The sequence below is a fragment of the Arvicanthis niloticus genome, chromosome 17, assembly GCF_011762505.2.
Source record: "Arvicanthis niloticus isolate mArvNil1 chromosome 17, mArvNil1.pat.X, whole genome shotgun sequence".
Classification (NCBI taxonomy): Eukaryota; Metazoa; Chordata; class Mammalia; order Rodentia; family Muridae; genus Arvicanthis; species Arvicanthis niloticus.
Window position 1 is genome coordinate 46391614 of NC_047674.1, and position 111270 is coordinate 46502883.

Below are 111270 nucleotides of genomic sequence, written 5' to 3' on the forward strand. Positions count from 1 at the left end.
GAAATCTGTTTTGAAAATGGCGAATCATTGCAGTCACAAACTAAAGTGTTTTAATAATTGACAATGAGAAACCAGGGACATAAGTCCCCAAATTTTTTACATAGATTTTTTTTTTAAAAAGGGGGCCCATTACTTAGATTTTTAAACACAGTTTTCCTATTCTTGTATGTTTAGGAGAGCATTTTTAAAAAACACCCCTAGATCTTTTGACTTTATGAGTCATTTTTCTCTACTGATGCAACTTTTAAAAAGTATCATTGGGGAACAACAACAAAACTATTCACCACAATGATTTCTGATATTTTGCTCACTTTGCCTAACACATTTGAAAACTTGAGTATCTTGTGGACCCTGCTATCTATATTGCTTGTTGCTTTAGGGATGGTTGTGTATTTTTAGTGGCTTCTTGGTGTCTTTCTGTTTGCCTGGAGTCTCCATTTTATTAAGTTTTTTTTTTTTTTTCTTTCCCTTCACACGTTGGAAACAAAAGCACACAATGTTAATTTTGAGACCTCTAACAGGGGTATAGAACATTTTGTATTTGGGTTTGTTGTCTGTAATTTGTGATTTTAATCTGGTAGATTTGACACATGGACATCTAAATCTTCAAGAAGGTTTTTAAGCTTTATACTGCTTAAGGAAACAGTATGAAAAGTACAAGAGTAAATCTTGTTTGGCCATTTTGCTTTAGAATAGATTTGCTTTAGAATATGTGATTTGTGAAGTTTAGTTTTTAAAAAATAATTTGCAAAAGCAAAAATAACAAGTACAAAGTTTAACCGTTAACCTAACCTAACCTGTAAGACACAGGATTTTTTTTTTTTTTTTTTTTTAATTTCATGAGGAATTTTATATTCACTATCTCCCTCTCCTCCTCATCTTCCCACCCTCTTTCTGGGTTCCGAAGGTTCCCTGGAGCCAGTTGGGAGGCACTGAAGAAGATCTTGGCCCCTGGGGCAGAAAATAAATGACAGGCGGGAATAAGGAGGGTTGGGGTAATTTGGGGTGGAAGTTATTAAACCTGATGAGGGTGAATCTGTAAAGGGCGATTGTCTTTAAACCCAGGACTCCTGTGCACTCTAGAGCTCCGCAGGGTCGGAGGCTCCGAGCAGGGAGGAGACTCCAAATAGACTAGGAAGACAGCGTTTCCTAAGAGCCAAGCTGAGGATTCCTACGTCGCACAATGAACAATCCTGTAGATCTATTATTGTTGTTATCATCATTATTAATTTACCGTAAGTCAAATGAAGGAAATGCAGGGTGCTTCCGTCAGAACTTGAGAAACACATCTTTCCCTCTATTCCCCGTTGTATTTCTTTCTCCTTTTTCCTTTCCTCATTTTTCCAACCCTTCCCTCCCTTCCCCCTCCCTCTCTTCTTTCTTTCCTTCTTTCTCTTTCGCTCTTCTCCTTCTAGTCTTTCCTTTCCTCCACTTCTCCTTTCCACCCCTTCTTCCCTCTATTAAAAAGAAAATAATCTTAAACCACACAGAACCAGGCTGGTCTTCCAGAGTCAGCAGATATGTCTCCTTTTCGCCAGCAGAGTTGGTTGGGAGACAGGAAATCGTTCTTAATGTGGATCCCACACTCTTTCACTAAGCCAGCCTCTGCTTGATAATTTAAAAGATAGGTATTATAGATTTGGAAATTAAAATTCTCCATACACAAACTTATCAACGAGATAGTTCTCATCCCTCTTTCTAATCTTTAACTGCTAGGTTTTAACTGTCTAAAGATAACCTTAACCCAAACCAAAATGCATTTGGAAAAAGCTTCCTTTTTTTTTCTCTAAATGCGTTTATTTATGTTTTAAATCACTTTTGGGCATGTCATTGATTAATCTGAGATAAACTCTAACGTTTAATAAGACCAAATCAAACTGAAGGTATAATTTTACATATAAAACTATTTAAATAGGTAATATGGTGTGCTAGCATGACTGTTTTGAAGCCTCATTTATGTAGAATTTCAAATTTTCACTTGTGTTTTCTGAAATCATAGTATTAGATATTTTAAACAGTAGGAACATACTTGGTATTAGTTAAAAAATATCTAACTACTTTACAAAACATTAAAAATAAGCCCTGCTTTATTAAGAACAAAACAAACCTAAAATATGTGCACACATACATACATGGATAACTATCTGAAGAAATGCATAGCAATAATAGAAATCCTTGTTAATTCTGCAATGTGGCATTTTGTGAAGAATTCCAGCTATTTCACCACAAATCTTTCCCAGGGACCCTTCCTTCCTTCATTGAACGGGCAACAGCGCCCTCTGTAGGAATTTTGGAGACTCAAACGAGGACTAGCCGCTCTATTTCTTCCTCTTTTTAAAGCATCCCTCCCTTTTCTTGGTTCTTGAAAACGTGTTCTGACTAAGAACATTTTGACCATCTAACTCTTACCACACCCATTAACTTTAGAAATACTCTAAAACGTTTTGGCACTTCAAAACTGTACAAATTAACCGAACCTCGGAAGATAAGGTTCCTAAATGGACAGATTTCTCTTGCCCACATTCTATTTAATTTAGCATTATCTCCTATTTATACCTCTCAAAAAATTCTCCCACAAATTCAGGCAAACACAAATGCGAAGGTGAGACAGGGTTGTGAATTTCTCAGGGAAACAGTGTAAAATGGGCACTCTCATCGATATATTTATTTTTCTGGGCACACAGGCTCAGGTGGGTAGGAGCGCTCTGGAGATAACCCGGACGGGCACACGCACGCGTTTCCCCTTATGCATCTTTACTGCAGTTTATTACTGCAAAGCGGTGAGTTATTAACCCCGCCCCCTTTCAACCAAATATAAAGGTAATGTTGTCCAATAAACGTTAAGAGCCGGAGCTGCAAAGCAAACTCACCTAGCTTGGAGACCTCTGCTGGCGATTTTTGGAATAGGTTTTTAAACCTACTTTTTAAAATGTCACTTAAATCCCTATGAACTTTTAGTCCTCTTGTTCCTTTCTTCCTTTTAAAAATCTAATCACTATTGTCTAACCTTTTTTACTACAACCATACTTCACACTAGCTCTCTTGTAGGGTGTCTCCTGGACCCTGTAATCACCTGTCCCCATTATATTATCTTATCCTTGGGTTTCTCCTTTTTTATCTTCTCTAAATACAAAAACAATAAAAGAAGAAAATATAACACGTTGAAACTAGTATAATTGTGCTAAGATTAATCCCTGATATCTCTCATTCCAGAATAAAACATGTTTAACATCCTGAAGTCCTATGTATTAAGCTATAACTTGGGATTTGTCGCAGTTCAATTAATGCTTATTGATGAACTATTTACCTGTAAACAACTTTGCATACGAATTAAATTTTTGTCACAGTCCCAAAATACTTATCTGAGTCTCAGGAAAACACTGGTTCCTGCCAGCTTGGTGAAGTGGACGTGGGTGTTTTAACGTTGGGTCTCAGGAAAGCACTGGTTCCCACCAGTTTGGTGCAGTGGATATCCGTGTTTTTAACTTTGGTTTTCCTAGCATGTACTCAATACACACGCCACAGTCTGGTGGTGCTTAATTCCTTTGGAAGTCAGAAAGAGAACAATTTTGAATTATTTAGGTTTTCCAGGATTACTTTTATCCTGAATTTAAAAATAGACAAAGGAGAAAAATAAAAAAAATATATATAAAAAATAAGAGAAGAAAGAAGGAAGAAAAAGAGGCAAGAAAAAAGGAAGAAAGAAAAAAGAAAAAAAAGAAGACAGGAAGAAAGCAAGCAAGAAAAAGAGAAAGAAGAAAGAAAGACAAACCAGGCATGGTGACAGACACCTTTAATCTCAGCACTCAGGAGATAGAGTCAGCAGACTTTATAAATTTGAGTCCAGTCTGGTCTACACAGTGAGTTGAAGGACAATTGGGGTGACAGAGAAAGAAAGACTCTCTCTTGGGGTGATGGAGAGAAACCCTATCTGGAGGAGAAAGAGAATCCTTTGCACGGGTCAACATTATCCAATCCCAATGGACCATATACCCATCTCAAGGATTGCTAGTGGAGCCCTAAATAAGACAGGATAACTTAACACCTTGTGCTGCTGTGACAGCATGACTCTTCACTGCTCTACCACAATTCCACCGTGAAATCTTTAATGATCATTTTTTGGACAATTTTTACTACATGCTTTAAAAATCAATTTTGAAAACTTACTTCTGAGTGAGAGAAAATCGTATCCAAGCCCTTGCTTCTCAGATTTACATTGCTTTGATATTACAGAAAGCAGATCACGTGTGCTTTCTGTGATTTGGGTATGAGGAAGCAAAATGGGAGGAAGGTATTTGTATGAGATTGTTTCCAAATACTAAATTTTATTCAAAATGAGATTCAGGCCAACCAGGGTTAAGTGATGAGACCCTTTCTCAGTGGAATAAGATATAAAATGAAAATCAGGTGGAGTTATCTCTAGATTAATATTTTATGGTTATAAGATAGAGGCAATATTATAAAGAACATATTTCTTACCTGATCCATAATACTTAGTCGATACTTCCTTTGTAAACTTTTTTTTTTAAAGAAATGTTCTAATTATATAGTCCATGCTTACTGAGAAGTTGAAATCCTACTACCTCAGCCAGGTGGTGGTGGCACATGCCTTTAATCCCAGTGCTTGGGAGGCAGAGGCAGGCTGATTTCTGAGTTCGAGGCCAGCCTGGTCTACAGAGTATGTTCCAGGACAGCCAGGACTACACAGAGAAACCCTGTCTTGAAAAACAGAAGAAGAAGAAGAAGAAGGAGGAGGAGGAGGAGGAGGAGGAGGAGGAGGAGGAGGAGGAGGAGGAGGAGGAGGAGAAGGAGAAGGAGAAGGAAAAGGAGAAAAGGAGAAGGAGAAGGAAGGAGAAGAAGAATCATACTACCTTGACTTTCTCAGATTCAGCAGACCTAGCAAATTTGTGAAATTTTAAATAAACATATTCTTATTAAAAACTCATTCACAACTTTAAAAATAAGTGTAACTAACTTTCTTTGGACCTCCGAGGAGCAATGGCAACTTTATTAAACATTTTAGATGTTTTGAAATCCTTAGAACTTTCTGGTTAACTGTGGCAGTTGCAAACTAGTCAATTGGATAGTTTTCAAGTATCTGCCTCTAGAGGTATAGAGCCTAAGAAATATCAATGGGAGGCTGGAAGAAGCCGTACAGACGGGCATCGAGCTGCAGTGCACAGTGACATTTCACGTGAAATGTGAGCTGGAGCCCCTCTGCCATCACTGATACACAGGGACAAGCACTTCCACCATTAAGGATAGTTCCCACATTATCACTTTAAAAAGGAAAGGTCTTGAAGGGTAAGGACACCAAACAATTCTGTTTCAAAATGCAGCCAATAGACCAATACATATCCATGGGGGGGAAAGCATTTGCAAATACAAACTAGGAGAGATGTAGAGCAGAATATAACCTTTAAAGCATGAATAAACACATACAGTGAATAGCATCAAGGCTGAAGTATCTCCTAAGTACCAGAGACATTTTGGAGAAATTAATGTCACATGGGAAGCATTTCTAAAATTCACATTTATGAATTTTGATGAAAACAGAGAAGGATCCTTATGTTGTGACTTTTTTTTTTTAATTGAAAATAGTTTTATACCATATATTTTGATCAAGGTCACCCTTCTCACCTTCACAACCTTCCAAACCTACACCTTCTTTCTCCCTTTTTAGAAAAGAGACAGGCAAGCAAGTGAACAAACAAACCAGAATAAAACAAGCAAGCAAGCAAGCAAACAAGCAAGCAAGCAAGCAAGCAAGCAAGCAAACAAAATCAAATACATGAAAAGACACACACAAGCAAAACCTATAAAAACATAACTATGACATAGATGCAAAAGACTATTAAGGGTTAAAAAAGCAGACAAAGCAATATGAGACAGAAAAAAACCTCCTTCAGCAATGTCTTTGAATTAATTTTGTCTTGGTCATCAACTGCTGAGCATGGGGTCATGAGCATGGAGTGTACAACTGGGGTTGTACACTCATTGAGACTACATTGAAGAAAACCAATTTTTCCTTTGCAGTTGTTAATTGGAGACAGGTTCTTGGTAAAAGTTTGGGGCTTGTGTTCATCCTCCATCTCAGCATTGGACCCCTAACTGGCTTGGATTGGTGCAGGGCCCATACCAGAGCCACAGCCTGTGTGAGTTTAGACTGTCTCAATCCTGTTGTGTTTGAACTCATTTTCCTTAGTGTCTTCCACCTCTCTGGGCCTTCCAGTCCTTCTGCCTCCTCTTCTGTACAGTGACCTGAACCCTACGTAAAGGGGTTTGATAGAGACATCTCATGGATCAAATCTGTGCCTGAAACTACTCTGCTGGTCAAGCATCTTAATCTAGACAGATCACGGACCTAGGAGAAAACCCAAATATTATCACTATTGTTTTGCTAAAGAAATGTAGCTATAAAACGTCTCCTAACAGCATTCTGTTATATCCATAGATCACTGTCTAGCTCAGCCATCATCAATGAAGTTTCCTCCTGGTGTAGATAGGAACGCATAAATACAGAGGCTCACAGCTAGACAATGTGCAGCGAGTGAGAGACTTTGGGACCCTCAGTCTTAAATGGGGTGAGATTTTAGCATCAGAAAAATTTTTTCTTCTTTTCTTCTGGCATCTTTATCGTTTTTGAGCTGTGTTCCCTTTGGCAAGTCCTTTGACCTTTCTGGGTATCAGTTTTCTTGTCTGTAAGATGAGGATTTACTGGGTAGTTTCCAAGCTTCTTCCTTAGAAAACAGACTTTAACGGTGTTTTGTAAACAACATTTAGGAAAGTTTTGAATAGTTATCAATAAAAAAAAAATTATAAATGTGTTTCTTTTTAGACCTATGGTGGTAAAAATCTCAGTTCTTCATTGAAACCCTGGCATGGAGGAGGAATTTAAAAGATCCAGCCCCAAGATCAGTTAAACAAGTGACAGCTTATGTTGGCTAAAATTTGGAGTAACTTAGCTGTCGCTCGTGGGAGAGCAACCTTGTATTGTCCCTGTGGAAATCAGTGGGACAATTTCTCACGAGGATGGGAATCAACCTGCATGAAGATTCAGCTATACCACTCTTATGTATACTCAAAAGGTGCTTAATCCTACCTCAGAGACACTTTGTCAAACATGTCCATCGAGTCTCTACTCATAATAATAGCCAGAAATTGAAAAAAAAAAAAAACCCTACATGTCACCCAATAGAAGAGTGAGTAATGCAGATATGGTTTACACAATGGAGTAGTACGCAATCATTAAAAAATGACGTCATAAAATTTGCAGATGAATGGATGGAACTAGAAAAATCATCCTCAGTGAAGTAACCCAGACTCAGAAAGACAAATAGGGTATGTATTCACTTATATGAGAATATTAGCTGTTAAGTCAATGATAATCAAGCTACAATCCATAGAACCACAGAGGTTAGGCATAGGGTCCAGGATTAGAGAGTCACTTAGATCTCCAGGTATGGGAAATAGGTAGTTATGGGAAGATAGTGGGTGGGGGTCCTGAAATGAGGGGACCAAGTGGGATGAGGAAGAGAATATGAAAGGAGATAAGCTAAATATGCTAAAATAAGGACCATTTGATGGATGTGGCTCGATGGTGCCATGTGGCCTGCTGGTGCTGGCAGTAGCGCGGGAACTGCCGATCGGTTTTTAATACTTCCAGCAACACTTATAGGGAGTAGCATGGGGAGGTTTTATTGGAGTAGGTGTGGCCTTGCTAGGGGAAATTTGTCCCTGGGTTAGGCTTTGAGGCTTCAGAATTTGAAACCGTAGTCTTGTGGTTCACACATACACTCTTTTGAATTTAGTTATTTTATATATGTGAGTACACTGTCGATGTCTTCAGACTCACCACAAGAGGGCATCAAATCCCATTACAGATGGTTGTGAGCCACGAAGTGGTTGCTGGGAATTGAACTCAGGTCCTCTGGAAGAGCAGTCAGTGCTGTTAAACATTAAGCTATCTCTCCAGTCCTTCTCACTGTCTTTCTGCTGCCTGCTGATTGGGATGTAGAACTCTGCTTTTCTCCAGCATGTCTGCCTTCACGCTGCCGTGTTTCATGCCATGTGGAAAACAGACTAAACCTCCGAACCTGTAACCCAGTCCTGATGGATTTTTTTTTTTAAGAGTTGGCATGGCCATAGTGTATCTTTACAGCAAAAGAAAGCTTAACTAAAATAGAATCCTTTCTGGGTGTTCTTTCACTGTAAAGGAAGATAGAGATTTCTTACACAGTTTGTTTTCAGTATTTATGAAATATTATGAATAATGTTACCTCTCTCCTGTGTTAAAACACTTTGTTAATCTTATCACCATGGCATAAACAAAAAAGTATGAGATACTGTAGGACCCAACCAAGAACAGATAGATAGCTTTCCATGTCCTCTCTGGCATTCTCGAGATCCTTTGAGCCTGTAAATGAAATATGAAGCTTTCAGAAGGTGAGCAGCTATCTGGGAGCCAAAGGATGAAATCACAGCGTGAGTTACTGGGAATTGAACTCAGGTCCTCTCTTTGAATAAGTTTTTCTCAAGTGCCTATTTTTCCTTTTCAATGAATGATCTATCATGTAAAAAGATAAATCAGAGAAACATTGCCCAAACTCTCCCCAAGTACAGCATTCATACATTCATATTCATGTTATTCATACCTGTGAGCTTATATTCTACTTTTCTACATACTCATTCTTGGCATAACTCCCAGGTGTGTGTGTGTGTGTGTGTTGGAGGTGTGAGTGTGCTAGTGCAGGAATGTGGTTGCCAGAAAAGGATGTTAGAGTCTTGTACTATCGCTCTCAGCCATGATGTTTCCTTGAGACTGGATCTCCCACTGAACCTGCTAGGCAGGTGCCTTGCAAGCCCCATTAGTCTTTCTGTAAGTGGCATGTACAGTGCTAAAGTTACAGATTCAAGCAGCCATTCCAACAGTTTATGTAGAAGCTGGCGATCTTAAGTCCGGTCCCCCTGCTTGCTCAGCAAACCCTATTACTTGGTAAGCCATCGCACCAATACTGGGACTCTCTTTCATTTGATTTTCTTCTTTTAGGATCTTTGTTTTTTTCCAATATAAACTTCAATCAAGGCACCTTGAGAGATTAAAAGAACTATTATGAGGGATAAATGTGAAGCATCACACAGTGAGAAGAGCACTTGCTTTAGGTGACATTGCGGTGTTTTTGGTAATGAGCCTAGCTTTTAAATCAAGAGCCTTCTCTCTAGCCCTTTGAGTGACATTCTGTGTGGGGCTTAGGTGTTCTAATTCTGAAAAAAAAAATGTTTTTCTCTTTGCTTATGAGTTGATGTCTTTTTAAAGAAAGATAAAAATCCACGTCACTAATTAGCAAGTTACTAATTTACTAGACATTTACGAACACAACACTGTTAGCTTATTATGTTATTGGTAAATGATCAAGAATTATGCGTTTGTCCATGCACTAGTTCATGTGTTCTAGGTTAAGTGTGGCAAATCCTGCATCTTTGCAAGGACTCGTATAACACTCTTATTCACACCTAACATCAAGCCTCAGCTTGTTTAAGTCTTAATTTATTCACATAGCACTCAAGGTTTGACTGTGTAATTCGAGTGTGGCACATGTACTTGAACACTTGGTCACCAGCTTGTGGCACTGATTTTGGAGGTTGGGGAACAATGTTTAGTCTAAAGGCCTTTGCTGGAGGAAGTGGGTTCCTGGGTGTTGACTAACAGCACAGCTCTATTTCTCAGCTTTTATTTCTGCTGCTTGACTTGCAGACACACCACGACCAGCCACCCCATTCTCCTGCCCCCATGCTCCTCTTATTACAAGGTGCTGAATCCCCTTGAACTATTGGTTTTAAAAAATCATTAAGTTGCTTCTTTCAAGGTTTTTGGCCATGGCTACAGTGAAGTAACTTAATGGATTGGTGCATGCACAGCTTCCAAACCACATCCCTTGTCACCTTCTTACCTTTTGGGTTTTGATCTAAAGAAAGCATGTGAGTTGAACTGGTAAGAGGGCTATGAATTGACTGGATTGAAATGTACTGGTTATTTTTCGCATTTTGGCTTTTGAATTCCAGGAGCCTGGAAGGCTGCTTCCTTCCTTCCTTCCTTCCTTCCTTCCTTCCTTCCTTCCTTCCTTCCTTCCATCCTTCCTTCCTTCTTTCCTTCTTCCTTCCTTCTTTCCTCCTTCCTTCCTTTCTCCTTTCTTCCTTCCTTTCTCCTTCCTTCCTTCTGTCCTTCCTTCTCTTCTTTCAATAATTCTTATGTTAACACACTCCAGTTTCACCAACTTACATTTGAGAATTCACACATTTGCTTACATGGGAAATGTTTATATTGTAGCATTTTAATTAAATCAGGAGTGTGTGAATTTAAATGGGCAGAACAATGTGAAGAAATTGTGACATTAGCTCTATATATTTTATTCAATATAAATGCTTTCTTTTAAAGAACATTGTATTATTGTTTATGAGAATTGCATACACTCTTCTATGTTTGCATCATACCCTCCTCCTCCCTCACCCCTGTAACACATCTCAACTCCCCAACTCGTCTCAACTTTACGACAGCTTTATTTTTCTCTCTCTCTCTCTCTCTCTCTCTCTCTCTCTCTCTCTCTCTCTCACACACACACACACACACACACACACACACACACACACACACAAAACAACCTGCTGAGTCCATTTTTCTGTTCATGGAATATACATGTTCATTGCTAACCACTTGGGAATGGTCAAGACATTTGTCCCTAAAGAAGACTGATTCACAGTCTCTTAGAAGCCATTAATTGCCTATACCTCTTCATGTAGGAGTGGGGCCTTGGGATATTTCTCCCATCCACATTAGCATGCTAATTGGTGTTGTCATATTTACTTCCTTGTGAAGAAATTAGATCACCTGCTTTATGTCTCTGAGAGTGACTTTGAACCTCAGGTTTGTCTATCTTCTCCTCAAGTGTGCTGGGATTCTAGTCAGGTTTCACCACTTCCAGTTCATGTGTTAGGGATCAACCCCAACCTAACTACATCCCTAGTTAGCCCACTTGTTTTAATAATGACCAATGACCATGCTTTCAAAGGAGGGCATTTACTTCTTTGTGACACAAAAGTCCATTGGTCAGCATTGCATGGAGGGGACACTGTTCCAGGAGGAGGTGTCAAGCTTTTGCCAGCTGGTCATTTCTCTGCTCCTAAATTGTCCAAGATTGAAGCCACATCTCCAGCCATCACAGCCACATCCAGGCAGCAAGAAGGGAAGGGTGGATGATGGAAGAGAGGCAATGCAATGTATGCCAGTTTGCTTTAAAGATTTTATTTTTTAAAATATTTAACGCTTCCTTTTTATTTTTTATGTGCATTGGTGTTTTGCTTCCATGCATGTCTGTGTGAGGGTGTGGGATCCCCTAAAAATGGAATTACAGAAAGTTGTGAGCTGCCATGAGAATGCTGGAAATTGAACACAGGTCCTTTGAAAGAACAGCCGGTGGTCTTAGCCTCTGAGCCATCTTCCCAGCCCCTTAAGGAATATTTCTCGAAGTCATGTAATAAACTCTTTTACTTTTAACTTCTCATGTGGAAAAACTTCACCACACACCGAAGACAACACAGTTTTCTACTTTCATCAATATTTTGGTTTTAAATATGGACTCAACTGTTCTTAAAGTCTCTTTACTGAAATTACAATACAGTGTCTTTATTTCTAGTAATTCAATAGTATCAACTAATTAATTACTTATTGATACTTCATCCTAGAAACAAAGTTAATGTTAAATATTTTAACTCATTTAATATCATCTTCAATAATTCTTTATGCATTTTGGTGTGTGTGTAATCAAACTTGATATGTGTTAAGTGTATAGTCTCTCAACAAGCTATATCTTACTTCTAATCTTAATAAATTCTTAGTGCCCCTCGCAAAACAAAAAACGAAGAAACAACATCCAAGTATAATTGCTTCAAATTTTCAGATCAGATGATGAAGTTTCAAATAAAATTAAACAACTTTTCCAAGTTTTCCTAGAACTTATAATGGCAGAAATGTGATTTCAGCCATTCTATGGCCATAGGCTCTATGTTAGTTTTTGTAATTTCCACAAGTGAGTGGCTTAGACACTGTCAACACTAATTGCCAATAGTAGAGATAGGAAGAAAAATTAGAAGAGTAAAAGAGAGAATAAAGGGAGCTCAAGAGATGGCTCAGTGGGTAAAAGTCCTGGCTGTTCTTCCAGAGGACCCATGTTCAATTCCCAGCACCTACACAACAGCTCACAACTGTCTGTAGTTCCAGTTCCAGAGGATCTGGCACCCTCACACATAAAACCACCAATGCACATAAAAAACAAATAAAAAGAATTTTTATTTATTTATTTATTTATTTATTTATTTATTTTTGGTTTTTCGAGACAGGGTTTCTCTGTGTAGCCCTGGTTGTCCTGGAACTCACTCTGTAGACCAGGCTGGCCTCAGAAATCCGCCTGCTTCTGCCTCCCAAGTGCTGGGATTAAAAGCATGCGCCACCACTGCCCGGCTAAAAAGAATTTTTAAAAAGAGGGAATAAAAACAGACAGAAGGAATGAAGACAGATGAATGAGAAGATGGTATATAAAGATAAAAAGATTATAGATGGAACATGTGGTAATCTGTTGACCTCAGTGGTCTCCAGTATGGGGGATCTTCAATCTGAGGGGGAAGTTGCTACGAAGTGTCTGAAGCACATGGCACTGGTAATCAAACATGGAACCCCGCGCATGCAAAGTGAGTATTAGCACAAACTGAACACCATCCCTAGCCCCTATTGAATGTGTTTTCAGCGATCACAATGAGTAAGAGTTTGTGGGGTACTGGCAAGTAGAAGCTTAGAGTGTTGATAAGTTTCAAGCAATTTATAAAATGGCCATTCACACCAAGACTCTTCAGTATGTGAACAGTGCTGAGTCTGGGAAACTCTTGTTCAGCCTTCCCTAGCCATGATCAATTACTAGGAGGAGGCATTCAGAGTAATTCCCTAATTATCTAAGACAGTCTTTCTCAACTTTCCTAATGCCGAAGTCCTTCAATACAGTTCCTCACACTGTGAAGACCTGCACTATAAAATTATTTTCATTGCTACTTCATAACTGTTATGAATGATAGCATGTTTTCCAATGTCTGTGTTTTCAATGGTCTTAAGTAAGTTCTGTGACAGGATTGTTCAACGCCCCTAAGGGGTCTTGACCTACAGGTGGAGAACCTCTGATAAAGGATCTTATTTAATTGTAACCCTCAAATCCCGAGTATACAAGACCAGGAGAGAAGGCTTAGTACTATTGATATCATTTTTTTTACTCTAATGTTCTATAATGCCTGAGAGAAGAATTGAAAAAAATAATGGTTATTGACTATATATTACAACTCAGGAAACTTCAGCCTATTCTTATGAAGCAGAACAGGGACAATAGGCATGTCTAAACTTTCTGTGTGGGGTTTCCAGAAACCTAGTACTAAAAGGCAGGTCTAGGGCTGGAGAGTTGGCTCAGTGGTTAAGAGTGCTGACTGTTCTTGAAGAAAACCTAGGTTCAATTTCCAGCACTCTCATGGTGGCTCACAGCTGTCTGTAACATCAGTCTGAAGTCCTCTTCTGATTTTTGAAGGCACCACATGTAGATTATGTACAGACATTTACACACACACACACACACACACACACACACGTGTGTATATATATATGTATATATATGTGTGTGTGTATGTATATATGTATATATAAATACATATATTAAAAATTAGTTGTGTATGTGTATATATAAGTACATATATTAAAATTAGTAAAATAAATAACTCTAAACACTGAAAGCATGTAAACAACATCATACCAGGACCATGGTTTTATAGTGATGGGAGTTAGGTCATGAAAACTTAATGGCTGGGATTGAACAAAAAAAAAAGCCATTCTTCAGTCTTCTCTTAGATTTGTCTCCATTAAATTTACTTCTGAAAATTTATATCAAATGTCACCATCAGGAAATATCAGTTGTGGCTGCCACATGGATGCTGCGGGTTGATTCCCAGTCTTCCAGAATAGCAGCCAGTGTTCTTCACCACTGAGCCATCTCTCCAACCCTAGTTTGTGAGTTTTTATAGAATCAATACTCTAAACTTTGTTTCCTTTCATTTAATACCTTTTCTAAATATAGCCAACTTTCTCATCAGTTTAACTAACAAATAATGGGAGCAAGATATCAGACATTAAAATCAAATACATGAATGAATAACATATCAACACATTTGTTAAATGTCTGGTATGTATATCAAGCATTGTGTGTCATGGCAGGGATAGCTGGCATTTATATCCTGTGCCAGGCAGTGGTTTTAAGTGTATGTGTTCCCTTAACTCACCCATTGCACTAGCCACACTGAGACCTGGAAATGAGAATAAGAAAAACATATTCCTTCATTGTTGGAAGTATTTATTCATTGGAGAAGATGAATACAGGAATGAAACCTAGTCACACATGGTAATACCAGATCGATGATCTAATCTTAAAGAGGAAAAGGGAAACTGTCAGTACTCAGTGTTCCAAGAATGGCTGTGTAACGAAGATGTCCCAATGTACACATGCAGTGCACCTGGACCTAGAGACGGAAAGCTGAGGTGGAAAGGTCCAAGCGCTCGGGGAAGAGTTAGATAGACTCATCCTCCAAATTCTTCAGCGTCCAGGCTTCTGGCTGTCCCCTTCAACAAAGCAGTAGGTAGCTGGAAGGCAGAGATCTCCAGAGCTCTCACAGCAGTCACAGAGTTGTCACAGAGTTCTTGGTCCTTTCACCTCTCTCTCTCTCTCTCTCTCTCTCTCTCTCTCTCTCTCTCTCTCTCTCTCTCCTCTCTCTTTCTCTCTCTCTGGCTCCCTGGTGGTGTCTGGGTTCTCTCTCTCTGTGATTCTGTGGGATTCCCTGGAGTACCTCTGAATACCAGCACCAGCTCCACTGGTGTTTCAGGTGACCTGCTTTGGGCTCCTAATTTAAGCGTACTCCTGCTCAGAGACAGCTGCATCCCTCTGTCTCAGCAACTGTTTTTAGAAGTATGTATGAGAGAAGAAAGTAGATTTGAAAATGAAAACAAAACAAAACAAACGAAACCAGAGAACACACAAGGAGAGGCAGAGGACGAAGTTGGGTGTTGGCTGCTGAGAATATTAAGAAACACTCTTGCAGCTGCAACAGAGAAATCTCTATTATTGTGATGCACGTTTGACTAAGGAATGCTTTTCTGTAGCTATATATAACTGCAAAGTCCTAAAAAAAACAGTTAAATGAGTCAAATGAAATGAATGTAACTTGACTGGCCTGAATACAGAACCTGAAGCCTTTGCATGTGAAGACTTTGTATCTCTGTGGATGTGGAAATAAATGTGAATTTTCCTCCCAAAGTAGCTCTAAGGAGTGAGCCTGTATCACTAATGCATAGCTAGCAGACGTTTTTTCTCTTCACCCACTAAGGATCTCATTCACTGTGAAGTTAAAACCTGAAAACAACAGCAAACAGCAGTAGTCTTTTTTCCCCTGTTGCTGCGACAAAGTATCAAACAAAAGAAACTTAAGAAAGGAAAAGTTTATTTTGGTTCCTTGAGTGTGAGGCAGTTGGCCTCTTCTCACAATAAGGAAGCAGAGGAGATGAAGGGTACTGGTAAGCTCACTTGTTTCTCTTAAGTCAGTCTTGGACTCCAGCCCACAGGATAAGTCTTGCCTCCTCAGTTCAACCTCTGGAGACAAAGACAAGCCCAGAATAATGTCTTCTCAGGGATTCTGAACCTAGTCACCTTGATCATGAAGAGCAACCAATACACAAATGATTGTTCTTATAGATGCATAGAAATATGTATAGGATAAAGGATTAATTTGCTTACTAACATAGTCAAATATTTTGGTACATATGTGTAACTCAAAAATTAAGCACAGAGGTGTTGAAAATTCAGCAATGGAATCACTTTAAATTTAACATTAATACTAACATGAAAATAGTATTTTAGAGGAATCAGCATCAAACTGTAATAATTGCTTTTAGGGTTATATACACATATACATACACATACATAACATATACATATACATCATATACATATACATCATATACACATACACATACATATACTTCATATATATATATATATATATATATATATATATATATATATGAATTAAAACATGAAATCCTATTCTTCCCATTCTTTCTGTGTGTGTATATATGTGTCTAGAGTTAGAAATTGATCTGGGGCATGATGTGCAATCTGCTTCAGTCCCCAGTTTAAAGTAGGTTCTTGCTATGTAGCTCAGTCTGGCCTTCAACTCATGAGCCTACTGCCTTTACTGGTACAGTGGTTGGAAGTACAGGCATTAGCCACTGTCACAGGCTTTTATCATTGTATTTATTTTGCATCATTATCATCCGCAGGTAGAGAAAAAGGAAGAGAGAAGTGACAAGAGACTATCTTAGGCCTGCAAAGTAAGGGAGGGACATTACCAGCTGGATCACCTGAGGGTAGCCTACTTGTTTGACCTACATGGTGAGAGTATGCATAAAAAGAAAGGAAAGAACTACACACAAGTCCTCATTCTTGTCTTTCCCAATTATAGATGGTCTCAGAGGTCTTTAACCAAGAACTATAGATTTGAAACTTCTGGAAGTATGTTCAACGGGAGTGTATTCAGCTGAATGCAGTTTAGCCAAAGGAGGCATGTCTTTTTCCTTACCCCCATTTCTGTTCTCTGTGTGGTATGTATCATGCATGTATCATCTTTGATTTTGTGCTAACCCTTAAATCCTGTATTAATCCTCAAATCTCTGAAGGTAAACTGAACGACAGTGTGATCCTACACCACTGATGACTGGTGTCATTATATCAACTCTGAAATATCCTTGGATTTCTCTTACACAATAGAAATATTTTTTTCTCATGTAAAACATTGATATTTTGAGTTTTCAGTTAAATCCCCCCCCTAAATGACTGACAATATTACCCGGAGAGCTGTAATAACATAGTTTTTCCAGAAAGTTACTATATTAATATGAACAGGCTTTCAACTTTGGCTCTCCTGATGCCAAAAATTACATAATAGACATAGGTTTCCTGAGGAAGGAAAGTTAAATTAAGGATGTTGCTTTCTTTGTGTGTTCTCCAAGACAGGAACCGACAGAAGGTCCAGAGGACTAATGGTGAGACATTTATTCAGGTAATAGGGATATGAGGAGTTCTCTTTCTTCGAAGACATAAGCAATTAAGTAGGCCTGGCAAGGGGAGGCTGCTAAGTTTTTCAATGGATGAACTATGACGACACATGTTCATTCTGGAAATATATAGAAAATTGGCATCCCATATCGGCTCAATTTTAACCCTGTCAGCAGCTTTGCTCCCAGCTGGAGACCTCTGCTGACAGCCATTACATCGAACCTGTCTGGAAGTCTGTTTTTCCATGTCTTTTACTTATCTGATTATTGTATCCATCCCTTATTAAATAGCTCTCACCACTGTAGCACAGCTGTTGAGTCCCATCTCTAGGATTTTCTTACTCTGTCATGATTTTTCTCTTGTAGTAATACAGATTAATCTGAAGACATTCCACAACTGAGCTACATTCCAACCTTATTTACTTACATATTCATTTAAATAGTTATTTCACATGTCTACATTCGTGCCTGGGTGTCAGTGGGTGCACCATGTGCATCAATACCGGTGGATGACAGAACAGGGTGTTGGCTCTGCTAGAAGTGGAATTGCAGGTAGTTGTGAGTCACCTGATGTAGGTGAGTGGAACCAAAGATCTTTTGCCAAAACAGTATATTCCTCACTATTAAGCTTCAGTGTCTGTCTGTCTGTCTGTCTTTCTGCCTATCTATCTATCTATCTATCTATCTATCTATCTATCTATCTATCATCTATCTATCATCATGAAGGTAGACCAGAAGGCCCCAATGCTTACTAGGCAAACAGATTTCCACCAAGCAGTATCCTTAACCCTTTTCACATTGTTTGTGAGACCAGGCTGTTTTTGTTCTCCTTCTGAAGTCCAAACAGGCCTTCACTTTGATGGCCTTGCCTCAGGAGGTGGGATTACAGGCCTGAGCTACCTCACCCGACTGCTCTCTCTAATCTTGACATTGCTTTACCTCTTTACTAATTGTCTCCTGGTTGGACAAGGCGCACTCATTGATTTCTCTGTCCATAGCTGGAGTAAACCACACTTGATTAGGAGCTGCATGCTTCACAGCACAGCATCTTCTGCATGACTAAATCATTCTCGAGGATTAGCCCTCAACATATACACAAACGGTGTGTTGATTTTGGGTACAACATTTTCTGTGTTCATGGTATTTTATTACATTTCAAAACCCTTGAAGTAGGAAGATAAAGGCACACAGAAATTGTAAAATGGGAAGCTGAGATAAGAAGTCGACACAAATGGAATAGGTAACAGAGAATAAGTTGGAAAGTGAGGACTAGAATCTCAGTCTTGTTTCCTCTATCTTCCTCCTGTTTGGTAGTACAGGTTACAATGGACAACTGGTGTGGATAGGGACATTCAAAGTATTAAATTATATATATATATATATATATATATATATATATATATATATAGAGAGAGAGAGAGAGAGAGAGAGAGAGAGACAGACAGACAGACAGACAGACAGACAGAGAGAGACAGAGAGAGAGACAGAGACAGAGAGACAGAGAGACAGAGAGACAGAGAGACACAGATGTCTATGTACCATGTGTATACTTTATTTTTGAAGAGGCCAGTAGAGGGCAGCAGAGTCCCTGGAAGAGGAGTCACTGATGGTTTTGAGCTGCCAAGTAGATGCTGGAAATTGAATCCAGATTTTCCGGAAGAGTAACCAGGTGCTCTTCACCACTAGACCATCAGCCAGCATCATTGAGTATGTTTTTTTTTTTTTTTTTTTTTAATTTGATTGCCAATATACATCACCAGAACCTGTAAAAGTACACGGGACTCAGTTGATTTTCCATTAATATTTGCTGAGTAAGTAAATGATAAATTTAGACAACTTTATAAGTTCTTGAACCAGACAAGTAACTTTCTGCTGATGATTAAAGACGATTCTATATATGAAATTTCCAATTTTCTCATATCTTCAACACTTCAGAAGGAATTTAAAAAGCTCCATTTTGTGATGGGAAGCATCCTGGAGAGATGACTCAGCAGTTAAGAGCACATGCCGCTCTTGCAGATGGTCAGATTTGGTCCTCCACACCCATGTCAGATAGCTCACACTCTAACTCTAGAGGAGCAGAAGCCCTCTTCCATGGGAATCTGCACTCACGGCACCTATCCATACATGTGTACATGTAGTTTAGAATAAAATCTCTAAAAGTATTTCTGCAACACAGAAACAAGTGTAAGTAGATATAAGCATCTGTTCATTTACAATGTATTTGTTCCATGGCCAGTGTACACCGTAAACAATAGCAGTTTTCGTTACGGCATATACACGCACACTCTGCTCTTGTTTTTCCTCCTCCTCCATATGCCTTTCTCACCTTCCTGACTGTCCCCTTTCTCTCTGCAGTAGCTCCTTCTACTTTCATGTCACATGTATTCCATAATTCTCTTTATTTTACCCTTCCGTCCCTCCTTCCTTAAGACCTCTTCCCCCTCCCACAGTTTCCTTTCTAGTTTTATGCCCTATACCCCCTCACACACACACACATACATATTTACATATAAAAACTGCATCCAGGTGGGAGCATGCCGTATCTGTCTTTGAGTTACCTTAATAAAATACTTTGCAGAGCCATTCAATTTCTTGCATATTTATGATTAAGATTTTGTTATTTCTATCTTTCTTTCTTTCTTTCTTTCTTTCTTTCTTTCTTTCTATCTCTTTCAAATATATATGAGATCTGTCTCTTCTATATACCTATCTATCTGTCTGTCTATCTATCTATCTGTCTATCTACCTATCTATCTTTCTATCTTCCTTTCTATCTCTCTCAAATATATAATGGGATCTCCTATCTATCTATCTATCTATCTATCTATCTATCTATCTAATTGTTTCTCTTTCTATTTTTCTTCCTTTCTACCTTTCTCAAATATATATGAGATCTCCTATCTATCTATCTATCTATCTATCTATCTATCTATCTATCTATCTATCCACATTTTCATTGCCCATTGATATGTTGATGGATAACTAGGTTCATTCCATTTCTTTGTTAATTTGAATACTGAAGTCAAAACTGTGGATATGCAGGCATCTCCATACTAGGATGCAGAGTTGTTTTTGGGGAATATGCCTAATAGTTGTGTAGCTGGGTCATATGTAGTTCAATTTTTGGTTTTCAAAAGAAACTTCTTTTCTGATTCTGACAGTGGTTATATCAGCTTAAAGTCCCACCATCAGCGAAAGGTCATCTTCTTTCCCAAGTCCTTACCAGCTTTGTGATCATTTGTTTTGGTGATAGTAGCCATTCTGAATGGATAATTTCTTCATGTCTTAGTTAGTAGACAGTGTGATCCTTCAAGAAACTAGTTAATAAAGTTGTTATTTTCTTTGTATAAAAGTATTTATTTTAATACAACAAAACACTTCATTTTAAAAAGGAAGATTAATTATTTTGAAAAATAATAAAAAGTTGTATAATGTAACTCTACTCTCACTTGAATTTGGACATGGCTGATTTAAAAAATTAACAGAGTTTGAGGTTCATATTCTTTGACCTTTGAACCTTCTGCAATCAATTTCCCCATATTAATAATTCACCATGATTGGCAAGTTTCGAAACTCCTATCTGGAGATATTTATAGGAATAAGAATTTAATGTTCTTATGAAACAAATTAAGATATCTGATGTAGGTTTATGAGTATCACGGGATCTGACCCAAACTGGTAATCCCCTCAAAGTTTCCGAGTTAGAGTCACAAAACCCTATTGCATCAGAGTTTACACATGAAGCATATAATTAGATGGCGAACACCTAATGTGCAGAAAGGACTATTTCCCATACACAGGGTATGTGTATTGGATGCAGGGAAAGCACTGGACTTACAAGAACTGGCTGGAGGCCAGCCTGACCTACAGAGAGAACTCAAGACAGCAGAGCTAATAGAGAAACCCTGCCATAAAATAAAATAAAATAAAATAAAGTAAATTGGAAGAGAAAAATAAAAGGAAGGAAGGAGGGAAGGAAGGAAGAGAAACTGGCCGGAGAATATCATGTGTTTCTTTGAAAGGGCTGTGTCAAGTGACTGAGATAGACAAGAGGTATAAAAGCTCTAAACAGGAGGGTGCGTTATGGACTGGCCAGTCTGATAGAGGCGGTTCCTTGATTCTTAACTGAAATTCCCTCTTTCCAGCAATGCTTACTGTGCCTATCTGACGAAAAGTACCCAGCACAGAGAAGGGTGAAGAAGGAGAGAGACAGACAGACAGAGAGGAAGAGGGGAGGAGAGAAGGGAAGAGACAGATGGAGAGACAGAGAGAGTAACAGAGAGAGAGAGAGAGAGAGAGAGAGAGAGAGAGAGAGAAAAGCAGAGAGAGAGAGAGATGCAGAGTGACAGACACACAGAGTGACACAGATAAATATAGATAGATAGATAGATAGATAGATAGATAGATAGATAGATAGATAGATAGATAGGTAGATAACTGGGTGAAGAGCACTAACAGAAAAGAGCAGTTAGAATAGACAACAAAATCAGGGAATCAACACAGACAAGTGCAGATCTGGGAACGCAGGCTCCCAAACGGGAAAATTCCTTGGTCGTGATTATGAGATTAGTACAAATTCTCGGCTTTACCTCCATAAATACTGATTCAGTTAATAAGGTAAATGGGGAATGGGGCAGGTGTTTTTCCATTCAACAAAGCTTTCAGCGAGAGCCCCGTGAAGCAGTTTAGTGCGCATGCCCGAACTTCTCTTGGCAGGAATGCGATCTTCCTGGGGGTTAGGGAGAGGGAAACACTATGTATTAGATAAAGAATGAGTATATACCCAGTGGAGTACTATTCAGCAGAAGGAAGGGTAGAATGCACCATTTCTGGGAAAATGGATGTTTAAATGGAGATGATTTTTGTAAAGTATAATAAGCCAACCCAGAAAGACAGATATCAGATTTTTCTCTCATATGTGGAATAGAGATTTCACAAAAGAGACACATTAAAGTCAAAGGGAGGCCAATGGGAGAGGGAGAAGAGAGACTAGGAGATGAATATGAGCCAAGCATTTTCTGTAAATATATAAAAATGTCACAACAAAATTCATTATTTTGTACACTTACTATGTGGTAATAAAAAGTTCAACAATAAAAGGCAACTTGGAATTTCTCACATTTTCAGGAGGCGATAATGGCCAAACAGCAAGCTGTGTCAATAGACAACACAGTGTGATGAAATGACAAGCATCTGATGATGGGTTCTGGAGTCTAGTCTTTATGAGTCTTGGGGCAATCCTCATGCTCTTTGGCACCACTAACCTTACCTTTAAAATAAAGGAAGAGGAGAGCAGAGAGATAGTCTTTTGTTTCTCTTCTGGAGAGAATTTAAGTTAGGATTTCTATTGCTGTGAAGAGACACAATGACCATGGCAGCTCTTACAAAGGAAAACAACTCACTGGGACTGGCTTTATAGATTCAGAGGTTTAGTCCATTATCGGGTAAGAAGCATGGCCGGAAGCAGGCAGACATGATGCAGGAGAGGTAGCTGAGAGTTCCGCATCTGGATCGGCAGGCAGCAGGCAGAGGGAGTGAAACTGGGCCTGCCTTGAGGTTCTGAAACCTCAAAGCCCATCCTCACCCCAGTGGCACACTTCTTCCAACGAGGGCACATCTACACTAACAAGACCATACTTCCTAACAGTGCTATGCCCTATGGGCCTATGGGTACTATTTTCATTGAAACCACCACAGGATCTATACAGGAAGATTGCCTGGTATCTATGGAGCCAGTTTTTGCTCCTAGAAGTTCAATAAATACAAAATGTCTACCAACACTAGTTGTTTAGTAACACAATAATAATACCAACAGTATTTTTTCAGCACCTGTCAGGTCTCATATTTATCTTCACATTCCTGACCCACCCAGACCCAGTCAGATGGGCTTCTTTAGTATCTCTTCACGATCAGCAAAATCAGATTTGGAGAAGACAGGTTTAGGGGAAGCGCTAAAGCTCATAGCTCTAGCCTTGAGTCATGACTCCGTGTTTATTTACAACCTATGAAGTGTGCCTTACTCTCTGTGTCTTAATTTCCTCCCTTCTGTGATGAGGTCCCCACAGTGCTTCTCTTGCATACCATGCACAGTGTGCAAGCATTTGCTCTAACAGCACAGTTCTTGTTAAAGCTGAGATACGGATAGGAAACTAATTAAAATATAAAATGCATTGTAATTTCTAGCCCAGTGTCCGAGAGGACAATGCTGGTCCGGAGTTAGAACACTCTCCTCCCCTCTCTCTTTCCCCACTTCCTTGCCTCAATTTCCCCATTCTTCTCCATTTTATTTATGATCTATTATACAGGGATCAAAAAGTATATTTGGAAGACTCAGAGATGGCTCACTGGTTAAGAGCACTTACTATTCTTGCAGGGGACCTAAGTTCAGTTCTCACTAGGTCAGATGGTTTATAATTGCCTGTAATATTTGTTTCAGGAGTTTTGGTTTCCCTGGACACGTACACACACACACACACACACACACACACACACGACTAACACAAACTCTCTCTCTCTCTCTCTTTATCTATGTGTCTATCTGTCTCTCTTTCTTACACACACACACACACACACACACACACACTAATTTAAAACTGTTTTAAGTATTTACTTTTCTCGTGGTATTGAGAACTGAACCTAGGTAAGTTTTCTACAGTTCATCTACATCCTGGGCCCTGTCTGTAGGTCTGTCTGCCACCCATCCTATTCCTCCACCTCATGATATCTTAGGTGATACATGGCTGGGGGTGGTAATTTCTAGCTGTTGAATTACAATAAGGAAGCACAGCCATTTCTGCAACTTTAGCAATCTGCGTGAAAAGCGAGCACTCACCTCGTCTTCCAGCAGAGGGCAGTATAATATGCTCTGTAACTTAAACAGAATTTGGGAACTGATAGAGCTGTTGAGAAGCAAATCGCTATTTCCATTTCTGTTTGAACACAGAGACTTGAGAGTTTCTTGTGGGGAAAAAAGTTTAAGCAAAAGGAGCAAGTTAAATTTATTGTTGTTATGAATCAAGACAGAAATTATTTTTTTCATATTTACTTTTTTTTTTTTTAATGTGCATTAGTGTTTTGCCTGCATGCATCTCTGTGTGAGGGTGTTGAATCCCCTGAAACAGGAGTTAGAGACAGCTGTGATCTGCCATGTGGGTGCTGTAAACTGAACCCAGTTCCTCTGGAAGAGCAGTCAGTGCATTAACTACTGAGCCATCTTTGCAGCTCAGAAATTATTTTTAATTATCACCTTGTTTCCTTTTACAAAACATTGGTACTTTGTGTGACATACCCTAGAACTTTTAATTACTTTCTTCATTTAAATACTACATGAGCTGCATACCTTTGCGGAATGTGTTTCAGGGAATATAAATATTCTTCTTAATTTGTAAGCTTATTTAGTAAAGTAAATTTACACTTTCTCATTACTGAAAACTGTAGTAGACTACCAAAATCTTCCTCTTACAGTTACTAGTTCATTTTATTTGGCATTGGGGTAGCATTTAAAATGAAAGTCCAAAGACTACCTCTATAGTTGGAATTCTTTCTCTAAAGTCTAATACTTGGATAATATTTTCTAAACTTGCTTGCTGCGCATGCAAATCTAAAAGCATACAAGACCTACAGAATTTTCTTTTAGCCACCCACCTTTGATCCTATCACCGGTTGGATCATAGTTCTCAGCCCATTTCACGTACACTTCTCTATCTATAAAGACTCCAGCTGATCCTGCTTCTCTTTACCAAGCTTGAACGAACTCCGAGAGAGTGCCAGCACTGAAGCTGGTTGATTATATCAAATTACTTGTGACTCAGTTCTGAAGCTGGAATAGGAGGAACCGGTGAACGGAAGAACAATGAGCCAGAGGAATTTAGGAAAGGTTTCCTGGGTAAATCGGGAAAAGAAGCCCTTTGGGTAGCTTTGCTGAGTGAGCCTCCAAGCCTACATCACTTCCACTACTTTTGTCTGACTAAGAGGCGATTTTGTGGTGCATCCTGGAGTTTCTGTAACCACACCTCTCAGAAGATCTGAGTTGCTTGAGTGTCTGACTGAGTAGCTCACAGTAACAAATGCCACAATATTTGGGCTGTTCCAAGAATTGTAAAACTGGAAAAGACATTTGCCTGTTCTCAGAACTTTTCATTTTTCTAGGACTCCAAAGTAATGAAGAAACATTATAAAGAATTACATTTCTCGGCATGGTGGCACACACCTTTGATCTCTGCACTCAGGACGTAGAGGCAAACACATCTCTGTGAGTTCAAGGCCAGCCTGGTATACATAGTAGTTCCAGGCCAGCCAAGGCTACATAGTGAGGCTCCATCTCAAAAAAAAAAATGCAGAAAAATTTATAATACAATGTTTATAATCCAACAACTTTATTATTTGGCCAATATTTATTAATATTCTAATCCATCTTCCACCATCACAGAAATAAAGAAACACTTAAATATAAAAAGCAATACTTTCAAAGAAAGGTTCAGGGAAAGTGGCTATTGCAAGAATGAAGAGCAACAGGAAAGATGTGCAAAGATGAGGAAGGACTAATAAGACCAAAGTGTATATGAAAATTCCATGATGAAACCCACTCCCTTGTACACTAACTTTAGAAAGATTTTAGAAAGAAAAGCAGACAATTTCGGGGAGTAAGTTTTGCTATGGAAGATGTCAACTGAGCAGCAGAATTTAGCAGTAGAAGACCATGTTCAGATTGAGGCCAATCTCGATTTAAGCTGTACTTGTGTTGTGATAGGAGTATCAAGGTACCCCTATTGAAGGAGACGAACGTAAACTGGGCTGAAGTATTTCAGTAATTTCTACTCTGTGTCATCCATGTGACAGTATTATGCTTTACTGAGCCCCATTTTCATAGCAAAAAAGCATCAGGGACATCTTCCATCTTCCTTACCTTGTGCCTGGACTGGAATGACTTGCACCAGAAACCAATACCCTTCCCAAGGCAACATGAACACCTTTCGTTCCCTAACTCCTGTTTCAGAAACGATTGCTAAACCGTTTCTACATACAGGCTACTCTGAATAAGAACTTCAGTTTGACCATATTTCTGCAGGGCCCTGGATGTGGAGCCCTTCTCACCTTGAGTCAAGAGCACTCCTCCCCCTTTGCAGAGGCCTCACTTCCCTTATGTCATTGTTATAGGTAAATTAATTCTCTCAACAACCCAACTCAGGTTTGTTTTTATTAACACATTTGATGCCTTATACCAACCATTCTCCTTTTTACCACTTTGAAGATATATTATGAGCCTCATATATATGGTAAATTTAACTGTTTAGATGTGCTCAGTACTCTTGACTTGTGTTTCTTTCAAATATAGCCAAAAGGCCACGTTTACTTCCTGAAGAATCTACAAAAGAAACACAAAAGAAGCAAATGCCTGCATATATGTTGGTCTTTTTTTTAATGGTCTTTCGGTGAATGTAGAATCCTTGGCTTTGTGGCTCTGTGCTGAAGTTTGCCTGTATATCTTTTCTGAGGCCACAGCAACCCTGCATTTTAAACATGGGATCATCTTACCCATGGTCCAGTGTCTAGGGTCAAGGTGAAGTCTGAAGAAGGAACGTTTTCACACTGTCTACTTAGTCTTTTCATAATAACATCTTTCTAATAACATCTTATGGTGTTTGTTTCCTAGCTCCCCGGATAACTCAATACTTTTCAAATATAAATGAGGTTAGGAGGAAAAAATGGCACAGTTGTTATAAAGTGCAAGTTATTAGAGTGTTAAGAGACTTCCAGGTACAGCAAACAAATTGGATTTTATCACTTTTGGATTCTAATGGCTTCCTGGGTCCCTTCTGTGGTTGTCAACACATACAGGATCCTCAGTTAAAGGACTTAGAGCTTTTGTCCCTTCTCCATCTCCATCCCCCCACTTCCATTCCCACTGACGTGTTCCTGGATCACTTGCCTATGAGAGGTCTATACACACAAAGCTCTTTCTAGCTTCTGTGCAGATCTCATGATGCTCCTCCAGTAGCAATGTTTTCTCACCCCCCGCCTCCGGGCTGCATGACCTCTACTCACCCTTCAGTTCTTCATTCGATCCATTAGAAAGGTTGGTGCTTCTCCTCAAACTTGGCATTCCTCGTGTTTCAGTGTTACCTCACGTTTGTTCTTACAAAATTGGGTCCTTTGTCACTAAAGGGCTCTGATGTGATGTCATTTGCTTCAGAGAGTGCCATATATATATATATATATATATATATATATATATATGTGTGTGTGTGTGTGTGTGTGTGTGTGTGTGTGTGTGTGTGTTTCCTGCATCTATATCTGTATACTGTATACTATGTTCAGTGCCTATTGAGGTGAGAAGAATCCACCTGATCCCCTGAAACTGGAGTTAAAAACTGTTGTGAGCTATTCAATGGATGTTGGATTTTGATCTGAGTTATCTAGGAAGAGAAGCGAGTATTCTTAACTGCAGAGACATCTCTCCAGTTCCAAGATGTAGAAGCTAGGTCTTTCTTCCTTCCAGCCCCATGTCCTCAGAAATAAGACTCAGGTTTAAAATATATTTATAAATACCCTGGCTGTATAGCTAAGCTCTTCTCTGATTAGATTATAATTTAAAATAACCCATTTATTTTAATCTACATTCTGCGACATGGCTACTTACCTGTGCTCAGGTACCATGTGTCTGTCTTGTCACATCTTATCAGGCAAATCTCATTCCCTCTGCCACCCCCTGCACTCTCCCAGAATCCTTTCTGCCTCCCAGATGTTCTACATCTTATTTCCTGCCTAAACCATAGGCTATCAGATTTATTATTGACAGGTGCCACATACATACAGACATAAGATATTCTCTCTACACCAAGAGACAGCCTCTTTGTTGATGTACTGCAAGGCTTAGAATTATAGTGACATAGATTGTTTCCCACTGGACAACTGGCAATTGAACACTCAATTGCCATAGTTGGAGGAGGGCTACAGTCATCTACTGTGAATAGAGGCTGAAGTATCCTTTGTACTACACAGCCCCATATAGCAGAATTATAATGTCAAGATGTCAGGGGCACTGTAGCTGAAAAATGTTAATCTAATGAAGTATGATTGGCTCAAGGACAAATGTGTCAAGAATAGCTGCGTTTTTTGAGCAAGTTTTTTTTGGGGGTTATTCTTAGATACAAACATAGCAAATCAAATAAATTTCCATGTTGCAATGTCTATTAGAAAGCACAGAGTCATATTTATAGCAGGGTCACCTATAGCAAATTACCCCTATCTTTTAAAAATTTCTTTATATATGGTTTCATTTTATAACTCACCATTAACTGGACTTCATTTTTTTTTTCAGCTATTTCTAGTTCATGATATTTTGTCCTTTTATACATTTCTGAAATTTTGCTGAAAATTTAAACATCTGAGTGTACAAATAAATAAGTAAATGCATAAAATAAAATAAAATATTTCTAACCTGTGAACGAGGACTTACTTAAAAATAAATACATAACGAAAATTGCTAGTTGAGTGTGGTGGTGCAAGTTGATAATCCCAACACTTGGAAGATGGGGTGGGAGGATTAAGAGTCCAAGGCCAAAAATTCCTAAGAGAGGAAAAGATGTATCAATAGCTAGGGAGCATGCACTCTTAGAAGATGAAACTAACTTGAGTTTCTTCAGTTTTCATTTTTTTTTTCTCTTGGACACTTCATTCCTAGAAAAAAGACAAATGAAACAAAGATTGAAAGATATTATGTTTGCTTACTAAACATATCCAGAGCGTTCTATTGTATATAGCAAACTGACCAGAATATACTGAGTTCTCTCAATAATCATTTGTCGATTAGATGAATCCATTTAATCTGTCTCTGTTTTGATAATGGCAAGAGTATTTTTTTCAAAGTTTCCAGATCTAATAATGTTATTATCGGTCTGGGAAGATGGCTTGGTGGATAAGAGCACTTAATGCTCATTGGACAGGTTCTGAGAAAGCAGTGATGGGCAAGATACATTAGATTTCCTCTTCAAAACCTAAATATATTTATACCTAAATATATTTATAGAGAGACTTTGTCTCAAAATCAAAACAAAGGAACAAAATCCCAAAAATTATCCTAAACAGAAAACTCTAAATATGTTCACTATTAACATTTCTAGTACTTTCTTTTTCCATTTTTTTATTGGTTATTTTATTTGTTTACATTTCAAATGTTATCCCCCTTCCCAGTTTCCCCCTACAAAGCCCCTATCATCTTCCCCCTGCCTCTGTGAGGGAGCTTCCTCAGCCACCTGCCCACTCCTGCCTCAGCACCCTAGCATTCCCCTACCCTGGATCATCAAGCCTCCACAGGACCAAGGGGCTTCCCTCCCAGTGATGCCCAATAAGGAAATTTTCTGCTACATATCCAGCTGGAGCCATATGTTCCCCCATGTGTATTCTTTGGGTGGTGGTTTAGTCCCTGGGAGCTTTGGGGAGTCTGGTTGGTTGATATTGTTGTTCTTCTTACTTTCAAACACATTAAGTTATGGCATCATCTGAGACCCTTACTATATATTAAATGCTACTTTTTAACCTTAGAATGTTTCATTTAATACCTATAACAACACACTGATATAAATATTATATTTTCACTTTGCCACTATGTAACTGAAAATCATATAAAAAGGAGAGCTAGCAAGCCTAGTGATGATAAAAATACATTTAAATGATATGACAGTGATTAAATGGTTGTGTGAGAGGATAAAGGAAAAACAGTCTGCTTATGGAGAGATGAAGATGTCTGTGGTAGGCAGAATTCTAAAGATTAATTGCCAAGATTTCCCATCCTGTTCCCTAGGGTTGAGACTGCAATATGATTTTACACTCGTCAGTATGTGACACTGCATAGTGAAAGAATTTTGCAGATGTAATTGGTGCTCCTTGTCGGTTGATTGAAAGGGAGATCATCAAGATAGGTACAACCTAATTTATTTATTTTATGTATATGAGTGTTCTATCTGCATGTACACCTGTTTGCCAGAAGAGGGCATGCATGAGACCCCATTATAGATAGTGGTGAGCCACCATGTGGTTGCTGGGAATTGAACTCAGGGCCTCTGGAAGAACTCTCCAGCCCTATGTGATCTTTTTAAAAGCAGAGATATGTCATGCACTGATTCTGAGTGTGAAGATAAAATTGTTCAAGTGAACCAAGACCAGAGTTAGAGTCTGGGAGCTTCTGTGATGCTTGTTAGCAACAGCAGCAAGAACACTGGCACCTTATTTTTATAGTCACAAGGATATACGTTTTGCCATGAATTGAAAGTACACTTTTCTGGAAGCCTTCAGAAAGCAGCAAGACTGCCTGATAATCATTAGCCTTAAAAACACATAAGCAGAAAGCAGAGAAGAGAACCCAGTCCATTTCATTCATTCATCTATTTATTTATTTATTTATTTATACATTGGGTCTCACCACCATGTATTTCTGGCTAACCAGAAACTTGCTTTGTAGACCAGGCTTGACTCAAAACCACAGAGCTCTGTCTGCTTATGCCTCCAGAGTACCAGGATTAAAAGTATGCATTACCATACCTGGCCCTCCAATCAATATTTGGCTGGACTTGTGACCTATACATATGTGTAATTCTAACTTGATACTTTTTTATTTTTACCAGCAACCTTGCAACACAACATGAAGCAATACAAGATTAAGGTGGGAAGGTAGCTGAACTAGGTTAATGATTTCCAACCTGAGAGTGAAGATGAGGCTAGAAGGTGTGGGGGGCACTATTTAGTACCTAGTATTCCAAGCCATAATAATTATATTGCAAAAATATTGGCATGGACAACTTTTAGAAAGTCAAGACGCCTCATATGGCTTGATTATGGAGTGTGTCTGTACAGTTGCATGTAGGGAGTGCATGACCTAGGAGAAGCAGGGATGTGAGAAAAATGTAGAAGAATTTGGAGGAAAGACTAAAGGCCAAGACTAAAGAACACTACAGATCATGTACAAGTGACAGACATTATTTGTAGTCATGAAGACTATGATAGAATGGGCAAATCAGATGTCCCTTTCAGAATGGTGTCCTCCAGTGTGCAGAACATTATAAAGAAGTGAAACAATTGGAGGAAGAACTCTGTTAGGAGGCTAATGCACTCACGAATTGCTGCTACCTTTGACTGAGGGATGACCTACCTCATACAGTGTATCAATAGTCCCTAAAAATTAATTTATCAGAGTATTAAGGTCCTAATTTTTCATCATGTAGTAATTAACTGTAGGATAAAGTAGTGAGAAACAGCTACTTAAGATGACTAGCTGGTTTCTACTTTGGGCAAGCATATGAAGGCAGAGTTAGCAGAGACAGAAGAAAAATCAAGAAGAACTGGTGGAGGGAGGAATGGGTCAGAATTCATATTCTAATGTATTCAGAGTTTGAGTTGCTACTTATAAAGACATAAATGCAAGTGGACTATGTGGATTTAGAATGTAGGATCTAAAATAATCTGAATTCATTGCCGTTGTGTTAAGCAAGGCTAAACTAAAGCAAAAAAATAAGAATATCTTGCTCTTTCCACTATAAACTTCAATGGTTTAACCTAATGAAACTTAATGCCATAGTAATATGTACTTTCCCTCCTTGTGGCTGTTCAGAGGACGAGTCTTTTGGGTTGTGTCTAAGCCATCTCTAAGATAGTAGGCTTTTTTTTTTTTTTTTTTTTTTTTTTTTTACCATGGAATGATTTTATAATGTTTAGACATAAATTTGTTTGCCACAGTTGGGATACATATTAATGGTATATATTGCACCGAAACCAAGAAGGCATGAACATACCCTACAGTTCAAAAGCAGCTTCAACAATAAAGAGTTACTAGACTCAAAATGTCAGCAGTGCCATGGTTGAGAATCCTGGCCTCTGCATTAGCACATTGGTCACTTCATGCTGAAGAGAACAGAATATGAAAAAAATGTATGATTTTTTTTTATTAGTAAAATCTACAAGCGGCAAATAAGATGTCTGTCATTCCATGTAGAGAGAATTTAATCACATTAGTATCAAGTTCTAGAAGTTTATTTAAAGTCAGGGGTTGTAAACTACAGCCTTCAGAAATGGTCCAGCCCACTACCTATGTTTGTAGGTGATAATTCCTTGGAACCTATCATGCTATTTCACCATAATTGAAACATTCTCTCGTGAGCCCAGCAGGGAGACTCACAAGGTGCAGGAAGCTGTTGTAACTGCCACAAGGCCTGTCCTCAAGATTATGGACAAGGCAGCAGTTGTTCAGGAGGGGTGAGTTTGTACTCAGCAAAGTTGCCTGCAAGTTTACTGGGACCTCGGGGATATATATTTCATCAGTTAATGGCTGTGCTAGGGGAATCTTTCCAAAAATGCAGCTACCTCTGAGTCATCTATGTTGTAGTAAGTCAACATTATAAACTCAATGGTTCACTAAGCTATACGCGGATGGCACCGTTCCTACATCCTGCAGTCTCGTGTAGGTGCCTTATGTAGGGTGAATGGACATTTGATCACGTCTTCCTAGGAATGTAGACAACAGAACCTACTTGTGGCTATATTTCCTACAACTCTCTTTTCATGAATTCCTTTCATGATGTATAATAGTAGGTGCAACATAATGACCTGTGACAGTTTCATGGAACCCTTTATAGAAAGAACTTGCAAGCTGGTATGGGGACATACCCAGTGCAAAGGCAAAAGAGATCACAGTCCTTAACATAAAAACAACATGACTGAATTACAGTAAGAGATAGTATCACTTAGGGAAAATACATATGTGGTGAGATGGAAAAGAATTGAGCATTTAGGCCTGTACCAGCTTACACTGACAGCAATAACATTGGGCTTGAAAGATTAAGCATATATTTACGTCTTACCTCAGTACTCTTTTTCAAATAGCTCTTAATAAGAGCTATGTGACTGGGGCTAGAGAGATGGTTCAGTGGTTAAGAGCACTGACTGTTCTTCTAAAAGTTCTGAATTCAATTCCCAGCTCACATGGTGGCTCACAACCATCTGTAACAGGATCTGATGCCCTCTTCTGGTGTGTCTGAAGACAGCAACAGTGTACTCATAAACAAACAAACAAACAGATAAATCTTAAGAAAAAGAAAGATGTGATTAAGGGTATGCTGCATTTAAATAGAAGTATATTTGAAAACTCAGAATCCAGCTGGCAATAACTCAGAAGTGCATATTTATTTTTAATTCTTTTCTGTCTTTTCTGTGAAGATATTGAGTTATTTCAAATTCCCTAAGGTGTATTAATATTTTTGAACTTGCTATTGTGCAAATGGATATAACTGAAATAGTAGGCATGGATATCTGTTTGTCAACTTGGAAACATAGAAATGTCAATTTATTTTCTATGATTTAATTTCTACTTTTTTCCTTTAAACCTGATTTATTTTGCCAGGTTTAGTGATACATGCCTTTAATTCTAGCACTTGGGAGGCCAGGAGGCAGATCTCTGAGGGTTCCAGGCCAAGTTCATTTACATAGTGAATTCCAGCACTATATAGTGAGACCCTGTCTTGAAAAAGAAAACCAAAAAAATCACCTAAACTAAAACCAAACCAGAATGAGAGAAAGAGAGAGACAGAGACAGAGAGACAGAGATAGAGAGAGACACAGAGAGAGAGAGACAGAGGAGAGATTTGTGTGTGTGCACTCATGTGCACTCTGACTTCTTGCACATTTATGAGCTCACATGTACAGGTTCCCAGGAAGAACAGAAGAGGGCATCAGATCCCCTGGAGCAGAGTTATAGTATTTGAGAACTGCCCAACCTGAATGCTGGGGACTGCACCCAGAAGACTGCAAGAGCAAGTCTTCTTAACCTCTGAGATATCTCTCCAGCCCTGACTTTTGTCTGTATTTTGATATGGTCAGAAATTTTATTATAGTCCACCCATGCTTCAGTACATGGTCTGACACCAATGCACATGCAGGCAGCATGAGATGAATACAATGCATATTCAAAACCAAACCAAACCACAACAGTGAAACAAAACAAAAACAAAACAAAACAAAAACCAAAAAAGGAAAAGAAAAAAAAAAAACCCAGCCAAACAACAACAAAACTTGAGAGCTTTTGGTGCTGCTTCTAGGAATTTGGCTTTTGTCACTGGTCTTGGACAGGGAAGTAGGCTCAGATAATAATATCAGAAACAGTGACCATGGGGCTTTGTTTACTGATTTACTTAATTATTACCTTATGTCATCTCTTTGCTTATTGCTTTACTTATTACCTTGTGTGATTCTTTTGCTTACTACTTTGCTTGTTTACTTTCTTGCATGATCTTATTTACTACTTCACCTGATTTCTTTGTCTTTGGTCTAAGAACTGACCATGTTTTTTGGATGTACCTAGAATGATATAAAAGCAGACTGGGAAAAATAAACCCGCTTCAGTCTCAGCAATGGCTGGAGTTATGTTATAATTTTGTTTAATTTTTTTTCTTTTTGATCCTCACTCCCTCCCTTGAGACCTGGTTGACTGAGCTGGCTTGATCAGGTTGTTTTCCAACATTGGAGCTCAAGTAACAGGGATACTGTGAAGGACACTGTGGGAAAAAGAACTCAGGAAAAAAAAAGGTAAAGAAAAAAAATAATTGGAGCAGCTGTGACTAAACCTTTTTAAATGGACAAGGTAATGGGAAAGTGAAATTTGTGTATGTTTTTAGAATTTTGATAGAATCTAGAGGAGCAAAGACAATTCTGATAGATGCTTTTAGTCTTTGGATCCTGATTAGAGATAGTTTACATAAGAGAGAGAATGGGTTTCAGAAAAGTAGTCCTCTTCTCTATCTGGGATGCTTTGGTGAAAGAGAAAAAACATAAACATAGGCTGTTCCAGAACTCTCTTAAGGAACAGAAGGAGGTTAGGAGATGGATGTCCTGCTTTCTTTCTGGCTCCTACTGGGGGAATGCTTAGTTCTGATTCTGGGTCCCCTAAGTTGGATATCTGGGTCCCTTTGGCACATCTAGTTCTCTTCCCTCTCTGTGTAGTGTCTGTCCTTGGTGCACAAGTCTGTCCATGTCTGTCAGTTTATGTCTGTGTTTTCATTTTTAACTCATTTTTTAAAAGGCAGTCTCAGTTGCCACAAGAAAAACTGATAAGTTGCCCTGCACCTATAGTTAGGAGTTTAGCACAGCTGGAGCAGCCCTGCCAGGAGCTGATTGCTTGTACATGCTGCTCTTAAAGGGGCCAGCAGCTTCTTGGTTTCTGTGGTAAGGAAGCTGGTGGTTGTTTCTCCTAGAAAATCTCTGTGACAGTGTTTATTGGGTTCAACAGGTGACAAGGTGCTCCTCCTTTGAAATTACAGCTAGGAAAAGTAAGAAAATTATGTGTGGTCACTTCATGTTTGTTTAAATGTATAAATATCTTCTGCATGTCTTATTTATAGATTATTGGCTTACAAATTATTGGGTATGATTAAAAATTTGTAACATTTCTAACAAAAAGTTGGCTTAAAACTAGTAACTCAGGGTTGGCATAATTCTAGACATGGTCTGAGCCAAGCCAGGGAAACAGCTCCTTCACGTTTGGGAGGAGGAGATTATTTGCTATGAAAAACTCCAGCAGAGAGCAGAGTTAAATGCTAGAGCCAATAATCTGGTTACTTATGAGATGTTAGCAGGAGAAGGTCGATATCAGTTACAATTTAATCAGGGTACTTATGCTCAAATTGGTACTGCTGCTCACAGGGCCTGAAATACTTTGCCTACTAATGGGGATTTGTCTCCAGATACCTCAAAAATAAGGCAGGGACCTGATGAGCCTTTTCAGGAGTTTGTCAATAGGCTGATGAAAACAGCAGGGAGAATGTTTGGAGATGCTAACGCTGGAATGCTTTTAGCAAAAACAGTTGGCTTATGACAATGCAAACACAGCCTGTCAGGCTGCCATAAGACCTTATAGAAAGACTGGAACTACTACAGACTATATTATATTATGTTCAGACATAGGTCCTTCTTATGTGCAGGGTGTGGCCATGGCTGCTGCACTACAGGAAAAAAACTGTACGACAAGTTTTGTTTCAACAGATGGGGAAAGGAAAGAGGAGGATTAATGGGCCTCCTGGAAGCTATTTTGGGTGTGGACAGATCACCTCATCAAGTGAGGAATTGTCCAAATAGAACTAAGAAAAATACTAATGAGAGAAAACCAGGACTTTGTCCTAGATGAAGGAGAGGGACACACTGGGCTAATGAATGCAGGTTTACGAGAGATGACTTAGAAAATCCTCTCCCACAGGGAAACGGGAGAGGGGGCCATCTCCAGGCCCCAAAACAATGTTACAGGGCAATGCAGTTCATTCCTCAGCAAAACAATCTGTTCAGGATCTTTTCTGAGCCACCCAGGCAGTGCAGAACTGGACCTCAGTCTCTCTGCTTACACAGTATTAACTCCTCTTCCTACTGAGGAATCTCAGTAGGCTGAGGCTCTTCCTACTGGAATATATGGTCCCCGTTATTGCCAGGAACTGTTGGGATCATTACTGGGAAGAAGCAGTGCCACTATGGCAGAATTGATGATTGCCCTAGGAGTTATAGATGCACATTATACCGGGAAATTAAAATTATGACTTCTTCACCTACCTGTATTTCTCTCTCATTCTACCTGGACAGAGAATTGCTCAATTACTCCTTATACCATGGGTTATGTCAAAAAATAAAGTTAAAACTAATGTTTGAGGAGCAAAAGGATTTGGTTCTTCTGATGCTTATTAGATACAAGCTGTAAAAACTGAAAAACCTGAGATTGCTTTCAGAATAAATGGAAACACATTTACAATGAGTTGTGTAGGTGTTTTCTTCAGCTCTGGGGACATGCTGTCAGTTCTTGGAGAACCAACTTATTGTCTTGGCAACAGCCATAGTTGTGTGGGGATTCCAAAGGGACCCCTTTGGCCAACAATTCAATTAGATATAACCCAATCCTGGTAATGGAAGCTTCATTTGGTGACAAGAGATGGCCATTTGGGACTCTGTTTCTCCTGTTATTTCATGATTACCTTTAGATTACCTTCATGTGTTTGTATATTTTAGGAAGTTTCTACTGTATTAGGTTTTCATGCTACCACTCAAATGGCTCTGAATTTTAGTTGACTTTCCCAACCATGGCCTTCTCTTCTGTCTCATTTCCCCTTGATCTTTGAATTCTATTCTGCCCCCCCAATACATCCATCCATATTAATTCTATTTTCCTTTGCTAGGGAGCTCTATCTGTACCACCTAGTCCCTCATTTTACACCTAACCTCTATGGTTCTATGGCTTGTAACTTGGTTATCATTGACTTAACAGATAATGTCCACACAAAAGTGAATACAGCTCATATTTGTCATTCTGGAGCTGTTACCTAACTCAGAATGACTTTTTTTTCTAGCTGCATTCATTTACATGTGAATTTCATGATTTTACTTTTTAGCAGCTGATTAAAAATCCATGTAAATGTACCACATTTTCTCATCTATTCATCTGTGGACAGACCCCTAGATTGTTTCTTATTTATGGTTATTATGAATTGAACAGTGTGATGGCTTGTATATGCTTGACCCAGGGAGTGGCACTATTTGAAGGTGTGGCCCTTGTTGGAGTAGGTGTGGCCCTGTTGGAGTAGTTGTGCCACTGTGGGTGTAGGCTTTAAGACACTCATCCTAGCTGCCTGGAAGCCAGTATTCTGCTAGCAGTGTTCAGATGAAGGTGTAGAACTCTCATCTCCCCCTACATCATGCTGGATGCTGCAATGTTCCTGCCTTGATGAAAATGGACTGAACCTCTGAACCTGTAAACCAGCCCCAATTAAATGTTGTCCTTTATAAGAGTTGCCTTGATCATGGTGTCAGCAGTTAAAATCTAAGTAAGACAGACTGGGTGCTGTGATAGGCCTGACCATATTTTTGTTTGGAAGAATTTTGTTTGGGGACTTTGGATTTGAAAAGCATTGGAATGCTTTAAGTGGGGCTTAATGGGCTATCTTAGAAGGAATATGGAAGACTTTATTTCTGTGAGTGATTTGAAATGGGCAGACCTGGCCCAAGAGGCTTCTGTGGAGAAGAATTTCAGGATATGGCCTAGAGACTGCTTTTTGTGGTATTTTGGTAAAGAATATGGCTGGTTTTTGCCCTTGTCAGAAGAGTCTGCCTGAGGCTAAGGTGAAGGGATTTAGATTAATTGCTTTCAAAAAGGAAGTCTCAAAACAGCCTGGTGTAAATTCTGTTGTGTGGTTACTAAAGTTCAATTTTATGTAGATCATTTTAATGAAAAGGAGCAAGCTGAAAAAGGGAAAATACAAAATATATGGTTTGAGTCTTAAAGGGGCACCAGGAAATGAAATGGAAGTGAATCCTGTGTTCAAAAAATATTAAATTGAATCAAGGGAATAGTGCCTTGGGGCAAGATACCACCCAGCTAAGTTTAGGTACACACATGGTAGTACAAGCCTTTAATCCCAGGAAGCAAAGACAAGCAGACCTCTGAGTTCAAGGCCAGCCTAGAACAGAGCAAGTTCTAGGTAAAGAAAAAACTTAAATCCATGCTTGGCGAACCATACCTTTAATTCTAGTGCTTAAATCCATGCTTTAATACCTTTAATTCTAGTACTTAGGAGACAGGCATGCAGATCTCTGAGTTCAAAGTCAGTCTATACTGCAAGTTCCAGGACAGCCAAGCTTAGGCAGTGAAGAAGTTGGAAAACAAAAAGCTGGTGATAATATAATAGAACAAGGGTTATGTTCCAGTCCCAGCAAGCAGAACTTGGTAGCTTTGGCCATATGGCTCTGGCTTTAGAGACCAGAATAGAAGGGATTACTGGGACGATTGATGCTAATTAGTTGGAGTTAAGAAATTAGCAGTTACTAAGAAGATACCAGCATTACTGAGACGAAATTTTCTGGAAAGTGTGTTCTAAGAGCATAATGAAGCTGTGTTTCAGAGATAGCCAAGGTTGTAACTCATGATACAGCTGTACTTGGTAATGTGTAAGAGTCACTCAGGTGGTACTGGTTTTGAAGGCATGGAGGGGTCATGGAGAGCAGCTGATGCTTGGTACTGTGAGGGGCCTTGGAAGGCCATTGGTGAAGGTGCAACCTAAGTTGCACTTGATGGCTCAAGACTGAAGGGATCATGCAAGGAGGATGAGGCTTGATACCATGAAGAGAGCCTATGAGAGGCTATTGGTGAATCCTAGTTGCAACAGAAGACCCCAGCATATTGGAGATGCAAGTACCATGAGATGATCACCAAGAACAGCAGCAGTAATGGAATGGATCAACATGAGCTTAGAATGTTACATTACATGAGCTACAGAAGGGAAAGCTGGAAAAGTGATTCCAGCCCTTTGGAGGAGCCCAGAAGATCATGTGTGGATCCCAGCCAATGAGACAAGAAACTGTAACATTGAAGTTGCCTTGGAGATCCAAAGATGTTCAAGATACCAGAGCTGTGGGCTATCTGCTGAGGAAAGCTGCTATCAGGGAGTGGAACCAGCCCAGGAGAAAGAAGTTTGTTGCAGTCAACAAAGATAAAAAAAAGGAGTTGGAGATGTGAAAACCCACTTGATGTAAAACATGGAGACGCAGAATTTGGAGTTTGCCCAGCTGGTTTCCTGTCTTGCGTTGGGGATTACAGTTAAGTGTTTGGATAAATCTCAGAAGAGACTTTAAACTTTGGACTTTTAACATTGTTGAGACTGCTATAGACTATGGGGAATTTTGAAGTTGGACTAAATATATTTTTGCATTATGCTATGTTTAGGTATGGCCTTTATAGAATCATATATTTGAACAAGCCTATAGGAGCCAGGTAATGGAGTGTGATGGTTTGTATATGCTCAGACCAGGGAGTGGTACTATTAGAAGATGTGTCCCTGTTGGAGTAGTATGACCTTGTTGGAGTAGGTGTGTCACTGTGGGTGTGGGTTTGAAGACACTTATCTTAGCTGCCTGGAAGCCAGTATTCTGCTAGCAGCGTTCAGATGACGATGTAGAACTCTCAGCTCCTCCTGTACCATGCCTGTCTGGATGCTGCCATGTTCCTGCCTTGATGATAATGAACTGAACCTCTGAACCTGTAAACCAGCCCCAGTTAAATGTTGTTCTTTATAAGAGTTGCCTTGGTCATGGTGTCTGTTCACAGCAGTAAAACCCTAACTAAGACCAACATCAATGAACATGATTAAACATGCGTCTCTGTGGTAGGATAAAACATCCTTTGGGTATATGCCCAAGAGTGGTATAGCTGGATATTGAGGTAGATTGATTCTCATGTTCCTGAGGTATGACCACATTGATTTCCACAGTGACTGTCCAAGTTTGAACTCCAACAATAGATGACTGTTTCACTTACTGCACAGTCTTGCCAGCATGAGCCATCACTTGCTTTATTGAATTTAACCATTCTGATGGGGGTAAGATAATCTCAAGGGAGTTTTGGTTCTCATTCCCCTGATGACTAAGGATTTTGAACATTCCTTTAAATGTTTCTCAGCCATTTGAGTTTCCTCTTTTGAGAATTACCTGTTTAGGTCTGTATTTTGTTTTGTAAAACTGGTTTATTTGTTTTCTTGATTTCTAGTTTTTTAATTCTTCACATATTTTGAATATTAAGTCTCTATTGGCTGTGTAATTCGTAAAAATATCTTTCCTTTCTGTAGGCTGCCACTTTGTTTGAATGACAATGTTCTTTGATGTGCAGAAGCTTTTCAGTTTCATGAGGTTCCATTTGTTAATTGTTGATCTTAGTGCTTGTACTAAAGGTGTTGTATTCAGAAAGTCTCTTTCTTTGCCAATGAGTTCAAGGCTATTTTCTTCTTTCTCTTCTATCAAGATTCAGTGTATATGGTTTTATGTTGAGGTCTTTGATCCATTTGAAGTTGAGTTTTGTGCAAGATGGTAAGGATGGATCTATTTGAATTTTTCTACCTGCATCCATGCAGTTTGACCAGCACCATTTGTTAAAGATACTATCTATGATCCAGTGTGTTTTTGCGGCTTCTTTCTAAAAAAAAAAAAAAAAAAGTGTTCATAGTTATGTGGCTTTATGTATGTCTTCACCTTGATTCAATTCATGACTATGTCTGTTTTTGTCACTATAGCTCTGTAGTACAATTTGAGGTTGGATCTGGTGATACTGCCATCCTTTCTTTTATTATTCAAGGTTGTTTTAGCTCTACTGGACTTTTTCATGTTTCCATATGAAACTAAAATTGTTCTTTCAATAACTCAGTGAGATTCTGATTAGCTCTGCCTATGGGAAACATTAGTTAAAGTCTGGAAGAAAGAAAAAGAGAATATATAACAGGTCACCAATTCCAGCCAGCACCCATCCAGCTGAAAAGGTAACTTAAGGCTTGAGGCTCCAGATGTTTTTACATGTCTAACAGCAGGTTACTATACTTCTTCAGAAATACCTTCTTCATAAATCTTGGGGGGCTTTTCAGAGGTTCATGCAAAGACCACAGGTAAGGGATCTTTTCTTGAAGTTCCCAGATTCTGCTAACTTTACTTACACTCTCCTATTCTCATATCTTGGGAGTCACTGATAAATACTTGCTAATGTTTTTTTTTTTTTTTTTTTTTTTTTTTTGCTAATGTCAATTGACTTGCTAATGTCAATTTTTTTCTTTTCAACTTTATTACATCCATTTGTCCCCTTTTCCTTATTTATGCCCTCTCCCTTTGAAATCCTAGAAAGGTTTCTAAATTTCCATCAAGTATTGGACATATGCCTATACATTCTCATGTCCAGTCTGTGAGGACTTTGCATTCTCCCCAGTTGTCTGGGTTGTTTCCTGCTGAGTTTGACATGGCAGATGCAGCTTCTCTGCTACTTTTTGCAACCACTAGCATTAATTCTGTCTGTAGCATGTTGAAAGTATTTGGAGAAATCTCTGAGGCTCTCTTCATCTAGAATAACACCACAAAGGCTATTCTTTTTTTACTTTGCTTAATGCAGGTCTATTATTTTTGCTCTGTGCACCCTGACCTTTCCTTTAGTGGTAAGGAACCCCCCCCCCTGCCTCCCAAGGTCCAAAATCTAAACTCACCTCTAGTTTGTAGCACCATGTCAGAAATGCAATGATATCTAAGCTGGTTAAATTTCTCCCTTCCTGTATTCCTATCTCTTTTGGGGCCCTTAATCTTTCCTCCTATTCTTCCATGAGTCCCCAAGCTCCATCCACTGTTTGCCTGTGGGTGTCTGTACCTGTCTGTGTCAGTTGCTGGGTGGAGCCTGTCGGAGGACAACATGTTCCTGTCTGCAAGCATACTGGAGTATCATTAATAGTTTTAGGGATTGGTGTTTGCCCATGGGATGGGTCTCAAGTTGGGTCTGTTATTGGTAGGCCATTCCCTCAGTCTCTGTTCCCTCCCTTGTACCTGCATTACTTGTAGACAGAATAAATTTTGGGTTGAAAGTTTTGTGGTGTGTTGATTTCTCTATTACTCCAATGGAGTTCTGGCCTGACTACAGGAGGTGGCCTCTTCTAGACACTTGGGGCTCTAAGAGTCTGAGCCACCAACCAAAGAACATACACTGGCTGGACTTAGGTCTCCCTGCTCATCTGTAGCAGATGTGCAGTGTTGGGAGCTGACTTTTAGCAGAAAGCGGCTAGATTATCTTTGCAGCCATCTGGAACCATATACCCTGATAAGAGATTTGGTTTTCAATAGCCTACAACAGCTGAAGCACACTCTGATATCCCACACATTTTGTGTTGCTGTTTCCTGCCCCCAGCTGCAAGGCGTGGTAGCCACGCCTGCAAGGCATGCAGTTCAAGTGCTGTCCACGTGCTATCCAGGCCATACATGCCTGTAAGGCGCACGTGGTATCCAAGCCTGCAAGGTGCACAGTGCACGTGCTATCCACGCTATAGACGCTTGTAAGGCTTACATCATATCAACACCTGCAAGGCACGTGGTATACATGCGCCTACAAGGCACGTGGCAAAAGCGTATAAATACCTCAGAATTCCCTTCAATAAAAGAGACTTGGTAAGAGACTTGAGACTTGAGACCTGATCACACCCTGTCTTGTCTCCATTCTTCGTGTCAACTGCCCCAAGAGCCCCACTCTCTCTCTTGACCAGAGCACTTAGCCCCAAAGCGTTGAGGCAGAGAGAAAAGGTCGCAACAGTGCAGCTTGACCTTCATGTGGGTTTCAAACAACTGCAACAGGGCTATGCCAAAAGCTGTTGCCTGTAGGTGGGATATGTTCTCCTAGCTGGGCTACTTTGTCTAGCCTCAGTGGGAGAGGAAGTGCCTAGCTTTGCAGAGACTTGAAGTGCCAGAGTGGAGGAGGGATTCCCATAGGGGCCCCTACCTGCTCAGAGGAGAAGGGGAGGGGTATGGGGAAAGGATTGTGGGAAGGAATGACTGGGAAGGGGGCAGTGAGCAGGATGTAAACTGCATAAATAAAAATAAATAAATTATATTAAATAGAAAAAATTCTCCTTTCCCTCTTTTCAAATCACAAAGCTATTCTCTCTCTCTCTCTCTCTCTCTCTCTCTCTCTCTCTCTCTCTCTCTCTCTCTCTCTTTCTCTTTCTCTCTCTGCGTGTGTGTGTCCCCACTTGTGCACAGTATGACTAAGTGTCCTTACTGATGAACGTTTAAACTGTAAATCCCTGAGAGCCTAAGATTTTATTGTTGTTTGAGGGGTTCCAGAGTTTTAACTCAGTGCTTCTGAGATGGGTTGCCAAGTGCTCTAATGCTGAACCGTTTCTCTGCTCTTTGTGGTAGGGAGGTGCTTCAGTTTTGAAACTGAAATCCTATATAGAAATTTATGTCTTGTTGCCTGAGTCCTTTGTGTTTGGGTCACACTTCCTCTCTGAGATAATGTGATCAAAATCTTTATCACTGGCAAATAGAGGAAGCGATAGCCAGAAATAGAAAGAGGATCTGCTGATATTAGCATAGCACCTTTCCTCTATGTTTTATGCTCTGCCACAGTGAACATTTCTCTTTTGTCTTGATTTTCACTTTCCTCCATCACCACTTACAAACTTTCTTCTTTGATTTTGCTCCCTGGCCCCAGCTCCTATTTTTTAGATGCTAGTTAGGTTTGTATTGCAGGATTCTGTATTTGATTGTGCCATGGTATTTCCCACATACCAAAGACTGGTATCAGTTATATGAACTGGGATAAAGTTCTATTTCCCTCTGTGTGTCTATATTTAATTTGGAAATAATTTGCTGCTTCTCATATACTGCCTTTGGTAAGAAGAAAACACGCTCATTGTTCTAGTTTACAAAACTTCAGTCATCTAACAACATGCTTACAGAAAAGCAGAAAAGGAAGCAAATAGAAAATGGGTTCTATTTTTTCATTCATTATTAGTAAGGATAATTTATTGACATATTTCTCTTCAGAGAACCAGGTGGCAAAGGGTCAAATTGTTACCACTGTCACCTTTGGGTTAGGATGCTTACAGCTCCTCCTAGCTAAGCTCAGCCTTACTTGGCTATGTACCCCTCAATTAAGGATAAGCAGAGATCCTTCAAGTCTAAGGAGGGCTTATTCCTCATGATAAGGAAATCTATGTAGGAGACACAGGGGAGAAAGATCAGTGCTGTTCCACAGCCTAACCTTTTCAGAGAAGAGAATAATTCAGAGTTTTTGTTTATCTTTCTAGAGCCACTAAACATAAGTTCAATTGTAAATGTAATGAAAGCTATGATTATTGCATCTAAACAGCTGTAAAGCAAGCATGTCTTCGCATAGAAACTTAACTTCACCAAGTTTAAATGTTCTTATTTGCATTAGTAATGTATTATGCTTGTACAATTGTTTTTGTCTGAGTAACAGGTAATCTGAACAGGCTCATATATGACTTGTAACATGGAAAACCACATTCTTGTTAACTGCCTTTCTTCATTATAAACTATGATAATACTCTAACTTTATTTTTATTAAAATTTTGATAGCTAAGTAGATTTCCATATAGTTCCATATTAAACATATTTATATGCAACTAATGTGCTATGAAGAAAATTTTTCCTTATCCAAATAAAATTTAACCACAAATTACCATGGAGGGAAAGAAGCAAGCTCAATTGAAGCACTGAGCATAGAAGGAAAACATAAAATATTAAAAGGTCCTTTGGCCCACTTTGGACAAAGAACAAACACACATTCATTTATTCATTTATTTAAAAAGTGTTGAGTACCTATTATATACAAGGCAAAAGCTGGTATTAACAATGTATATTAGGATATGATAATAAATGATGATTTTTTAACAGGACCAGTCCATCAACGTGATTATGTTCTAATGGCTGGTAGAGTGAAATGCTGGGTGCTGTCCATTAAGGCTCTTAAAACACCCACAATCCTGGTAAATAATATGCACTGTAGTTATAGTTACATTTTGTTTCAAGGCTAATAAGTAATAACACCCACACTGAGGTGCTTAGAATCCAAACCAGTTACAACTAAGAGTGAAGAAGTCAACTTGCAACATACGCCAGATCTTGTGTTTCCATCTGAATATTTGTGAACATTTGATGTGGTTATAACATCGAGTACCTAGCAGTATGCATCTTAATATGCCATATTAGATACAAATGCATTGTTAATAATAAATGGAATAAAGAACAATTAATGTGGAAATTTCATTGAGGATTAGTAGTCCACATTATCTAGATGTAACTTTCCTACCACTTACTAAACTCATATCATTTTTGTTTTGTGTGCATATTTTACAATATGGGAGACTTGTAACATGGTATCACTCATTTTTCTGATGAAATTTGGAACTGTGGAAGAATGTTGGCTCTGTTTTATTTTGTTTAAGAAATTAAAGCCATCAATAATGATAAAATTGAAAAATGGAACTAAACACATAAAATCATAATTTCTTTTATTTTTTATTTCAAGCTCTTCTACTGTGTTACTATAATATCCTATTGTTATGGAAGTCTTCAAACATGTCTCCTGTTGGATAAATTTAATCTAGAAACCTTAGGTTTTCAGTGGGTATGGTTCATTTCTGTACAAGACTCAAGATAATGGTTTTAAGAATTATTGTCAGGTTAAAAATAGCTTCTTTGATTCATACATGAAAATTCCAGGTACTTCCTCTCATTAGCTATAATGCTAATATTCTCGATAAAGTTATAATATGGCAGAGATCTTTAAAATAATTGAAATATGTTAATGAGAGGGCAATATTTCCATGCTAAACTAATCGTTGAATATCCACACATGAAAATAATTCCTTTATTACATAGTGATCTATGTTTTTATTTGCCTATATAGAAGTTTAATTGTTAACAGTAGAAAAGCTAGAACAATGTACTGGCAACCAACTTTCTTGACATATACAGGCTTATGTGGACCAAACATTCTTTCAGTTATCCCTGGCTTTTGCAGCCAGGAACTTCTTGTTTGTAGTGTCTTAAATGAAAGTTAAGGAAGCTATAAGAACAAGCTATGGAAAAAAAAGAAAACATCTGAAAAGCAAAGGTCTTCTCTAATTATTCTGTTTGCTTTCTTTATTGAACATAGCCTGGGTGCTTTTGTGCCTCTAACAGTTTAGAACATATGGAACAGGTAGAAACAGCACAAAAGCGCAAAAACATGGCTCTCACTTCAACCTCACAACCACTGCCACCAGCACTTTGAAGGGGCCCCGTGTCTTACAGGCAGGACTGCTCAGAAATAATACTGCTCCTATTCTCTTGATTTTCAGGCAAAATAATGTCATTGTGATTGACAAAGAGCCTAATAATGACACGCTCCCCATCTTCTGCATATACCCCATCAACTAAACTCTGTTTCTTTGAACTGTGAAGTTGGCATGGGAGAGTTCATCTCTTACTCCTACAATGTTGTATAAGTCTTTTGAATATCTTCTTAGAAATGGGGAAGGGGACCTAAGAGGAAAGGAATGGTAGATAGAAGGGAGACAGTTTCTGGAATTCTTAAACACCACCAAGGCACGGATAATTCAGTAATCTGGGGTGACCAAATATTTAGAACTGCTGTCACCTCAAAAAGTTTGTGACTGTCCTTGTCAGTTCCCCAAACATGTACTAGTGGATAATTTCAGATTGGCCTATTTAATGGAAAGAGGCACTCTTCAGTGACAGGGAGTTGAGTCGGGGTGACTGGAGCAGCAGCCGTTGGTGGCAGACTCCAGTTTGGTCATGCTCTCTGACTGACCCCTAACTATATAGCTGGATAAGAAAGTGCATCAGTTATATGTGAAAAAGCATGTGCTGCCTCTCCAAAGTCAAGAAGTGCTTGAAAACTGTGGTGTATATAATTCAGAACAATCAACTACGTGCACAGAAGGAGTTTTATCATAACAAACAAATAAATAAATAAAAAGTGGCAATTTCATCACACAGTTACACTGCTGTTTTCTTTTTTCTCATTTTTTTGGATCTGTCAATTTTTTTTTGTTTCCTTTTTTTTCTTTTTCATTTCCACTTTTGATTTTATTTTATGGAGGGCTCCGGGAGGGTAAAGATTTGGTCCGCTGAAGATTAGTCACCCTCAATGATATATATATTAGAAAAAAATATGAGCAGCAAGACTCTCTGGAAATAGATTCTGTTTGATGTAGCTAGTCTGTCTTTTCTGTTTTGCCCTCTTTCACAGCAGCCTCTGAAGCTTTCCGCAGCGGGGCTTTCTCCGAGTTGGCATGTCCTTGGCCAGAGTCTGCTGCACCACCGTTTTTGTGAGTAGTGTGTTTTTCCAAGTAGTTGAGCATCTCACTGAGGACTGTTTGGAAAGTGCTTAGAGCTGCACATATTGCTGGTGTCCCAAAGCCATGAGTGATCAAACTGGAAATGAGAAGAAGTTGGAAAAATAGGTGAATACTTAGGAACAGAAACGTCCCTTTATTTAATCTAAAACATTCCATCAAACACTTACTGTGCTTGCTGACATTTCTGTTTATTATGGAAAACAAAACAATTCAATTCTTCCCCTTGGCCATAAGAAGTTTAGGATCTATTGAGACAAAGGGTCATTGCTGACACACTGTATGTGTACAGATTATTAGCAAATCTGAGTAACACATGGTTTTACATCTTATTAGGAAGTAGAGAGAAAATGCATCTCTCCTGAAGCAGGATCATCTTGCGTCTCAGAGAATGTGATGTAGGTATGTGTAGGTGTAAATCACACTTGATGAAGTCACTCTTGGAGACAAGCAAGAGGACTGACAGACAGTCATGTCCAAGGATTGTACATGATTAGCATATGTCATATGTATCTATGATATCGTTACAATAAACTATATGCCCATTTTGTATAACTAAAATGACTCATAAGAGAATCAACATTGGCTGATAGCTGGTTCCTCTGACTTCTTAATTCCTTCTTTCCTTCCTTAATTCGTTCCTTCCTCCCTCCTTCCTTCCCTCCTTCCTTCCCTCCTTCCTTCCCTCCTTTCTTTCTTTCTTTCTTTCTTTCTTTCTTTCTTTCTTTCTTTCTTTCTTTCTTTCTTTCTTTCTCTGATAGCAATAGCATTTTCTAGGCATAAAACCATCTACCTGTGGATTGCATTGCTAGCTTCTTTTTCTCTTCTGTTTTCGATAGGAGACTAACCTGTCAATAGTAGAATAAAAACTAGATATAGATAATTCTAATTGCTTAATATAGAAAATGGTTGTCCTCTATCTCCTCTCCAAAGATCTATCCATCACACAAATGAAGAGACTACCTTAATGACTGAGACAAGTGGAGGTGAAAAGAATCTAGACTCCTAGCTATTGAGAAATAAAATTTTATTGTATGTAAGTTGCTCTCTCTGTCTTGGAAGATAACTAGTATAAACTAATATGTGTATGTGGAAAATGTTTCAAACTCAGCATCAGTAGGAATTCCAATTATAAGAGACATTTCTCATTGAACAAAACATATAACTGTAGAGTAACCTCTTGTGACTAACAACCTACACTGTTCTTTTTTTGTCAAATTGTCTTGAAGTGATAGTTTTCATTACAAAGCTTGTATCTTATAATAAAGAAGGCATATGTGACAATGTTATGCATATGTTATGACATAGAATACAACATTCTGTGTATATATATTCTATATCCAATAAGTAAAGCTACTAACTGTGCAAATAAGGCTTGTTAAAGTTACAATGAAAATAGTAGTTTTACTTTAGCTGCTATTATCTTAGTATGTTACCTGATGCCTGATACCACTCTTAAGATATGTAATCTTCATTATCAAAAATAGTGTGATTTTAAAACGATGCAAACAAGAAATACAAGTTAACCTACTGACACACCTTAGTGAAAGTCCAATAGGATTAGCCTATTGGATTTTGATAACATCAGTACATGAAAAGGGTAAAAGTGATATTTTAGCTATAATGCCCTGTCAATTATAGATGTTGACCGTTATGATATATTCATTGACAAGAGTAAATTTTTTTGCATGTCCTTCATTTTGTTCTAGACATTTCCAGCATCGTTGGGATAACTGGCAAAGCTTACCTTATCCCTACCCTGACATTAATGTAGGTTTAAAAAAAGAGCAATGCTTCGGTCACTGATAATCTAGTAAATGAGAATAGTCAAGACTTCAAGATATTGTTTGCTAAAAAAGTAACAGTATAACACACAACCACAGTTCAATCACATGCATATGTTTTTGATGTTCTTTTATGTTGGAAACCAGGAGGGTTTATGTAATTCCATTTCTATAATGAGATAACTGCTGGGAGTCACGTGATGTAAGATATAACAGGTGTTAGGTAATGTACGATATATGGAGTTGTTGTATGGCATTGTAGAAGAGTTTATTTGGAGGCATTAACAAAAGAGATTGTCTTGGGCTAGGTATTTAGCATTGAGACTAAGATTTAAGCACGTTTGTTTGTTTATTTGTTTGTTTGTTTCCGAGTATACTGTAACTGTCTTTGGACACACCAAAATAGGGCATCAGATCCCATTACAGATGGTTGTGAGCCATCATGCACCATGTGGTTGCTAACAATTGAACTCAGGAAATTTAGAAGAGCGGTCAGTGCTTTTAACTGCTGAGGCATCTCTCCTGCTCCACATTTCATTTACAATAGCTGAGGTTATAGTGTTTAGTTTTACTGTGGGTAGATGGTAAGCTCAACAGCTCCTATTTGAATTGCAAACGTGCTACTGGCCATATCCTCAGTTCTCTGTGTCACCTCACTTACCTGTATCATCAGGGGGTAGATACAACTATTTCCATTTTACATGTGAATCAAGTCTTAGAAGATGTAACTAAATGATATTTCCCCAAGAAATTGGGTATTCTGCATTTTGTTTTTAGCCTGAAGGTATATTTTACTTTTCTTCTTTGAGAAATTGATTTGCCATGTTTTTATGTTAATTGGCTGCACATATCTGTTCACCATATGTATGCAGTGCCCACAGAGTCTGGGAGAAGGCATTGGATCCATTGGAACTGGAGTTCCAGATAGTTCCCAGTAGCCAAGTGAGTCCTGAAAACTGAACCCAGGTCCCCCAAACAAGCAGTAACTGTGCCTCTATGACATCTCTCCAGCTCCCAAAACCATTTTCTAATAGAAACTGTAGCTCAGTTTTTTTTTTTTCTGAAATAATTTTTCTCTGTATGTTATATTATTTGGCCTGGAAAATAAATTCTTTCTAGTATTCTGTCTAAGAACAGGGTGTAAGTAGATGGGGCTGGGCTTAAGAATATCAAGTAGATGGGGCTGGAGAGATGGTTCAGTGGTTAAAGAACACTGAATGCTCTTCCAGAGGACTCAGGTTCAATTCCCAGCATCCACATGTGAGCTCACTACTGTCTATAATTCTTAGACATCCTTACCCAGACATACATGCAACCAAAACACCAATGCACATTAAAAATAAAGAGTATTACATAGAGCTAGGAGTGATAGCATTTTCTTGTAATCCAAATACTTGAAAGACTGAAGCAGGAGAATTAAATGAACAAAATAATTGTCTCCCACAGATACAAATCAAATACAAATTGGGTAGATATAAATGAATACTACAATGATCCATCGTCTAGAAAGACTTGTCCTGAGATCTCTTAGCCTAGGAGGATTTATCATGGAACCAAGTTTCTTCTCTTCAGAACATTCATCTGACCTTAGGTATTTGTGATGTCATCATTGCCCTCAATGGAGAATTGCATTTTCAAAATCTTCACATCAATTCTAGTCTTAGACTCTTGGCAACTTGAAAAAATTATTTGAACTTACAAGAGAATAATGGTCTGATTAGAACTCATATGTTCCCCCAACTCTTAGCTTCACATTAAGAGCATTCATAGTAGGAGGGGGAGTTCTTTACAAAATCAAAACCTCAAAGAACTTCATGCAAGCCGAAAGACTAATTAGTTTTATGAAAAGGTCCACGGGCAACTAACTGCCCAATATTCAACATAAGTGTTTTACTTTAAAAGTCACATTTCAACATGGAAATCAATGTGTAAATGTTATTGTTATTTTAATTTAACATTATCTGTGCATAAAAATGCATGCATTGTATGAGATAGTATCAGCTGTAAGGTACAGGTGCTTTTCTAGCAGTTTTCAATGATATTTATGTATCCAGATAATTAAAGTATGATACAAGTTCAGTTTGAAAGCACTCATGAAACTCCATATCATTAGAGAATGATGGAAAGGGATACTGATACCATCCTGTTATTCTGTTGATCCTACTCATTCCAGATTCGTTCAATGAGTCTAATCTCCTCCACAGTGACACACAGTGTAAACTATACAGAAAAAGTAAAGGGATTTCAGTTCTAGATAGACTAAGATTGTATAACAAGATTTGAATATGGCATCAGAAACACAGATCAATTCAAGCAGAAGTAAGCAAGTGGAACTGCAGCAAAGGTTATCTTCCTTCTTCTCTCTCTGTCCCCTTGCCCAAGGAAACAGCAAAATGTAAATGTAGCCCATGTCACAGTAAAAACTATCATCAAATCATGAATGCAATGCAGCCTTAATATCCCAAACATGTAAGAAATTCATATACCTCGGTCAAGATATCCAAGAAATCTCATTATGATAGGAAAGGTATCTAAACAGACACTTCTGAGAAGATGAAAGGACAGTGGACAATAGGTTGGTGAAAAGACTCCATTAGAGGATCTGAGAGTGGATCCTAGCATCCACACTGAGCAGTGTACAACTTCCAGTGACATCAGCCCTAGGGGTTCCAATGTTTCTGGCTTCTTTGGGTACCTGCACACATGTACACATACATACATACATACATACTTTCATACATACATACATACATACATACATACATGTTGTTGTAGGAGATTAATGCTCCTCAAGATTGCCCTGGTGATGGCAGAGCGAGTTCCTCACTACCCACCCCAATGTTCTGGATTCCTGAATGAAAGACACACACATGTAGCCTTCTATTTTAATACATCTTTAACAGCTCAATGGTTGGGCCACTCCCAAACTTCGACTTTGATAACACCTCCCCTCCTACACTCCAGAGTTATTACTTACTAAAGTCTATATTCCATTTTTGTTACCCTAGACCCAGTTGGGGCGGGGGGCAGGGGCTGCTCTTCCCCTGCTCTTACATGATTGGTACTCTGTCTTCTGTAGCTCCCAAGCCTGCATCTTATTCCTTTCCCAACATGGTTATCTTCCTTCTTCTCTCTCCGTCCCTTTGCCCACAAATTCTAGTCCCAACTCTGTCTCCTTGCCCAACCATTAGCTACTGGAAACTTTATTTACCAATCAAAACCAACCAACTTGGGGCAGGGACCCTCAACATCTTACATTAGGATACTTGTGCAATTTGGGGAACCAATTAATATTATACAAACGTTAAATCAAATCCACAAAACACACACACACACACACACACACACAGAGAGAGAGAGAGAGAGAGAGAGAGAGAGAGAGAGAGAGAGAGAGAGAGATACATACACACACAAATAAAAGTTAAAACAAACCTTCAAGAACTGTAATTAATCTGTAGCTTGCAGAAGCCAGAGGTGTTGGATCCTCCCTGGACCTGGGGTTATAAGACATTGTAAGCAACCCAACAAAGGTATGGGTGCTGGAAACTGAACTCCAGTCTTCTACAGAAGCATTGTGAGCTCTGAACTGCCGAGTCGACTATCCAGCCCTTAGGTATGGATACATTAATTGACAGAAGGTTAAATGCTTCTTGGTTTCATTTGGAACGCTCTGGTCTCTAGAGTAATCAGAGTCTGTTTAAAGCTACATTCTGAGAACAAGGAATGAGAAACAACACAGAAGTAGATCCGGCGCTGGAGGCAGGTAATGCAAGCAGATGACGGATTAAATAGTAATTAATGCACTTTGCTTTTTTTTCCCAAAGAGCTTAATTGTTAAAAATGTCAACAGCATAATTAATGGGGCTGAAGCTGTGTTAGAGTAGGGATAGTTACAGGTAGGCGAGTATAGTAGCACACGCCTTTAATCCTGACACTTGGGAGGCAGAAGCAGGTGGATCTCTGAATCTGGGGCCAACCAGCTCTACATAGAAAGCTTCAGGCTAGGGAGCGACAAAAAGTGAGACTCTGTTTCAAAAACCCAAACCAACAAAAATTAATATTATATAGGAAGTTATTAGAGAACTTTCTCCATGTGATTTAAAATCCATATTTTCTGTTCTTACTGCTAAATCATGAATATATATTAAGGCAGGGAGACAGGGTTTCTCTGTTTAACAACCCTGGCTGTCCTAGAACTCACATTGTAGACCAGGTTGGCCTTGAATTCACAGAGATCCACCTGTGTCTGCCTACCAACTGCTTGGGTTAAAGGCAGGCACCACCATGCCCAGTTTCTCTTTTCTATCTTCATAATTTCTCAAAGTTCTCCTAGCTACTTCCTTTTCTTCATAACAAGTGTCTGCATTTTTCTCTCTCCCCCAGTCCCTTCCTCCCTCTCTCATGTCCTTCCTTCCTCGCTGTCTTTCTGCCTGCTGTCTTTCTGCCATTCTTTCTTGTTTTTTGTTTTTTGTTTTTGAGATGAGGTTTCTATGTGTAGCCCTGGCTGTCCTCGAAGTGTCTGTAGACCAGGCTAGCCTTGATCTCACAGAGATTTGCCTGCTTAGTGTTACATACTTAGCATGCTCAGCAGAAATCCCTACAATGCTATATTAATAAGTTTTAATTTTATTTTACGTGTGTCAGTGTTTACCTACATGTGAGACTGGGCACTACTTCTGTGCCTGGTGCTCCCAGAGGCCAGAATAGAGTGCCAGGTCCCCTGGAGCTGGACTTACAGATGCTGTAAACTGCCATGTGGGAATCTAATGCAAATCTTCTGGAAGAACAGCCAGAACTCTTAACTGCTAAGCCACCCTCACTGGCCCCGTTATTACAATAATGATTTCTTTAAGTAGAGGAACTTATCTAGTCAGATTTTATATAAAGTAGTTCTTGCTTTTTTGTAGTTGGGTATATTTTGACAAACACTTGTGGAAGCACTCCCATCATTCACAAAATTTTCTCATACCTATTTTTTCAACCCCAACTATCCACTCCTGGAAAACTGATGCTCCAATTCCTGTAGCTACAGATTTTGTTTTTCCTCTGAATGACATGTAAACTGAATCATTTCATCCATGGATCCTTGAGGCTGGCCTGCATTCACCCAGCCTAATCTCCCTGAGACTTGTTGATGTTGTTAGATTTCCCAGTAGACTATTTTGTATGATTGAAAAATATCCCATTGAGTGGGCTTGACACATTTTCTACTGCATTCTACTCAGCTTACTTTTTCATAGTCATTTTATCTTAAAAAACACATAAAAATTACACAAAACTCAACATATGAGAGATCCAGTTTCTTACCAGCATTGCCTGAAACATGAATAGTTACAATGCAGACATGGCAGCTGAAGTGAGTCTTGGTTTCCTTGGGGGAGGGGGAGCATTGCAGTGTAACTGTATTTCCTTTCAAAACTGTAAGATGAGCAGTGTTGATGTAATTTACTGTGTGATTTTTGAAACACATGACAAAATGCCACAAGTTGGACCCAAAAGTAATCACAGTGACAGCAAGATGGCGTACACTTACAGTTAATTGGACAGTGGCATCCAAGGTATGGATTTGAGTGTAGTTTCCAAACTGCACTAAGCCCTGTTGAAGGACTTCAAGGCTCTCTCATTAACCCCCCTCTGCTCAACTTATTAATTAGTTATGAGACTGAAAGCATTTTGGAGTGTTTACTTGGCAGTTGGTTATTAAAATAGAGAAATGAGTTCATGTACAGAATAATAAAATTAAAGTTCTGAAATGTCTTAATATGGTAGAAAGCCTAACTGGTGGGCAAAATTCGATTCTGTGAAATTTAGGAGTGTGATTGTTTGTATATGCTCTGACCAGGGAGTGGCACTATTAGAAGGTGGCCTTGTTGGAGTAGGTGTGTCACTGTGGGTGTGGGCTTTAATACCCTCATCCTAGCTACCTGGCAGTCAGTGGTCTCATAGCAGTCTTCAAATGAAAATGTAGAACTCTCAGCTCCTCCTGCACCACGCCTGCCTGGATACTGCCATGCTCCCATCTTCATGATAATTGACTCAGCCTCTGAACCTGTAAGCCAGTCCCCAGCTAAATGTTTTCTAAGAGTTTCCTTGGTCATAGTTTCTGTTCACAGCAGTAAAACCCTAACTAAGATGAAAGATTAACATGTCTACTTAAGTCACAAAGAGAGTTAGTGGTGTAGGTTACCAAGAGAAAGAGCTGACTCCAGAGCAAGTCATACAAGGAAAGGATTGAAATATCAGGAAATTTAAATGACAGATCAAGAGTTTAACTTAGAGGCTTGAACAGCTCTGATATAGTGTACTTGCTACTATATACAAAGTTCTGGGTTCAACCCCAGAAGGACAAGAAAACAGAAAGAATTGTCTGCTGGGATTGGCAGCTCCATCAACCTGGAACCATAATTCCTTTCATTTTCTCTCTAATGGGATCCAGATCATTTGGTTTCATTTTTTTTATTACTAATTTCACAGTGCGGAGAAGAAAGGGCCTGACAGTCAACTGTGAATGATGTAGCCCCTTGCTGAGAAAACAGTCAGTTGTAGCTTATGGCACCTGACTTTGGGGGCAATTGGGGATTTAACATATTTAACAGTCATCTTCATTTTGTTCATGGTTTAAAAAAACTTCTATTTTGCTAGACTTTCCAACTAACATTCTCTAGAGCTTCATTTGGCAGCCTGATAAACCTCTCCCTGTCCACTCAACTGAAGAAAGTGAGACTTTGCTGGATTCACAAGTAAAAAGCTCTGTTACCACTTTCCCTTAAGGATCAAGTTACCCGCAGCCCCCACCCCCAAATCCCACCAGTTTCCACACTTCAGAGATTGGAAGGACACTATAGAGTAAAGCAGTATTTTCTAGAAATACTGTGATTCTGTGTGTGAGTATGGGGCAGATGGCATGTTATGCACATGGATATGTTATATTTCTGTAGTTACAAATTTGCACCTGGAGCTGGTGATGTAGATTTGTGGTGGAATTTTAATGCCTGGCCCCTGACTTGATGTCCAGCATAGCATCAATCAATCAATTAGTCAATCAACCATTCAGTTATTCATAAGTCAAGAAGTTTTCTACATGCCGTCATCTTCTTGGTGAATAGGATTGACCTGATTAAGTTCTAATGATAGAACCTGCAATTTTTTTTTTAAGTAATTTATTTTTTGAGACATTTTACTATTTATCCCTGTTTGGCCTGGAACTCACAAAACTCCTCCTGCTTCTGCCTCTTAAGTGTAAGGATTAATGGCCTGCACTACCTCTAGTAGTGTCTTTAACATTCTGAAGAAAAGTGTATTGAATCATTGTAATCATTATGAGTTCTTTTGTTTAGTTTTTGCTACTGGGGCTCAAAAAGCCTAGGGTGGCTTCAGATTCACTATGTTAACTTTGGTTAAAGGTGACCTTGAATTCTAGATTTCCCTGTTCTCACTTCCTAAGTACTGGAATTACAGGCATGTGTCATCATGCTTGGCTCAGTAGTTTCTAACAGCAAAAGAACAACAAAATAAAACAACAACAAAAACTAACAAACAAAAAACAAAACCAGAGACTCAGAAACAATAGAAAAAAAAAAAAACAGACCTTTGTGTAGAACAGAAGAGTTTGAGACAATAAGTTATGGTTTTGCTAATAGGATGATAGTTACAATCCATGTTATGACAGACACTGTTTACATTTATAATGTATTTGATATTATTTCTGAAAATCTAGCAAGAAACAACTATATAATAATTTTTTTTCAGATTTTCAATTTTCTTCATACTTTGTGTATTGATTAGTTAGTTAGTTAGTTTGTTTGTTTGTTTGTTTGTTTGTTTTTACTCCTTGACAGGTTGTCTTGGGTACTATAGAAAACCAGGCTGAGCAAGCCACAGAGAGCCAGATGGCAAACAGCATTGCTCCTCCATCCTGCCTGATCATGCTTCAGCTCCTGCCTTGGCTTCCCTTCAGGATGGACTATAACCTGTAAGCCAAATAAACCCTTTCCCACCCAAGTTGCTTCTGTTCATGGTATTTTATCATAACCACAGAAAAGCAACTAAAACGTATAATTCTTGGTTAAGCATATTTTTTTTTGTACTTGTGTTCAAAGCCTTACCCACTTTTATTTTAAATATCCAAAGCATCAGTGCTTAGTCAGAATGTGCTCAAATCAAGATAATATAGTATACATCTATTGGAAGAACCAAAGCTAATTTATTTTTCTTCATCTAAGTAAGTATGGATCACATTCTGCTAGTCTATGCCAGATAAATGCTACCAAGCTGGTTCCATATTTACCAAATTGTTCTTCAGAAATGCTGTATCTATGTCTGGATTTGCCTCAGCATCTCTGGGATCTCCTCTGATCTCTTCTTGTTTTGAAAAGAGTTGGTTCTGGAACCTAGAACTTCACATGTACCAAGCAAACACTGATTTAATATCTATTAAAAATAAAGTGAAGTGACTTTACTATTTTCTGCTGGACACTGGGCCACAACGTTATGTCTGCCAACTGCAGATGGTTTTTACCATTTTTTTCAGGCTACAAAAATTGTTGAAAACAGTCTATATCATTAGCTTACACACCAGAAATCTGAACCAAGAAGGAAAAAGCAACCATCATTTAGATAGATTAAAGCTAATATCATTTTGTAAAATTTTAACTTATTTTTGGCTTATACTGGGCATTGCATCCAAGACACTCGAAATGTCAACCAATCAATTAGCCAATCAGGAGCTATACCCTCACCTCCAAATTTCTATATAGACAATGTTTGGATGCATAGGTCTCTTTCTGTCCATGCTTTGGGTGTATGAGAAGGCTGGAGTAACTTGAGGGTTGTTATTACTACTATACTGTAACATTATCTTACATCGATCTTGGGTGGTTGCTCTCATGGACCTTTTGATTCTAGTGCTGCACATGGGGCTTCTTGTATTCACCTCAGTTTTGCCCTTTTGTTTCTGGGAGGCATACAAGCTGCAAGATTCCAAGGGAGGACCAGCTTCCCATTTTGGTCACATACCCCCTCACCTACTTACTCATTGAAGAACAAGATTGAACTGTCATCTGAGGCTCTGTGAGCATTCTCACCATTAGCATTAGGTGATGTCCACCACAAAAGTGTATTCTTGCAAACATGGGAACAACAAGAAGGGCAAATGTCTAGGAAATAAACTCCAGAAGACACCTGCAAAGGGTTCTGGGGCCAAACTGTACTCTTGTTTAGCACCATGTAGATGAAGTATTTTAGCTCCTGGAAGTAGCATTAACTTTTAAATACAGGCTAGGGCAGAAGACCCTTCCCCTGTGGGAAAAATTGGAAGCTTATTTTTGCTATAATTTGAGAGATATCTATGTTTCATGGTCAAAACCAGCTGATGATGCTTATTCCCTCCATACATTATCTTCTCCTATGGCCCCAAGTGCTTTGTAAATAGAATTTAATTAAGGCACATAATGAAAGTGTTTGGTTTCCTGGTGGTAGATGGTGGGGAGCCACCCAAATCTCCTCATCAGAGAGGCCTTGACAGTACTCAAATATTCCTTGATTTCTTGAGCTCTTTTTTTTCCTCAGCCACAAACACACATTAAAAAAATTCCTTTGCCAGCTTATTTCATTTTGTGAATCTTACCCTGGAGATCCTGACTTAATTGGTTTGGGATGAGATGCAGAGGATCAGCATTTATAAAAGTATTCCTACGCAGCTTAAATGCATCCAGGGAATTGGACTTCTATCCCTAGGGCCAGAGAACACTGCTATACTGCTTGAATGTCTTCATCACTATCACAACCACAGATATAGAGCTTCAGTTCTGGAGGGAGTTGGTATAATGAGATACAAAAAGTTTCCGTGACTGAGTTTTATAAACACGAAGCTAAGCAATATTTCAGCTCCAGGATGGTTCAGGGAACCAACACATCCAACAGTCAAATGTCCTTCATCTAAAACCGTCACAAAAATCTCAGGTTGGAGAAATGTGTCTATAATGTCTCTAGTGGTTTGTTGCCTTGGGAGATGAAGATCCCTCTGCCACGGTGAGTCCACACTTCTTCGATCAATTCAGCCTCATTGAGATCCCAGAGGGACATGGTCTTTGTGATCCCAGGTTATTTTAATCCCATTTATTAGCAAAATTGACTAAAAATGAACAAACTATTGAGTGCATGAAGGGAGGCCCAAGCCAGTCTCGGCCTCATCACATTTTGAAGGCGATAAAACTTTGACATCTGCACTGAGCTTTCCTTTGTATGGGAAGAGATGCCAGAGGGTAAAAACAACTAACTATTTCCATCGATTTATCAACCTAAAGGACATCACATTTTCATTTTGGGACAGGGGTAGGATAACATTAAAGTTAGGATAGGAGCCTTTAAAAGCGAATGTTACTGAACTTCTGATTCTTAAAAACAGACTGTATTGGTGAAGTGGAAAGAGAAGAAATAAGAGTTTATAGAAACAAAGTATGAGGGGTGATTTTAAGTGGGATAATAACTCTAGAGTGGGGAAAGTGTGTCATTATCTGGAAAGAGACTAGCTAAGACAACAAGCAATTTAACTGCATCAACTTCCAAAGGAACATACGGAGAAAGATTAGACAGTAGAAGTGTGTTCTAAATCCAAGCTTCTGGCTACAGATCCTGACTTAGAACTCTAGTGACCTTCCCTCCCCGGTTCTGGTCATACCTTCCTGTGGCACCTCTTCTACAGAAATCCCAGAAATATATAAAAAAAAATCATTAAGTAAGTGTTATAATTTTCTCCAGGGCATCCATTGTTCAAAGCTAATTATTTGCACTTGTTGTTAGCACATGTAGGGGCCACACAAATTCTTCACAATTCAGGCTACAATTTCTAGTGCTCTTTAAAAATAATTTCATAGACTAGATGGACATTTTCACCCATGGAATTAACTAAATATTTTGTGTATGTGTGCACATGTGCTTGAAAGCCACAGCACGTGTATGAAAGTCAGAAGACAACTTGGTGAAGTTGGGTCCCTCATACCTTGTGGGCATAGGAACTCAGTTCTTCAGGCCTGGTGAAAAGTCCTTTACCCCAGTGAGCTCCCTGGAAGGCCCAAAAACTCTTTGAAGAAAACTTGAGAACTTTGTCTTTTATGTGCTAAAATTAGCTCTATATTTCATGATGTTTTGGTTTTAAAGATTTAATCAAAATATTCATTTCTCTTACTAAAAAATGTTTTTGCAAGATGAACAAAACAAGCTAGTTGTTTTTATTATTGGATTTGTTATTCATTGCCTTCCCAGCCATGGTCTTATCACAAGAAATCAGAAAAACAAACAAAAGCAGCAATAATAAAATGTACACACTTGAGCAGGAGAGATGGCTCAGTGGTTAAGAGCACTGACTGCTCTTCCAGAGGACCCATGTTCAATTCCTAGCACACACATGGCAGCTCCTAACTGTCTGTACTCCTGTTCTGGGGGTCTCTGACACCCTTACATATATGGACATGCAGTCAAAAGACTAATATACATGAAATAAAAATAAATTATTAAAAAATGCACACACTGAAGGCACCTAGGATGAGACTAAATATGCTCGCAGTATGTGTGGACTTGTTCTCCGGCTATATTGACAATGACAGAGCACCTAGAGTATCCCAGTGCAGTTACCCAGAATGCCTATCATATGCAGAACACCAAAAGAAATGGAAGTGAGTGATAGGAGAAGAAGAAGCTGGGGACACGAGAGTTGGCTGCCTTTGGAAGCTGGAAACAGGATGAAATCGACTATGCGAAGACCTCAAGGAGACAGATGTTAGAGAGAGAGTCTGATCAATGGGAGGAGGCCATTTCTAATAGGCTTGTCACAGATAGAAGAGCAGTCTGTCACTGAAAGTTTTCAAGCCTGGAAAGTGTGACAGCTTGGCAGGGATGCCAGGCAAAAAGATCTGAATATTGAAGAAGAGTCAGAAATCGAAGGGGCCTTCCAACACTGAGACCCAACCAGGAAATGATAATCACCAGCAAGCATGTCTATATATTCTTGCATTCTGAAGAGTGACAGCAATGATATGAGAATCCATTTCTAATGACAGAGAGAGATCAGTAGACTTTTTGACTTATACTGGAAAATTAAGCAGGCCTATCACTTTCCTTCCTTGGCCCATGGTCCTAGGCATGAGGGGTGAAACTGTACAAGACATAGCAAAGACCCAAGTGAAATATGATCACAGTATCATTTAATATGGGTTAGATACAACACATACAAAGATGAAAGACTTTTTTTCTGTTTGCCTTGGGTAATTATCAATACTGTGTCTATTCTTTGTCATTATATGTTTTTGTTTTGATCGACTCTCTTAGTGTCTTGCTACATAACCCTGGCTCACCTGGTACTCATTATATAGCCTAGGCTGGCCTTGAACACATGGCAATCTTTCTGTGTCAGTCTCTCAAATGCTGGGATTATAGAATAAAGCCACAAAACCCCAGCTTTATATTTATTTGTTTTCCATTAATTTAGAAGTTCCAAAATAATGTACTGACCCCTCATCTTTATACACTATCCATTGGCACAGTGAAACAAAGTGAGAACTAAGATTTTAGTCTTCCAAGGCTTGTGCTGAAATAGAATTCTGGTTTTACTGACAGGCCCAACCTCTCTGAGTTGAGCATCAATGGTGTTCTAACTTTTTATTTATATGGACCCATGTGCTCCTGTGACCCCTTACTCAAGGAGAATATGAGAAAATGAGACACAAGGAATGGACATATTTTTACAATCTATTTGAATCTCAAAAAATAAACTGTTAAAGACTTCAGACAATTAGGGCTTGGGTTTTCAATTGAGTTGTCTGCCCTCCCCTCTCCTCTCCTCCTGCCTTATACCATCATGTACTAATTGACATCACCAGAAACAGTCCATGGGAGCAGCCTGCAGACTTCAATCGTATCTCTTTCCGGCTCCTGGTAGGTGTTGTGATGTCTGCTGTGTTTGCTATGACAATCCCGATTGTTGATGGTACTCAGTAAATGATAAATGATGAATAAACCTGATGGAAACAAGCATCTCTGAAGGCTGTGTGTGACTGCTAAGAGCGGTCACTACTATTGTCACAGTTTTCTAGAGCACAATGATATGTCATTTGCAGTAAAAACTAGAGATAGTTATCTTTGCTTTACAGGGCCAGATCACCTCCCTTCCCACTCTGCCTCATTGTCTAAACACAGTCTGCTGAAAGTAAGTCACAACTCTCAAGATACTGAATCCACAATCCTCTAAGGTATGTCGAGTACTCCGAAGACTTTGATTAAACAAAATAGTAACACAGATGGAAATTACTAATTACAGAAGCTTCTATGCCTATCCAATCGTGTTTCTTCTGCACTCCTTTGTCCAGCTAGTTCTCAGCATAAATTGTAGAGAACCCAACTCTGCCAATTGCCTGTGTTAACTGCAAGGCAGACTAACGTGTTTCTCTTGGTCCTCTTTCCACTACTATCAGTTGCCACTGACAGCAAAATCCAACAGCAGCAGCAATAGCAGCAGCAACCACAACAGCAACAACAAAAAGACACACTCTTGTCTAATGCACTTTTGCCCAGATTACTAGCAAAATCATATATGAAGAACCTTTTCAATATATTATTATCTAAGTCACAAATTCACACATTTTTTAAATTGCCTCTTCTGAAAAATGAATTTGTGGTCCAGAAAGATGATTTGGGAGATCAATGCTCTTGCTGCAGCCTGATTTCTGTTCTGAGGAGCCAAATAGTAGAAGAAGAGAACTGACTAGAGCAAACTGTCCTCTTACCTCCATGCATGCGATAGCACGTGCACACACACATGTTTTAAAAGATGCATCAGACATCAGAGTCATGTTTCTTTCAAATGATGAAATAAAATGTTAAAAGCTAGGAAGGTCTTAGGATTAGGCTTCTCAAACCTAGCTATCAGAATTGGAAACTAACATAAATCCCAGAGTTCTATTTTGATACATTGGCTATAATCCTTTAGGTTTGTAAAAGAGCTTCATTGGTAATTTTGCTATGAGGCCAAATTGAATGACCACACTTACAAACTATATAGTCTTTTTAGGGCTGGGTAATGAGTCATAATTTACTAACCTCTTATTAAAATGTTTATTGTTAAAATTGTGAATTTTTCCAATAGTTACATTGATTAAAATGCTAGTGTTGCTTTTAAAAAGGCATGCAAAGTGAAACCATGCATACATTTAAATCCTATGAATCTGCAACAGGAGCCTTCAATCTGGGTTGTAGCTGAAAACTGACAGCTGTGTTTAAAATGATATAATTTTAACATAGGAAAGAGCAAAGTTGCAAACTTTAAATTATTTACAGAAATTAGCACAAAATGGATCAAAGACCTAAATATAAGTTCTAAAAATGTAAAACTTTTAGAAGCAGCGTAGGAGAAATCCTCGAGACATTGGATTTAGCAAGTATTCTCTGATGTAAGGCAGAAAGCATAGACAATCATTGTAACAATATACAAATTAGTCTACAACAAAAATCTAAAAATTTGCTTCAAAGACACATTCAGTAGTAGGAAAAGGCAACTTTTTGAAGATAAGAAAGAATTTGCAAGTTGTGAATCTAATATTCAATATAAAAGGTTAATATAAAAAATAAACAATGATGCCCTTCAGCATAGCACAGAATCAGTAACCCAACGAGGAACTTGAGACTAATTAATATATGTCCATGACAAATGGCTAACAAACCTACAAACACATGTTCAAAATTATTGGTTCTTAGGAAGGTGCAAATTAAAGGTGCAGAGAAGGCTGAGTTACAAGCTAACAAATATAATAGGTGTGGGTACACTCATACTGGAATATCATATGGTCTTAAAGGGAAGGGAATTATGACATATGTAGTAACAGTTATGCACCCACAGTAAATTGTGCCTGATTGAATAAGTAGTCATAAAAGACATCTATTGTATAGTTTGCAATCATAGTCACAGAAATGAAAAGTAGGAGGAAGTGTTCTGGGGCCAGAGAGCCAGGGGAAATGTGAAATTGTTATAAGTGGATATAATAAATAAGTTTCGTAAAATACAAATTTTAGGAGCTTCTTCTCACAACAATGTAAATATGTTTAACTATAGAGCTGAATTCAAATGAAAAAAGAAGATGGGATACATTTTTATGTTTTTAGTACAACTTACAAAATATAGACTTTAGGAAATTTTCTGCAAAATGAAATTTAAACCCAGTGACTTCCAGTACCCTTAGAAACTAGAGGGCTTTATACAAATAAAACAGTCTGGAATGTGAGGAAAAAGTAAATAAAAATTCTGATAAATGCTTAAAAAGAAAAATAAGCAAGAAATCACAATTGAGATACTCAAAGTCCTCAAGTATAAACACTAAAATTTAGATATGCTATTATTCTAAAGTCATTATTAATTACTATATTTATTAATTGCTCTTAAAACTGTTATTATACATTTAGTGTATTTAAGTGTGGAGTTTAGAACATTTAAACGTATAGTTTTATGATTCAAATTGTGATTGAGAATCTATAGCCACATATTTTGAGAGCTTTAATCTCAGCTATAATCTCATTTACCAATTTAGTTCTTTCAAGACAGAATTTCTCTGTGTAACCTTGACTGTCCTGTAGACCAGCTGGCCTTGAACTCAGAGATATGCCTACCTCTGGAGAGCTGGGATTAATAGTGTGCTTCACCACTCTGGCTATTTAGTTCTTTAGTTCCCTGGTAAATACCACCTTGTTACCATATTCTAAGTAGCAAGGTAAATAAGAAAATATAAAGCCCATAGCAGTGTTGCTCACTTCTTATTTTAGAAATCAGAGTTTGCTCTAAAGAGTTCTGTGGGCTGGGGAGATAGATGGCTTACAGGCAGAGTGTTTGCATCTGTAACTCCCAGCACTGTAAGGAAGGGAGACAGGAGGATTGTGCTTTGACTAGCTAGGCAGCCAGTCTAGCCGCAAAGGAGCAGGCTGTGGGTTCAGTGAGAGACCCAGTCTTAGGAGGTAGAGCTTGAAAAAGCAGGAGCCTAGACATCCTCCTTTGGGGCCCCCTCATGCACATCTGCACATAGAACACACACACACACACACACACACACACACACACACACACACACACACTTGTGGCATTAAGTTTATAGCTTGCAAAAGTATTAACAAGCTAGCAAGCTTGGGCTGAATATAAAAGTCTTCTACCTATTTATTTCCTTCAGAAACTGATATTCAGGCTAAAGCCCAGTTTTGTTCTGGTCCAGAAGAGATGAAGTCACTGTAAGATGATGGTATCGGCACGCTTAATTAGAAATAAACTCATCCTTATGGTGTAGCCTCCTGCTTCTCTGCATCTCAATAGTAAAATCCTTATGAATTTATAACTTTGCAAACATCGTTAGATCCCAATTTAAATAAACAATAATAATAATAATAATAATAATAATAATAATAATAATAATAATAATAATAACTTAACATGTGCATCTAACAAACCCTTTAATGTATAAATATACACAACTGTGGAGATAACCCTGGGAGAACCAATTTCTTTTAAGCTTGCATCATTGCTGGAGACAAGCAATACAACATTTACTAAGTGTTAAATTTATATCCTGTCTCATTTCAGCTCATTACTACACATAACACAGAGGTTTTATATAGGAACCCAAGCAAAAGTTTGAAAGTTACCCCACACAGTCCATTTCACCCATAATGGGACCTGAGTCTGAAAGTGGCTTTCATGATTCTAAAACCTTGTGCTCTGAAATGTCTAGACATTCTTTTTCCTCATAGCTTTATTGCACTTGTCCCTAACGCTTCCGTTGAGAGGCAGATAAATCTCTGAGAAACGTACACTATGTCTTGCACAATTTTGAAAAATAAATCCTAAATAGAATCTGAAAAGATTGTATTTATGGGACCTTGAGTAGAACTGTGGCAAATTAAGAGAAAATACTGTGTTTACAATGCTCCGTTTGTACAAACAAAATTACTTAAGCGTTTATTAGGTAGATAATTGTGCATCATCTTCAATGGTCCTATAATCCCGAGCAGCTTTTCTGTTTGTTTTATCCTAGTCAGTTTTGGTTTATTAATTAACTTATTATTATTAGTTATTATTAATATGCCTATTTGTATTCTAATAAGAGAGGGAAAAGTGAATTTGGATGGTTGTGGATGTGGAGACGATCTGGGAGAAGTTGGAGGAGGGAAAACAATAATCAGAATATGTTGTAGAAAAAAAATTATTTTCCAAAAATAGTAAAAGGAATTTTTTAAAAAATTAAAAGATTCATAGGTTTATTGCCCTGAGCTTTTCCTTTCAAAATCTAATAAATAGTTCTTAACCTTCAAAAAAAAAACCTTAAGCAGGTATTGGAAACATTTTCAGTTCTTGTATATATTAATTTTGTTTGCTCATTTTTGAGACAGTGGCTCTCTATGTAGTCTATGAACTGTCCTTGAACTCTCAATGCTTTGCTGCTTCAGCCTCCCAAGAATTGGTATTAATTATATGTGTGCCCACCATTCCAGCTTATGAAGTAACCTCTCATTAACATTGTTTATATTTTCCACCAAATGATATCTAAAAGAAAATAAAGTGTTTTATTTTTTGTATGAATGAGGAATATTGTATAACACTATAATTTTAGAGTTTTGAAGTGGAAACGTATCTAAGCAGTGAAAATTTTCTTTCAATAAATCTAGAGAGTAAGTTAAACAGAAAGATATTCTATATATTTCTAAAGTATCTCAGAATTGGAAACTTAAAATATGCTTTTAATAATTCATTTCAGTATCATATGTTTAAGAACCATTTATGCATGGCTAGGGAGATGACTTAGTCATTAAGAGCACTGACTGCTCTTCCAGAGGTTCTGAGTTCGATTCTCAGCAACCACATGGTGGCTCACAACCATCTGTAATGGAATCTGCTGCCCTCTTTTGGTGTGTCTGAAGATAGCTGCAGCGTACACATACATCAGATAAATAAATGAATCTAAGAAAAAAAGAGTCATTCATACTTTCTAACTTTATAGAAATCATTAATGTACTCCTAAAGATTTAGTCATTGATATTTAGTTAATTTCAATCAGAGTTAACTTAACAATTTATCCTATCGACATAAATTACTGTTTAAAAGATTTCAGAATCGTGCACAAAGGTTTCTTAGTATTCTTGATCTAATAATATTCACTTCCATGAAGCATAGTTTTTTGATAAATATAAAAGGTATTAAATTTTCTGATCTAAAATGCTTCAATCACTATATTTTCTTAACTTGATAGCCTCAAATATTTAGGCTGTCACGGCTGTGGTCTATGTGTGTCTTCATCTCCTCAAATTCATACACTGAAACTGAACCCCAATATAATACCAAAAAGAGCATCCTCAGGAGGTGATTAAGTCTTAAAAGGTTGGATTCATGTCCCTAAGAAGAGCCTCTTGGAAGTTTGTTGGCCCCTTTCATCACACAGTATTCAGTTAAAGGATCTGAAGAGACGGTCCTCAGCAGATTCTGCGAACACTTTGCTCTCAAGCTTCCCAGTCCCAGAATCTAAACTATGCACTTATATCTTTTATACATTATCCAGTATAGAGTATCTTGTCATAGCATTCCAAACAGAGTAGAACAATCATTATTTTATCAATATAAGTATATCTCTAACTGGAGCTATGATGACAGTACAGAATCCTGGAGGGCTGGGTGTGGTTTAGCTGCCTAGACTCCAAGCAGATGGGAAAAGCTGTCTTACCTGAAATGTGTTAAGTGCCTCTGGATGTCAAGGTCTAGAATGGGAGTAGGTCTGGAAGATCCCAGTGGTGATCTATCTTGACTCAGGAGGTCTTGGAATTCTTTACAAATTTGCCTACAACAAAGGTTACAATGTTTAAATTGCACTCTTGAAATGAACTTCTAATTTCATGAGATATTATCTATCAAAGTCTGTTCCCCCTTTAAAGGAGATGAGGAGGATTTTTCAGTCAGCAGTCTCAAGTTCCATTGCACTGACTTTGCAGGGCCAGAAGACGACAGTAACGCATTCTCCAAGACACTGACCAAATCCATGTTCATTTTGAAAGTGCATCTTTACATGTTAATCGCAGGATAAAAGAAAATTCATATGAGAGAACTGTAAATAGCAATTGTCTGTAAAAGATTACAAATGTTTGTGTGTGTGTGTGTGTGTGTGTGTGTGTGTGTGTATTTTAAAAACATCACAAATATAGACAATTTTAACTAAAGGCTTACATCATTCAAAGTCATAATTCAAGTTAACTTTGGAAAAATTCTGTCCCCCAATATAATTTGTTTGAAGCCAATGATCTCTTAATCCCAGATTATTCCACCGGTCTTAAAAAAATCTCTATGCACTATTCTGTTACAGCTGGTACTTTGCAGACCTTTTCCCGCCATTCTTCCTGTCTTATATGGTTATGAATTCTAGCCTATGTGTAATCAAAAACATTGCTGTGTATCATAACTATCACTTAATGCCCTGCAGAAACAATTGTAAAGAAACATAACATTTAAGAAAATACTATTTTAAAGTCTGTGTGTGTGTGAGTGCGCGCACGCGTGCATATGGGTGTTTTTATGTGTAAGTGTGGGTATGCACATGCCATGGTACACCTGTGGAGGTCAGTGGACAGCCTCAATATCAAACCTCACCTTCTACTTTTATAAGAAAGTGCCTCTGTTGTTTTGTCCCTGCACACACACCAGGGTAGCTGGCCCATGATATCCTTGTACTATCCTGTCTCTGCCTCCTTTCTCACTGTAGGAGCAATGGGATAACAGAACCAGTACTTGGTTTTATGTGACTTCTGGGAATTCAATTTTCATTCTGTATGGTTACAGTGCAAGAAATTTTTATCCACTGAGACATTTTCCAGGCCAGAAAATATATTTTAAAAATATACATATAATAAAATGAATGAATGTAGCAGCGATATAATGAAATCAATAAATACGAAAACATTTTCTAAACACATTCTTCATATATAGAAGAGAATATCTGTTATTCGAGGAATAATACAGTTATTTTGTATGTTTATCTGTTATTGTATGGAGGTTATTGTATAATACAGCAGTTTGGGACTGGAGAGATGGTTCAGCAGTTAACATCACTGAATGCTCTTCCAGAGGTTCTGAGTTCAATTCCCAGCAACCACATGGTGGCTCACAACCATCTGTAATGGGATCCATGCCCTCTTCTGTTGTGTCTGAAGAGAACAATAGTGTATTTATATACATTAACTAACTAACTAAATGTTTAAAGAGAAAACACCCGGTGCAAAAACATACATACAGAGGTTTGGCTTTGCTTGTCATTATGAGCAAATGCAGAAAGATCAAATCACTCCAAATGACCATTAGTGTAATAATAATTCTGCTTCAAATCACCTGACAATTGTTTATTTAATAGGTGACAAGAGGGCTGGGTAGGTGGTTCAGCAGGTGAAGCTGTTTGCCACTGAGTGTGAGGATCCAGTTTCATTTCCTGGATCCACATGGAGGAGGATGAGGACCAACTTCCTGAAGGTTGTCTTCTGACCTCCCCTTGTATGCCTGCATATATGCACACGTGTATGCGTGCATGTGTGTGTGTGCATCCACAAGCATGCGCACACACCATTTATTTAGCTCTGCTCGTTGTGCCTTTATTCATAATAGTCAGAAACTGGAAACAACCTAGATGTCTCTCAACCGAAGACTGGATAAAGAAAATGGAGTACATTTACACAATGGAGTATTACTTTAGCTGTTAAATTCGCAGACAAATGGATGAAACTAGAAAAAAAAATCAACTTGAGTGAGGTAACCCAGACCCTGACAGACAAACATGGTGCGTACTCACAAGTGGATACTAGTGGTTAAGTAAATGATAAGTTGCAATCTGCAGAGGCTTAATAACCAGGAGGGCTTTAGGAGGGATACATGAGACTCCCTGTGAAGGGGAAATAGAATAGATTGTGTGGGTGGACTGGAGGTGGGTAGGGATGGGTACATGGTGGTGGTGGTGGTGGTGGTGGTGGTGGTGGTGGTGGTGGTGGTGTGAGAGTGTGCAGGGAGAGGCAGCTGGAAATAGGGAATATGGGGGGTGATGTGTGGAAACTTAATGTAATGAAAACTTCCTGGAATCTGAAGGTGACCCTAGTGAGGACTCCGAATTGTGGATGACATGGAGTTTGAACTGGTTATCTTTTGTATCAAGGCAGGATAGTGATGGGCCAGGGTTGCATTAGATTGGGTTGTTGGCTGAGGGGCTTTTGTGGAGATCCTGAAACAACTAGGTTGATGCTAGGGCGGACACCAACAGACAGAAAACTGACAAAAAGGCCCCATGGTTGAGGACAGCATCCAAACAGCTCACCGAACACAGAGAGGTAGAGCAAGAGCCTGCATGGAGCCTTGACCCCTAGTCTCTTTGTTGTGGGCAGGTACTCTGTAGATTAAGGAAAGTGAAACCTGGGTATCAACCCAGTGAAAGAACCTTTGACCTACAATCGGTCCTGTCTGCAAGATGTGCTGGGGAAATGATGGTGCAGAGCTTGTAGGAACCGTCAACCAATGTCAGGTTTAACTTGAGGCTGATACCACAAGAGGGAGCTCATGCCCGATATTGCTTGGATTCCCAGGACCTTGGATAGCCCAAAGACCTAAGATAGGTACCTTGTGTAGTTATCATCAGATAAGCTTCCTCTTGCAGTAGATTGGCGTAGGTGCAGAGCCACACCCACAGCCAGACATTATTTGGAGAGATTCTAAATTGCAGATCTCTATTGGGTCCCTCCCCTCGGAGCTTGGAGACCCAGTGGAAAAAGGGGAGGAATGATGGTAGGAATTAGTGGCGATGGAGGACAGAAGGAAAATATGGTCCACTGAATCAACTATGTAGGCTCTCATGGGCTTACACTACTGAAGCAGCAAGAATGGGGCCTGCATGGGTGTGCGCCAGATTCTCTGTGTATGCTATGTCTGTTCGCTTGGTGTTTTGTGGGACTCCTAACAGTGGGAGTGGGTGTGTCTCTGACTCTTTTGTCTGCTCTTGGGACCTTTTCCTATAGATATTGAGACTCATTTTTTGTTGTTGTTGTCAAGTGTGTTGTTAGGAATTTACTTTATTTATTTTTATGGAACTCCTCTGTCTAAAGTGAAACTGGATAGCTTTCAGGATAGTAATTGTTTTAATAGTTGAGTGCAAATTTACTTGAATAGCATTTTGTGGTGCCACCATTTCTATGGTTTCATGTTACATAAGACTGATACAGTGCTACAATTGTTTTATATTTCTAACTAAAAACATAAATATAGCCTTACGCTCCAGATTTTTGGACAAAGGATATGAACTCATTACAGTCTTTCCCCCCCCCAAAGATTAACTAGTTTCAAGTCTTCATTTTTCTTTCAGATTGAAACATATTTTAAGCAACTAAACACAAACAATTATTTAGATCATTGAATAAATCATTTTACAGTTTTACAGCCCAACCTCATTCTTGTCCAGACAGCATTGCAAATTATAGTCAAATTGGTGAGTGAATAGTGAAAAGCAAACCTTGCCAGCTTGAACTCTTGCTAGATAATTCAGCACAGGACAGCGCTCTCTAGCTAGCAATTGGATTTTATAATCTTGTTACTTATTTTGAGGACACAGGACAGCTTATGTCCTTAAATACAGATGACAATCCTGTAGGATTCAGTGGTAATTACCACCCTCTCCACAGGACAGTTAGGGAATTATTATTTGGACTACTTTCATTCTTATTTAAATTCTCCTTTCTGAAGCTGAGATATGAAAAGACTCTTTTGTCTGGAAACAAAAACGTCATGTTACGAATTATGTAACAAAGATGATCTTCAGTGACTCACAACATTCTAACTTTGTCCCTTACATCATTGTCCTTAAGGAGGTTAAAATTTTTAGCGGATTTATGGATTTAAAGTTTGGTGTTTCTACTGATGATCGCTATTAAAGTAACATTTAATTAAGATCACTGGGTGTTCTGACTTACCTTAACATAGATAAACTGTTATGCATATTTATTTATAATCCAGTGAAGAAGTTTTCTTTCAACCAAATAATAGATATCATGATGCACCTAGTTTCTATCTTTCTGCTGAAACAATTCTCCTAATTATGCCAAAAATATTTGGTAAATTACCAAACACTAGAAACAAAGGTACTTTAGGAGGGTAAATGCATGTAACAAAATTTTTCTGTCACTGTGTATTTTACAAATTATCCTGAAATACAGTGAAATATATTATTTATCAAAGATGGATATCAGTGATTGGTTATGTCACTGAAAGAATTTTGTATATTATGTAGAGTTGGAAATTTTAATATATTTGTCTCTTTCTCATGTGTGTGTGTGTGTGTGTAGTGTGCATGCATGTACATGTGATAACACACAACTGGAAGTTGGGTGGTAACTTTCAGGATTTCTTTCCATCACATGAGATCTTGTATTGAACTCATGTTTGTGAGCATTTGGAGGTAAGTGACATTAGCTGTTGAGCCCTCTAGTTGGCCTAATCTCTGCATATTCTAATAGGAATTGTCTTGATAGTCCAGTTTCTAATCATGTGAACTTTGATGCCTTCATGCAGATGGTAGAATTATGGTAGAATTTATTTTGTTGCTAGAATGTGAGCCCCCTTGTTATTAGAGAACTTGTACTTCCTAGACTGTCATTCAAAGAAGACAGGAAAACTGGCGATGAAGGTGCACAGAGTCATCTCCACAGCACTTACTTGGTCGCAAGGATCATCTTTTTTCTTGCTGTCTGTTCTTTCTGCTCCATATGTTGTCTGGCGAGATGTTCTCCTACTGCCTTGGCTGGAAACTCTGTTTCACATGTGTAGCCAAAATCCCGAGCCAAGTGCAAAGCTTCACCTGTTGGCAGAAAACACAAGTCACTGGCTTATCCATATTTGACCTTACAAGGGCAACTTTGTAAGTTTTCTCCAACTCTGAGACTTGGCTGTGGTCAACTGCAACATTTTGTTTCTATCTAATTTAAACAATGTTTCTATCTAGTTTAAACAAACTTGGCAGGGTGGTTGGGAGGGTGTCATGCATCTGTGAGGCATGACAATGAAAACAAAGGAACTGGAACTCTCCAGGTAAAACAGAACAAATCTGTGACTCAGGAGTTTTGCCTCCTTTCTTTGAATGTCTCAGTCCACCACAATTCTACTCATGATCACTAATGAAAAAGCTCCTTGGATATATATATATATATATATATATATATATATATATATATATATATATGTATGTATATGTATATACATATATATATACATATATATATGTATGTATGTATATGTATATACATATATATATACATATGTATATATATTTGTTGCTGCTCAGACCAATGTATATAATTTATAGACAAGCCATTCTGATGACTTTTTCATGAGACTGATCAAATTATACAGCAATGAACTCAAAGACTTTGAAAGTTATTAGTTTATAAAATAAAGTACTTTCATGAATTTCACACAGCAGTGTTAGAGATAGTTTATTATATGACTAAAATACTATCAACATCAGGCCTTTTGGAAGGCTCTGATGTACTGTACTGCTGTGGAAAATGCAGAACACAGCAGAATCATAAACAACTTCTGCTTGTCCATAAAATATTGAGTGCAAGTAAAATTTTAATAAGTGGTATAAAAATATCTTACTAAGAAAATCATATTTCCTGGTGAAAATCATTCTAGAATGTAATGGTCAATGTTTCTAAAATTTGCTTAATCAAAAGTCTTACCTGACAGATAAAATTTATTTAAAAATCCTAATTTCTGACTGAGAATACAGTTCAGTGGTAAACTGCTTGCCTAGAAGGCAAGAGATATAATCTCTAGAAACATGCATGCCGTTGTGTGCCAGGGCTTGCCCACACACAAGTATATAAAATAAAAAATGTATAAATATATGCACAAATATATAAATCAAATCTTGCTACATATGTACTCAGTAATGACTTTATTCAGGGAAATCTTTTTAAAATTTTTGTTTTATTGCTATATTTTCATTGGTGCTTAGTCCGACTATATTTCTGTATGAGAATACCAGACTCTCCAGAACTTGTTTGTGAGCTGCCACGTGGGTGCTGGGAATTGAACCTTGGTCCTCTGGAAGAGCAGCCAGTATTCCTAACTGTTGAGTCATTTTCATGGCATGCTTAATCAGATGTAATAGGAAGACAGAACAGGACTTAAAATAGTGGTTTCTCAGGCCTGGGGATGTGTTAAAGAACTTGCCTAGCTTGTATGAGGCCCTGGGTTTGATCGTTAGTTTGACACAAAATCAGGAAGCTACAGAGCAAGTTTGAGGCAAACTAGACCACATGAGACCTTGTCTACAAACAAGAGGTGGGGAGGGTGGATGACTGAGTGGGTAAAATTCTTGCCACATAAACTTGAACACTGAAGTCAATCTCTGAACCAACATCAAGATGGAAGGAGCAAGAGATTTCCAAGGTTGTCCTCTGACCTCTATCTAGCATGTTTTCACACAGGTGCATGCACAGAAACACACGCACACACACATGCACACACACTTGCAAACATAGGCACACACACCCAAACTGGAATAGTCATAGCAACTCTAGCAGCCATAACAGGAAGAACTTAAGTACTACAATAGCAATCTATGGTTTTCATTGCATCTTTGTAAGCACTGTATACAATACCTGCCCATGTGTATTGGTGTTGTAGAGATAGGAGATGTGGTATTACAAATATCAAATGATTGGTAACAGAGGAGAAGATAGAAATTATGGGGCGGGGTAACCCAATAACCACATAGTTAATCAAACGTTTCCATTTAGAAGTAAAAAAGAATCAAGCTTGATGACAATATCATGTGATACTTATTTAAAAACTGGCCAACCTAACACTTGAAAAAGTTGTGGACTTGAATTTGCTGTGTGCTCATAAAACAGAAAACTTGTTGATGAGTAAGCACTGGGAGCGCATAAAAATAGAAAATAGAAGAGATTAAGAGGAGAGGCAGTCACAGATATGAAAAGGTGTATACAAACAGATCAGGTGACATCAATAAAATATTCTAACTAAAATACTGTTTTCCTATTTAAAACAAGGCTTTTGGTTTGGGAAAACTAACAAAGTTAACAGCTATAAAGACCAGGAAGGCTGTTTAAGATTGCAGAGAGCTGAGGAACTAGTTTTCAGGACGTAGTTCCCCCTCTCCCAAAGTTCTCTTAAAGTTTCTTACAACTAAAAATTCTGTTCAAAATTTTTGTCTCAGACACATTTTTTAAAAGCATACAGAAAAGTTGAAAGAATTTTATAGTAAAAACCCCATATGTCTATTCTTCTTATACTAAGTGTACTCTATCACATGTCGATTAATTATACAACTCTATTCGTGCTATTTTCAGAGGAAATTCTAAACTTCATGCTATTTTTTTAAAAAAATTATCAGTTTGTACATAACTAACTGAGTTTCTATATTTAGTCTCTTGAGATTCTCTGACCCCCCATCTATGCTAAATAAGAGATATAAGACTAGGGACGCTTTGATCATGACTCTTTGGTATGATGTGTATATATGTTGGGTGTAGGTGAGGGAAAGGTAGAGAGAGAGAATATAAAGTCAGATTTGGGCACATGCTAGGCAAGCATTCGTCCCACTAAGATGCACCTTCACTCTTATTTGTATACTTCATATCTACAGGCTAGACAAATGGGCAGAGCTCTGGGGGAGTGTGTGAGTGGTTGAGCATGTGTGTTGCTCTCACAGAGGATGGCAATCGCTTGCTTTCGCATCACCTAAGTGGGATGGTTCACAACTGCCTGTAACTTGAGCCCTCAGAGATTCCACACTCTCTCCTACTCTCCCCAGACAACAATATTATCGTGCAAATCTCTACACACAGAAACACACAATTCAAGCTAAAAACACATATCTTTAAAAACATTTTTTTGGGGGGGAAGTGACTTTTGTCTATTTCAGAAAAGAGTGTTTAAACAAAGTAACCTGCTGTATCTGATTCACAGATGTAGTTGGCAACCTGCATGGAATTTTCAATGTGAACGAGTATCAACCAATGTTTTTTTTTTTTTTTTTAAAGTAGGCAGTTTCATTTGGTGTAAATATGTTTAAATTTTATTTATCAATAAATGCTAATATTACTAGTGATTTTTCCTCTAATCTTGCATTTTATAATCATTTCTCTCCTTCTGACAATATAAGACTTTCCAGAAGACCCTAACTCAATAGGAAAAAAATCTCAATGAAGTAAACATATCATTGAAGTAACAGATAGTGTTTTGTAAATTAGCTGACTAAGGCATGCCCCATACTCTACAAATGAGAAATACTGGGACTTGAGTGTATGTTTTTCTTTGCATATTAGAAAATATCATTGCCTTCATTTAAAACAGAGATGCTATGACTAAATATAAAGGGTTTCTTTATCCTCAATATTTAATACTTTGAGTATTTAATTTATATTTAATTAACATTTGATCAATTAATTTAATTATTAATAAATTAATTTAGTTAACATTTAACTGTTTTGGGTGGTGCTATAAAGAAGAAACAGCATTTTAAAAATGTTGATTCTCAACAGTTTATCACTCTGATTCAGGAAGAAGATACATGAATATTTAGAAGAAATAAAATAATGATCTTTTTTTTAAAGGACATAGCATAGATTACTTACTTTTACTAGAAAAATGACAAAGTGAATTACTTGTGAAATTTCACACTTGAAGATAGAAATGTCAAAGTTGGAGCCAACAAATACAGCTATTGCACCTGACCAGAAGACAAACTTGCAGTTCTTAAAGAAAGATGCGGGCTGGAGAGATGGCTCAGTGGTTAAGAGCACTGACTGCTCCTCCCGAGGTCCTGAGTTCAATTCCCAGCAACCACATGGTGGCTCACAACCATCAGTAATGGGATCTGATGCCCTCTCCTGGTATGTCTGAAGACAGCAACAGTGTACTCATATACATTAAATAAATAATATTAAAAAAAAAAAAAAAAAAAAAAAGATGGTCATTTCAGACCAGCACAATGACAGTGTGGGTATGTGGGCTTCCAGCTCTATACAGCGCAAGCAAAGTTGCACATATCAGATTAGCTGCTCAGTCCATTACTCACATAGAAGGAGGGGCTGAGGGGGGGGGGTGGCGACCCACAGGTTGAGAACCATTGACATAGATAAATAGGAAGACTGCAACATCCCTCTGAGTTTTGTGCTGAGACCTGATTCTTTGATGATTATCCCATTTTATACAAAGCTCTACCCCGTGGTAGTTTTAAAAATAGTTTGAGAAGAACAGCTGCTATTTACATTTACACTGACAGCCAGATCCTCCCGTCCCCTACTTCTGTTTACCGCTTTCCGTGGCTCACAGTGTAACATTGTCACAGGATGTATAGTGATTCGACATCAAAGAAGTGGCAAGTGAAGACATTCTGATATGTAGTTACAATGTGTATATCACTGCACAAAAGCTTTGTGTGTGACAGTCCTAGAATCAACAAATAATGGATCTGTCGATTAAAACACACAGTCTTCAACCCCCCCCCCCCAAAAAAAAAAACAACTTATCAAGTTCAATTCTTTCCAGCGGATGCTTTCGTGTCAACGAGCTTAAAAAAAACAAATCTTAGGGTAGGAAAAGTGTTGGATAAGCTTCTCTGAGTTTTGATTGGTTTGTGCAAATAACAATATATGTGTTTCTCTGCCTCTAAGCAATGGGCAGTTATCGGTGATATCAAGAGCATCCCAAGAAGGAAGGACCAAGAATATTTCCCCTCCTATTCATATAAGTGGCCAGGGATGCCTTCCTTTCCCAAAGAATGGAATAAGTTGCTATGGTTCTGAGAGGGTTTAGACTTTCTGTTTATTTCAATTTATTATGTCACTCAGACATCAACCTTTTATGTGAAAACAGCAACATGCTAACTTAAAAATCAGATTAATTTTATTTCATATTAAGAGCTTCTCAGTTTAGAAGTCTATGCCAATGATATTAATGCTTGCAAAAAAATGCTTTTGGGTGTATGTGCCAACCTGTAACACATACCCATCTTTAAAATGTGACATTACAGAGTGACAATTCAATGTTTTAGGTAATCACTTACTAAGTGATGGTCTTAAAGGCAGATACAGATGAATTCCAAAGCACAGCAAGAACATCAGCGTGCATCTTGCTTGTCTCTGGGGATTCAGTTTTGCATATACCACAACAAAAGTAAAATTTGGAGGGAAAACATTTTAAAAAATTAAGTGGAAAGTTGATGGCAAAGTATTTTCTGATGAAAAGTCAATTGTCTGTCATACTGAGATTTGGGTTACAAAAGAAATGGGTGTCTAAATTTATTAGTTTTAAAGGTTTATTTTCATTCTCTTGTATGCATGTGTGTCTTTGTGAAGGGATGCTGTGTGTTTCTGGAAGACAGGGGTCCAGAAGAAGGCATGGGATTTCCTGCAGCTGGAGGTATAGGCAGTTTTGTGATGTTTGATGTGAGTACAGCAAACAGAGCTCTTATCTTTTAGAAAAGGAGCATGCACTCTTAATTGCACATGCATCTCTTCAGCTCCTGGAGTTACTTTTAAATTAGAAGTAAATACATTAGAAGTAAATACATCTGAGTTTTTAAATGTGTGTATGTGTGAGAAATTTTTCTTTTAAAATAATTGTATCCTCAGGGAAAATGTACATTTTAGAACTAAATCTTCACCAATGGTCTGTGTGAAATGGCGCTTTTGCCTTTTAATTCCTTAGAAAATCTTTACCAGTTGTCATTGTTATAATATTACCTCAATATTAGATTTAATTTATTATTGCAACATCTAGTATCTTTCAATAAAGGCAAAACTTATATATTTTAAATACTGGTCACATATCTATGATTTCAACCTAATTTTCATGTGTAGTGAAAAAGCAGATTATTTCAAGGAGTATCTATTAATAAATTTAACAATATCCAAATCTTTACATTTCTCTCTCTCTCTCTCTCTCTCTCTCTCTCTCTCTCTCTCTCTCTCTCTCTCTCTCTCTCTCTCTCTCTCTCTCCCGCAGTACTAGAGATTCAACCTAAGACCTTCTGGATTCTAAGAAAGTATTCTAGAACTGAGTTTCACCCTCAGCCCCTCTTCACTTTTCCTTTTTGAGACAGGCTCTCACTGAATTGCCCAAACTGGCCTTGAATTCTTTCTGTAGCCAAGGCAGGTCCTGAACTTTGTCACTCTCTTGCCTCAGACTCATAAATGTCTGTGATCACAGGTCTGCACTGCTCTGCAAATAAATTTTCTTACAATTTGGAATTACAATGAAACCCTAGAGCTGAAGCACCAAGCAAACACGTCTACCATGTGTTCAAGCTTCTTCTGAAAGAAATGCAGTCTACATGACCTCACTGGAAAAGCTACATATATCGTAATCTGGCAATTTCTCTAGGTGATTGATGACTGTTTTCAAATATTTACATTGTGTGTCCCAACACAATAGTTCTGTACCTTCTTCAATGCCCCGTAATTATTAGAATACCTAATTTGTAACAACCAGCCTCTCAAATATTTTTATTGGTTAATCATAGCAGTCTTGTGAGGTGTGCTAGCAATAGAACACAAAAGACAAATGAGAAACTTGCTAGAAACATTGGCTACATACTACCAACTAATGAAACTAAGAGTCTATTATTATGTCAGTAGGGACATTTAATAAAACAAGGTACACTTGAAGACACAGTTTCTGAATCCTTGCTATCCTTCTAATTCATATTTTTGCTTAACAAAAAGAGAAAAAAACCCAAAACATTAGATTTCACAAATATTAATTAATCTCTCATTATGACTTGAGCTTTTTGTGAAAACTCCTGAATTAGTTCTCTTCTGCTATGGTTGAAAATCTTTCTCCTTAGGCTGGAGAGATGGCTCAATGGTTAACAGCACTGACTACTCTTCTAGAGGTCCTGAGTTCAATCCCCAACAACCACATGGTGGCTCACAACCATCTGTAACAGGATCCGATGCCCTCTTCTGGTGCGTCTGAAGACAGCGACAATATACTCACATACAGAAAAATAAATAAATCTTAAAAAAAAAAAAAAAAACAACAACAAAGCAAAACACAAAACAAACAAAAAAAACCCAAAATACCCTCTTCTCTAAGAGTACAAGAAAGCATTATGCAGATGGACTACACATATTCTCCCATATAAGGGGTCTGTGGATTACATCAGAAGAAGGCAGTAGCCACTGAGTTACTAATAAATTGCAAGTTCTATCCTGCTATATGTTCACAAGGGGCTAACATACTTGGCTAATATAATATTAGTTCTGCAAACAAACAAGGAAACATGGTAACAGGATAAAAAATAGCACTGGGAAACAAAGACATCATTCTACTCAAAAAAGTATTAAGAAATGTATTTGGAAGACGTAGCTTGTTTTTCAAATTAGTAGGGAAATGATGGATTATCAATAAAAGGTGTTGGGACAACTGGGTGGCCATCTGGAAAGAATTAAAGTTGGATCTATACCATAGATCCAACAACAAAGCAAATCCCAGATGGATCAAAGATCTAAGTATAAAAAGTAAAACCACAAAGTAATTTTTAATAAATAGGATGATGCTCTTTGTTATTTTTGAGACTAGAGGGACCTTTTTAATATACTAAAGTCAAAACTGAAATTTCAAGAATTACATGAGAAATATGATCATATTATCATGCATGCCAAATGCCTGAACATGGTTAGAAGAAAAGAGGATAATGGGATAGGAATTATGATTAAAGAACACTATATACATATATGCCTGAAATTACCAGACAGTAATTAATTTTAATGAAGGGTATAAACAAGCACAAAAAGCTCTGTAACAGTGAATAAATGAAATCTGGAGGGCTGGTGATAAGGAAGTTTGCAACAATCAACTTTCGTTATATTTTTAAAATATGGAAAAGTTACCCTATATACTGACTGTACAAAGTCAGCGTGTAGAAAGCACAGCTCATAAGTCTAAGCCTGTATTGAACCTAAATTTTAAGAGAGAGATTTTTTTCAATCTATCCAATTAGCAAACACTAAAAACTTGAGCTCCCATCTCTTATGTCAAAGCACAGGGAGGCACTACCATGCAAACGTCTTACCCACAGTGTGATAAGGCTACACATTTACAACAGTAACTGAGAATAAACTGCTTATAGTTTACCAAAACTGCACGCACACTATCCTTTGACTCTGAAGCATTGTTCCTAAGAATTTATCATAAATGTTCTTGGGTGTCTGTATAATCATACAAACAGGAGGCTATTTATCAAAGCACTATTTAAATGGTCAAAACTGAAAATGCTTTAGACATATTAAGGTGAAGACACATTAAAGTGTAGTGTGTGTGTGCATGTGTGTGTGTGTTCCTAAATACATAAGTGTGACAAGCTTAATCTATATAATGTTACTTGTCCGTAAAACAACTAATGAAAAATGATGTGTTGAATTTGAAAGGCAGCAAAAAGAAGTACATAGAAGGGTTTGGAAGGCATAAAGGTAATAGGGGAAATATTGCAATGATATTGTAAACTCAAAATTTAAAAAAATAATTAAAAATAAAAATAAATTGTAATGTGTTTACTCGATGTTATGTCATCAATGGCTGAAAGAACAAACAACTCATATGTATCAGGAAAAGAATGTCCATGAAGCCTAAGTACTAAAACATAAAGCACAACTGCATGACACCAATACTGTAATTTCATTTAAAAATGAAGTAAATACGTACATAATTATATCCTTAGAATAAATAGAACAGAGAGACAAGTTGTTCACTTTCTTCTGTGAAAGGAAGTGGCTGCCTTGAAACAGAGCGTATATCCCCTTGTAACATTTGGGTTTTATATCATGTGCACATGTTGTCTATTTTAAAATATTAAATTAAGGAGCAAAATTCTGTTCTTAGAAAGATTACATTTTGAACTCAATGACTTTTGTATATTAAATTTTGACAATTTTAAGATTCTGATATTTAAATATAATCTGTGATTTGATTAATAAGACCTATGACTATTGATGAATGCAAGGAATAGAAAATAATCAGAAATTAGGTGTCTGAACAGCCCATTATCAGAGATACAGTCTCTGAAAAGCGGTATTTTTAAGAGGAAAGAAAAAAACTAAAAAACATTGTTGTGATGGTTTGTGTATGCTCAGCCCAGAAAGTGGCACTACTAGAAGGTGTGGCCCTATTGGAGAAGGTATGTCTGTGGACATGGGCTATAAGACCCTTACCCTAGCTGCCTGGAAGTCAGTCTTTGACTACAGCCTTCAGACGAAGATGTTGAACTCTCAGCTCTGCCTGCACTATGCCTGCCTGGATGCTGCCATGCTTTTGCCTTGATGATAATGGACTGAACCACTGAACCTGTAAGCCAGCCCCAATTAAATGTTGTCCTTTATTAGAGTTGCCTTGGTCATGGTGTCTGTTCACAGCAGTAAAACCCTAACTGAGACATTGGTAAAGATGTCAGTTTTTCAGTAAGCCTCACTATTTACAAGAATGAAAATGACCAATGGACCAAAGACTGAGGCTAAGAGCTTCACACATACTCTAATATTCTCCATAAGTAGGAAGAGGAGTCCAAGGAACACTTTCACATGCTTCAAGTGCAGATGAAATTGTGTAGCATCCTGTTTCTCCTCATCTATAAGAAAATACCTTCCCTCACCACAAAACTGATTAAAATATTGAAATGAAGAGGAGTAAAAAGACAAACCAGGGAAGTAGCAAGAAAGAAGACATTTAAGGATATAATCTCCAAGTAATATTTAAATATCGTATCCTATGGATGAAAAAGTTTACTGGGACCAATTAGTGAATCTGGAAAAAAGTCCTGAGATATTACATAATGATATTTAATTGTTACCTAATTACAAGTTATTAAACCAGAGTTTCCTTTATAGGATTGCTCTTGTGCTATGAAGAAATTTATCTGTAATTCTCATTGGTCTGAAAAAAAAAAAGCAAAAAAGAGGCCTTACAATGAGTGACTAACCTAAGTTCTTTTATAATTAAATATATTGAGGTCAACTCCACTGTTGGCTTTGAAATGCAAAATTATGCCCCCAAAGACATGGCAGTTCCAGATTCTCTATGTGCAAAAGGGAAATCTCGGGTCCCTTACTTACTGTTCTTCCTGGTGGTTGTGTAACTAAAGTGAACATCAATCAGAGCTATCACAGCCTCACTTTTTACATCACATGCAGCTTTTGAATGAAGGTGACCACATGCATCACAGGGTGGGACTAATGGGGATGTTTGAAAGGCCTGTGAAGGAGCTGTCTGCCAGATGGTCACCTTTTTAGACATACACACATTCGGTGGTCATTTATGTTTCCTTCGTTATTGGAAATGCAGTCACATAAGCTAAAAGACAGAGCAGACAAGATATCGATGATAAGTCACGTCTATTAGGTTGGGGCAATACCTCAGTTGGTATAGGGATTGCTGAGGGAGAGAACAGATCTGAGTTTGGATGCCCAGAATGGAAATAAAGGCAGATAGTGCAGTACACGTGTGAAATCCCAACATTCCTATGGCAAGAAGGTAGGTGGACACAGGAGAATATCTAGAAGTTCATTGACCAGGTTGCAAACAAGCTGGACATGAAGAATGAGGACCATTATGGGGTTATTCTCTGAACTCTGCATATTCTCTCTCTCTCTCTCTCTCTCTCTCTCTCTCTCTCTCTCTCTCTCTCTCTTCCATAAACACACATACACAGGCACATACAAGCACACACATAACACACACACAACATACAATCTTTTCAATTATTATTAAGATACAATTTTATTACATTTTGAGTGAACGTTTTGTAAACTTCATCAGTAACTTTAAATAATGCTATTGATTTCTATAAATTCGAAGCACAAATCAACATTAATGCTATTCTCCTTTGAGTGAATTAAGTGGCAGAAGATTTATCAAAATTTTTACAAGCTTATAATTAGTGATGGGTAGGAGAGAGGCAGAAATGCCTGCTTACAGTTCACAAGAACAGCAGGGACACCATGCAAGGTAAAAAACGGACCGGACTGCAACCTCTACCTTGTTCTTTCGTTCACGTTAAGAATCGAATTTGTGGTGGTTCACCATGCCACAAAAACAAGTCAAAATGGAAAACAGCCTTTGGGTTTGCAAAGCTGAAAAACTTCTTAGGCAACATTTACAAACATAGCCTGAGCCTACCCTTACCCTTAGGTATGACCAAGTGATGGATTTTCACAAATTTAGCAGTAATAAAGAACAGACAGGGTAAGATAGTGGAATCCATTTTTCCCCTTTTCAGGATGTATTAACAAGACTCTTAGGACCTATAGAACTGTGGAATTACAGACAAAAAAAACTATGGGTTCTTGGCCCCTGATGAGACTCTGATAGAGAGGAGAACTACTAATGAAGAGTGGGTCAGACTGTGGCCAGGACAAAGCAAGATGCCACTGGGTTAAGCTGCTAACCACCAAGGAGGAATATGAGGTGTAACAACTAGAATTCCCCTAGTTATTGTAGACACTGTGGTCTTATGTTTATAAATGAGGAAAATGGAGCCCAGCCAGGTAAACTAACTATTCTAACTTTAATATCAGTTTTAATAATGAGATTATTCTTAGAAAGTCAAGGATTTAGTGCTAAACATTAACAGGTTTTACAGGTAGAACACTAGTTCACATTAGGTAAAAAAACAGGGCAGGTCTGGAAATGTATGGATTTGAAACTAAAGAAGTCAGCAATAGTAACGTGGGGTTCCATCTAGCAGAGACTCAAGGTAAGTCATGTACAGCCTTTTGAAATAAAACATTTCTTTTGCTGAGGCTCCACACTGTTGAAAGAGGTGGGCGGGCGGAAAGATGAGGAGGAGGAAGAAGGGGAAAAAGGAGGACTTGACCTCCTTAGCCACTACTCTTCTAGGCATGTATATCAAACAACTTAAATCAGTGGTGTTTCAGAACCCCAGAGGTTGCCCAACAAAGCTACGTGAGGCTTTACAGAAGCAGCAGGACTGATCCATAAAACCTTCCGCTCTGGTGAACAGAACTTCCCTCTCTTGCTAAATGCTGATGAGTGTAGGAGACTGTGGGTAAGGAAAAAAATGACAGTCAGCAGTGACTACATCAACAACTCCTTCTATACTCTTGAACAACTAGGTCTGCAAAGGGGATGGTTAGCTCCTGGTCACTGAGATGTATGCCTGAATAATGGAGAGAATCCAGAGGATAAAGGACAGATGTGAATGAAAAAAAATAGTGGAGAAAGAGTGTAATCTTTTCCACAAAATTATAAGTTAAAAAGAAAGCCCATAGAGGGGCTGAAAAGATGGGTCAACAGTTGAGAGAAATGGCTGCTCTTCCAGAAAGCCCAGGTTTGATTCTTAGCTCTCTTGACAATTATTCATGACCTTCTGTAACTCCAGTTCCAGGGGATCCAATGCCCTTTTGTAATCTCATCAGGTACCAACCACACACACAGCACGTACATACACATTCAGGGAAGACATTCATACACATTAAATAAAAAATTGTAAAATTAAAAATTAAAATAAAAATCTTAAAATTAAAAAGACAAAGTGCATAGGCATTTTTTTTTAAGATAAGAAAATAGCTTGAGAATTTCTGTGAGAGGAGTGAATTGCTCATAGTCTATCATTTTATGTGATTCTCAAACTTGTGGTATTACATGTAAATGTTTTCTCCTTTAAAAACAATCCTCAAGCCAGGTAGAGGTGGCACAGGCCTTTAATTCCAGCACTCTGGAGACAGAGGCAGGCAGATCTCTGAGTTCCAGGCCAGCCTGGCTACAGAGTGAGTTCTAGGACAGTCAGGGCAACACAGAGAAACACTATCTTGACAAACAAAAACAAAACCAACCAAACAAAAACAATGGATAAATGAAAATACATAATAAAAAATTTTTCTTAAAATGAACAGAAAGCGCCATCCATTTTAGTTTATAATTAGTCCCTTTCTTTCTCCTTTTTCCACTTTTTTTTTTAAATCTTGCTCTACTTTTTGGGCTTTGTTTTTTTATATTCAAAATGGCCTCTCTGTGTTCTCCAGGCTGACCTCATATTCACAACTGATGAATACCAAATTGTTATTACTATACAATGCCTGTTTAGCACAAGACACTGCTTTAATGGGTGCTTTACATTTTTCGTGGTGATTTGCTAACTTGTGCTTCTATTTTAATACTCAGGCATCTTTTTCAAACTCTAGTATTAACTTTTTTTTAGCATTTCTGGAATCGGACTTAGGGTCTTGCAGATTCTTGGCAAGCACTCTCCCCACTGAGCTCTGTTCCAAGCCCAGACCAAGAAATGTTAGTATTGTTTTCTGAAAACAGTCATGCTTTTTTTTTTCCTTTGTGTTCTGATTTTTTTTAAATTTGTTTCTGTACAAAGACCTAGCACACGCCATTCTGTAGGGACAGAAACTGCATACTCTGTTCGGCCTCCATTTTCGGATCTGATCCTGACCTCTTGCTCTACTTTTGCTGGCACATATATGTAGATAATAAGTAAGATGTCTCTATCACAAAGCAGCTTTGTGAGGCAGCAAAGGCAAAGCAAGAATCAGGACAAGACACGGGCCCACTCTCTTTTACCCGCAATGCTCAGGCCCACAGTGTTATGAATGTTGAAACCTCCTTTTCAGATTTTAAAATACTTGCATGAAATTACTAATTGAACATCTCTAACCCGAAATTCTAAACACAAAATAATTCTGAACCCCAAACTTTATGTTAGAATTCAAAGTCTGGATTTTGGACCACTTCAGAGTTCAGATTTAGGGTCATCGATGACCACCCTTGAAGAGTAACTTCGATTACATTGAAATGTTGTTAGCTGCCGAAGTCTTATTGCTGTGGTTGCTGTTGCTATTACTGTTAAAGCTGGAAGCAAAGATAACTGCTACCAAGCTGAGATGGCTGATGGATACATATAATCTAATCAGTCAAGAGGTCATAGTAGGAAGATTGCTGTTTTGGGCTAATGTTTCCTATACCATGAGACCTTGCCTTAAAACACTGAACCAAATAAAAACAAACCCAGGTATGAAACAAAAGCTAAGACAATTATTGATAGTAGAATTAACAAAGCTATTTTTGTCAAGACAAATGTTAAGGATGCAGTCACTCTACTTTCTTTTAAGTTTTGGTTTGTGTGTTTGTTTGTTTTGTTAAAAGTATTTAGCTCAGTAACCAAAGATATACTGGAATTAAATATGGCGTCCATGCTGGCCTCCTACCAGTCTCCCCTAGGCTAGATTACTATTGTGTGCTCAATGTCTGGCTAAGAAAATTTTAATGTTGCACAAATAGATGCTCTACACTTATAATATGGGAAAAATCAGTGTATTAACTTATGCTTTTCACTTCCCACACCCCACAGCATCATACACAGAAGCTAACTGATGCAACAAAAGTCTCAAAGGTGTGTTCTTAGAACACTCATTAAGGAAAGGAAGCCATTCACCATTTGTCTTTAAAACAATAGTATTCTAGTTTTTTTTTTTTTTTTTTTGAAGTGCTTTCTTCTGGCATTCAAAACCCTATATAGCTGCTCCTTAGAAAGGGATTTTATGAAAATTTATATTTTACTCCATTCAGAAGAAACAAAGGGAAAAATATGAGAGAAAAAAAGCAACTCTTGGCAGTATGTTTCCACCTCCCTGTATATAGACGTTCTTAATCTCAAACTCTGTCAGTTTACCCTCTCAGAGGCATGAACTTCAATGTGCTGTAAGATTGTCTACAAGTTTCTGGGGATGGTGGCCCTCACCTTTAATGCCAATTTTGGGGAGTCAGAAGCAGAGCTCTCTGATGAGCTCCAAATAGGCTAGAGCTGCATAGTGAGACGCTGTCAAAATTGTCTATAATGTTTAATGCAATCTGCCTTCAGGCTCAATAATGTTATCAACATCCTAAGGTTGTTTATCCCATGGATCTTTTACTGAGTTTCAAAGGATTAAACTAAATTCATTCACACCCTAATCTGATAATGAGATGAGAAGACTGTGGCCAGGTTTCTGCTGCTGTTAATGGAGAAGTGTCATGCATCTTCCACTGCTTTATTCTGTCTTCCCTATGATTGTCAAGATCAGTAAGGCAGTTGACCGATTCCATGAATTAGCTATATTTTCTACTGAGACAAAATTAATCATTGTCAAAATTAATCGGAAAATTCTTCTATAATTGTTAACTATTACCCTTAACAAAACTGCAGTAAAGCAGTAAAATTAACCAAGGCTTGTAGTAGCACTAACCAGTGTTTCACTACTTCCTCGAGGAATGTGAAAGTCATACCTTCAACTAAAGAAGTGAGCAAGGTAACGTTGGCTGCTTTCCGTCTTCCCGCAGGCAAGTTTAGGCCAAGCCTGTCCAGTTTCTCTCTTAGGCAACGGCCACCATTCTTTGATTTTGCCCTGTACAAAATCAAATTAAAATCAAGTTTGGTTAGATAATATTTAGAAGAAATTGTGAGATGGCTTGACCTCATGGAGGATACCACACTCAATAGAAGATAAAAAGACAGAGTGATATCAGCTCAGTTACCAGAGACACATTGGCAGGACACAGCTTTGGCTTACCTCCTCAGAATGCCTCCCAGAAGTGAAGCATTGAGGCACTCGGGTGGTGAGAGACGCCTCTTTACCTCAGCAATGGTCACCTTGTATTTGGAAGTAGAACTGAGAAGAGACAAACGACCAGGAACTGAGCAAAACAAGTCTGTGGGGTTGACCACACAGGTGCCACCTTAGGAGGGAAAAATGTATTTGTTAGTAACAGTGAAAGAGTACAGCTCTGTGAGAGGCATGCCATATCAAGAGATACGTAGCAACAGTTGTGTTTATCCACCACATATATCAAGCTACTCAGAAGATATCCCTCCAAGCACTAATTAGGACTTTGTGTATCACACAGAAAATCTGTGTGTACTTTTGCAACTTCAGACAAAATATGCACCTTCTAGAACATAGGTCTCATCTACAGTGTTAATTTTAACATTATTACATCAAGGAACACATCAGCACATTAATGCCGCCAAATCTAGACAGAACCTCAGGAGGGTAGTTGCTATGAATCCACAGTTACATGTTGCTGTGCACATACACAGAATAGACAGAAACTCGTGATGTATGCTTTTGTTTTTCCAAAATGTTTATAAATGGCCGTCTTCCTTTACCTGCCCATGAGCTGAAGTCACCAAGTATTATGTACACTACCAAAATCACCTGCTCATGGCCAAAAATGCAGGTAGCAATCCCTTCAAATCTGGGCAGCATACATCAATCTTCACTGTCAGCACAGGTATCAAACAAAGTATAAAGTCCAGTGTTAGCTAGTTAACTGTGTTAAATATGACTGTTATGCTTACGATGGCTGCTTCATCACTACCACTAGGATGCAAGGCAATGGTAACCACTAAGCAAAGCATCACTGGAGCATTTTATCATGATGGAGTTCCTGGAACAGGAGATCTCGATCTCCAAGTTTGTCAGAGCGTCTTTATCCTTACATTCCTGCAGAAGCAGCATACTCCATTCCCCAACCTAAGGCAGCTCCCACTGACTAAAACAGACTTGGAGACTCAAGAGTGAGCATCACTGGTCATAATTTCTTAATGCCCGATTGCTAAATCCTCAGCCAAAGCCTACCCTACAAAGATGATGGGGTTTTGATCTTGGTTTGTAAGGCTACCTTCATATGCTCCAAGATCTCTGAGGGCACAGTTTTCAGGGTTCATTGACAAAGTCACATTTCTTTTCTTTTTTGTTGTTTGTCTGTCTTGCTGGTTTGGTGTGGGTTTTTTTTTTTTTTTTTTTTTTTTTTTTTTTTTTTTTTTTTTTTTTTTTTTTTTTTTTTTTTTCTGAGACAGATTTTCTCTGTGTAGCTTTGGTTGTCCTAGAACTCTCTCTCTAGACCAGGCTGGCCTTGATCTACCTCTACCTCCCGGCTCTGTCTTTTATTAAGAAAAACAAAAAAGATTTTCTGAGTTTTTGTAAAGTGTTCTGAGGGGGGCAAAAAGAGGGTGTCAGATGCTGTGGAACTGGAGTCACAGGTAGTTGTGAGCTGCTTCCTGTGGGTGCTGGAAAGGAATCCAGGTCCTCTGCGAGAGTGTTAGGCCACTTCTGTATCCCTTCACAGCTGTCTTATCTGAGCATGCATTTTTTAAAGTTTTCTCACTTTAGTTGTAGGTAAGCTTAAGTTACTTGTCCAGAAACAGGACTATGATGGAAAGGAATTGAGGAATACACAATTAGAAAGAAACAAATGCAGACGAGTGTTGACCAAAATCCATTTCCTAAGAGTGAGATCTGTATCGTATTTCTAGGAGGAAACTTGTACCAGGCATGGGATCTTAGATCCCATTTTGGTTCCTGATCTATCATCTATATTTCAATGAAAGCCAGATGGTGCTCATACCCATTAAAGTCTGAGAAAGACTGGACTAGAATGTGCCCCTATTATCTTCTACCAAAAAAATACAGAGAAGCAGTTACAGCAAGGAACCTCTCTCTGATCGTCAGTCTCAGGGTGTCCACCTAAAAAAAAAAAAAACCTGGGAGGACACAAACATATGTAAAAGGACCCCCAACTAAAAGAAAGAACATTAGAACATTAAAATATTTCCATTTCTGTGATGTTTAGATTTCTTCCTAGCTGTTTCACAAGGACCCATGTTTCTCTCTCTTTTTCTAATATTTTGTCTTTAACAGTTGCATCCACATTCATAATGAATTTTTGTCATGTTTGTCCCCGTTACCTTCCCTCATTCTCCTGCTCTCTTTCTCCCTGCTCTACCCTCTCTGTGTTACTCATTGAATTTAATATTTAATTATAGTTGCTTACATGAGCATAAGTAGGGTGTTATTTACCAGAGTATGGGCAAGGGATGTGTTGATGAGACTTCCCTTGTCTCCAAGGAACTATTGGCAACTAATGGGTGCTGGGGAATGGATTATAGTCCTTTCAGTAGTGTATCCACTGAGAAGTTGTCTGTGCTCTGGTCAACAGCCTCCTACCTAAGTTCCATTTGAAATTGCCAATAGTCAAAGGGCTTTCTCCCTTAATGACTCTGAACTATTTTATATACCCTAGTGTTTCCCCAGTAGAAAAGAGGGGAGGATATAATGTCAAGGCATCCCTGGCTAAATCTTCTGTCTATTCCAACAAGTTCTTCATGCCATTTTCTAGAAACAAGCCCTGGGTTTTAACAGCTAAGAAGTCCGAAGGTCTGTTGATTGTGAAACTGAAATCCCAATCTTAGAGTAAAAAACTGTAGACAATCTCCTTTTGCAGCTAGAAACGTGCAAATTTACGAATTCTTCCCCTGCTTCGAATTTCTACAGGGTTTCAAAAGTAATAGTAACAGCCAAAATGCTAGTAAAATTTTACAGATTCTTAGCTAGCCACTCATTCACTTTCATTAATTATTGTACTTTGTAATTATAGATGCAAAGCACCTTTTAAAAGAAATGAGAGTCACTTCTCAAAAGTTGAATGAACTGAAGGCGCATGAAATTAGCTCAAGGCAATAAAAAGTAAATGTGAATATACAATATCTATCTACTCTTCTCCTAAAAGAGTGCCTCTTCCTTCAGTCACTATGAATCAGAGGCAAACTTATGTCTCAACATTGAGTATCTCTCCTTGGATAACAGCCAGTATTTTTGGAAAGAGGAATCTTAAAGAATTGGTATTAAGTGTCCGAGCATGTTCCCCACCTCCCACTAGGAAAGTGCCGGACCATACAATTTTAGACTTTTCCTGTATTTAGTAATCTGTTTAGAGAGAAAAATGGTTACAAATTGCAAAAAAAATGAGTTACATCTAGCTTGCCTGCGTTCAGAATCTATCACTCTTTGGCTTGGTTGAATGCAAGCTATTCATTCCCAGCACATCCTCTGGATAAGCTACCTAGCCATCTGTGAACTCTACAGGCTCTGAGTGGTTTTGCTCCTTCATCCATGTTGGGCTTCTGGTTTATGCTAAAATAGGCATGTATTAGGTAAGTTACACAGGCTGCATATTAAGAATATGCTTTATGCACACACAAATTGCCTCAAGGATTTATTTTGTATTCAGGATTATCCATCAACTCTGGACTCTTTTATTTTTTATGTCACAGAATCTTTAAAGGGAATTTCTGTGGCTTTGATACGTGGCATTGTTGCAGCCTTGGGGAACTCTCTTATTCTGGCTAAAGATTTGGCAACTTGTAGAGTTTACATCAACCTGGGGAACCTGATATCTTTCTTCCCAGTAGGTTACTTTTCAGGAGAGCAGACAAAAATTAAATCATAGTAATCAGGGTGTTATATTTCTGAGGGAAATAGTGATGTGGTAGAATTGAGACCAACCCGTGTTGATGAGAACTCAGAGGACACTCACCAAGTGATCTCACCAAGCCATCAACAGTAGTCATTCTGTGCTCCCCCTCAAGGTCATCCCTGTGCCTCTGAGGTCCCTTACAGAGGACTGTGCTCTTACAGATATTGGGAGATACTGATTTTTCTGTTCAACAATCAAGCTGTGGATGACTTGGTTAACAGAGCCAGATAGGTCATGCAGAACTTCTCAGTTCTCTTCTTCCCCATTAGAGAAGCAATGTACATAGAGAAAAAAGTACAGAGAAGCGATATTTCTACAGAGGTCAGTGCTTATAAATTTCGAGAGTCCTGGTTCTCATGAATCTGTAAATTCTAATGAGTAACTACATAAACAGTAAAGCATTGTCTTAAGAACAGTTGTCTAGAACCTGCTTTTAAAAATAATGAATGAGAGAAAGAAAGAAAGAGAAAGAAAGACAGAAAGGAAGGAAAGAAGGAAGGAAGGAAGGAAGGAAGGAAGGAAGGAAGGAAGGAAAACATGGTTCTGCTGAAGTAACAGGAAGAAGTTAGCCAAGTCTTGTAGCTATAAGCACACCTGGCACAGAAGAACAAAAGTTTAGACTGTCCTTCATGCTCTGGAAAATCCTGAGTAGCCTAAAGAAGGCTGGAGCTGTATTTCTCTTGGTTAGCCTGGGGGATTTGTCCTCCTGCCTTCAGATCATAGGTTGGTGGGAAAAAAAAATAAAAGCATTGGTGACATGGAGGAACTTGGCCTATTAACTTGTGGAACACTCCTTTCTTTCTTAATCCATCTTTTTGAAAAATATTTACATCTGTTTTATTTCCATCTCTAGATGAGGTGTTACAGAAAGTGGACAGATCCATACTCAGCAGCCTGAGTAATGGCACCCAATATCAAGTCTGTGGTGTGGTGAGCAGCTGCCACATCACAGGATGGTGTGTGCTCACTCATAGTTTGTTCCACAACCTAATGGGAAGCTAAGCACTGTAAACCTCTTCTCACCCCAGACTTGTTATCTCCAAGAAGTTGCCACACCACAACCATCCCTAAGAACACACCCAGTTATGCCAAGAGGCTCCCTGGAGCTTCAGCAGGTGTGATGAATACTTTCTAGCCTGCTTCAGCTCCCTAGGTCTCAGTGTGCAGCTCTCAAAGTCATAACACCTCAGCACCGCCCCACTTGGCCAAACGTCGTCGGTGTTGACATAATTAGACCAAATCTTAGGAGCTGAAATAAATGTTCTGTTCGCCTTACAGCCAAACAGATGTTTACAATTCAAATGAAAGAAATACAAACGGTAGGGATTTTTTTTCCTCCCCTTCTTCATCTCCAGTGATCGCTTTTTTTTCTTCCTTGACACATTAAAAATGTGTAAGCGGTTACAGCAGTTTCCTGTCCCTGTTTGTTTTGCGTTTTCATTTCCGCGAGGTACTCTTGTCTCTCTTGTCGGATAGGTGGGGTAGGATCATTTTGGGCTGTTTTCCCCCCTGTAGCCTTTCTCCCTTTACCAACATTCTACCCCTGCGAGTGGGAAGCCCCTCCCCCTATGGCAGCAGATAATAATTGTATTCAAACAGCAAAGAGGTGGGGACTTAGCTCCCTTCACACAGGCCTTTGGGGGTGTGTCAGCAGCGAATTGTGCGGTTCGGTTCCGAAGGAAGGCTGTGCTATTACAGGTGTTACTACATCAAATAGCTGCAGCTTATTCCCTGAGCCAAAGCTACATTCCAGCAAGACAAAAGAAAGGGAACTGGGTACCAGATAGATCCCTCCTGTCTCATAGTGTGTCCCGGTGTGTGCTTAGGGATTCAGGGATTCATTAGGAGTCCCCAAGCATGAAGTACTTTAGGTTCTGGTGATTTTCCAAGCAGGAAAGAATGAGGAGGGGGGAGGAGAAGAAGGAGGAGAAGGAGAAGGAGGAGAAAGTATCAAAGCACCTTCTTTCCTCGTGAAAAATAACTATCCAACAAACCAACCGTGCTTCTAGATTTTCGATCGTGCACGTTTTTTGGAGGTCACGGAAAAGAGATTGAATTCAAGTGTTATGTATGTGCATTTTCGCATTAAGGAGGCACATGAAGTTTCCAGTGTGTCGTCTGCTCTATTTTCATTTGAAAGGGTTGAAGAACCTAAGAGATGGATGCGTTTGAGGCGGCTTAACTAGAAGAAATTGGGGTAGCTGCTCACTGATGGGATGTTGACAAAGGAAAAGGGAGCGTAAGCTACCCTCTGTTTTGCTGCTTATGAAAGTTACTAGGAGTGATTCCCAAGGTCCAACCAAAGGCCAAGCAAGGAGCGTGTCCTTGCGAGAAGGAGCGCGCCAGTCTCCTTGAGGGCTGCAAAAAACCAAGAAGTGCCAGTTCTGTCCTGTCTATTATTGGTAGAAAGGGAGGCTGAAGCTAAAGCTGCATTTTGAAAAAGAATTAAATCAGATCGGACATTGCGCGGCAGTATAAATGCCTCAGTCTTGGCTAGTCATTCACCTCAGCGATCTGTTACACTCCAGCTCCCTTAAAACGTGCAGAGTTCAAATCATATTAATTCCCCCCCAAAATGTTTTGATTCAAAGTAGTTTGTATTTTGTGTAGCCAAGGGCAATTGGGAAAGTGCTCCTGACTGCCAGTGGCCGGTGGGTTCTCTCTCTGCGTGGCCCAGAGGCTATAGCGGTATTTAAGCTTTGGAAATTAGCCTGGGGCTGCAAGGCAGGATGATCACAAAGCGAAACAAGGGCGCTGCCCCCTCTACACTTTTTTCATCCCCCCACTATTTTTTCTTTTTTTAGTTTGCCATCCTGATTTCACAAAAGAGATCAGGGCCAAAATGTCACTTTCCACTCACATACAGGAATTCTGAGTGTTCTCATCTTCCTCAAGTATGTGACGGCTAGAGGCCTTTTATCCAATTGAACCCTATATTGCGATTCCAACCCTGACTCCATTCATGATTAGCTTAGTCACTGTCTTGGTCCTCATCATTATTTTATTATTAAATACTCTGAGAGAAATAAAAGAGCTTGGGTGTCTGCAAAAGGGAGGGGCCCGAGGACGCCTCAGAAAAATCACTAGGAAAAAAAAAAGGAGTAGGTCTTTCTTTTTTTCTCTTTTCTTTCTTTCTTTTTTTTTAATGATTAAAAACATAGGCGACTCCTGTAAATAGAAACCCGTTTCTTCGAGAGATGCCTTTTGAAACCCACTGTCTGAATATTCAACGAAGGCAAAGCTCCACTCTGTACGAACAACATTAATATGATCTCTGCAGAATTTGTTACTCAGAAATATTAACATATCAAAGCCAACGCCCGAGGCAAAAGAAGCTATCGATACGCGAGTGCAGGGTAAAGTAAAGATTATTGGTTCTGATGGTCGGAGCAGCGGAGCTGCGGGCAAAATCGCGCACACCATTAACCGGGAGTGAGCGCGCAGGGAGCTGGGCCTCCGAGGCGGCCGCAAATATTTTATCTAGGTGGTAATTACCTCACTACTGCCTCCCTGGTCTGTCTACATCATCTTTTGGCTATCAGGCCTTCGTTTACAAGGGGAAAAATGTAATTGACACTTTAACAAAGTGAGTCTGAGAAATGACATTTGTTCTTTACTACAAATTTAGGGACCAATAACTCCCCATCTCTCCACCCATCTGCAAGGCAGGCCAGCTTCTTTCTTCCCACCTCAGGTAGCACGTTTAAGCAGGCATCTTTACTCAAGGCAGACCCTGAGAGGGAGTGTCTTGAGAAGTAAATATATTTTTTTCTAATATTGTAAATGCAGGATAGCATCAGGAATGTAAACATATCCACAAGCTTAATAAAAGAGAGCAAACGAGGGAACAAAAAAGACTACTTCAAGAGAGGACAGTCTGTAAAGTGTAGATTGGAAAAGTCACAGATACTGGCACCATAGGGGGAATGGGAAGGGAATGGCTGAACACTTAAATGTTCTATTTCTGATGAACCCGAGAGGAGCCGAGTTATTGATTTAAAGTTCTCTGTGTGCAACCCTGCCAATAAAGAGAAGGGGTTCTCTGGGTATTTTGACATGAGGGGACTTGCCGGCACTGACAAAATTTAAAAGTCCTTGCTATCCATTTGGAAATCGTGAACACAGCTACAGAGTCAAGGAACACTCCCCCTGGTCCTCCACCATCCCCCTCCCACTTATCTCTCTAGAGCCCAGATTGCTCCTGTCCTGTAAGACATGTGAAAATGGACAAACATACTCAGATGCTTGGATCTGAATTACTCAGGGGGTGGGGGGTGGGGGCTACAGATTTTGTTAGGGCGTAACTCCGAAGTTCCAGGTCCTTTCCCTTGGGAGTTGCACTTTTCTCCTACACAGTCAACTCGTGGTTTAAAATAGCAGACTAAGAGAAGGATTTTTAAAGATGAAACAAATAGGTACTGAATTGTACAAGAACAACAACAACAACAACAAAAAAACATCACCCGAGGAACTTCACTTCAGTAGTTGTGATGAGGTAAGAAGAGCGCACTTCCACCTTTTAGACACCTCAAAGCTTAGCTCCCCTTGGATGGCCAGATGAAAGGCCACCCCTGGAAACTTTATTGACTCTACAGCGTCTACAGTTCCAGCGCCCAATCTGGAATTCATCTTGTCAGCTGTGCTACAATCATTTGGATGTGATAGTCAAGCACTGGGAGTGGTATTTTAGCAAATAGAAACACACTAACCGCGGTGGAAAGCTCACTCTCTAAGCAGCGGCTTCGTTCCCTAATTAGTGGCGCTGTCCTTCAGCACCACGGTAGTGCCTGTGCGCCTTGAGCGCTTGGCCCCACCTTTACTATTTTTCCTTCCCAACAGACCCCAAACAGCAAGACTTACTAAGCCCCCCTTTCACGGTGTATCTTTTATTTGTACAAAAGTTATGAAGAGTTAAATTTAACATTTATAAACTTGTCTCTGTATCATGTAATATCAATATGGCTGAATACAATATGGCCTGACTGGAAAGCTTAATAGCATCTCTTTTAAATGTCTATAAGAAGTGATATCTATACGCTAAAAATTAACTTTGAAATCTCACAAAATGTGAAACTACAGATTCGAGTAATTATTTTAAATTTTACATACAGTGCAGGCAGGCACACACTTTTGGAGCAGCCAAGTTACAAAAGATAAACGTCCTTTGTTTTTTCTCTCTTAGTGTTTACAGTGGATCCTGGGTCAGGAAATCTGTGTTTCAACACAAAATATTCCCTTGTTTTCGAAGAGTGCATTTCTCCCTCCAAATCATTCAGCTAACTTTGAAAGAAGTGGAGATGGACCTTAGTTATTTGGACCTTAGACAGTTATTTGGTACCATCAGAAGTTTAACAGTTTGGTTACTACAGACAACTGTGGCCCTGAAGCAGGAATTAGTTTGGTGAATAGGCTGTCTTATTAATTCGTATGAAGTTGGGATAACAGCTGGTCCCTCTTGCCTCATGTGCTCCTCGGGTTACTGGGCATGCTAGAAAAATAAACTTCAGAGGCTCTGGGTACAGTTAAGCAGCAAAGCCAGTAAAAATCTGTACTGCCTTGAGGCCCTGTGAATGTCATAGTTCAAAAACCTTTTGTCAAAATGGAACATCTGAGATACAGCCCCCTTCAGTGCCTCAGCTGAATGCAACCTCTCTTCTCTCGCCTCACCCCCCTTTCCAACGCTATGGGTAACTCTCTGGATTCAGATGTTTTCCTCAACAGATGGGAACAAGAAAGCTTTATCCAGTACACTTAACACTAACACTACCTCCTCCTCCCACCCTCCCTTAAAGAAAGAAATGTTCTGGACGTTTCAAAAAAAAATAATAAGGCGGCTACAATATTGGTGACTCATTAGCCTCCTGGAAAGCTTCAATGATATAGCCTTTCACAGAGTCCCTTAAGGCCCATGGCTAACACCGTCACCCCAAACACCCAGACTGTGGCTGGCACATTAGGTCTAAAAGAAACCAGAAATCCTGCTCCAGGATGTGTGGTATGGGTGAACGGAAAGAAGTGTGAAAACTTTTTTTTTTTAAATCCCAGTAATTTTCTCCCTAACTTTGATGCTGTCGCCATGCTGTGAGCAGAGAGCTCCCAGCATAAGTGGGACTCACTCAGCACTCAAGTGTCAACGGAAGAAAGGAGGCTTTTTAATGTAGATACGTCTGTATGGTCCTAGAATAATCGACTAACACAATTATTTTCTTAATCATCAGACAAAGAATCTAACGTTTACAAGTCTCCCCAGATCTTCAAAACAAAGAAACAGACTAGAGACTAATATTTGAGGCCAAGGTATTCCTACTCACCTCTTCTGATCACTCCCCCTTGGCCGTTGAGAACAATCCCACACTGGGCTTCCACAGAACCCTATAGAAAAGAAAAAAAGAAATAGAAGCACTCAAATATCATAGACATGAGCATGTGGGTGAAGTATTTCAGTCTAGCCTATCCCTGACTCCATCTCAAGAGACCATTCAAAGCACCATAGAGCTGGGACAAGTTTACAGCAAACAGAATTTTAAGATATATATATATATATATATATATATATATATATATATTCCCCAAACCCTACAATCTAAAAAGTTCTATTCATCTTAAGGTATGTATTTCACATCCTTCCCCAGTATTACACTTTAGAAGGGCTTAAGAGATTTTCATTTGGGCATAAGAGAATGAGAGGCACTTTGAGTCTCAGAGACAGCATAACATAGGCGCATGTTCACCACTTTCTGGGTAAAGAAAAATTATAGCTTAAGTGTCAAGTCTGGGAGGCTAAGAGGAAGAATTTCACATAGAAGGATGAGAATCTCTTATAAGGATTCTGTTTATCCCCAAAGTGGGAGCATCACATCATCTTATCCAAAATGGGCCTGGTGGAGGTAACACCTTCACGTTCACTGCCTACCGATCCCTAGGTTCCCAAGGTGCTTGAGTGATCGTTTGAACAAGAAAACTGGAAAGGATTTACTGGTTTTTTTATTAAGAAAAATAAAAATTTCTCCCTGTGTCTGTCTTTTCCCCCCATCAGCATCAAAATGTGTTAAAAGCTCATTTTTCCTTTACAAACAAACGAGGTATTGGACATGAAAGAGGCCTTGAAGGGTGTTAACCTACCCAACAGCCCGTGAAGAGTTAAGTAAATGCGGAGAGAGTCGGTGCATAATAAAAACCCACTTTACAAAACAACCTTTACAGGCCTGGCTCCCTTTTGCCTCTCCATTTTCACCATATTGAGGCAGGCCCATAAGACCCCCCTTTTCAACCTACTCACCAGCTCTTTCTTATTTTAAATGTTCTGCCTTAAAGTGATTATCAAATCAATATGAAAAAAAAAAAACTTGGAGACTGAGCATAAATTAGAGCGGTGATGGGAAAAGGTGTGACAGTTTCCTTTGTTGGCCATAGCAAATCTTTTTAGGGGACTCAAAGATGGAACCGAAGCCACAGGACCGTTTGCATCTGTTAGGCAGACTTAGACCGCCCTCCAAACCATTGGACTTTCACTTAAAATTCTGTGCAGGGAAAAGTATATTTACATTTGTTGCATTTGAAATGAGGCATATGCTGATGAATGTTTTAAAAAGGAAGAAATAAAAGGAGAGAGACAGGTTTTCCCCACACACTCCCTCCTCACTTCTTGTTTTAAATGTAGTGGTGGTTTTTTCTTTCTCATTCTGCCAAGCACATCCAGAGGAGTAGAATAACTTTATAGATTTATAAGTTTGTTTTAGTGTTCATACATATTATAATTCACACACTGACACACCTACAGAGGTCGTTGTGACCATTCGTGCAGACATCACACACCACACTGTTTCATCTAGAATTTTAAAGTGTTTCCTTCCCCAGTAAGAGTAATGTTACTCCAACAAGAGTAATAAAAAGAGATGAAATAATACATATATAAGAGATGGGATGAAATAAACATTTTAAAAGAGATTTCAAGTGTAAAAGGGGAAAAAAAACTAGGCTCTCCAAGGAAGCGGACTAATTTCCCTTTCTGGCGCAATGTTAAGATGCTTATTTTCTTAGAAGAAACAAATCTTGGTCTCATCACTTAACAAACCTCACCCCCCCCCCCCCCTTATAAGTAAAACATGTTGTTTGGTCAGATGACATTGCATAAATGACCAGTTGAATGGCACTAAGTCGAAAATTGGATAAACTACGGTGTCCTTTTGCACAGGATTCTGCCTTTGTCTGGTGCTTGCAAATGTTCTAATCCGCTCTTTTGAAAAATGCCCAGCTTTGTGCCTAGCACAGAAAAAAAATTTGTACAGATACAAAAAAATCAGCAACAGACGTGGCTATTAAAAAGAGTAAATGGGTTTTAGTTGAGCTAAGCATTGAATGGCAGATTTTCCCCCTCCTGAGACATAAGGGGATCCTGTGGAAAATGTAAAGAAAATGCCCTAAGCGTATAAAATTATTTTGTGAATATAAGTGTATAAGGTCAACATTTTAGGAGTGAAATCTTTTTTCATGTGCATGAATCTTGTGGTTCTGGCTCTTTGTTGGAACTGTAAGGGCTTCCACTTTAATTTAAAATTAATCTCTTGCTCAGGGGAATAGGAGGGGGGGAGATATTCTGTGCGCAACAAGAGATCTCTTCTGTCTCCAAGTTGTGCTCCTGGAATATGTTTCCAATCTTCAGGAGAAAGTGGAAGTGGCAAATTTTGTGCAGACAGAAAAAGGAAGGACTCAGAGATGTTCTTTCCACCAAATGAAAGTTCCAGTTTGACTCTTCTGGGTTCTTATTCTAGATCTCGGGGTTTATTGATTTGGAATGTGTCTAAGACAATGGGATCACTTAATTAAAAATTCTGTTGTTGGCAACAAATGTGGAACCGGTGTTAAGAAAGTAGGAGACTTGATTAAGTGGTGGCCTCTGCGGTGTCTGAATTTGTTTCTGCCCTCCTTCTTCTCCTTCTTTTTCATCCTTTCTTCTCATCCTCCTGTCTTTCCCTTTCTCCTTCCCGCTTTTTCTCTCTTTGTCTTCCTTCCTTTGTTTACTTATTTTTGACAGTATAATAAGTTACATCTTATGTAAGACGGACTGACCTGAAGAGAAAGAATAAAGCATCCTGCCGGGCTACAAGCTCCTCTATGCTCAGGCACAGAGAAACACAGCTATACTTTGGTGAAGTGCATTGTGCATTATGTTATTGGGGCTGTTTTGAGGTTGTCATTTGCGGTTCCTTGCTTGACACAGCAATCTGATATGTTTGTGAAACTTTGGCTCAATCTTGTGATTCCAACAATTTCCTGAGAACAAACAACCTCTCCTCACCCCTCCTTCTCCCCCCACCCCCCAATCACGAGACTCCCCTAAAGGTTCTGTCTAGGCCAATGCTGGAGACGCTGCAAGTTATGGAAACTGAGGATACAATTGATTGGTCATCGGCCTTTAGGAATCTTATTTTGAGACCTCTAGATTGAAACCCAGCTCCACTGATCTCACACACCTATCCTTTCAGTGTCAGATATGTAGATTCATAAAAGATTTCTGATGACTGGCTCCGGGAAGGGGCCTCAGCTATTGATCCAATGAGAGGAACCGAGTGGGCACAGTCCTCCTGTAATTTCATGACTTTCCCTAAGTCGTGTGTGCGAGTGTGAGTGTGTGTGTGTGTGTGTGTGTGTGTGTGTGTGAGAGAGAGAGAGAGAGAGAGAGAGAGAGAGAGAGAGAGAGAGAGAGAGAGAGAGAGAGAGACTTAAAGCTAGAGCGTTAACTGAGAGCGGGAGGGGGAGGGCAAGGGGAGGGCGCAGACAAATCCGCTGCACGCTTATTTACCTGCAAGTCGTCGGCTCCCGCGGCGGCCAGCCCCAGGCTGGGCCCTGGCAGGAGTCTTTGATCTGGGTGCATTCCATACTGAGAGCCATGGCTCATGAGGGACAGGTCGTGGCGGCGGTAGGCATCGAGGCAGCCCAGCTCCCGCCTCTGCTCGTCCAGGCAGGAGGACTTGAGAGCCCGCGCATTGTGCAGGTTAATAAAGTCGGTGGGCTCCCCGTGGTGAATCTGCTGGTAGTACTGCTGTGAGTGGTGGAGCGAGTTCAGAGAGTAGGCGTCGGGAGTGACCGCCGGGTGGCTGTGCTGGAACTCGTAATGAAAGGACTGGTGGTGGAGCGGGGTGTACTGGTGGTTAGTGGAGAAGTAGGGGGACGCAAACTCGGTGCCGGTGGTAGAGTAAGTTAAAGGAGAGGAGGAGGAATAGGCAACCGTGGAATTGGCTACGGACTCCAGACAGCCAAGCTGCATCAAACGGTAGCTGTTTGATCCGTCGTGACGTATCTGGAAGGAAGAGGGGGAAAGGGGAGAGCAAAAAAACTTGAGGTTTGTCATTTTGCAACCGAGGCGCCACTCTCCCGGAGTCGGGAGCTTTCCCTGGGTCTCCCTAGGAGAAGGAGAGAGAGCGCGCGCTGAGCTCCGGAGAGCAGCCGGACTCAGTGAGTGCCTTCACCAAGCAGACTTCGCTAACAGTTGAACTGGGGTGGGCGGCCTCGTCTTCACAGTGGAGAGAGCAGGGTGGGGTGGGGGGAATCCCCCACCCTATATAGGTGCGGGCGACATTACACATGCACACACAGTCACACACAGACAGACACACAGACAGACAGAGACAGAGACAGACAGACAGACAGACAGACAGACAGACACACACACACACACATTCACTCAGTCACTCAGTCACTCAGTCACTCACAGACAAACACTCACACCCTTCAATTCCCAACTTGTGCCTGGAGCTAGGCGTTGGAGTCAGGTTTGCAGGTGACTGGGGGCTTCGAGGAGCAGGAGAGTCCACACGCAGAGAATGCTTGGATGCACCTCGCTGCTCCAGCCAGACCCTAGCACCGAAATGCCTCCTGGCCAAGCGGAGGTGTTCAGCCTGGGCTGCTCAAAAAAGATCATCGTCCACATAGATAAATGTATATATAGACATATATATTAAAAATCCCAGTCCGTGCAAATTGTTCAACTTGCTCGCCTCCGTAGCCACTTGTGTGCCATTCCTTGAATAAACCCCTTCCGAAAGGGATGCGCTGCGTTCTTCTCCATCCCCCACATCCCCCTACCGCCCCCCATCAGTCCCCTTTCTTTGCTTTTCGGAGAATCCTTTCTGTGTCTCTAGCTTTCTCCTCTTCCCCCCTTATTGTTAGGATTATGTCTCTCCCTCATTACGGCAAATGGTGCTTAACGTGGAGGAGAGTTGCCCTCCCTGGCGACAGATGTCATAACGAACTTTCTCCCGTTCCCTTCCTTAACTTCTCCCGAAAGCCAGATTATAATTAAACGTAACGGTCCAATATAGATTAGAGGCAGGGGAAGCTGCCACCACCGCCGCCACCACCACCGCCGCCACACACTCACACACTCACACACACTCACACACTCACGCGCGCGCGCTCACAAAAAAAAAAAAAAAAAAAAAGTAATAATACCTCCGCATCGTGGACTAGTCCGGGAAAGGTAGTTGACATGTTGGGTTTCTCCAAAAGCTTACGATGCAATTTCCCCCTCCAAAAAAAGAATCAGGAAAAAAAATCCAAAACTTCTTGTATTTTCCAATTTTTTTTAAAGGAAGAAAAAAAAATGTTCCGTAGATAGAGATCTAAACTGTAATGGTTTTGCCCGGATCAGATAGCTCCTTGCCTCGTACCCACTTAAAAACCTGTAGGAACAAAATTTTCCCTCTGCACAAAAGCAGCTCCCTGGAACAGATTTTGTACTTGCTGAGAATTTCTTTGGCTGATGTCGTAGGTCCCTTGGTAATATAGAAGTTTTGAAAATTAAGCATCAGCAGTGAGAACGGGGAGGACAATAGGCAGAAGAGATTTATCCCATGAGACAAGGAATAAATATTGTATCTTCGCCTAATAAGGAACTGGGGGTTCTTTCAACATTTTTATCCATTTTCCACAACCTTTATCATGCTTTTCTATACCGACTGAGGTGGGGACGCATCTCTGCAGAGAGCATTTACACATTTTTATTGTGAAGATAGAAATCTACCCCCAATACATGCAGCTTACAGAAAGAAATATATATTAATTAAACCTTTCTTTTCCATGACTGGGCATTTGTTCTTATTGGTTCTACTCCCTGGATGCTGAAAGCTGATTTTTTTTTTTTTCCAAACAGGCAATGGAATCAGTCTTGCCCAGTTGGGATGTCTGCCTTCTTCCAAGTGAAAACAATACCTTTCCCCCCCCCTCATGTTTACACTGAATTTCTGTTCTTCCTCCTTCTTGAAAGGCAATACTAGGTGGTGGCTAACATTTCTTTTTAGCGGTTTTTAAGATAAATAACCATGATGGACAGTCCTAAGTTTCTGTTGCGAAGAAGTGGGACAACTGAAAAAATGTAAGAGAATAAAGATGTGTGAGAATATTACACACTTAAGTAGACGTCTTTCACTCCCCAGCCCAGCCTGTTTTCGCCCTTTCATGTTTTTCTCTTTCTCTTTCTTGTAAACAGTGGGTTTGGGGGTTTTTTGTTTATTTGTTTTTGCTTTGATTTTTTAAATTTGTTTGTCTCTCTGTCTCTGTTTCTCTATTTCTGTTTTGGAAGATGGGAGTGTGGACCATCCAAAAACAGAAGCAGTTACTTTAACACCATTTACCCCTAAGGAACCCTTAAATACTTAGATATTACGTTTACAAAGAGGGCGCTGGAAAGGGACAGCAACACACACACACACACACACACACACACACACACACACACACACACCTATTTTCATTTCTTGGTAGGTTTCTCAACTTTCAAACAGTTTTAGAGTTATACTTCAGCCAAAATTTAGGATGATCCATTGAGTTATCTAGTGTCTTGAAGGTGTGTGTGTGTGTGTGTGTGTGTGTGTGTTAACAATAAGCTCAAAATATAGAGACCCTGCAAGGTTTTATCAGCAAACTTGCCCATGCAAAGGGGAAAAAAATAAAAAAACTCAAAACCTGGCGGGCTGGCTGGCCCCACTGGCTTATCGCAGAGATAGACAGGGTAATTCAGTCTTAATTGCTATTTCATTTGGTTCGCTTTTAAGTGTTTAAGCTGAGAAGGTGTCTTAATAACAAGCCGCAGGCAAACAGCCATGTGGCTTTTTTTTTTTTTTTTTTTTTTTTTTTTTTTTTTTTTTGGTTGGGGGTTTGGGAGGGTTTATTAGGGCATGCTCACACAGGGTAGCTAGGGCTGTCACTCAGAGCTTTTCGCTCTATACAAATGGACAAGGACACATGACAAGAATTAAAATGCATTGTCTGCAATAGAGATCCGAGATGCCTCACTTCCACACGGGATCAACAGCCAATATTTGCTCCCCATGTCAAGATGGACTCATCTCCACTCCCCACCCTGAAATTCCACATCATTGTCTGTTGAAATCAGAAGGCGTTTTCAAGCAAGGCCAGCAAGAATGAAAATGAAGAATCTAGGACTTGGTCTTTAAGTAGGAGGGAAAGAGGAACACTTGGTTCTTAGAGCCTGTACCCCCAAATGCTCGCATCAGAGTTCGTTTGCTAGGTCTGAGCCCAGTTCTCATAGCTTATCCACAGTGAACATAGATAGAATATCATACACAGTAGTCCACAGGGTCTGGAGCCTGATTCTATGATCTTATCTCAGAATTCTTGCCCCTGAGAAAGCTCAGCTTCATCCCTACTAGAAGAATATGGAGGACCTCCTGCCTATCCTTGTGAAAGGATAAGACATTTTTGCTCGTGCAAAATGTTAATTTCATAAGGAGTCTTCACTCAAATAAGAAAGGATAGTACCTTCTCAGACAGGTAAAACCCATCTGTCCCCAACGCTCACAACCCTCAGGAACATCTGTCTTCAGTTAAGGTGAAACACCTTTTACTTTTAGCTTAGGTCCAAGGAGAGGATGCACAACCTTCTGTTCTAGGACAACCAGAAGGCCCAGGCAAGCATGGCTGCATCAGCTTGCAGTGGAGCAACACTGCAACATACTCATTCTTATTTTCAGAGCCAGCAATCAACCGCACCTCTCTTCAAAATAGGACTTAGGATGCTCTTGATAATGAAGTTTACAGCCTATCACAGGGTACCTTCTAGCTACTTCTTCTGTCTGAATACTTCATGACATTACTGAATTGCTGGTAGTTGTATCTCTCTGTTACTTTCCCAATACCTACACATTTCCCCGAGTGTAGGTCCCTTTTAAGCAACCAAATAAAGGGTAGGCAGGGTTTCCTTATGTTAGTTGCTGAACACTCTTGGGCTTAGGAGGAAACTAAAGGTCATGGAGTGAGAGAGATATTTAAAGACACCCAATGGAGATGAAAGAGGAAGGAGAAGTCTACACCTTTTTGCTTTAGGATCTACTTTGTCAGGCTCTGTTGGAACTGGTTCATCTTTTCCTCCAAGTTCTCACTTTTTACATCAGCATCTTAGACAAAGGGAACTTCAGTTGTTCAACTGCTTTGTCCCACCTATATCAACTTTAAATACAAAAGGCTGGTTCACCCTGAAAGGATAGTTGGTGGTATCATCTGTGCCATATGCACTAACTGGTCAGCATTTTCTCCCATCTGCTCTGGGGTTGCTCATGTGTCCCTTTTATAATTAAATTCATTGAGGCAGGTGTGTTTGATGTGTGTGACGTGCAGCCACTGGATTTGTTTCTGTCAGACACCTCCCTCTCCAGTTTCCCTCTCATCCAATTAATAGTCTTGAGCAATTAATAAAGTGACATCTTGTTTGACCCGAAGACTAGGCTTTTCAGCAAAGTTAATTCCTCTTTTTTTCTGTTTTGCTTCTTTCTTGCAGAGTGATTGGCTACACATTCTCCAGGGGGGGTGTTATAATTGAATTAGCTGGCCACAGCATGTTGGATTCATGGTGACAGGCTGCCTGGGGCCCCTTCTAAAGGGAAACTGGTGGTGTACATCCTGGTCTCAGCTAGAGGCCAGTTGCACACCTACTCAAAATAGCACAGAAGAACATGAGACAACCTTGCTTGTTGATACCTCCCGAGGAGAGGTCTCCTTTAACAGCCATGTTTTTCTTCCCCTATCTGCTTCTCCTGTCCCTTGTTACAGGAGGGATTACCCTACAAAATCTTCTAAGAAAAGTGTGTGTGTGTGTGTGTGTGTGTGTGTGTATAAAACCTTGGGTAGGACTCAGAGCTGGAAAAATAGTTTAGGAAATTGAAATTCCCTTTCCTGAGATTCTGAGATTCTAGGTGACTACCATGCAGTTTGTTTCAGTTTGGATCCATTCTCAAGCACTTTCACTAAAAGAATATGTACCTCCTGTAAGTTTGAGATTGGCAAACAGTTAACAGTCAGGTAGCCCTTATCCCTAATTTTAATAAGTTTTTTTTTTAAGCTTTCTTTTTCTTCTTCCTCCTCATCCTCCTCCCCTACTTGGGACTTCCTCTTAATAATGTGTGTCATATTAAATAAAGTAGAGTAATGATTGCAATTATTTAGTGTGATTTAGTGTGATCTTGTGTGTGTGTGTGTGTGTGTGTGTCTTGGCATCAGATTCAAGCTTTAAAGTAAGCATATTGTCTACTACTGAGCCACAGTATGCTAGCTTCTATCTGGGTGATTTCTATCATCCCTTCACACTTAGATACATTTACCAAAAGGAATTAGCAAATGTATCTTCTTGTCTTTCTCAGTCTGTCTCCTTCTACCTGCATTTGCCTGTTCTCCCTCTCTCCCTCTTCCTCCTTTCCTTTCGCTCTTCCTTCATTTTTATTTATTTTATTTTTTTAGAGGAAAGTAGAGGGAAGATTCATTCATTAATGTTGTTATGCCTTATGCAAGTATCTGTGTTCATTGCCTGAGAATGGAATTTAGTATATTCTACTCCGTTGGTGCATGTAGCCCCACAACCCAGGCATGAACATGCACAATAAGAGACATTTTCTATTGTCACAGAGCCCTTGGCTTCTAAATTGTTCTCATTGGGGACAACAATAGAACACTGTACACCGAAAGGTAGATGGGATGGTTAGCACGAGGAGCAGCGGAATACTCAGTAGTTGAAATGACCATTACACAACTACTAGCAAGAAGTATTTGTTTGAAATCTGTGGATCCTCTTATTGCCCTTCACCTCTGTCATGGCTTATTTGAGATGACTATTAAAAAAAAAACAAAACAATTTTAGAGCAAAGAGACCTCAATGCCCTATCTTGGGCTTGCTTTGACTCTGCTTTCCCATAGGGACGGCTCTTGGATGATTCCCAGTCCTTTGAGGAATTCTTCCAGAGTAGGTTTCTAACCAGAGCTTTGGAGCTCCAAGAGGTTCTTCTTAGTACTCCAGCTCAGGGGCTCTAAACTTTCAATTACTAAGGATTTTTATGACCTGGAACCTCCCTTGGTCCATGGGCTCACAATGATGCTTTTCTTCTCAACTTCCCTCATTGCAGCTGCAGTGGGCTAGTGAACAGAGCATTCCTTCAAGGGTTGAAGAGACAAATACACTGGATTCCCATCCAGAGTCTGAAACCTTTGCTGGATCCCCTTTTCCTCCACTGGAAAGTTGGAGAGACAAGTGCTCCAGACAGTTCAAAATGTGTTTTAACTGACCCATTTATATGGACCCCATCTCTCGACTCATCTAAGTACACTCCCATCTCTTGTCTCATTTTCATGAACCCCCTATCTCTTTGGATCCATCTGCTCTATCCATCCCCTTTCTAGTAAATTTCATGCTTCTCTTTCTGGTTCCTTCCTTCCTTCCTTCCTTCCTTTCTTTCTTTCTTTCTTTCTTTCTTTCTTTCTTTCTTTCTTTCTTTCTTTCCTTTCTTTTTTCTGAAAGTGTCTTGCTACACTTTCCTCTCCCGGTGTCTCACCACTTCACCTTCAGCAAACGAATGGCCACTTTACATAAAAATGTTTCCCAATTGCAGAGGAGAAAAGGCAGGACATTTTTTTTTTTTTTTTTTTAAGATGACTTTACAAAATGTAGGGGAAATTGACATTTCTGTCAGGCTCTCGAGTCATTTCAGTTTAAGGGCTGTCACTAATTTTTAAAATTTCCCTTTCCTTCTCTTTTCTCCCTTCTTCAGCCTGACCCTCCTCCCTCCACCCCTCCCTCTGCGAGCTGTTTGTCAAAAGCCTAACGCGGATCTGTATTCTGCCTCAGCCTTACAGCCGACAGGCAACACGGATTCCATAATCGTACAGAGAAAATGCATTTGCAAGCAATTAAAAAGCCTTGCGAACGTATTAGTCGAAAATTAAATAGGAAGACTCTTCGTCTGAAGTCTTCTCTTTGATAACAGTAAAACTAGGAGCCCAGGCTCTTGTCTGAGCGAATTCTTGCTCTTCTTAAACAGCTGTCTAGCCAAGGCTAGAGCTCAGACGCAGCCAAACTCCGTAACCCTCTGAGTGTCTCTCTGGAGCTGTCTGGCCTGCCCATCTTGTCCTGAGTGCGCACCCGCAGGCAGCAGGGCGCGGTCCCCTAGGGCGCGATGCCCCGCAGGCCTCCCGGCTGGCTGCCCTCATTTAGGCAGGAAGCCAGTTCTTTTTTTTTTTTTTTTTTCCCTTTCCAGGAGAAATTTACTCCTTTGGGCCAAGAAATGCTTGCGTTCCAAAAGAGCTTGCACTTTATCTACTCCATTCGCTTACGAGGTTTTGAAAGTCCGTTTGACAGCCTCATGGTTGGCTAAATCACCTCTGTTTACCAAGCGCTTTAAAAAGTTTTATGCTAGCTGGAAAAAAAATGTATTGGCTCATTTGATACCAAGGATAAGTCTTCGTTGCGGAGTAGAGAAGCTGCTGTAACCTTTGTGTAGACTAAAGAATATTGAGAGCACAGCACGTGGTGAGCCAGGTTACCAGCATTTTAGGAGTATTATATTGTTTTATCCTCACAACAAACATAGGTGGAGTCAGAACAATTAGAGGATGATAAAGAAACCATGACTCCACCTTCCCCCACCCCACCCCTTCAGCTAGGCAAGCTCACAAGAATGAGAGCTACTCACAAGAGAGGGTACGCAGGACTTGGAACTTAATGACTGTGACATTATCTCCAGAGACTAACCCTTCTCTGCTATTAACGTTTCCAAAATTAAGATATTTTTCTTTCTTGATTTTTCTTCTCCATTCTTTCCCAAACGTTTATGAGAAAACTCCCGAGTTTTGCGGGGAGTTTTGTAACAGCAAAGGGCAAGCCACTGTGGAGACTTCCGCTGGGAGTCCTGTGAATTTTGAGGAAAACTCAGCCCTCAGCTTTCCAATTGG

At 39.1% G+C, this 111270-nt stretch overlaps 1 protein-coding gene across 1 annotated transcript; it reads right to left on the reverse strand.

Annotated features, from left to right (window-relative positions):
- Positions 1-45332: 45332 nt before the first annotated feature.
- On the reverse strand, positions 45333-103447 carry Tfap2d (transcription factor AP-2 delta). Its single transcript, XM_034521607.2, has 7 exons — positions 102842-103447; positions 99351-99411; positions 89295-89460; positions 89011-89129; positions 73408-73549; positions 68402-68515; positions 45333-47956 (listed from the first exon to the last, which is right to left on the reverse strand). The coding sequence occupies exons 1-7, from the start codon at positions 103388-103390 to the stop codon at positions 47737-47739; spliced, it is 1371 nt and encodes a 456-aa protein (XP_034377498.1). The 5' UTR covers positions 103391-103447; the 3' UTR covers positions 45333-47736.
- Between the last annotated feature and the right edge of the window lie 7823 nt (positions 103448-111270).

What these genes read in the sequence shown, in the direction of transcription:
- Tfap2d (XM_034521607.2), bottom strand. Translation starts at nt 103,390, where the DNA reads ATGACAAACCTCAAGTTTTTTTGCTCTCCCCTTTCCCCCTCTTCCTTC. An exon ending in AGGGGGAGTGATCAGAAGAG is followed by an intron (nt 89,461 to 99,350) that starts GTGAGTAGGAAT and finishes TTCCCTCCTAAG; the next exon opens with GTGGCACCTGTGTGGTCAAC. An exon ending in AGGCACTTAACACATTTCAG is followed by an intron (nt 47,957 to 68,401) that starts GTAAGACAGCTT and finishes TCTCATTTCCAG; the next exon opens with TTTGATCACTCATGGCTTTG.